This window comes from Eleutherodactylus coqui, chromosome 9 (assembly GCF_035609145.1).
Source record: "Eleutherodactylus coqui strain aEleCoq1 chromosome 9, aEleCoq1.hap1, whole genome shotgun sequence".
Lineage (NCBI taxonomy): Eukaryota > Metazoa > Chordata > Amphibia > Anura > Eleutherodactylidae > Eleutherodactylus > Eleutherodactylus coqui.
In genome coordinates this window covers 85004842-85149020 of record NC_089845.1, presented here as the reverse complement: position 1 = coordinate 85149020, position 144179 = coordinate 85004842, and positions in this window count along the sequence as shown.

Genomic DNA, 144179 nt, shown 5'->3' with positions numbered 1-144179 from the left:
TGCTCTTGGGATTTTCATTTTTGGCGTTGCATGTTTGTATTAATGTTTTTATGGTTTGTTTTCTCCTCAGATCTCCAAATGCAGGGCGCGAGGCTGCTATATATGGTTTCTTGGGAAATGATGTGTGGACTGAGGGCCTTCATAGATCTCGAGCTTAATGCTCATTCTGGAATTTATGTTTCTAATTGATGCAGATAGTGTGTCTCCTTTTTCTTGTTGCTCTATGTGTCACCTTATGAGCACTTTGTGGATGACTTTTATGTGTGCAAACAATCACATTAAACGTCTTTTGAGCAATATTTTTGTCTGGGTGTTCTTTTTGTTAAATTGGCCCCATATGTTGATATAGAGACGACTAGGGACAGGTCATTTCCCCCTCCTTCTTGTGATGAAGTGGATAAATTTCTATTATAGTAATAGAGGTGCTGACTTTATAAAAACATGTATAAACAGCACATTGGAATATTTTTTCCTTGAATATACATTGGTTGCTGAATATAGATCTTTTTAGAGTAATACACTATGCATGGGGTCGGTTGATTTTTGCATACATATTGTCCCTGTGCACAGCGTGCAAATATCTGAAAATCCGGAGTTTGTGTATGCTATAGTTCTGGTGCTGTAAAGGCCTTCATACTTTTTACGCTAGTTATTACAGGCCATACAAGCGCAGACATTAAAATAAAGTAATAATATTTTATGGTCTCTTAGGGCAAGTGCCCAATATCGTGTTGTATGTATGAATTTTACGCATGCACATTAGTTCAGATTAAGCGCTGATTGCGGCTGTTGGGTTCAGCCTCTGTGCACTTGTGCAGTTAAACAAATTGATTCATCACACTCAATATTCTTTGAGGGCGAGTGTCCGATACCGTGATCTTTAGCATGGATCTTATGCATGCGCGGTTATACGTATTGGACGCCAGCGGCCGTTTATTTGACGGATGGTAAGTTTCTGACTGGTGCTATTTGATTATAATTGGCAGCATGTGGCACCTCTGCATCTGGGGTAAGGAGAATTGTATGTTGTGTAACGAGTCCAGCCCAGCAGGCAGGTGTTTTAACTTGTTTTAATTAGTCTGTGTTGGTGATTGGTGCATATCTTTAGTACCTTATGTATTTATTGGTGAGGGTTTCAGTGTTGCTATTGACTGGACAAAGGCTGCTTGATGCAGTTGAAACATTGTCAGCTTACGTTTACTCAATAAAGGATGGAGAAGTTCCTATTGTGAGTATTGTACTTTTAGTACCCCGGATGTGGCCCATACTTATGAAGGACTTTGCATGTGTGGATGGGTCACAGATTCAGGTCCATTATATTGGAGCCTGCATCATTTAACCCGGTGTATACCTCCCCTCATAAGTTAGAGGTATTTTCAAGTGCTGCTGCCAATCTATCATTGTGTCTGTGCATATGATATGCAGTGTGTATATAAAAAGATTGATAAAATATAGTTATTTTTTGTTTGGAAGTAAGGCTATACTGTGTAAATGGAAAGACGAAGGAACAGCTGATCCAGTTGTTGGTGGAGGATGATGCCCTACATCACTTGAACAAAACGGACCCTGAGCAGTATGTGCAGCTCATTCTTCAGCGACTTGAGTCCGCAGCTGCAGAACACTAAGCCGCGACAGAGGCTGCAGAGCATCAAGCCAAGTGTGAGCTCCAGCTGTGGATGGCAGAGCTCCAAACGCAGAGTTCAACACCACAGACACGTGAGTTCAGCGGCATGAGGACCGTGCAGCCCCAGCAAGAATACTTCTCTGTCCTACAGGAAGACAGAGACCTAGACCTTTTCTGGAGAGTTTGAACAAGTCTGCTGCCAGTACCAGCTGCCCACCAAGCAATGGGCCGGATAGTTGACCCCAGGGCTTACGGGCAAGACCCTGGAGGTGTTTATGCAAATGTCCCAAAAGCAGGATGCTGACTATGATCCGACAGTGGATCAAGGGTCAACCCAGTCTGAGAACCTGGAAGATATGGTGCTGAAGGAGCAGTCCCTGAAGAGTGGAATGACCAACATCTGCCAGTGCATTCTGGACTGTGATCTCAAAGACGCAGACAGCCAACATCACCAACCAGAGGCCGGACCTGCAAAAATCCTGAAGCAACTGGAGAAGGGGTAAACAGAACAGTGACTCTGACAGAGCCTCCCCTTTGTCCCTAGATCCTCAGTGGGCTCTGTTCCATCTTCCCCGTCTAGGCCTCATATTGATACCTGCAGATGTTTTTCCTGCAACAAAGTCACCCATGTTAGCACCACTTGCATTGACATGAAGAAGAGAGCCCCCTTCTCCAAGCCCCCTGCATCTGCCGCACTGTGGGAAAGACTGTGACTGTGGTGCTGCATGATATTGATGCAGAAATGGCCATCATCTGTCCTGAACTAGTGTCCCCCACAGACATAATTCCCAGAAGGACTATGACTGTGATGGGAATTGTGGACACCCACCCTACCCTGCAGATGGCCTGGGTGTATCCCCATTAGGGTGCGGGTAGGGGTTTGTGGGAGGTGATGGTATATGATGATATGCCTGCATATGTATTGCCAATATCTGATGAAATGTACTAGGATAATGTCAATGTTTCTGTGAATAAAAATGTTGATGTATGATGTGTTCTTGCGGAGGTCGGTGATGCTCTGGAAGGGTTTAGCAGTGAGAATGACGACGTGGTGTGCACCGCTTTCAAGCTCATTGAACTGATGCAGCATATTGATGTTGAAGTATCCTGTGACACAGCAAAACTCAGCAATGTCACACCCGTGTTTGATGTCACCAAGGATCCTCCCATACTTCTGGTAATAAGTACAGACAGTGGTCCAAGATATAGCAGCAATGTGAATTGAAGTCGGTCGGAGCCAGCATGTACAATCGCATGGTGTGATATGGCAGGTGAAGGCCGACTGGTAAACAGCACTGACCCAGACGTATACCCGGCTGGATTGAGAGAGGTGGTATTCCCCCAGAATTCAGCTGGCATACTGGCTGTCACCCGCAGACAGAGTGCCCGGAATGCATGGCACCCTCTGCCTTCCGGACCCTCTCCCTCTCCATCCAGGGAGGCGAGTGGGACAGAAGTCAGCTTAAACCGGCTCCAGAGGGTCCTCATGGGGAATTGCCCTTAACCCCCTTCCTGGCTTCCCCCAGCCAGGAGTCTCATGTCGTTGGGCATTTAGATACCAGCCAGGGAGTGTTGAGGTACCTTGCAAGGGAAGATACCTGGTGGATTTCCTAGCCACCACGCAGGTGGGCAGAATTATCAAGGATGCAGATTCTGACCTGCAGCTCTTTGGGCCTGATCCGCTTCATATCCACTTTCACTAGGTAACCAGGGAGGGCCCAGTTAACAGTTTACCAGGTGAACACTGGGAGTTATCCCCCAGTTAGGCAGTCTACCTACTGAGTTTCCCCAGAGGTGCAGGGGGATATGAAGTGGAAGAGTGAGGGGATGTTGCATCTGGGCATCATCCAGAATTCCTAGAGTGCATGGGCCTCCTGTATTTCTGATCAGAGGCCCTACCACCAAAATATGACTAAAAATCGAGAATTAAGATTTTTCCACAAGGGATACAGAACTCCACCCCAACTCTCCTGAATTACATCAGAGGGAGCAAGGGAAGTAGTGTTCTGAGGGACCCCTTATAATTTGGGGCTACACAAACCCCAATTGTTAATCCATGGAGATATGCTGAGGTATAGGTGCTGTCCCTTTGTTTCTGGAGCTCGGCCAATCAGAAAATTGAACCGATATCCAAGTCTGGTAACTTTCGTTAATTTCTCCTGTTTACTTTAAAAATACTGCTTGTGTATTATTACGGTATTTCCTTATACTCCCATGTAACAACTTTTTGTATATCTTTGTACATATCTTTAATTGCACTGCTAGACCTTTTCTAGAATAAATCTACAATTTATCAGTTAAGCCTTGTCCGTTTTTAAAACAACTCATAAACTCCGAAGATTGTGTCCATAATTCATAAGTCAGGATTTCAGTTTATTTGTAACAAACTGGTGGTGCCAGTGTGTATTTGTGTGGACATTGTAGAGGTCTTGTGTGCATTAGAATGATGAGATTGTGATTTGAGCTTTCGCTTCACATGTTTGCAGAAGCCTGGAAAGCTGGGTGCAAATCAGTCTGCATTCTACTGACTACAAGCTTTCAATCCTGCTAGAGTAATTGAGTGAGGCTCTGCAATGACGGTTGGTAGCCATGAGTGCACTCGGAATGGTCGATCAGTGAGTAATCAGGGACAGAGGCAGGATCAATAGGCATAGGCTCCTCTCCTTCTGGTATGTGACATGCCGTTGCATGTCACATAAGGAATCAGGCAATCATTATGTAGTGGCCCAAAATACCTATTTCTGGCCCCTCCATAAATGTCATACATGTCATGTCTTCTGTGTAGCTGCACTGTGCAAACTGTCTAGCCTCTTGTTATGTGTATTGCACAACTGCAGCATATAAGAGGTTAATGTCTGAATGTGGCTGGGATATGTCTGGAAAAGTATCAATTTGTGTCTTGTCATGTGGTATGCTAGAATCTATAAATATGAATGTTTGAGAGCAAGGTGTGGTCGGAGTCAGAGAGTCTTTATCATCTTCAACTATAGAGAGTGGGGTGGAGTGACGGCCCTCAGGTGGTGAAGAGTGATGGAGGAGAAAGAGCGGTATCCTGAGGTCCCCAGTTTCAGGAACCATTTGTGAGAGCGAGAGAGAGTGAGGTGAAGAGTTAGCCATGCAGAGATTCAAGTCCTTATCAAGTGAGTGTCTGTGGAGTGACCCTACCCCCAACCTCCTCTGAAGAGTTTTCCCTTCCAGGAGCGGTACCTGACAGATAACGTACAATGCAGGACTGATATCATCCTGAGTTGCTTCCCTGACCTCAAGTCTTCTGTTCTACCTGCACTGGTGTGTTTTACGCTGTATACTGTGAAAGCTACAAATAAAGTTTTGCCAGCCCTTGACCGTTGTCAGGGACTGAGGTACTAAAAAGTTACTGTGTGTGTGTGGACTTCCTTCATTTCTCTGCCGAGGTTCATTCCGGTAGGTAAGGAATGGTGACGTCACCCGTAACTTATCTACAGTTCACCGCACATTTATAGGCCATCCCTGTTCCAGGGGTGTCCGGAAGAGGCCTAGTGGCACTTGGGCTGAGGTGGTATGCGTCCCTCCAGGGAGGAGTCTGGTAAGAGCCACCGTGACAAGTGACCACTATATCCTCCTAGCTCCTCAGCCTTGTGTCCTGAGTGGCCCTTTGGGACACCACAATTACCTTACCAATAAATCCATAGGTATCCACAGAAATGTATTTTTTTCTCATGCAATCAATAGATTGATTTATTGTTGGTCAAATATTTTTTCAGTATTATAATGCACCTTGCTACAGAGCAAATAGTGTTAAAGTTTTTCTTCAAGAAAGGCAACTCAACTCAATACCAATGTAACATAGCAGGTGTGGACCCACCGTATCACTAATATTTGGCTTTGGGGTGCTCCTGAGGGTTTCTCTATGGGGTCTCTGTGTTTTTCACCCTTTAATCTCCTTTTGAGGGATCCTGTCTTTGCTACAAGAATCCCTCTTGTTTGCCAAGTAGTGGACTTAGTGCAGTGGCAGCTTATCCAGGCAGGTCAAGATACACCAGAGCATGTTAACAAAGGGGCAGGCACAACATAGAATAACAATCTGAGATCAAGATAGGTGGCGTTCATGCAATACTGTAAATTAGACTGGAGGTCAAGACAGATAGTAATCAAGCAAGATGCAGTCATAAAACAGACAGAGTTTGAGAAATCTCTGTATACAAGCAAGCATAAAACCTAGTAGCAAACACAGTACTGGAGCTCCTTCACTGGGAACACTGCAAATCTTTTGCTTAATCAGGCTCCAGTGAGGCCTTAAATAACCCATACCAGCTCTTTAAGAGGTTGACTGAGTATGCGCTCTATGGGTTTGGGCAGTGACAGGAGGGACGATGCGGTGCTGGCTGCACAATATATGGGGGCAATAGTGACAGCAACTAATGGCAGAGGAAAGTTAGAGGAGGTGCTGCTGGTTGTAGCTGGCAGCCATGACAGAGGTTATGACATACATGGGCAGAAAATAGTATATATATCAATCCGCTTGAAAAATTATATAGGAAATTTAAAAGTTGGCCCATGTCAAAACTCTATCTGGTAAATTTGTTCTATCACTTACTCTTTAAAAAATTTAAAACCAGCTTGATGTAACATATTGACATATTATGTAAGACCAAAAAAAGACATGTCCATCCAGTTCAGTTAATTACCCCACTTTGTTTATCCAGAGGAAGGCAAAAAAAATCCAATGAGGTAGAAGCCAATTTTCCTCATTTAAGGGAAAAAATTCCTTCCTGGCTCCAATTTGATAATCGGAATAATCCCTGTATCAACAACTCTTTTGAAGTTATTAATGATTATGATATAATATTGCATTGCTCAAGAAAGGCCCCTCTTGAACTCTTTTATCAAATTTTACATCACCACATTTTCAGGCAGAGAGTTCCATAGTCTCACTGCTCTTACAGTAAAAAACCCTTTCTTTGTTGGTGCAGAAACCTTCTTTCCTCTAAACACAGAATATGCCCCCTTGTTGCAGTCAAAGTCCTGGATATAAACAGATCACGGGAAACATCTCTGTTTTGACCCCTGATATATTTATACATGGTTATTAGGTCACCTCTCAGCTAACTTTTTCCTAAACTAAATAATCCCAATTTTGATAATCTCTCTGGGTATTGTAGACCACTCATTCCATTTATTACTTTAGTTCTCCGTCTTTGTACACACTCAAGCTCTGATATGTCCTTCTTGAGTACCTGTACCCAAAAATGAACACAATATTCCACGTGTGGCCTAATTAGTTACTTGTAAACAGAAAGAACAATGTTTTTGTCATGTGCCTCTAGACCTCTTTTAATGCATTCCATGGACCTATTTAACTTGGCAGCAGCTGCCTGATGGTGGTTGCTCCAGTTAAGCTAACAGTTAACTAAAATCCCCAATCTCTTTTCGATGTCAGTGTTATCCAGTGGTTTCCCATTTAGTTTGTAATAGTGACGTGTATTTCCTCTGCACATGTGAAAAACCTTACATTTATCAGTGTTAAATCTCATTTGCCACTTTTCTGCCCAAATTCCCAACTTATCCAAATCCTCTTGCAATTTCCTTTTGTCCTCTTTTGATTTAATATCTTTACAAAGTTTTGTGTCATTTGCAAATATTGATATTTTACTGCACAATCCTTCTAACAGGTAGAAAAAAGAACCTATTCTTTTGGCCCAAAACCAACCCCTGTGGTGCCCCAATAGTAATGGTCACCCAATCAGAGTATGTACCATTAATTACTATCCTCTGCTTTCAATTTCTGAGCTAGTTACTTATCTACTTACACACATTATTGCCCAGACCAATCATTCTCATTTTATATACGGACCTTATATGCGTCCCAGTATGAAACGCTTTGGAAAAGTCCAGGTACACAAGATTTAGTGACTCTCCCTTGTCGAGTCTAGAACTTACCTCCTCATAGAAGCTGATCAGGTTGGTTTGACAGGAGCAATCTTTCACAAACCCATGCTGAGTTATACAGCTATTTTCCTTGAAGTACTCCAGGACAGCATCCCTTAGAAACGCTTCAAACATTTTACTCTCAATAGAAGACTTACCAACCTGTAATTTCCAGGTCCACTTTTTGACCGCTTTTTTAAATATCGGCACCACATTGGCTATGCACCAATCAAGTGGAACAGACCCCGTTATTATATAGTCCTTAAATATAAGAAACAAGGGTCTGTGTATCACGTTACTTACCCAATTTTTCACTTTATAAGACACATTCCCCCCCCCCCCCCCCAAGAGTGGAGGGGAAAAGTCATTGCGTCCTATAAAGTGAACAAGCTGAAATTCAGACCCAGCTGGCAGCTGAAAAGGATTGCAAGTCCTTCTCACACAGCTGCCAGCGGGGACCACATCCATAGCAGGCATAGGAGGAGAGCTGCCCATACGGACAACTGATCGGTGGAGGTGGGGAAGCAGCAGGATGCTCAGTAATCAGCTGTTTGTATGGGCTGTACAAACAGCTGATTAGTGAGAGAGAGCTGCTGCTGCTCCCCTCCCCCCTCACTTTATCAATCAGCTGTAGATACAGACTGCTTTCCTTCCCTTTTTATCACACAGCTAGCTCCTGGCTACAAACCAGGGGGTGGGGGAAAGTCACCCGTAGGTACAGCTGATTGATGCCTAGTTGTGCAAAAATGTATGCCTCATATCTCATCAAAATGAGACATGTCATGCAGGGTTCCTGAAAAGTTGGGTGAGAAATAATTAAATCATCATTACATTATTACTCAGCTCTTCCAGGATCATGAATGCAAAGTGCAAAGTTATTCAAGCATTTATACCGCATACATCACTATAACTAGTCAAACATGGCATTCAGGGTTCCTGGAAAGCTTGGTGACAAGTAATAAGATCACTATTACATTTACACTCAGCTGTCCTTGGGTCCTGAATGGCAGGTTGACTTAGTGGTATGTATTTCATTCCAAGGTGGTACTACTGCTCTTTTTTTTCCTCCTGTTAGGCCTCCCTGCCTGGTCTGAGTTCAAAATATATTTTTCCTATTTTCCTCCTTCAATCATTTGGTGTGTCTTATCACAAGGTGTGTCTTATAAAGCGAAAAATAGATAATTCCCTTAAAACCCCTAAGTATATGCCATCAGGCAGCTCTCGCCGAATGAATGACAGGCAAGAGCTGCCTGTGATTGGCTGAGCATCTCAGCCTAACACAATCAGCTCTTTCAGCAGGCGGGGATTTTAAATCCCCACCTGCTCAAAGAACAGCACTACAGAGCAGCGGACAGCGCAGAGAATACGCGGCTGAGCCCGGTAATTTTTATACACTACTTTTACTGTTTTTTCAGGGAAGGGCTTATATTTAAAGCCCTTCTCTAAAATCCAATGACAGGGTGCCGGCAGCAGGATCCTCTACTGCAGCTGTCATGTCAGACAGCTGCGGTAGGGAATTGAAGAATTCCTTTGCTGCATCTGTCACAGATGTGACAGATGCGTTCTTCATCCCCGCAGGGGACATGGCAGCGACGGACAGGTAAGTTTTTTAATTTTTGTTTGTTTTTTTCACACTAACATTATTGTTTTTCAGGGAAGGGCTTATATATAAAAACATTGAAAAACATGAAAAACAATTCAGGGGTGCCAGCAGACCACTGTTTTCAATGGAGCCACCGGCAGCAGCCGCTGCTCCATTGAAAACAATGCACGCAGCTACATACACGCGTGTTTTTGCTCGTACAGAGGTGTGCACATATGTACGCACCTATGTACCCACAAAAACACGCTTGTGTGAAGCCACCCTAAGGATAGATGGGGGAGCCCTATGTTCACAAGGTATGGAAAAAGGGGAATAGTAAAAGTTTGAGCAGAAGTGCCAGTCCCATTAAAAGCAATAGGAGAACATTGCGATCCTCTGCCACAGCTGTCACATGTGTGACAGCTCTGGCAGAGGATTTCTTCATCTCTGCAGGGAGTATCAGCAGGGAGTAAAGAATCCCCTGACAGAGCTGTCACAGCTGTGGCAGAGGATCGCGATGTTTTCCCATTGCTTTCAATGAGACTGGCACTTCTGTAGTCCTATTGAAAGCAATGGATTGCTGGCAAGCCTTGCAAGGATTTTTGTAGAAGAATTTTAAATATAGGCCCTTCTCCAAAAATGATCCCTAGAATGTGTTAAAAATAAAAAAATATATATTCTCACCCCTCCTCAGCAGCCGGGGCTCAGGCACATCTAGCCTGTCTTCTCCCTGCACTGCTCTGAAGCTCTTTCAGCAGGTGTGGATTTAAAATCCCCGCCTGCTGAAAGGACTGTATCTGATTGGCTGAACATTCAGCCAATCACGGGCAGCTCTCAGCCATTCACTGAATGACAGCTGAGTGCTGCCTGCGATTGGTCACAGCACTCAGCAAATCACAGGCAGCACCTGGCCATTCATTTTTATACAGAAAAAATATCGCTAGTGGGTAGCCATCCTTAGGCTATGTCCACACCAGATGGATTTGCTGCAGATTTTTCTGACAGACTCTCCACATAGAAAATCCACTGCACTTACAGTAGCTCCAAAATGGATTACATTTTCAAAATATCGTTCACATGGTGCAGGAAAAATTTGCACGGAACCCTTGTGGAAATCGACATGCAATACACAATTGTTATCTGCAGCACGTCAATTATAGCATTGCATATGCAGCGGATTTTGAGCAATGAACTTCAATGGAGAGGCTGAAATCGGCAGAAAATCTTTACCAAATAAGCAACAGGTCGCTGCAGGTATGGTGTGGATTTTCCATAGCAGATAATCCACAGCAAAATCTATACCAAAACCACAACATTAGGGCTTATTCACATGGCCATTGCCATTTTTACGTGTGCCCAGAGGCACCATAAGAAACGCGTGAACAGGCGCACAAAGCTAACGTTTGTGCACCCATTCAGATGGCCTGAGCCCGGCACATATATGGCTAAACTGTTTTCCCCCTTCCCTCCCCCTCACCGGCTCTCTGAAGGGGAGGAGACAGGATGGGGCGGTCGCAGGTGTGCTAAGCTCCCGCCAGTCTCTGCCCCTTGTCGCAGCCAGCAATGGGAGGGGGCTCTGCCCCATCCTGCCCCTTCCATTGCAAACAGCCAGCAAGGGGCGGAGAGAAGCAGGGAAGGGAGTGGGAGTTTAGCAGTCATGCTGCTAAACTCCCTCCCACCTCCCTTCTCCGGCAGCTGTCACAGGCTCCCATAAGAGTCTATGCAGCCACCACTGGCATAAAAGCGCCCGCTGAAATGCACTATCTTGGCTGGCCGGGCACCCATGTGAACTGATGCATTGTAAACCAAAGCATCAGAGGGGCAGCGTATATCGGCCAGGGCATGTAAACCGGGCCGATATACGCCCGTGTGAATTCAGCCTTAGCCACAAAGTTGAAAAGAAAATTTTTATCACAGAAAATCTGCACAAGATCTCTGGCAAATCTGCAGTTTGCTTTGAACATAGCCTTATAGGGTTTACCTGGGTTGCTTCTTAGGTACAGTACATATAGCAGCTCATAAAATCAATATGTATATTTAAGACAAGAAAAGTAATATAAAACGAGGTTATAAGCATTTTTACACATTTTACAACAAGATTTTAAATATGCCTGCCTTACCACGGAATTGGAATAATTCATTATTAACCCCTTAGTGACCAAGCCTATTTGTGCCTTAATAACAGGCCAAATTTTGGAAATCTGACATGTGTCACTTTAATATGGAATAACACCGTAAAGGTTTTGCATATCCAAATGATTCTGACATTGTGGCCCTAATATTATGTCCGTATGCACAATGGGGCCCTAACCGAAAGGAGCAGCCGGTGGTTTTCAGAACATTTTGCTTGAAGGCGTTTTAAGCCCCATTGAACACTTGTAGAGCCTATGAGCGGCCAAAATGATGGAGAACCCCCACAAATGACCTCATTTTGGAAACTAGACCCCTTATCGAATTTATCTAGGGGTGTACTGCATATTTTTACCCCACAGTTTTTAAATGAATCGAAGCAAAGCAGGAGGAAAACAATTATGATTTAAATTTTTTGGGGCAGTTGTGTCATTTAAAATTTTTTTTTTTTTCATACAGCACACATATGAATGAAGACTTCCCCACAAAATGGATACCCCCATTTCTCCCATGTTCAGAAACACACCCATTGTGGCCCTAATCTTCTGTCTGGAGGCACAATGGGACCCAAACCGGACGGAGCATCAAACTTCAACTGTCTTTCAACTTTTACGTGATCAGCATTATCCATTGAATAACGGTGGTCATGTGACCGGTGACTGCTAACTATGGCCCTCAGATACTTCTCCAAGCTCTCGGTTACCCTTAGTAGCCAGCTTGCGTCCACCATTTTGGCAACAGGTGCATGCGCCAAACCTGGGCAAAAGTCCATGGATAAGGATTCCAGCGGGCGACATCACCGCAGACCTTAGGTAAGTAATGTTACCTCCCCTCACGGTTTCGGATCCATTATGGGAGGTAAAACTTTAGCTTTTTTTTTACTTTTCCGTGATCACCATTATCCATTGGATAATGGTGATCACGTGACCAATAACCACATACTGTGGTCCCCCGTGAGATCTCCAGACTATCGGCTACATTTAGTAGCCAGGTGTGGAAGATTTTAAATTACCCCGGCAATCTGCGGCTTTTGCGCATGGAGACGGGAGCATGCACAGAAGACAGGGTAAGGTCTGCAGATAAATCTGGGGGCATAAGGTACCTAATTTAATCTACCCTTATGGATATGATCCATGAGGGGAGATGAAACAAACTTTTTTCTTTTTTTTTTACACTTTTTTAAACTTTTTTTTAACTTTTATATGATTGCTGTTATCCATTGGAAAGCAGCGATCATGTGAGCGGGAATCACATACAGCAGCTACCAGGTGACAGCTTCCTGCTCTCAGCTACTCATATTTCTGACCCTCCGTGTGTGCGCATAATGTAATGCCATCTGGCGCAAATGCACTGACGCCAGCGTCAGGTCCTGGAATACACCGGGGGGCATACTGGATGACAGGGTTGAGTATTCTCAGCTCCCCTTACGGATCTGATCCATACGGGGAGCTGAAACTTTAACTTTTATTTACCTTAAATGAACTTTAATGCAATCATTGGTAAATCGATCGTGTGACTGGGGGGGAGGGGGAGTGGGGGTCCTGCGGCCCAGGATGACAGCTGCAGGATGTCAGCTACCTCCGGTAACTGATAGCATGGAGCTGTCACGTCCAGAGCCTGCAGGGTTTTAATCCCCAGGGCACGCATGTTTTTACATCCTCGGGGATTAAAGCCCAGCAGGCAGGACGTAAAAACGCTATGAGCTGGTCACTAGGAGGTTAAAGAAAGGTACATAAACTCATAACTATGGTCAATTCTGATATGTATATTTTTTATCATTCTTCTCATATTAATTCATGTTTTAATTTAAATGGTCTTAAAAATGTGTCTTGGCCACATGAATTAAAAGCTATAATAATATTTTATTTGTTTAAAAAAATTCTGAACTTTTACTTCATTTCCAGTAAATATTATTACATTTAGAAATACAGTATACATTGTATGCATTCTTTTGCCACTTCACTGTAACATAAATATTAGAGATCAACAAGGTTACTCATTATTATATTTAACTTTGCTTACAATTACTCTAATGAACAGAATGATTTGAAAAGTGCAAAATAATATTTATCAAAATCTTCTTGTTTAATGAGCTACTGGAAGTTTTTCTAAACAAACAAGACTGAAAAATCCACAAATACACAGGCAGTACAGGTCCTAGTGAAAAAAACATATTAACAATACTCAAAATGAAAATTATCATCAAAGTAAAACGTTAAAACTCAGAAACCTAAAAATATCATTTTTTATTCATGCATACATCATTCTTAGATATAAATATTGGGGCCATCACATATCTTTTACATGTGCTATGTTAAGAACAACTAGTCCTTTGCAAATATTATAAAGGGGGTATCATAAAGATGTTGTAGGGCTGAGTTTGTATTTTGACACAGCTTGATACCACAATAAAAGAAAAATTAGCCCTGCGATATCTGTATCTCATGATGGCTTTCAGGCTTAAAGATTTTTTATATTGCATAGGAATAAGGAACTTTTAGTTACATATTTTTTAGTCAACATGGTTAACAAAAATAGTAAATCAATTGCCCATAAAGTTATAAAGTGCTGGGTAATGCTTTCAGCTCCCATAATATAATTCCCAAAAGTGCATTCTCTGCTTGGCATCCAGCTAACGTCTGTGTCACACAAACGTTTATTACAATGGGTTCGTTCACATAAGCGTATTTTGCATGCATTCCGTTGGCACAAAAAAAATCTGCAGCATGCTTTATTTTCCTGCACATATTATAGCACAACTATTAACTTAATTGCCCATTGCAATTGTTCTGTGTTTTTTGCATGTGCAAATATGCATGAATTCAGCATGTAAAAGTAGATTAAAGCACGCACATGCACACGCAATTATGCAACACCCAGTGCACAAATATACACCTGAAATGCATGCATAAATGCATGCATAAATGCATAAATTGGCATCAAGGATATGGCCTATTTTGACCATAAGAACTCAACGATTTTTTATGTATTTTCATCTACACTTTTCAAAAGCCATAACGTTTTTATTTGTGTGTGTGTAAAACTAGTTTTTATTGGTAGCATTTTGGGGTATATATAAGGTATTGCAAAACTTTTACAATTTTTTGGGAGGACAAGGACATAAAAACATCAATTGAAACATTTTTTTTACAGAGTTCTAGCAGCTTCTGTGTGATCTTTGGTGTGCAAATGCACACCAAAATAAAGCATGCTGCATTCTTTTTCATGTACACTGGATGCATGTACAAAATAAGAGCACTAAGAATGCACCCATTCGGGTGGCTTCACACTAGTGTGTTTTTGTGCTTACTTAGGTGCGCACCTATGTACGTGCAAAAACACGTGTGTATGAAGATCCTTGCATTGCCTTCAATGTAGCCGCGGCTGCTGCCGGCGGCTCCATTAACCCCTAAGTGACGAAGCCTGTTTGCGCCTTAGTGACGGAGCCAAATTTTGGAAATCTGACAATTGTCACTTAACCAGACTGTCAACTGTATTCAACTGATTAACCCCTTGGAGAAATCCAATGTACATTGGATGTGCATAGGGTTTGTAAGGAGCATGTTTGGGATACGTTCATGTTCCATATCCAATGGCTGTTGGCTGTCTTTGACAGCTGGTACCCAGATGAATGGCCGGTATCAGAGATAACACTGTCAGTATTGACAGTGGAATTTAAAAGGCTAAGCAAAGGGAGGGGGCTCCCTCTGTCTCCCAAAGCACCTCCTCATAATGAGATTGTGGGATGCTGTTTTTTTGCTATAGTCCCCAGGGCTGCTGTGGATTTTTACCTATTAATCCTTTCCTGTGCTGCTACCCATCCACTACCTCCTACTACATGGTTCAGGTCCTAATAACAGCATGGGGTCCAGCAACCAGTCTTCACTTGAAGTGTGGCTCCATGATTGCAGGATTTGCTTTATAGGACCAGCCTGCTTAATAGAGCCAGCCCCAGAGGTGAGAACAGTATTGGCATAACAAACTGTCTGAAAGCTTAAGTGGATAAAGGGAAGTCAAAGTGAAGTAAACATCATAAAAATAAAACCCCAAAAATAATTCCCCTAAAAGTTGTGCTGCTGCATTTTTCTCTGCATTCCACCATATAATTTAAGGAAAAACATTTTAAATACATTTATGATACATTAATAAAAAACAATTCATGCAACGAAAAATTAAGCTTTCATATGGCTATTTTGATGGGAAAATATTTATAAGGACTCAGTCAGACGAGTGTTTTGTTCCCACATGAATAGGCGCGCGAAAAGAAAAACACAGAATGCATGCATAAAAAACATGTGACCAAAATTTCAGATGTGCTTTTAATTCGCACTTGTGCGGTCACACGATAGTAAAATTCAAACATAAATAGTGCGGCCCATTGAAAGCAATGGGAGAGGATTGCTATCCCCTGCTGTGGCTTTGACAGCTGCAGCAGGGTAATCCTTGGGTGTGAAACCCCTGGAAGCTGGCACATCCAGTGGCTTCACCTTGTTGTCAATGTCGCCAGCGGCAACAGCACTGGCCCAATTAAAAGCAATGGGAGAAGTTTACACCCGTCTGCCACAGCTGTAACAGCTGTGGCAGGAGTTCCCTTCATCCCCGCACGGAGTCTCTTTATCACTGTACACTGTGACAGCAATGAATGGCTGTGATTGGTCACAGCGCTTAGTCAATTAGAGGCAGCACTTCCTGGAGGCAGGGATTTTTCAATCCCCAGCAAGAAGAAGAGTGCCAGGGGCCCGAGGAGAATGCGCACTGGAGCCGGACACGCTTCTTGGTGATGATTTTTTTTCCCCTGCAGCTAGGGCTTTTTTAAGGGCCTTGACAGTAGGATTTCCTACTGTCAAGGTTGCATTGCTTGGCACGAAAAACGTGTTATGTATGAATCGAAAAACGCTGTCTTGTCTTTTGCGGGTGCGAATTTTAAATGCTTGTAACCATGAACCATGTAACACTTAGTAATCATGTACTTTCCCAGAATGTTGGAGACACAATTATTTGCCAATTTATCTCAGAAATGGTATCAGAATGCATGTAGAAGTGCTGAGTGTGGAGGGGTTATCCTTTAATTGTTCTGTTTGCACGACATCAGCAAATACTAATGTGTTTATGCCAAAAATGATACTTTAGCTTGGGAAAATCATCTTGTAGCCAAAAATGTAGTTATCTATATATCTTGCATATGTGACATTTGTATAATCCATCCCATATCTATATGATGGTTACACCTTTCCTTTTAATAAAATTACGGTGTTGGGTGGTTGAGAACCAGAACCCCATTACCATTAACCGGATTCAGATCTCTTGTCTGAGTTTTTGTTAACAGCTAAGTCACTTGTGACTTATACATATTAATTTTACCTGATCTAGGTGTACTTCTTTAAAAATTCTTTGACAGTTTAGAGGCCCCAGTGAGATGCTATTCCTTTACACTTTTTACTGAACATAGAGTAACGGCCTTCTTCTCTCGGACGAAGCAGTACCCCGGGGCAAGAGATTTTCTCTTGACTTGTCCCAAGAGAGGGGGTCGTCTGCGGTGTCAGTGTCAGATGTACAGCTTTAGCATTATTGAACTTGCTCCCTATCAGGGAAAATTACCTTTTGTTTGTTTGTCTTTTGTCTGTTTTCACATACTGCCTACCTCATGTACATTTGTCCTCATACCTTCTTTGTTTTCCTCACAGCAGAGAAGCAGCACAGTGAAACTTCTCTCAGTTCCTGTCCTGCACTCAGGCTTTAACTCTTTCCTCTCTTGACACTGCCTTGACTTCCTGACTCATTGTCTGCCTCTGCTACATCGTCGTACACTGTATTGTTATTGCTGTTATTGCTGTGTAACTATGTTGTGCAATTCTATAGTATGGTTAATGATACTCAACATCCCTGTGAGATAGCTCTAAAGTGGGTGGATGCATATTGTTCAGAAGGTTGTTTTCTTGCTTTCTGTCTTATTTTTTTATGACATTGTGGTTTGCATACATAGATTAGGAATCATAGATTAGGTTTCCCTCTTGCTAGATTCTTTTAAAGCCCGTATGGTTTGCGATTTCTGTATCTGTACAATTGTTTTGACTAGGTTTTCCACTGATAGTCCTTTTGGGTTATGTCATATATGTCCCAATATTTCTTCCCGTTGTTCCTATTATGTTATTAATTAGATCTATCTTGAAATTCTGTGTCACACAATTCCCATTTTAAATTATGGATGCTTTTGGAATAATATAGTCGATAATCGCTGGTATATTCCTTATTTGGTAGATGAGCTTGAATGTAATAATAATTTTGATGCTTCAGAAGGCGATTCTGGCATTGATGCATAGATTTTTGACTGTCTTGTGGATTGCCTAGAAATCTACACACCTGCCTTACCCACAGCTTTACTACGGCTCTACAGTTTTTGGCTACCAATAGGGTGAAGGTATACGTAACTGGGCTCTGGGATAGCCGCCCACTGACAGTTGCGGGGCAACAGGTTTTTCACATAGCTGGATATCTGAAGATGGGACTGGCTCTCCCTGCCGGATTGCTATGGAATGTCAAAGTACAAGCCAACAATTTTTGATTTGGTGAGAATCACATTTGGGAAGGCTGTGGTGAAAAATGCTGCTACTAAATTGCGCAAGGCTGGAATGCCGATAACAGGCTGTCTAGACTTGCAAGCATGGCATGATTTCTCCCTGAAGGAGGCACGTTGGATCACCGATAATGATTTCGGCCAGCAAATACAGGCTTGGGTTGATACTTGCCAGCGCTATGATCCCCTTATAATACACCGCTATTTCCTGTGAAAAAGAAATGTCTGACAGGGCAACCACAGACATACCGGATGGTGCATGATTTGCGTGAAATCAATAAATTAATGATTGTAGACACGCCCCTCGTTCTAAATCCACATACATTATTTAACCAAATTTCGCCGAATGCAGTCTATTTCAGCATTTTAGATCTAGCTAATGCCTTTTTCAGTGTAGAAATTACTTCAGAATCCCAATTATTGCTAGCCTTCACTCATGAAGGCAGGCAATTGTGCTGGACCAGATTACCACAAGGAGGGGCAACGTCTCCCTCAGAGTTTTCCCAGGCTTTGCCTATGTGTTGTCTTTTTGGCATCCGGAAGACAGACACACACAGCTGCCGCAATATGTTGAAGACTTGATGCTGTGTACAACAACCAGGAGTGTCTGTCTGGTAGAAACCCGATCCCTTCTGCTGTTTTTGGCAGCTGAAGGGTGCAAGGTTTCAAAGGAAAAATTGCAAATTGCACAGACAATGGTGGTGTTCTTGGGGCACTGTATCTCTGCATAAAAGAAACACATCACTGATGACAGAAAGGTGGCTATTGCCCAAGCGCCCCAACCTACGGGTGCATGGGCACTCTGGGCCTTTCTGGGTCTGATCAGTTATTGCCGAGAATGGGTCCCCAGTGCATCAAGTCTGATGCAATCATTATTTGGTGTGCTAATTGCTTGCAACAAGGGACAACCCTTCCAAATGACGCCTGAAGCGCAAGAAGGGTTCAAAAGGTTAAAAGCTGCGATTGTGTCTGCTCCGGCTTTGGGTATACCAAACTTTGATTTACCATTCAACCTATTTTGTCATGAAAGTGAAGGACACGCCAAGGGTGTTCTCACACAGCAACATAGAATGAAACAAAGACCTGTGGGGTATTACTCTGTCAAGTTGGATGTGATTGTGAGGGGAGCACCTTCATGTATTAGAGCAATTGCAGCCTGTGCTGTTCTCAACGAGAAGGTCGCAGACATGGCGCTGGAGTACTCTATGGTGGTACAAGTAGCACATGCAGTACAGGAAGTGTTGTCACAAGTGACAACCAAGCACCTTTCAATGGCATGGCTCACAAAATATTAGGTGTCCCTCCTCACTCCACCCAACGTCACAATCAAAAGGTGTACTGCCTTGAATCCTGCTACCCTGTTGCCTGACACAAGTCAGGGGGGTTTTCAAGAGCGTGAAACTCCTGTACATGATTGCATTGAGTTAATGAACACCGAGACTAAACCACTTAATAATATGAGTGAGACCCCAATTTCAAATGCCGATCTGGAACTGTTTGTTGATGGTTCCCATTTTTACCAAGATGGCAAACCGCATACAGGATATGCCATAATGTCCTAACATGAAGTGCTGAAGAGTGAATCCCTACCTCCCTCTATGTCAGCACAGGAGGCGGAGCTAACTGCACTCACTGAGGCATGTTTAATGGCAGAGCATCGTGTAGCCAACATATATACTGACAGTCAGTACTGCTTTGGTATATGTCATGACTACTTACCCTTATGGCAGGCTAGAGACTTTACCTCCTCCTCCGGGAAACCTGTCAAGAATGCCACACTGGTAGCGCAGTTGCTGGGGGCCCTTGGACTACCTAGGAAGGTTAGTATCATCAAAGTTTGTGCACACACCAGAGAGCAATCACCTGAGGCCATAGGAAACCACACAGCCAACCTGGCAGCCAAAGCGGCGGCCCTTCTGCCTTTGCCCAACCATCTATATTGTTTGGCAATGGATACTGCCTTGGGAAAGGTGGATTAGGGTTTGCTGCTGAAGCTCCAGAATCAGGCTGTGGACCGGGAGAAGGAGGAGTGGCGCAGGCACTTCGGGTCCCCAGGTGAGGACGGGCTTTGGAGGGTAGGGTCCCGGTTATGCTTACCAAGAGTCCTTCACCCCATGACATGTGCCCTCTCACACGGACCAACCTATCAATCTAAGGAGGCAATGGGGAATTTGGTAAGTCAGTATTGGGTAGCACTGAGTTTCCATCACTTTGCCGCCAGATTTGTGCAAGGTTGTGTCATCTGTGCCTGTCATAATGTTGAACAGACTGTTAAAGTCCCTTGTAAATGCATTCCAAAGCCATTGTACCCGTTCCAGAGACTGCAGATTGATTTCATCCAGCTCCCCAAGAGTGGGACCTACGAATATGTCCTTGTCTGTGGGGATGTCTTTTCAAATTGGGCCAAAGGTTGGCCCTGTGCTAAAGCTAATGCTAAAACAGTCGCAAATAAACTATTGCCAAAAGTTCTGTGCAGATATGGGGTACCAGAAGTGATTGAGAGTGATAGGGGTACACATTTTACATCCGAGGTCTGCCAAGAGGTCACAAAGGCATTAGGGATAGAACAAGTGTTCCACATCCCTTCCACCCTCAGAGTAGTGGTAAGGTGGAACGCTTGAATGTAGCTCTCAAGACAAAAATTGCAAAAGCTTCAGCAGAGACAGGTAGGCCATGGCCAGAGTGTCTGCCCATAGCTTTGTATTCTATCCGAACAACACCTAACAAAAGGACTGGGCTCAGTCCCTATGAAGTGCTTTTTGGCGTTCCTCCAAAAACCGGTCTGTATTTTCCTCAGCAGTTGCAGATGTTGCATTCAGATTTGATCTCCTATGTAGGGCCCTTGCAGAAAACACAAGAACAGATTCATAAACGTGTTTTTAGTTCCATTCTGGATCCATCCTCATTGCCAGGGGCTCATAATTTGCAAACAGGAAATTGGGTGACCATACGTAACCACGTCAGGAGAGCTTTGGAACCTCGTTTCGAAGTTCCTTACCAGGTCCAATTGACTGCTCCTACTTCCATAAAGGTGCAAGGCAAGGAAACATGGATACACGTATCCCATTGCAAATTGTTCGCAGCTCACAAGGATTAAATGAAAGGAAGAATTTTGTTTTTCTTTGTAAATTATGTGCAATAATAACAGTTATGCTTGGTCAAGATGCACTAGATGAGAGCTGCAGCAATAAATTCATTAAATATCATGGAATTGTATCTAGAGTTAAGAATTTATCAGATTGTTGTGTATGTAAACATGTTCCTGTGTCAGCCAAGGCGATGCCATATTTTGCCTCCCCTTTGACTGAGCAAGAACTGTTAACTGCTGCTTGCTGGAATCTTCCTCTTATACCTCTACCTGAAGAACAGAAAAGGACAGCAGTAGCATTACCTGTTACAGGATGGACTAAACACCCATGGTGGCAGGTGAATTGAACTTCCAGACTTAATAAACTCTTTGAGTTTAAGGATGAAGATGGTAGATGGTACAATAAGCTACTAACTTTGTTGGAAATGGGAAATATACCTACAGATAAGATTCAGATCAGTTTCTCTATCCAGGATAAACTAAAAATTGTACAATCTAGAATTATTTCAGGAGCTAGTGTGGTTCAGAAGAACCCTCCTGTTCTTCTTCAATAATTACACAATTCCTCCAGGAATTATACCGAGAAGTTCCCAATTAGTGATACTGCACAATGTAAGGAACTGAGAGGATATTATAGAGAGGAGGGAGAAATACGTGAGCCCCGACAGACTACAGTTAATGTAACACCTGTAGTACAAGATAGTGTGGAAGGTGACCAGCCAAAAATCAAGTGTAGCTCTAAAGCTTACTATGCAGCACTTACTGAAGACAACAATTTTTTTTTGTTTGTTTCCTGATACAGTTTTGTTAGCTTATATTGCAGATGTTTTCATTCATGGTACGCAGGTTAAACTTCCAGAAGGTATTTATGCAGTATGTGGCAATAAAGCATATAGGTGGATTCCACAAGGAGCTGGAGGAACCTGCACTTTAGCAATATTGGAACCAGCAACCTGGGTTTGGACAAATGATGTGTTACGTGTGCTGCTGGGATCTGTAGTTCTAGGCTTCCTAGCAGCACAGCTCCACAGGAGGTGGAGGGTTAATTGATTGAGCTGGCTGGGTGCGGTACTTCCTGCTAGCCAATCTCCTGGGTCTGTGCTCACATATAAACCCAGCTCTTGGTCAGTCTGTGTCTGGAGTTCAAGGTGAACAGGAGTGAAAGTGTCATGAATTCTTGTCTGGTGAAGTTTGCATTGTGATCTGGTTCATGTCCGTTTGTACATTTAAATTCTGCCAGTTTTGTGCCAGCGTGCTGTGTGACCTGCAGGCTGTGTAATGTCCTGTTGCAGAGTGTGGTGAACTGTGTCCGGTTCTGCTGGACTCCTGGTTAGTTTAGGGACTAGCAGTATAACCAGGAGCCGTGAAGTGGCCTGCTAGCTTTCAACATCTTGTACAAAATGTCAACCAATACCTGGTATTTATATTTAGCTTCCAATCTGTTACTAGTGGTTGTATGTTGTATGCGGTGTATTCTGGGTCTGTCATGTGGCATGTGAATGCACCCTGTACGGTGCGTGGCTCCTAGGATCAGCTAGGGCCCAGATCCGAAGACCGCTGGGCTGCCCTTATAGGGGCAATGTCCCCACTTAGGTAGGGCCTTGCCAACTTCCCGGTAGCCAGGGCCAGTTGCATGACCCGTGTGTGTCCCCCTTTGGTCACGATCGTGTGGGTCCTGTCCTTTGCCTGCCCACACGATCGTAACATAATGCCCTCCCTTTTGTAATTCCAACATAAAACATGTTACACACTAGGTGTCTGCACACCTACAGACAGGCACTGAACAAATTATTGTTCATACCAGGTGTCTGCACAACTATAGGCACAGGGGAATCCTACGCAGAACCTCATGCATATATATGTACACAGAAACAGGACATAGTTTAAACGTCCACACCCACACACGGGGGGAAAGCGTAAGGGGCAGTACATCACACATCACCCATCTGATGGAGAAGGGACTAAACACCTGGCCATAACAGCAACAATCAATGTGAATGCTGATTGCAGCTGTTAACCCTTTGAATGCCAGAATCAATATTTGAGGGTCCGAAACAGTCCCTCTCTTTTGATGAGATTGTGGGATGCCTTTTGGTTGCCATGAGAGCCTGAGACCTTCTGAAGGCCCACAGGGCTACCTTGACTGATGGCCTATCAAGCCATGCCTGATAGACTGTCTTTCAGATTGTGGCATATTGTACTACTATGGTATTGCCGATATCAACAATTGCCAGTTTACCTGTGTTCCAATACGGAGTGCAGATCTGTCCCAATCAAGAACTTCACAATAAAAAAGGCCAAAATCCAGCTCACAAATTTGAACCATAAAAATGCCCTTTTTTCAAAAACTTCATAAAACTATTCAAGAATTACATGGATGCGATAAAATATATCAAGAATGCGTTTCAAAAAGACTTAAGCATTCTTAGTCATGGCTGAACTGACCATTAATATAGCCATCCTTAACCCCTTAAGGACGTAAATGTCTGGGACTTGTTTTTTGTGGGATGAGTTGAATTTTTCAATGGTACTATTTAATGTACCATATAATATATTGAAAAACTTTTTAAAAATTCTCAGTGAAGTGAAATGGAAAAAAAGGAAATCCCGCTATCTTTGGGGATAGGGGTCGTGGGGGGGGGGGGGGTTGTTTCTACAGCATACACACTGCAACAAAAATGACACGATAAATTTATTCTATGGGTCAGTATGATCACTACAATACCAAATGTATATAGCTTTTTTTAGCTGTACTATTTTTATTTTTTTCCAAAGATATTTATTTTTTTAATTATTTTCTGCTGCCATCTTCTGATAGCCATAACATTTTTATTTTTCCATCAAGATAGTTGTGTGAGAGCTCATTTTTTGTGAGACACCCTATAGTTTCTATTCATAGTGCTTTGAAGTAATTGCAACACTTTGATAGCTTTTATTACATTTTATCTTGGAGTCGGTGTGACTAAAAAAGCGCAATTCTGACATTTTATATTTTCTAAGAAATGGGGTTCATATTCGTGCGAGACTCATCTGTGTGAAGCTTGTATGATTCAAGAAAAACAATTGCAGGATGCCCTCGCATCGCATCGCTCATTGTTGTCAATGGGGCATGTGGCAACATCGCACTGTGTGCTAGGTGCACAAGAGTGCAATGCGATGTGAAATGAGGTCTCCCCATTGAAAACAATAGGAGACACTCCACGACGGAGGATTGCTTCTTCCCCAAAGTGATGCATGGTGTTTTTTATATAAATACTCCTCACATCTGCAGGGAAATTGCATGTTGGTGAACGGAAAATTTCGGGCCATGATTCAGGCACCTGATATTGCACTCACACATCTGAAGTTTGCCTAAGTTACAGAGTCATTTTTCTATGTTTCTTTATACTTATTTGGGTCACACGTCTTATTTCAGTTTATGTCTATGATCCTTAGAAATGGATTATTTATAGTCACCATAGTGATATAGTACTTTATATTTATAATTAAAATATCAGATTAAAAAAACTCTAATATATATTTATTAGCGCTGCATCCATAAAAGTCTGATCTATCATAGTAATGCATTATTTATCCTGCATGGTGAACGTCATCAGAAAAAAAACATAAAATGCCAGAATTGCGCTTATTTGGGTGACCTTGTCTCCAGGATCAAATGTGATAAAAAGCAATCAAAATGTCGTATGTACTCCAAAATAGTACCAATAGAAACTATGGGACATCTCACAAAAAATGAGCCGTTCCACAACTATATAGACATAACAATGAAAGAAATATGACTTTCAGGAGATGTCGGTAGAAAATAATTTCATTTTTTTTACAAAGATATGTTATTTTTTTAAGGTAGTACAGATAAAAAAAACCTATGGAAATGTGTTATCGTTGTAATCGTACTGACCCACAGAATAAAGTTGTCATGTCATTTTTGACGCAGTGTATACACAGTGTAAACGTGTGAAACGTTTTTCATTGCATTACATGATACAGTAAATAGTACCATTGAAGAAGAAAGTTGACGTGTAAAAAAAATAAGCCCTCAGTGTACCTACACATTGGAGAGCATGATATCGGGCTGTGAAACTCGGCCCGATATTGCACTTGTGAACATACGATTTACCAGTGAATGTGAGGCATTTTTCAGTCAGAAACGCATTGCATCTCTGATGTTCTGATCCTCTTATGTGAGTTTCTTGGCAATGTAAAAGCAGCCTCCGACAGCTACGTCGATGGATAAAAAAAAGATTCTGGATTTTTGGAATGTGGGGTGGAAGAACCAAAAGTGAAAAAAAAAGGGCCACGTTATTAAGGGGTTAAAAAAGATACCTATTCTATACTATCCTGCAGCCATGGATTTGCTTTTTGAAAAAAATCTGATCCATCAGTATCAATTATTTTAAATCCAGCAGAAAAGTTCAGGTTTTGGGAAATTAAAAAGGGAAAATAATGCAAATGCAGGATTCTGAGTTCAGCCAAAAATCAGAGTCCAGTCAGAGTCCAAAACACTAGCTGATGCACACAGCAAAACATATTCATCGACAACTAAACTGAGGCCAGTAGGCAAGTGATTCTAACACCCTGCCCAACAATATGATTGCAAAGGAAAGTTAATCCCTTGCTGCACTGTTACATTTGTACAATTTATAGCAGTATTTAACATAGCGTGTTGCAGAAAAAAACTCTACAAGTAGTTTATATATATATGCATGTGTGTGTAATAATCTATATATTGTATGTCCGTTTTGTATGTACAATTCTGTGGTTTTATTTTCATATCGGTTTAGTTGCACTGTGTGGCTTCTTATGTCTTTAATAGAGATGAGCGAACGTACTCGGTAAGGGCGATTTAGCAATCGAGCACCGCGATTTTCGAGTACTTCACTACTCGGGTGAAAAGTACTCGGGTGCGCTGTGGGGCGGGAGGTTGCAGCGGGGAGTGGGGGGTAGCAGCGGGGAACAGGGGGGAGCCCTCTCTCTCTCCCCCTCCCCCCCACTCCCCGCTGCAACCCCCCGCTCACCCACAGCGCACCCGAGTACTTTTCACCCGAGTAGTGAAGTACTCGAAAATCGCGGTGCTCGATTGCGAAATCGCCCTTACCGAGTACGTTCGCTCATCTCTAGTCTTTAACTAATTGGATCCTAATGCCTAATGTACACAATACATGAAAAGAGAACACAAGCTGAATGTTTATTTTTCATCCACATTAACAGAGGACACACACTGACACTTTTATATTCCCTTATTATGTTTAAGTGTACACGTGGTTATATGCAAATTGCTGTCTCCTTGTTATCACCTGCAGATTTCATTACATTGCAATTGCCCATTTGTGCACATAAATTCTGTATATACAGTACTTAAATACTATGATGTTATAAAAATAAACGGCACCATTTGTACAGTTTTAAGAGCAACACTAGATATACAAGTTCTAAATAACAGCCTACATTACATACCATTTCAATAGTAAAAAAAAAAGAAAAAACCCTACTGACAGCTGAAACAAGTAAAAATCAGCATGAATTGTAATAAATAATTCAGTAAAAAATAATAAGTGACTTGTTTTTGTAACATAGAATGTAATACTTTGCCCATATTTTGTAATGTACTGCAGATGTATTTTCTGGTACATAAATTGTTTTGTATTTCAAGTAGAATAAAAATGATTCTGCAAATAGGCTGGTAAGCCCATGGAAATCTCAAATGCTATTAAAGAAATTGTTTTTCCTGCAGGGTTCTATTGAGTTTAATGAGCCTAGTGGGCTTGGCAAGGACTCCTGCTGGCACATACAGCCGGTGGCAGGCAGGGCCTGTCCTAAACTCATCCATCTAATGCATCACAATTTAAAGATGCTGCTCCACCAGATGTGCTGAAAGTGCATCTCTGCCAAAAGGCTTTACTTAGTAATGGTGTTTTATTGCTATATTATAAATGATCCATGACTTCTAATTTTTATTATCTCTAATTCTAATGTTTTCATTATGTTAAAATTCAAAGGTGGATGTACTCATATCACCTTTCCTGATGCTGTCTACAGAGATATTGGGTGTGCAATGCATAAAAAGACATTCATATGGGATTTTTCACATGGGACGGAATAGGCCATACAACGCACAGCAAGCCACAGTTAATTCTGCAGCAAAATCCGCAGGTTAATTGCAGATTTTAAATGTGTAATTAAAAATGACTTTAAACCGGCCTGCAATTCCGCATCAAAACCACAATTAAACCTGCGGATTTTTGACGAAGAATTCCACAGCTGTGTATTTGACTGTGTCCTGCTGCGTAATTCGGTCCCATGTAAGAGATCCTTATCAGAGGGTTTCTCACCCCTTGGATTACTATGATCTAAAAAAGAATAGTTCAAAGGACAAAGTGCCTTAAATATATTTTGAAACCATGGATTTGAAACAGGTAAAGTGTTCACAACAGCATTGTTTTATTTAATATTAAGGGCGCCCACCCACTGGCGTTTGCGATTTTCGTGCGTGAAAAACGCAGCGTTTTCGGCGCGTTTTTGGTGCGTTTTCCGCGGCTTTTTCCGTTAATTTACATTGACATTCATGGGTGCATTAAGAGAAAAATAAGGACACATATGCAACTGACAGTTCCTATGTTAAAAATTGCAACGGACTGAAAAAAAAAACACCAGTGGACAGGAGCACATTCAAAACTAATTGCTCTTGAGAAAAAACGCAAAGGAAAAAAAATCGCCAGTGGGTGGGCGCCCTAACAGGTCATTTTTTTTTTTAAGTCTTTAAAACTAGATAAAAAAAAACACATCTATGTCATGCAAACTGAAGCAAACAGATCCACTCAAAATGGATAGTAAGTTTCTGTTTGCATCAGTTGACGATGCATCCACTGAGATCAACTGATCACATCCACTGTGATCAATTTTTAATGGATCCGTTTTTTGTTTGTTTGAAATATAGCTCTATTTTACAACTGTATATACATGGTTGTATTAAACAGAATACAAACAGAATAGTATGGTTGCCTTCACAGAGACAGAAAAGCTTCAGAATTCTGCAACAGATTTTGCGTAGGAATTTCCGCAGCATTTACAGTGCAAGCCATGTGGAGGAGATTTAAAAAATCTCCATCACAGGGCTGCTTCCCTGGAGTTGCTTCTCAGTTCCCTGTTTTTGTGCCACTCTGCTGCCATCTTGTGGCTAAAGTTATATTCAAACATACTATTGCTGTTATACCACAGTAGAGCTTCAACTGCAGCCCATAATTCCAGAACCTTCCTCGCTGGACCTAACAATTAACTCAACAAGTTATTACCCTTTGTGGGAAGTGGTCACCAATCGCCAGTCCATCTTGTGCCCTTCTACTCTACCGTAAATTCAATCAAATTGCTGAAAAGTGAATTTAAGAACCCGCTACCTATTCTGGGAATAAGTTTAGAACTCACTTAAACTGACCACCCACTATAGGAAACCAGCTATAAATCTGTACCTGTCACATACTCCAGCGACCTAGGTTCAGCTGCCATCGGAAACTGCTTTAGGCAAACCCACAGCTCTTCTTTACAAGCATAGGTAAATTCATCTACTCCACTGTGGATTTAATGATCCGGAGCCTCAATTTGGTGGATTACAGAACAAAGCTGCTTCCCTGGAATCACATTACAACTCAGTTCACTGATCCTATGCGACTCTGCTACCGCCCAGTGGCGAAAGTTGTAACTCTACAGTAAGGGCGCCCACCCACTGGCGTTTGTGTTTTCCGCGCGTTTTTCGCGGTGTTTTCGCGGCTTTTTCGCGGCATTTTCGCGGCTTTTTCGCGCCTTTTCCGTTAATTTCCATTGACATTCATGGGTGCATTAAGAGAAAAATAAGGACACATATGTAACTGACAGTTCCTATGTTAAAAATTGCAACGGACTGAAAAAAAAAATGCAAGTGGACAGGAACACATTCAATTCTAATTGCTCTTGAGAAAAAACGCAAAACGCAAAGGAAAAAAAATCGCCAGTGGGTGGGAGCCCTTAAGCTTTACCTACAGTATTTGTCTCATTGGAACTGACAGTTAACTCAACAAACTGTTTTGTACGGGATATGACTATCAATCACCTGTCCACCACCTGTTAGACTGCTATCTCCTTTTGGCCTATCATAATCTATTATCAACTTAATGATCAGTGAAATCGAGAGCCCGCTACTTTTAAGTGAATAAATGCACAACATATCGTCTTGACTCACTTTAACTGACCAACTATTACAGGACATTATCTACTGATCTGTACCCACCACATACACTGGTGGTCTAGACTCCGCCGCCCTCTGAAACTGCTTCAGCCGACATTTGGCCACACGGGTGACCACATGGCCCCAATGTAGCTAAACTTGCATCTGATGCCGGATAGAGGATAATAACCTAAGGAGACCCCTAGCTCCCTCCTGCCTTTTCTACCTACTTGCTTCCTGTTAAATGTCATCGAAATTATGCGTTCTTCATATACAAAAGAGGGGAAGAGCGATCAATCTCTGACAATGTCCAAGCGGTCTTCAAGACATACGCCGTCCCTGGCCGCTTCAGACGATTCGTCTCGCTCATCCATGGAAGGCACCTCAGCTGCCCAGATCTCCACACTTGCGGACCCACCAATCCAAATGCTATCACAGCTATATCTGACTCTCTTCTGCCCCAAATACAATCTATACTAAAAAAAGAGCTCTTGCAAATCTCAGACGACATTACATCGAAGCTTATTAAAAAGATTCGAGACCTCGGCCACCGAACGACAGCATTGGATGACCGCATGGATAATGCAACAACTGTCCTCGAGTCCCATGAGAAAGAGGTGGAGTAGCTGCACGAGGAAATTTTGATCCTCCACGACAAATTGAAAATAGAGCCCGTAGGGACAACCTATGAATTTGCGGTCTTGCTGAACCCATCCAGGACCTCCAGTCAACATCCAACAGCCTTGTTCCAGGATCCCTGTCTCAACATCCCAATAGAGAGGCTGGAGATGGATAGGGTCCATAGGGCACTGCGAGCCTGTAAACCAGGAGGTCCCCCGAGGGACATAGTTCTTAAAATGCATTTTCATCGCACCAAAGAACTTCTGCTAGCAGCTCGTTCCACTTCTAAATTGCTTTTTCAAGGACATGAATACCAAATCTTCCCCGATCTAGCGCCCTCAACCCTAGCAAAAAGAAGAGCCCTCAAGCCTTACTTAGAGATCCTGCAGCAGAAAAGAATACAATATAGGTGGGGGTTCCCATTCTGACTAACATTCACCTTCCACAACAGAGCTCGCACCATCCTATCCAAGGAGGATGCACGACGCTGCTTCGAGAATCTGCAATTTCCGCAACCTGCTCAAGAGTCGGACTCTACAACTAATTCGCAGCCCCCTAGATCGCCCAGGAGAATAGATAAGAACGACTGAGAGCCACAAATAGAAACAAGATTTACCTTTACTCAGGATGCAAGATACCTTCTCTTTTACAACTTTCCTCCTGAAACTTTCCTTGTGAAAACTAGGGCGGTCTTAAGTTCCCTGACAAACCTTCACGAGAATGCATGCAATGCCTAACCCTTCTTCCTTTACACGGACTCGTGGCGGGACTTGGTCATCAAACATGTATGGGGTCCTTCCATTAATCCCATATAACGCCACACTAGCAGGGGTATATGACGCCCCTTCTTTTATACAGGACAATCGCCACTACGTGGATCACATTGACTCTTGCTAGATCCATCTACTGTTCTGCAAGTATACTCTTTTATGGTTATTCTCCTTTTATTCCCTAGATTTGACCCATATAAGGTTCGATATCGGGTCTCCCACGAAAGATGAGTGTTTTTCAGTTTCAGTTGTAGGCCTACTACTAGGTTGTTGCAGAAACTTGGATGTTGGCTTTCACTGATTGTTGACTATCACATGTTAACCACTGCTGTAGGCAGTAATTTTTTTTTTCATCTTCTTTCTCCTATTTATCCCCCCTCCTAATATCCTCTTTCCCTTTTCTTGTGTCGTCCCCCCAAAATAGGGGTCTCCTTACTTGCATCTTCTTATGATAATTCCTGGTTCCTCTTTGGCACCTACGCAGTGTGCCGTTACTGTTAGCAGTTGCTGCCATGTCTACTACGGCAGCCTCTTTTATACAAGTTACTTGTCTTATTGACAATGCTATCTTATTTTGTTGGCCATTCCTTCCACCACCCCCCTACTCCTCATCCCAGCTCCCTCCCTCTCTCTCAGGACTGGGGTCTCAGAGATTCCTTCATTTTCCATAATTTCTTAAACACGACCCCATGGATTTAAAAATCATTTCACACAATGTGCAGGGCTTCAACTCTCCCAATAAATGATCCAAAGCCTTCCGCTACTATAAAAGCATTCACGCTGATATTGTATGCCTACAGGAGACCCACTTCTCTGACCACTCCTCCCCATGATATCTCTCTCCTCATTATCCCACCTTCTTTTCGGCAACGGGACCATCTAAAACAAAAGGGGTGACTATCTGTTTTGGTCGCTCTTTCCCTTTCACTCATACATCAACGATATCAGATCCTGAACGTCACTTCCTAATTCTAACTGGTGTAATTCAAGATGTCCCGGTTACCATTGTAGCATATTATGCCCCAAATTCCAGACAAATTAATTTTCTTACAAAGCTATTTGAAACTGTAGAAGCCAATAAAAGTGGTACAGTTATCTTGTGCGGAGATTCTAACTGTATCTTAGACCTGAGCCTGGACAGAAACGCGATTTCCCTCCCAACGCCCCATATACAATCAGAAGACTCCATTTCACACCACTTTAAAAGGCTTTTCTCACAATACCATCTTGTTCATTCCTCGCGGGAAATTAATCCCACCACTGTCAAAGACTTCACACACTTCTCTGCCCCTCACTCTCTATACAGGAAAATAGACCACGTACTAGTACCGGCTTCATTTCTGCCACAAATTTCACACTCTAAAATCCTCTCTGTTCCTTCGTCCGACCATAGCCCAGTATCCATAACCTGCAACTCCTTAATGTCAAAACCTACTAATACGTCTTGAATAGAGATGAGTGAGCACCAAAATGCTCGGGTTTTCATTGCTCAATTCTAACTTTTCGTAATGCTCAAGAGCTCGTTTCGAGTAACGAACCCCATTGAAGTCAATGGGCGACTCGAGCATTTTTGTATGGGACCGATGCGTCGCATAGGTAATGACTTGTCAAACACCAGAAAGCATCAGAAAGTCATGGAAACACCACAGAAATTGATAGGGAAGGGCAGGGGCAGCATATGTGTCTGCATCTGAGCCTTTCAGGTCCCACAACTAAGCCAAAATGGGGGCAAGAGTCTGGCGTCACCCCCCTAACAATTTACTTCCGACAAACCTCATTAGCAAGGCACACGCGCTGGCACATCTTAGCTAAGCACCACAATACCTGAAACCAACGGCAATCACTGCCTGCGGGTGACACCGCTGCCTCTTCTCCTGGGTTACATGCTAGCATTGCTGTCCAACCCCCCGCCGACCCTGCGTCCATAGCGCACACAAAATTTTCCCTGCGCAGCATTCAGCTACCCTCGTGCCACACGCTTGCTTAATAACCGCACCACCCTCATGTCTATTTATAAGTGCGTACTGGATAAGGAGGAACCGGAGGCACACACTGCAGAGGGTTGGCAGGGCCAGGAAGCGACCCTCTTTGAAAGTGTGAGCGATAGCCCACAATGCAGTTGAGAATGGATGAGGAGGAACCGGAGGCACACACTGCAGAGGGTTGGCAGGGCCAGGCAGCAACCCTCTTTGAAAGTGTGGGCGATAGCCCACAATGCTGTTGAGAATGAATGATAAATTGACGTATGATCATCATTCCAATCCCGTGCCACCTCCATCACAAAATTGTCAGGAGCCGCAAACGTGGGCATAAAGGGGACTCAGGTGCCAGCACTTCTACACATCTCCACAATGCAGCAATACTCTGTGTGGGAAGCACGTGAGTGGGCCCAGGGTCAGGCTCGGTCCTAGCCTCCACCTTGTGTGACCCAAGGTGCCACGAGTTACATAGCAATGGGAATTCCATGTGTCAGATAGCTCAACACCACAATGGGAAGTCTTTGAGTTCCTTGGGCTCGCCTATGTTGTGGGTGCACAAAGATGGTATTACACAGGAAGAAATCAGTGTGCCAAACATGGCATAGTTTCACCCCGTCAAGGACCTCGGCCCACATTTCTACTCTAGTCAGTCAGTGCATTTGTGCCAGACAGGTAAACAGCGCAATGGGAAGTCTTTGTGCACCCACAGCATAGGCGAGCCCCTGGAACCCAAGGAAAGTACATTTCTGTAGCAAGAGTATAGGCGAACCCCTCAAACCATTCAGTAGAAAAGGTATAGGCAGTCCCCAGTAAAAAAATCAGAACGCCCAAACATGGCAGAGTTTCACCCCGCCAAGGACCTCGGCCCACATTTCTACCCTAGTCAGTCAGTGTATTTGTGCCAGACAGGTAAAACACCGCTATGGGAAGTTTTTGTGCACCCACAGCATAGGCGAGACCAAGGAACTTATAGATGGTATTACACATAAAGAAACCAGAGCGCCCAAACATGGCAGTTTCGCCCTGCCAAGGACCTTGGCCTCGGCTCATACCCTCATTAATTGCGGGCATAAAGCAGACTCGGATGCTAGTGCAGCTGTAAACGTCTCATTAATGCAGTAACACTTCTTTTGTTTGGCCCAAACCAGTGTCTCAGATAACTGTGGTAACACAAGAGAAAATACATGTTGCCCAGCGCTGATCGCCAGACCCCAAGCAGGAGGAGGAGGTGGCATAATAAGCCAGAGAACCCATGACCGAGGTAGGACCCGCAATACTCTGTGTGGGAAGTACGTGAGCAGGCGCTGGGTCAGGCTCAGTCCCAGCCTCCACCTTGTGTGACCGAAGGTGCCATGAGTTATATAGCTATGGAAAATCCATGGGTCCCCATACACTTCATTCTGTGTAGGTGTCAGATAGCTCAACACCGCAATGGGAAGTCTTTGAGTTCCTCTGGCTCGCCTATGCTGTGGGTGAATAAAGATGGTATTACACAGGAAGAAATCAAAGTGCCCAAACATGGCAGAGTTTCACCCCACCAAGGACGTCGGCCTTGGTCCACATTTCTGCCCAAGTCAGTCAGTGTATTTGTGCCAGATAGGTAAAACACTGCAATGGGAAGTCTTTGTGCACCCACAGCATCTGTAGCAAGAGTAGAGACGGACCCCAGTGACATTTCTGTAGCAAAAGTATAGGCAAACCCCTCTAACCATTCAGTAGAAACTGCATAGGCGGACCCCAGTTACATTTCTATAGCAAGAGTATAGGCGGACCCCAGTAACATTTCTGTAGCAAAAGTATAGGCGAACCCCTCAAACCATTCAGTAAAAACTGCATAAGCGGACCCCGGTAACATTTCTATAGCAAGAGTATAGGTGAACCCCTGTAACATTTCCGTAGCAAGAGTATAGGCGAACCCCTCAAACCATTCAGTAGAAAAGGTATAGGCAGTCCCCAGTAACATTTCTGTAGCAAGAGTATAGGCGGACCCTAGTAAAATTTCTGTAGCAAAAGTATGGGTGAACCCCTCAAACCATTCAGTAGAAACTGCATAGGCGGACCCCTGTAACATTTCTGTAGCAAAAGTATAGGTAGACCCCTGCAGCATTTCTATAGCATGAGTATTGGCGGACCCCAGTAACATATCTGTAGCAAAAGTATAGGCAGACCCCTGTAACATTTATGTAGCAAGAGTATAGGCAGACCCCTCAAACCATTCAGTAGAAAAGGTATAGGCAGACTCCAGTAACATTTCTATAGCAAGAGTATAGGCCGACCCCTGTAACATTCCTGTACCAAGAATACAGGCGGACCACAGTAACATTTCTGTAGCAAAAGTATAGGCAGACCCCTGTAACATTTCTGTAGCAAAAGTATAGGGAGACCCCAGTAGCATTTCTGTAGCAAAAGTATAGGCAGACCCCTGTACCATTTCTATAGCAAGAGTATAGGTGGACCCCAGTATCCTTTCTGTAGCAAAAGTATAGGCAGACCCCTGTAACATTTCTGTAGCAAGAGCATAGGCAGACCCCTCAAACTATTCAGTAGAAAAGGTATAGGCAGACCCCAGTAACATTTCTATAGCAAGAGTTGCGGAGGCTGTCAGATGGAAACTTTAGCATCACTTTTTCCACCAGGGCCCTGTGGTATTGCATCACTCTCGTACCCCTTTCCTCTCCGGGAATGAGAGTGGAAAGGTTCTCCTTATACCGTTGGTTGAGAAGGGTGTACACCCAGTAATCTGTGTTGGCCAGAATGCGTCTAACGCGAGGGTCACTGGAAAGGCAGCCTAACATGAAGTCAGACATGTGTGCTAGGTTACCAGTACACAACACATCGCTGTCCTCACTAGGAACATGACTTTTAGGATCCTCCTCCTCCTTCTCCTCTACAGCCGATACATGCTGAACAGATGAGAGCCAAGCAGCATGGGTACCCTCTGCAGTGTGCCCAGCTATCTCTTCCCCCTCCTCCAAAGCGCGCTGAGATATCGACATGAGGGTGGTCTGACTATCAAGCGACATACTGTCATCCCCCGTCTCCTGTTCCAACTGCAAAGCATCAGCCTTTATGCTTTGCAGCGAACTTCTCAGCAGACAAAGCAGCGGGATGGTAACGCTAATGATTGCCGCATCGCCACTCACCATCTAGGTACACGTCTCAAAGTTTCCGAGGACCTGGCAGATATCTGTCATCCATGCCCACTCCCCAGTAAACAATTGGGGAGGCTGACTACCACTACGCCGCCCATGTTGCAGCGGGTATTCCACTATTGCTCTACGCTGCTTGTACAGCCTGGCCAACATGTGCAGCATAGAATTCTAGCGTGTGGGCACGTCGCACAGCAGTCGGTGCTCTGGCAGCTAAAACCGATGTTGCAGGGTCCTCAGGGTGGCAGCGTCCGTGGTGAACTTGAGGAAATGTGCGCAGACGCGGCGCACCTTGCCGAGCAGGTCAGACAAGTGCGGGTAGTTTTTCAGAAACCGCTGAACCACCAGATTGAAGACGTGGGCCAGGCATGGCATGTGTGTGAGGCTGCCGAGCGGCAGAGCCGCCACCAGGTTACGGCCGTTGTCACACACGACCATGCCCGGTTGGAGGCTCAGCGGCGAAAGCCAGAAGTCAGTCTGCTCTGTCAGATCCTGCAGCAGCTCGGGGGCCATGTGCCTCTTGTCACCTAAGCTGATTAGTTTCAGCACGGCTTGCTGACGCTTGCCCACCGCTGTGCTGCCGCGCGCTACCGGCTGCTGGCGATGTGCTCACACTTCTTAATTGAGAGGTAGAGGTGGCAGAGGAGAAGGGGGGGGAGGGTTTGGAGAAGGTGGCATAAAATGCCGCTGATACCAGCACCGAGGTAGGACCTGCTATTCTGGGTGTGAGTAGGACGTGAGCGGTCCCAGGCTCTGACTCAGTCCCAGCCTCCACCAAGTTCACCCAATGTGCCGTCAGGGAGATATAGTGGCCCTGCCCACCAGTACTTGTCCATGTGTCAGTGGTTAAGTGGACCTTCCCAGTAACCGCCTTGGTGAGGGCACGATTTATGTTGCGGGAGATGTGCTGGTGTAGGGCTTTTTCCCACTCATGGCAGGGACCCGAGAACAGTTCCTGGGAGTCTGCCTGCTCAGAATATGTCATTATCATAGAGTGAGGAGGCTGGGAGGAAGGAGGAGCAGCCAGAGGATTCAGAGTTGCAGTCACTAGGCCAGGGAGTAGTGGACAACGTGGAAGACTGGGTGGTTGATACATTGCTGCATGCGTTTTCTGCCATTCACGACAGGACCTGCTCACACTGCTCTGTTTGTAATAAAGGTCTACCATGCGGACCCGTAAATTTTGATATGAAGCTGGGGAGCCCAGAAACTTGCCTCTCTCCTAATCGCACAGCAGCCGGCTGTGATTCACCATGCCCAGGAACTTGACCTGTGCCCACACCCTCACTTGGATGTCCACGTCCACGTCCTCGACCCTTACCCCTACTCCTCATCATGGTGGATTAAGAATAGAGCAGGGCCCAAATAAATTACCCCACTGTGCAGCACTGACAACTGTGGCTTAATTCACTGCACACAGAGACTTGTAGATAGCGGAGGCTCTATGCTGGGACTTGAAAAAATTAACCCGCTATCTTGGGCTGATACCTGGGGGTAATTTACCGCTCGCAGGGGCTTGTAGATAATAGATGCTGTATGGAGTGGGAGAAGACTCTAAAGCCAGTGGATAGTGTTGGTAACTGGGGCTGTCTCAACTCCACCAAGGAAAGAGTATTGTGAGACGCTCTGCACAGCAGCAGAGCTGAAATACTTTGCAGTGACCCAGGAAATATTACAGTTCTGTTTAGTGGTGAGACCTCTGTCTAATGCACTGCAGACACAGAACGGTATAACTGAAGTCGTTTGCAGTAGGCTAGGAAATGTTGGAGTGCAGTTTCATGGTGAGAGCTGGTTGTACAGCACTGCAGGCTGAGAATGCTATCACTGAATGGCTGGAAACAGGCCTAGATGCATAATACAAAAATTAATGCACTACTGCTCCCAGCCAGCCACAACTATAATGCACACGGTGAGATGTAGCCGTAAAAAGGAGCGTTGGGGTTCTTGTACAGAGGATCAGGAGGACTGTATAACTTTCCCTATATAAGTAGCTGTGTCCCAACACTCTGTGTTATGCACTGCAGACACAGAACAGTATAACTGAAGTTGTTTGCAGTAGGCTAGGAAATGTTAGAGTGCAGTTTCATGGTGAAAGCTGGTTGTACGGCACTGCAGGCTGAGAATGCTATTACTGTAAGGCTGAGAACAGGCCTAGATGCGTAATACAAAAATTGATGCACTACTGCTCCCAGCCAGCCACAACTATAATGCACACGGTCAGATGTAGCCCTAGGAAGGAGCATTGGGGTTCTCGCATGGAGGATCAGGACAGTATAACTTTCCCTATAGAAGTAGCTGCGTCCCTAAACTCTTGTGTGGTGCACTGCAAGTAGGTTTTGTCCCAGGCCGCCAAGCTCCAGATAGCATCTGTCGGATAACACACCTCACTCATATCTGTCAAACCAGGGGCATCCCTGCAATGTTTCTCTCCTTGGATGTCTATGAAGCCTTTGATACCTTGAGCTGGCCATACCTGTTCTCAGTGTTAGAACTGTTACAGCTGTGGCAGAAGTCCCCAGCATTCCCCATCTCTTTTCGATGAGGCTAGCGCTGCTGCCGCTGGCCCCATTGAAAAGACTGGCGATATGTCGGCGTGATGCCGATATCCCAGTGTCATGCTGATTTTTTTCTCGCACTGCGATGCGAGACTTTAACTTAGAATCGCATCGCAGTGGAGAAAATATTGCCAGTGGGTGGGAGCCCTTATAGAGCGAAAAATATGGTAAATCTTATTGAAATCAATGAGGATTTTATTGGATCAATGTTTTACTATTGTTATGCTATTAGGACTAGAGATGAGCGAACGTACTCGTCCGAGCTTGATACTCGTTCGAGTATTAGCGTGTTCGAGATGCTCGTTACCCGAGACGAGTACCACGCGATGTTCGAGTTACTTTCACTTTCATCTCTGAGACGTTAGCGCGCTTTTCTGGCCAATAGAAAGACAGGGAAGGCATTACAACTTCCCCCTGCGACGTTCAAGCCCTATACCACCCCCCTGCAGTGAGTGGCTGGCGAGATCAGGTGTCACCCGAGTATATAAATCGGCTTCTCCCGCGGCTCGCCACAGATGCATTCTGACAAAGTTCAGGGAAAGTGCTGTCTTGCTGGAGTTGCTATAGGGAGAGTGTTAGGAGTTATTTTAGGCTTCAAGAACCCCAACGGTCCTTCTTAGGGCCACATCTAACCGTGTGCAGTAGTGTGGAGGCTGCTTTTTTTTGTATATCGGCCGTGCAGAGCATTGCGTCCTGCAGTAATTTTACATTGTCCAGGGCCAGTAGTGGTGAGGCAGGGACAGAAGACATATTTAGTGTATATAGGCAGTGGGCCTTTCCAAAAACATTTGGGGAAAAAAATCTATTTGGGCTGCCTGTGACCGTCCTCAGTGTACTGGGTCTCTGCTGGGGGTAGTTGTCCTAATTCATACGCAGCCAGCTAAGTATTACAGCAGGCTTGCGCAAAATTCTTTCCTGGCTCTGTGTTGCCTGTTACATCACCACTGTATTCCTGTCCACAGTGAAACAGTCTGCAGTAATTTTACATTGTCCAGGGCCAGTAGTGGTGAGGCAGGGACAGAAGACATATTTAGTGTATATAGGCAGTGGGCCTTTCCAAAAACATTTGGGGAAAAAAATCTATTTGGGCTGCCTGTGACCGTCCTCAGTGTACTGGGTCTCTGCTGGGGGTAGTTGTCCTAATTCATACGCAGCCAGCTAAGTGTTACAGCAGGCTTGCGCAAAATTCTTTCCTGGCTCTGTGTTGCCTGTTACATCACCGCTGTATTCCTGTCCACAGTGAAACAGTCTGCAGTAATTTTACATTGTCCAGGGCCAGTAGTGGTGAGGCAGGGACAGAAGACATATTTAGTGTATATAGGCAGTGGGCCTTTCCAAAAACATTTGGGAAAAAAAATCTATTTGGGCTGCCTGTGACCGTCCTCAGTGTACTAGGTCTCTGCTGGGGGTAGTTGTCCTAATTTATAAGCAGCCAGCTAACTGTTACGGCAGGCTTGCGCAAAATTCTTTCCTGGCTCTGCTGTGCGTTCCGTAAGCGAAGTCAGCCTCCAACCACAGGCCAATAAGCGGCACATTTAATTACAGCGTTCTGTTTCTGCACTACTGGTAATACACCATGCTGAGGGGTAGGGGTAGGCCTAGAGGACGTGGACGCGGCCGAGGACGCGGAGGCCCAAGTCAAGGTGTGGGCACAGGCCGAGCTCCTGATCCAGGTGTATCGCAGCCGACTGCTGCGGGATTAGGAGAGAGGCACGTTTCTGGCGTCCCCACATTCATCTCACAATTAATGGGTCAACGCGGTAGACCTTTATTAGAAAATGAGCAGTGTGAGCAGGTCCTGTCGTGGATGGCAGAAAGTGCATCCAGCAATCTGTCGACCACCCAGAGTTCTGCGCCGTCCACTGCTGCAACTCTGAATCCTCTGGCTGCTGCTCCTCCTTCCTCCCAGCCTCCTCACTCCATTACAATGACACATTCTGAGGAGCAGGCAGACTCCCTGGAACAGTTCTCGGGCCCCTGCCCAGAATGGGCAGCAATGGTTCCGAATCCTCTCCCACTGGAGGAGTTTGTCGTGACCGATGCCCAACCCTTGGAAAGTTCCCGGGGTCCAGGGGATGAGGCTGGGGACTTCCGGCAACTGTCTCAAGAGCTTTCAGTGGGTGAGGAGGACGATGACGATGAGACACAGTTGTCTATCAGTGAGGTAGTAGTAAGGGCAGTAAGTCCGAGGGAGGAGCGCACAGAGGATTCGGAGGAAGAGCAGCAGGACGATGAGGTGACTGACCCCACCTGGTTTGCTACGCCTACTGAGGACAGGTCTTCAGAGGGGGAGGCAAGGGCAGCAGCAGGGCAGGTTGGAAGAGGCAGTGCGGTGGCCAGGGGTAGAGGCAGGGCCAGACCGAATAATCCACCAACTGTTTCCCAAAGCGCCCCCTCGCGCCATGCCACCTTGCAGAGGCCGAGGTGCTCAAAGGTCTGGCAGTTTTTCCCTGAGAGTGCAGACGACCGACGAACAGTGGTGTGCAACCTGTGTCGCGCCAAGATCAGCCGGGGAGCCACCACCACCAGCCTCACCACCACCAGCATGCGCAGACATATGATGGCCAAGCACCCCACAAGGTGGGACGAAGGCCGTTCACTGCCTCCGGTTTGCACCGCTGCCTCTCCCCCTGTGCCCCAACCTGCCACTGAGATCCAACCCCCCTCTCAGGACACAGGCACTACCGTCTCCTGGCCTGCACCCACACCCTCACCTCCGCTGTGCTCGGTCCCATCCACCAATGTCTGTCAGTGCACCGTCCAGCCGTCACTAGCGCAAGTGTTGGAGCGCAAGCGCAAGTACGCCGCCATGCACCCGCACGCTCAAGTGTTAAACGTGCACATAGCCAAATTTATCAGCCTGGAGATGCTACCGTATAGGGTTGTGGAAACGGAGGCTTTCAAAGGTATGATGGCGGCGGCGGCCCCGCGCTACTCAGTTCCCAGTCGCCACTACTTTTCCCGATGTGCCGTCCCAGCCCTGCACGACCACGTCTCCCGCAACCACGCCCTCACCAACGCGGTTACTGCCAAGGTCCACTTAACAACGGACACGTGGACAAGCACAGGCGGGCAGGGCCACTATATCTCCCTGACGGCACATTGGGTGAATTTAGTGGAGGCTGGGACAGAGTCAGAGCCTGGGACCGCTCACGTCCTACCCACCCCCAGAATTGCGGGCCCCTGCTCGGTGGTGGTATCTGCGGCGGTGTATGCTTCCTCCACTAAACCACCCTCCTCCTCCGCAACCTCTGTCTCGCAATCAAGATGTGTCAGCAGCAGCACGTCGGCAGCAGTTGGTGTCGCGCGGCGTGGCAGCACAGCGGTGGGCAAGCGTCAGCAGGCCGTGCTGAAACTACTCAGCTTAGGAGATAAGAGGCACATGGCCCACGAACTGCTGCAGGGTCTGACAGAGCAGACCGACCGCTGGCTTGCGCCGCTGAGCCTCCAACCGGGCATGGTCGTGTGTGACAACGGCCGTAACCTGGTGGCAGCTCTGCAGCTCGGCAGCCTCACGCACGTGCCATGCCTGGCCCACGTCTTTAATTTGGTGGTTCAGCGCTTTCTGAAAAGCTACCCACGCTTGTCAGACCTGCTCGGAAAGGTGCGCCGGCTCTGCGCACATTTCCGCAAGTCCCACACGGACGCTGCCACCCTGCGCACCCTGCAACATCGGTTTAATCTGCCAGTGCACCGACTGCTGTGCGACGTGCCCACATGGTTGAACTCTACGCTCCGCATGTTGGCCAGGCTCTATGAGCAGCGTAGAGCTAAAGTGGAATACCAACTCCAACATGGGCGGCGCAGTGGGAGTCAGCCTCCTCAATTCTTTACAGAAGAGTGGGCCTGGTTGGCAGACATCTGCCAGGTCCTTGGAAACTTTGAGGAGTCTACCCAGGTGGTGAGCGGGGATGCTGCAATCATTAGCGTCACCATTCCTCTGCTATGCCTCTTGAAAAGTTCCCTGCAAAGCATAAAGGCAGATGCTTTGCGCTCGGAAACAGAGCCGGGGGAAGACAGTATGTCGCTGGATAGTCAGAGCACCCTCCTGTCTATATCTCAGCACGTTGCGGAGGAGGAGGAGGAGCATGAGGAGGATGAGGAGGGGGGGGGGGGAAAACAGCTTGGCCCACTGCTGAGGGTACCCATGCTGCTTGCCTGTCATCCTTTCAGCGTGTATGGCCGGAGGAGGAGGAGGAGGAGTATCCTGAAAGTGATCTTCCTAGTGAGGACAGCCATGTGTTGCGTACAGATACCCTGGCACACATGGCAGACTTCATGTTAGGATGCCTTTCTCATTACCCTCGCGTTACACGCATTCTGGCCACTATGGATTACTGGGTGTACACACTGCTCGACCCATGGTATAAGGAGAACCTTTCCACTCTGATACCCGAAGAGGAAAGGGGTTCGAGAGTGATGCTATACCACAGGACCCTGGCGGACAAGCTGATGGTAAAATTCCCATCCGACAGCGCTAGTGGCAGAAGGCGCAGTTCCGAGGGCCAGGTAGCAGGGGAGGCGCGGAGATCAGGCAGCATGTACAGCACAGGCAGGGGAACACTCTCTAAGGCCTTTGACAGCTTTCTGGCTCCCCAGCAAGACTGTGTCACCGCTCCCCAGTCAAGGCTGAGTCGGCGGGAGCACTGTAAAAGGATGGTGAGGGAGTACGTAGCCGATCGCACGACCGTCCTCCGTGACGCCTCTGCCCCCTACAACTACTGGGTGTCGAAGCTGGACACGTGGCCTGAACTCGCGCTGTATGCCCTGGAGGTGCTTGCTTGTCCTGCGGCTAGCGTCTTGTTAGAGAGGGTGTTTAGTGTGGCTGGGGGAATCATCACAGATAAGCGTACCCGCCTGTCAACCGACAGTGCCGACAGGCTTACACTCATCAAGATGAACAAAGCCTGGATTTCCCCAGACTTCTCTTCTCCACCAGCGGACAGCAGCGATACCTAAGCAATACGTAGGCTGCACCCGCGGATGGAAGCATCCTTCTCTATCACCATCAAAAACGGGGACATTTTTGCTTCATCAATCTGTGTATAATATTCATCCTCCTCCTCCTGCTCCTCCTCCTGAAACCTCACATAATCACGCCGAACGGGCAATTTTTCTTAGGCCCACAAGGCTCAGTCATATAATTTTTGTAAACAATTTTTATACGTTTCAATGCTCATTAAAGCGTTGAAACTTGCACCTGAACCAATTTTTATTTTAACTGGGCTGCCTCCAGGCCTAGTTACAAATTAAGCCACATTAACCAAAGCGATTAATGGGATTCACCTGCCCTCTTGGTTGGGCATGGGCAATTTTTCTGAGGTACATTAGTACTGTTGGTACACCAATTTTTTGGGGCCCTCGCCTACAGTGTAGTCCAATTAATTTTTGGCCCACCTGCATTAAAGCTGACGTTACCTCAGCTGTGCTGGGCACTGCAATGGGATATATTTATGTACCGCCGGTGGGTTCCAGGGAGCCACCCATGCTGTGGGTGCACACGGAATTCCCATTGCGGAGTTGTACCTGCCTGTGACTATTTATAAAAAAACGCGGTTTGACTGGGGCATGCAGACACCTTCACAGAATGAATAGTGTGTGGCACATAGGTTCCCCATTGCTATGCCCACGTGTGCAGCTCCTGATGGCGGTGGCACAGGATTATATTTCTCATTGCTTCTGTACAGCATTGTGGGCTATCGCCCCGCCCCTTTTAAAGAGGATCGCTGCCTAGCCGTGCCAACCCTCTGCAGTGTGTGCCTGCGGTTCCTCCTCATGGCAGACGCACTCATAAATAGACATGAGGGTGGTGTGGCATGAGGGCAGCTGAAGGCTGCGCAGGGACACTTTGGTGTGCGCTGTGGACACTGCGTCGTGCGGGGGGGGGGGGGGGCAGCATGTAACCCAGGAGAAGTGGCAGTGGAGTGTCATGCAGGCAGTGATTGTGCTTTGTTGGAGGTAGTGTGGTGCTTAGCTAAGGTATGCATTGCTAATGAGGGCTTTTCAGAAGTAAAAGTTGTTGGGGGGGGCCCACTCTTGCCGCTATTGTGGCTTAATAGTGGGACCTGGGAACTTGAGATGCAGCCCAACATGTAGCCCCTCGCCTGCCCTATCCGTTGCTGTGTCGTTCCCATCACTTTCTTGAATTGCCCAGATTTTCACAAATGGAAACCTTAGCGAGCATCGGCGATATACAAAAATGCTCGAGTCGCCCATTGACTTCAATGGGGTTCGTTACTCGAAACGAACCCTCGAGCATCGCGATAATTTTGTCCCGAGTAACGAGCACCCGAGCATTTTGGTGCTCGCTCATCTCTAGTGCTGATGAATCTGGCAGGGTTGTATCAGATAACAATTTTGGTAGATAGGAGCTTTACCTGTTTCCTCTTTCATTGTCTGTTGCTCACTCTACACATTGCTGTTCTACTCATAACACGTGGAAATTTTCTTTAAAAATACATGGGAACTCTCTCTTTGGTCTATCTGTGTATCACTTCTCTAATACTCTCCTGAATCAGCAAGATAATGCCAGGCCACCTTCGGGATCTGCCTCACCCATCTTGCCAGCATACTTCACAACCAATTCTTGCAGGAATATACCACAAATATAACACTGTTAAGTTTATATAAGTCTTTAGAAGAAAACAAAACAATTTTTATTTTATATTCCCATTTATCTCAGAAGGGAGCTATTTGCAGTTTACTCCACTTGGAAATGTATAAATGATAAACACTTACTTTTAAAAACACAAATTATTATTTCGGGTAGTAATACTGATATAATTATGTGCAATATTATCTCTGCTTATGTGAAACAACAACCTTCAAAACTATTGTATCTAAAAGTGAAATTATGATTGCTCATTAAAAAAAAAACAATTTCAAAAACTTCAAAATGTTCTAAGTGTTTCCTGTATTCATAATATTTTTACTCATACAATACATCACTTTCCTAGCTTCATATTAAATAGATTTTCAGGTTTTGTTAGAGAAAAAAATAGCTAAACCTTTATTCAAAGTTATAAAACTTTCTGATATTCCTGAGAAGAAATGTATCCAAATTGGTGCAAAAGAAAACAGGTTAGGCCTCGGTCACACGGGCGTTTTTGGCCGCGATTTGCGGATCGCATGACTGATGCTATCAGCTATTGAATGACAGCTGAGAGCTGCCCCTGATTGGTCCCTGTGCTGAGCCAATCAGAGGCAGCACTCACTCAGTCATTCATGAATGGGTGTGAGTGAGAGCTGTCTCTGATTGGTGAGGGCTGTGACCAATCAGAGGCAGACCATTCAGCAGCCGGGGATTTTAAATCCCCGGCTGCTGAATACTACTCAGAGCAGTTCAGGAGAACTGCCGGCCGGCCGCGGCTGAACTCCGTCTGCGGGGACAAGGTGAGTATATACATTTTTTTACTTTTTACACATTTTTGGATGATTTTCAGGGAAGGGCTTATATTTTTAAGCCCTTCCCGAAAATTCATCCTGCGATCGCTGGCAGCCCATTGCTTTTACTGGCACCCATTACTCTTGCTCAGCATACTCCAGTAGGCCATGAATAAGGAAGGGAAACCTATTTCAGTAAGGTCTATTGGAAACTTTATAAAGAAGAATGTCAATTCAAAAATAAAGAAACTTTACGATTAGTAATGATTAAAAAATATCATACAATTTAGTATATACAGATCCTATGCACATTAATGCAGTTGCTTCTTCTGATGATTACTGACTACAAACCCTGCGTGTAGTTTTGTCTTTCAGTGAAGAATTATATATTACTCCTCTATTCTATCTATCCTATGTACAGGCATCTATAGTCCAAGCGTGTCAATATGATTCTCACACAGATGAATTTTCCCAGAAAAGTCATAGTTTGCACAGTTAGTGTTAAAAATGAAGGGACATTTGATAAAGGCACAGACCAAAGCATTAAGTGAAAGGATTAGAAGACAGAGAGACCATGGTCTACAGCAAATATTGACTGTGCTCAGAACTTGCAGGTCAACAAATAGGCACATCAGAGAAAGCAGGCCTTGAAAATAAAATAAGCATTGTACAAATCTGCTAACTGCATAGTGAAACATGAATTTATCCATGTACACAAATATACAGTATCTATAATATTTTTCCCCACAAAAATTGAATTGAAAGTATGATTGCCTATGTGACAGTGGTGAATTTACAGTATTAAATACATTTCTGATTCAAATGCAGTTCCAATCTAAATGTAAGCCAATAAGTCCCCTTGATATCAACTTTTCATTAGGAAGGAGTACTATACATGAGGATGAAAGAACACTGTGAGGTCGTATTTTATTCACTGGAGGTAAGCTTTAGGGTGCGGGCAGACGAGCGCATAAACGGCGCGTTTTTGCGACCAAACGTATATACGTGACCATCTGAGGCAATGGTTTCGAATGTATTCGTTCACATGGGCGATTTTACGGCGCGTAAAAACGGCAATTCGAAAAAAAAACGGAACATATGCGACCGAAATACGCGCCAACGCATATTCGATCGCCGAAAAGACCGTTTGCAAAGTAGGAACAAACGAAAATACGCTTTCTAGCTCTGGTCGTGATCGGTGAAAAACGATCGCTCGGGCGATTATACGTTGCGCTCGTGCGAACGTAAATACGCCTACGCTCGTCTGCCCGCACCCTCAAAGTGTGTATCATTTCACCCTACTACAAAAAAAATCTTTTTAGAATGTAAAACAACTAATTATTGTAGCTGTAGACAGTTTTCTGATTATGTGGTGCCTTATAAGGTATATGTCTGTGTATCATTTTAAGCCATGTTTATAAACAGAAAACTGTTGATAACATTTACAACAGTAAATAACTGACACCTATATCTAATCTATATATACATCTTAGCCTGACCTTATGCAGTTTGTTATCAAAACAACTCTGTTCTCATAGGACTGTACCAAGTACAGCACAACTTTCATTTTACCTCAGTAGTATAAGAAATGAAAGCTACACTGTGATTGCTTGCTATGGGCAACAAAGACAGATTTTCTTTTAGACAGCTTTCATAAGAGTGTGGAGCTGAGGTACTTTTTCATGGCCCACCCTGTAGATGTTAAGGTGATGATGAATGAGTGTGAGGCAGAGTGTGTAGTGGTACATAATTTATACACATGAGCACAAAGTTTTTTTTATAACAAAGCACACGCTATACCTCACATTCACTCTTCACTACCATAACATCTACAACAAACTTCATGCCTCACATCATCTACATCCACACAAGCAGAGAAAAGTTACCTCTCTCAATCACACACAGAAGCCTACATTGTAAAATGTACACTTTTTGTTTCACCAGTCATGTGCAGAGGTTCCATGATGATGGTTTCACAGAAAGACAAAATCTTTATTTGACAAATTCCCAAATTTGTAATTGCTAAAACCCCACAGTCTCTAGGGGGGTTTTCGCAATAAGGAAGTCCCAATTATTGGCAGGATGGGGCTAGGAAAGGGAGGTAGGAACTAGACTAGCAGGAAATATAGAACAAGCGTAGAGTCATGCAGGGGAACTGTCCAAGGCTGGATGGCTCAATAAGGAGAGCCACCAATTAGAATGGAGGAGGTCCCAAGTTTGATCCCCGACACATGTTTTCGAAATAGCTGAAACCTTTCCATTATAACTATTATTTCTAATTCCACTGAATAATTCTCCTGAGCATGGATATGTATATACAGTATATAGATTGCAGTTGCCATCCTGGGATGGGCTTTCTACTAGCATTAGGTCTTTTGGTGTGTTCCATGTGTGCAGTGGTTAGTACCTACCCAGAGTGGTCCAAAAAAGAGCATTCAGTGATGGGTTCATGGTTATCTAAAATATTGATACATGTCAGGTATGCAAATTAGCCCATTTTGTCTGACTCAAGAAATTGCTGAAAAAGTTAATGCGGTCTATAATAAAAAGATGTCACACTACACAGTGCATGGCCGCTTGCTGTGTATGTGGCTATGTAGCTGCAGACCAGTTAGAGTGTCTAACTTGCTAACCCCTGTCTTTCCTCAAAGTGCAATGTCTACAATAGATACATTAGCCTCAGAACAGGATCAATAAAGCAATAGAGGTAGTTGGCCTAGTTTGAAGAATTGTTTCCTTTGTGAAAGTATTCTGTGTTACACTTATTATTCAAGGGTTTAATGCAGCTTAGTCCAAAGCTTATGAAAGCAGGACATACCTGACTGAGCTATTCTTAGTAGTGAGGGAGTTTTAGCATTTCCTGCAGACAATATTTAGTTATTGTATCTGCATTCTTTCACTCTTATCAGTGTAAATAATGTAAACAAATGTTACATTTGGTATGAACTAATATTTTACAATCATTTTTTACTTCTAGGGGGTTCTCCACAGGGATTGGATACTATACCTTTTTTTTTGTTCTATTTGTGCTATTACTAAAGTTGTCACTGGGTTGGCCCCTCAGAAAAAGCACAATGGTGACTTCATACAGTTTATGTCTCTTGTTATTTCTCCAATGGTCATCATTAATTTGGACATATGAGAGAATTCAGATCCGAGTAGCTTTATTGTAAATTCTAAATTTAAAGAAGTAATCCAACAGTTTCTTGGTGGAGAATGTGTGCAGACAAAAAGTCCAGTGAATTGCCAAATACTGACTGAGGCTTAACAACAAACAATTAAAAGCTGAGGTAAGTAACAACCTTTGTCGGTTACAACTATTTACTACTCCATTCATTTCTGTCTTGGCACAATGAGTCTGCCTATGGGATTTTTCTCATGTATGAATCAAATGTTTATTTTGTTCTGAGTTTATGTTCTATTGAGGTGTTGACAATAAGAGACTCTTGTAGACTTGTTTGTGTTTCTAACACTCTACCTGTTGTTAGAAGATTCACAGATAGACAGAATACAAAATTTAGGAACTATAATTGCCATGCTTTTCCCTCCTTAAGAAAACTGAATATTTAAGTGTGTTTGCAGCAAGAGGCTATGATACGGAAATAACCAGACTTGAGATGGAATGCAGGGGCTGACTCATTGACCCCGTATGCCCAGACAGACAGACTGCAAACATTGAGAGAATTTTTTTTTCTGGTCATAAGAAATAGACCATACACTCCAGGTCAGATAACTAGTCTTGTTTGTAACCGTAGAGGAGTGCAAATGAATAACATTGAATGTCACACATTGTGAGATTGATCTGTGCTGGATAGATGTACATTGTGTCAAAGGTTTCAATCTGGTACTGGCAGCTTTGTGTTTATTCAGTCTAAGGGCTACCTGACTGCCAAAATGCTGCCACTGGAGTCTAGGACTCTGGACTAACAAATCAAAAGACTTCAGGGAAGTTTCTGTTAGATAGTCACTCAGGAAATAACATTGCAGAAACGATTCTGAATTAGCAGATTAAAAGACTTCCAGGAAGTGTGCATTAAAGTAATCAACTGAGAAATGATATTGCAGCTGCAGCTCATTCGGGATGACCCAGTGAAGGACAAGCTTTCTAGCAAATACACACTTTAGGAGTGTCAAAGATGGGTATGCCAAGGGCTGGATGTATGAATGTGGATAGATAAAGTTTTTAAGTGATTGTAAAGGATGGTTAAAAGATTGCAGATTCAGAGTAAAAGGCTTTATATAGAAGTCCCTGCTTGGAAAGATCCGAGATTATGGACAGAGCATGTAGAAATGCAAAGGAAAACAGTGAAATCTGTTATAAAATTCCTTTAATATCTTAGAGAGTTAACTTTTCTTCAAGACATGAGGTACATTCCAGTGGGAGGGGTGCGCTGTAACCAGACAGCAGAATGTAGTTCAAAGAAAGTACATATTGAGAATATATGTGAGTTAATAGGGTGCGACATTATGGCACAAAAGATAGGATATGCTTTTTTGTTATATTTGATCTTGTTACTTGATCACTAATAATACAGCTTTATTATTTACGCTAATGTATGTGTGTGTGTGAAGGGCCCATATATGTGTTATTGTTTATCTTTTTGTATAAGTTATATATATTTCATGTGTACCATTGGATAGCTCTGCATAGACTGGGAGAGACATGTCCAAACAGTTAGTCAGGCTACAAAGAATGGAGCTAAGTGGTATAATCAGAGAAAGGAGATGTAGGTAGAATTTTTGCTCCTTCTTAATACAGACCAACCTAGCAGAGAAAACAGGTGTCTCCATTTGAGTATACTGTATATATATTATTGATGTGCATACAACACAAGTGCATTAATAATTCAATACATTGTATTTTACTTATTCAAATACTATTGAATTATAATGCTAAATTAATAATAAGCCAATTGTGTTCCTGACAAACCTGATAAGTGCATTACAAACAGAATCAAATTAATAACAAAGATTTCCTTAAAGTGTATTATATTTTCAACCTGGGTAACAAACCTGAGTGTTTAAAAAGTTTATATTAAAGACATGCCAGTAAGGTTATTTATCTTTACTGCACATCACATTATGCAAGAACAAAACAGGATAGCACCTTGGAACCAAAGAAATGAGTACAATATACTCTGGGGAGGTACTTCACAATCCTTGCAGCACATGAGGAAAAAAAATAGGACCCCCTCATCAAGAAAATGGGGGTAAAAGCAATTAGTAATGACAACTTATGTGCTTGGACACTAAGTCAGAAGGATGGAATGGAACTCACCCAGCAGATCAGGGGGGCCAATGACTCTCTCCCCTCTGAATGTCGTAGAACACTTGGTAGATATAGATCACACTGGGTCCACAGCCAGGGTGTAAATGTGAAGATTCCACTTTATTGGTGTAAAACAAAGGGTGGGTCTCCTGCAAGAGACCCCCCGGGCCAAAGAAAGGTAAAGTGCTGGAGTGCAAAGCGTTTCGGCTAATTGCGGTAGCCTTTCTCAAGCACATAGGGTATACAGATACAAAAAGCAGCCATATATAGGGAACTTACATTAGAGGTGCCATTTAAGTGACAGCCATCCTTCTGCCGGCGCTCGTGGATGACGTCGGAGCATGACAGATCATTCCCGCCGGCTAGTCATGGAAGGCACTAGTGTTCCAATTGGTGTGTTTGGGTAGTGCTGTCCGAGTGACGACTGTTGTCACGCCGATGCTCGTGGATGATGTGCGGGGCGTGACGCATAATACTCGCCCATTAACAGTGGAAAGCAATATGGGTTCAAAGTGATGTGTTTAGCGGTCCAGCGAGCTCCCTTGGGCAATGAAGGAGATTTCACTGAAATCATATGGATGGAGGGTGGCACGCTAAGACATTCCACATATAAGTCGTGCCACTGGTCACCCACATATATTGTCAAATTATGATTTAGTTCTTGTTGAAGTGCAGGAAATTCTTCAGACATGAACTAAGTACCTTTCTGCTGCCAGGTTTACTAAAATATTGGTTTCTGAACTCCATCTAAGCTCACCATTAGAAGATGTTCTGTGTTGAACCCACCTACATGGGTCCAAATAGGGGGAAGGAAAGATGAGAGTAAACAGAAAATGGCAAAGATTACAATTGTCTTTAACTCAAGAAGTCAGAAAATTAATAAATGTTAAGGAGAATTCTATTGCTTATGTAATTTTTACATTTTTTTGTAGATGGCTTCAGATATTAAAAAGACAGATCATGCAAGACAGCATATGCACTGGCCATGCAACTTGAAGTACTACTACAACAGCCACTCCGACCTAGGATGTTAGCCTAGCAGGTGAATCTGAAGGCACTCACTGAGGCATGTGAGATGGCTGGATGTAAGATTGTAAGCTGCACACAAGGTAAGGTACTCTTTGAGCATCACCAGCAATTATGGGCCCATTGACTTAGTAGAAATTTTGTGGGGTCTTCAGGCAAGCTAATCAGAAATGCAGAAGCTGTATCAGAATTTTTGTTATGCCAAAAAAGGAGTGCAACTACCTCAGTGGAGGTCAGGTGCAGTGGTCGTGAGTAGTTCCTTGTCCTAATTAACCCCTTCCCTCTCCATGACGTATAGGTTGCAGGGCAAAAAAAACACTGGTGTAAAGGCGCAACCTTTTGGACAGTTGTACATAAGCTTGAGGTTTTGAGGGAAAATTTATTTTCTTTAAATGGAAGCAAATAAACGCACAGCGTTCTGAGGCAGGCACGCCTTTTCTTTAAACGCAAAATATATCTCTGTACATAAAGTGTGTGTGAACTTTATATACAGACATATATTTCTTCCCTCCCTGACATCCTTCCCTTCTCCCATAACACAAACTATATATCCTCCTCCCCCTCTACATCACTCTCCCTGCTAACACTCTCCCCATTGATTCATTATACTAACAACTCGGATAATAAACTCGCCCCCAATCTCAGTTTACTAAGTGTACTACTTTCAGACAGAAGCTAACACATGAGACAACTACCCCTTCCCTCATGACTTTTCCCCTCCCCAGGAGCACACGTTCTCCCAGGACTCCCATACAGCGTCATGACGTCAGTAAGCTTACACATCAGTGTGTACTCTGTTTCCTGGAAAAGATGCTGAACGTGGCTTCCTCCTTAACCCTTTAATAGGACACAGCATCACCAGCTTCCATCTACACAAACAAGCCAAATCCTTCTCTCTCTCCCTCCAGGCGAGGCTGAGGAAGAGGCATGTTTGCATTCAAAGAAAAGGCGTGCCTGCCTCAGTAGGCTGTGCATTTATTTGCTGGCTTTCATTTAAAGAAAAAGAAAATTCCCTCAAAACCTCAAGCTTATGTACGTCTGTCCAAAAAGGTCACGCCTTTACATCAGTGTTTTTTTTTTCTCGTTTCTTCTCAATAAGCCTAATTAAAACATCCATCTTTATTTCAAATATGTAAGAAATATGTATGCGACACAAAAGAGTACCAGCAGAGAAATGCTACGTGTTTCAGAAAAAATGCCCTCCTTCAACTGCCAGAGGCGGGCTGATATGAATGAATATTTATCTGTTTTGATTTTTAGGTTTTGACCACAGCTACAGAAAAGCTACAAAAATAATATGGCTAAGAAGCTATTGCCTGAGGCAGTATGCCAAAATGGAAGCTCCTGAGATAATATAAAGTGATAGGGACCACATTTTGTTAATAGAGTTCTTCAGAGTTGATAATCACTTGATGATTGTACAAGTGTCTCACACTTCAAAGAGCAGAAACAGAAACCATAGACAATGTCTACTCATTACTTTGTACTCTGTCAGGAACACACCCAATGGAAATATGTCATAATCCTTAATTGTTTAGGATTTTGTTTGGTAAGGCCAAGGTATAGAGTTGTGCTTCCCACAATAGACACATGCTATGCACAGAAGAATGGTACATAACATCTGCATTTGATAGTGATTTACAATCAAACCCTGCAAAATTGAGTCGGGGCATTGCAAAATAATTTGTTTTTCTTTCTGGAATTATAAATATATTAGTTCAGACATTGATAACAGCATGCGTCTGCTTCAGAGTTATTATTAAATTGTTTATCAAATGTATACTGGAAATATTTACACCCTGTTTTTCATAACAGTAAACCTGCCAATGATGACAGTCCGATATTTACAAGATCCTCTTCACTTTGTAAGACAACTCATCAGCAACGAAGAGAAACAGCCAAATGCACATCATGTCTTAAGACACAGTCTAAGATGGTCGAAGAGTGCGTCTGATATGGCAGTCTTATGGAGCAAAGCAGTGGTTTCCAATGGACAACCATAGATCCTTATTTGCCAGAGGATAAGGATCATTAGGCCCACCCTTACTGATCAGATGGTATGCAGCTGGAACAATTATTGCTTAAGGACTGAGGCATTTATTAGAATTATATGACAAGAAAATAATGTTAAAATGTTACAATGCTTTTATGTTATATTTGTTTCTGAATTCAAATGTGGAACAAATTAGTAGAAGCCACTGATTATCTAGATGTCCAGATTTTTGCTGTGTGAGGTATAGTTCAAGCTTTATTCCAAATATTACTGTTATACTTAACAGTTTATACTGCATTTCAAATTGTATTGACTTGTATACCTTATTTGCTTACAATTAGAGATGAGCGAGCGTACTCGGAAAAGCACTACTCGCTCGAGTAATTTGCTTTATCCGAGTATCGCTGTGCTCGTCCCTGAAGATTCGGGTGCCGCTGCGGCTGACAGGTGAGTCGCAGCGGGGAGCAGGGGAGAGCGGGCGGGAGAGAGGGAGAGAAAGATCTCCCCTCCGTTCCTCCCCGCTCTCCCCTGCAGCTCCCCGCTCCGTGCCGGCACCCGAATCTTCAGGGACGAGCACAGCGATACTCGGATAAAGCAAATTACTCGAGCGAGTAGTGCTTTTCCGAGTATGCTCGCTCATCTCTACTTACAATATATCAGAAACAAGTCAAATGAGTTATGATGGTTGTAAACCCTAGAGAGTGTTCATGTGAAGATGCTCACCCCTTGTTATAACTTAAATCTGGGTAATCCAGTGCTAAAAGTTTCTTTAACCCAGAGAAATTGGGGAACAGAGTGAAGACAAGTCCTCCCTGGAGACTAACTCCGGAAAAGTGAAGCACCGAAGTCTTCCCTGTGGGACTAGCCCATGGGATATACCTAGTTTGGGAATAAAAGTGGAATAAAAAGGGCAGGGGCAAGATTGTTAATTAATTTAGACACATGAGAGAACTCAGAGAGCCTTATTGCTGATTCTAAATTTAAAAGAGCACTCTAACAACTTTTAAATATTGTGGATGGCTGAGTGCATGTATTTCATTTACCTAGGGCAAGAGATGACACCATGATGCATTAAAGGAAAAAGTTAGGACAAAGAATACAGTATGATACTCTCCACCATATTCTTCTGGGAAACCTTGAGTCTTGACATTTATGAGGCTGTTACTTGGTTCCTACAAGTGTTGCTCATCTTGATCAGCCAGGCAATAAAATAAAACTTTCCATAATGTCTGCTGCAGAGGCCAACCAACCAGCCTGCAGGCTGCCATGCGAATGTCACAAAATGTGTCCTCCATCTTGCATATAGGCAGCTGTTTCATTAGATGCCTGCATCACATGACCTAACCATATATAATATAGGTCCAGTGTCTGCTGCATAGGCACAATGTCTACTGCAAAGGTCAGCCAAACAGGCGCAAGGATGCCATGCAAATGTCCCTAAATGAGTCCTCCATCTTGCATATAGGCAGAAGTTTCATTAGATGCCTGCATCACATGACCTAACCATATATAACATGAGCACAGCATAACCATTGACCATTTTACAGTTGAGCACAGGATAGAGAAGCTGCATCATGTTTATATGCCCATATTACACAGTCTGTTGTTAGGGACAGATATTCTACAGAGGATATATTGTTGCTGGTGTGAAAGCTTGAAGCTTGTTCACAATAGTTATATTGCAGGGAACAGAAAAAGAAGCTGCATCATGTTTATATGCCTATAAAACATATAGTCTGTTGTTAATAGGGACAGATGTTTGATATATTGCTGCTGGGTGTGAAAGCTTGTATATTAGCAAAGAACCTAAACATGGTTCTATTAGATGGAACATAGAAAAAATCTGCATCATGTTTATATGCCTAAACATTGGGAGTGGGTATATTTCTGCTGCTGTCAACATATATAGCAGTAAAGCAGACCGACAAACTACGCTTTATCATGGGAAATATTGCAGTTCTCTTTTCGTGGCCTCAGGCACTGTTCAAAGTCGCCAGTCAGGCAACTGCAAATTATTTGTGGGCCTTATGCATCTAGCACTGTGGCTTGGGGAATTCAATTAAGCTGCACCAAACAGGAATAGCTCACAAAGATATAAGCTACATGTAATCTTTGCCCTTCTGTTCTCATATATTGTATCTGCCGGGGATTGCAGTTTACTTGGCCAGTGGTGCTTTTTTTGTTAATATAAAAAAAAAAGGAAAAACAAACAAGGAAACAGCAAATACACACAATGTACATCAGCGGCCTCAGATGTCGTTCAAAGTTTCCAGTCCAGCCACCACAAATTGTTTGCAGACCTTATGCAGCTAGCAGTGTAGTTTGCAGAATTCAATGACGCTGTACCAAACAGATACAGTTCATAAAGATACAGGTTATACTCTGTGGCCTTCTGTTCTCCAATATTGTGCCTCCCAGGGATAGTGGTTTATTTAGTTGTCAGTGTTTTTTTTGTTAATATACAACAAGAAAATCAAACAGGGAAACAAAAAATACACATTGCATATTAGAAGCCCAAGACAGTGTTCAAAGTCGCCATTCCACCCACTACAAATTATTTGCAAACCTTAGGCCTCATGCCCACAGCCGGGTCGCATTCCGACTGCAAAATATCGCAGCGGAATCAGACCTGGCCCCCCCCCAGAGACCCTATACTCACCTCTCTAGATCCGCATGACACACTGGTGCTGGGCTGTGAAGAGGTTTCTCGTGGTACTTTCGCTGTGCCTACTGCGCGGAATATAGCAGGACGGATGGGCTCCATTGACTGCAATGAAAGCCGTCCGTGCGATTTTTTACACAGAATAGAACATGCTGTGATTGTTCCCCACGAGCAGAAGATCACAGTTGATTTCCACTTGTGGGCAGGGAAGAACCGTTAAATATTGCATGTTTATGGACGGACATTACTGCGGATGTCTGACCGCGAATTCTGCAGTGATAATCCATCCGTGGGCATTCGGCCTTATGCAGATAGCATTGGTTTTCTGCAAACTAACAAGTTGGCTGATAAGTTATATAAAACTACACTAAAAAGTAGACAATAAGAAAATAAATAAATGTCGGTGGTGGTAGAGGATGGGCCAAATTTGTACTTCAAGTGGCTCCCACTGAAGCAACATATGTGTTCTTCAGGAGGTGAGGCAAGCCCACTGCCATTCCTTAGAAGTGGTTCTGCCTGTGCGTTACATCCGCAAACTGCAGAACAGGTCATAGAGTGGATGACATAGCATGCCTCAAGTGCAACCATCCCCTCTACTCTCCTCCCCATTCACAGGCACACGCTGTTTGGCCATGAGCATCCTCCCTCTATGTCCTTCTGTGCCAAATCTTCTTCACCCTCCAAAGCAGTCCACATGGATCAGTCTGAGGAGCTGTTTGATCATTAAGTGTCATGAATGTCAATCGGCAGTCCAAACAACTAGAGGGAAAAGACCAACCATTATTTTCCTCCAAAAAAGGGAGATGATGGGGAGGAATCAGTGTGCACAATCTGCCTTTCACAGGCAATGTGTACTCAGGGGATGTGGAAATGGAGGTGTCAGCTCCTGGTGTTCACTGGAACATAGTGTCCACTCAAGAAGGGAAGGATGGCGAAAAGGAAATAGAAGAGAATGAAGTATTCAATCTAGTAGGCAGAGAGAGTCGTCATAAGATCTTGCAGGCGAGGGGGGGGGGGGGGTTTGCAGGGCAGCACCATGTTATGACAGGGAATAGGATGTCATAGACATACATAAGGGCTCCACCCAAACAGAAGCACCAACATTAGGCCCTCATACAGGTCTGCTCACAGCACTTGTGTGACCTGGGCATTCTTTTAAACTGCATGTGATGACAGAAAAGTGGTCATCTGAAAGATCTGCGATAAGCCTTTAAAATCCTGCAAAAATGTAAACAACGTCAACACAACATGTAAGAACAGTTGCATGAACTCCCACTACCTGTTGCTTTGGAAAGTCCACCTTCATCTCCCTTCCTGTTCATACAGTAGCCTATGAGCTCAGAGAAGTACTTTTGTGAAGGGGCAGTAGCATGCCTACTTCAGGTCTCTCCTTAGCAATTGATGATTGGGCTGCAGGCTTCAGAGCCAGCAGTGGGAAATAGAGCAGAAGTTGAGCCGCCACCATCACCACCACCTTCACTGACATTGACATCTACCCCATATTCCAACATGTCTCACGTCAGCAGGCAGCCCTTCATTCTCCCAGCTATGGGGAACATAAACAATACTAACCCACAGTACAAGATGCCCAGCTGCCATAACTTTGCCCCAAAAATCTGTCCCTGCCCTACACCACCATGTGAGTGATAATGTGTTCGTGGCATTGAAGAACGCTGCCAGTGGCAGGAAGCTAAGCTTCCATCCAACAGCTAACCTGTTGAAAAAGGCTGCAGGACTAGCCGTAACGCGTTCAGCTCCTTGATGTCTGTTTATATGATGTCTCTTCCCTGAAATAAAGAAGATTTTAGACGTTACAGCCAACCTTTTTTCTTCGTTTATATATGGATTTTATCTGACTTCTGCACCCCCATGGCAGATTCCACTGATTAGCACGCTGGCAATTTTTTTCTCACATATAATTGAGCATAGATTTATATTAAAGACCACACTGTGCCCTCAAGGTGTTGGCGGTACTGCTACTCTTCTTCTCCTGCTTCTGCCATGATTCCTCCTCCTACTTCCCCCCCCAAATAAAATATCTGTTAATATGTAAATACTGAACTATAGCTCTAATGTTTCCATGATGAGCACACTCTGCCCTCAAGGTGCTGTTGCTGCTGGTGGTGCTGCTGCTCTCCTTCTCCTGCTTCTGCCATGTTTCCTCCTGCTAAACGAAAATTTTCTAAAGCACAAGAAAAAACTGCAGCTTTACAGCTTTTTCTTGGAGAATGCCCATGCTTGTCTATTCTGTTCACCTAACAGAATTTGTCTTTTGGAAACATTATGACTGTTTTTAAAACAAGCCGCACACCTACTGTATTGTGTAGCGAAATTTTTGGTAGCTCTACAGCTAGCTGTTCCTTGGAGTAGGCCTGCGTTGAGCGTTGTGTTCATCTTGCAGAATTTCTCCTTGTAAAATTTAGCACATTGCTTCAAAACAATCAGCACAGCTGTTGCATTCTTTGACAAAATTTCTGATCTAGTTGACTGTATTTGCCCCTACTTTTGTTTTCAGTGACACCCCTGGGCTACGATTGACCCCTACATCCCTGTATACTATTTTGACCGATTTTTATGGAGGAGCACAGTTTTGCAGATTTATAACTGTATCCCCATGAAATTTGGTGTGGGGGGGGGGGGGGCTTTAGATACATTGGGCAAATTAATTAACCTGATTTTCATGAAATTGGACAGATACCTACATGAATCGATTATTCCACTAATCGCTCATCACTACTGTTTGCCACTTACCAAAACATAGTTGTGTACCAAGCATACTGCTTCATGGCAATGGTATTCCCTAATTGTAGTGGCCTCTTTCAACAGGACAATATATGTTGCCATGCTTCAAAAACTATTCAACAATGATTTTAATGTTATGGCCAATCAGTGTATTGTTACATATTGTTAGTAGCATTTTTCTCTTGATGAATTAGCTTCATTATGTCTATTTTTATCAAATACTAAGAGACTAGACAAAGAGAAGTACAGTGAAGATATTGATGGTGATGGCACACCACCAACTGCCAGAGTATTAATAGTTGTACAATTATTTTGGAATCATTTAGAAACAGTCTCCTCAGGCTGATCATTGTAACATTTCAGAAAATATGAAATTTTCTGTGATATGGGATATTAAAGTTAGTAGTGGAAATTAGTAGTGATTTATAAAACACATCATTTCTCTTTCTTGAAAATAGAATTTATTATGCAAAGCTTAAATCATTATCCTAAATGGAAAATTAAATGTTCAGTCAGTAAATCTACAAAGACCTGAGACTGGGTATAAATGTAATTTAAGCAAAAAACATCAGCCTACATGCAGTGTATTCCTAACATAAAAATTATACTACATGATACCTCCAGTTAGTGTCAACAAAATAACATCATACAGAGAAGTATAATGCAGTGCTACTGGATGTCATTGGAAATAGTCAACAACAGTGTTATTAGATGCACTGCTATCCACTTAGCTGCCATCCCATAAGGCTGTCTTCACATCTTGCCTTATGTTTACATTTGACATTTACAGTGGGAAATCTCCTGATATACACAGTAATAATGTCATTATGTCATTAAGGTTCTATAGTCAGACAGAGGCCAAAATGGTATCCTTTCGGCCCCTGTCTGGCCAGTATGTAATAATAATCTATTTCTATAGCGTTAACATATTTTGCAGCACTTTACAAGCCAGAGGTAAACAAACAAGCAAAATCAGACATTGCATAAAATATTACACAAATAGACAATTTGAACAATAGGAGTGAGGACCCTGCTAGCAAGGGCTTACAATTTATGAGAAAAGAGAGATGACAGAAGAGGTACACGTTATTGTTGCGTATAGAGATGAGCGAACGTACTCGTCCGAGCTTGATACTCGTTCGAGTATTAGCGTGTTCGGGATGCTCGTTACTCGTAACGAGTACCACGCGATGTTCGGGTTACTTTCACTTTCATCTCTGAGACGTTAGCGCGCTTTTCCGGCCAATAGAAAGACAGGGAAGGCATTACAACTTCCCCCTGCGACGTTCAAGCCCTATACCACCCCCCTGCAGTGAGTGGCTGGCGAGATCAGGTGTCACCCGAGTATATAAATCGGCCCCTCCCGCGGCTCGCCACAGATGCATTCTGACATAGTTCAGGGAAAGTGGTATCTTGGTGGAGCTGCTATAGGGAGAGTGTTAGGAGTATTTTAGGCTTCAAGAACCCCAACGGTCCTTCTTAGGGCCACATCTAACCGTGTGCAGTACTGTGGAGGCTGCTTTTTGCAGTGTTGCACTTTTTTTTTTTTTTGGTATATCGGCCGTGCAGAGCATTGCGCCCTGCAGTAATACTCCAGGGCCAGAAGCGCTTAGGCAGGGACAGAAGACATATTGATTGAATATAGGCAGTGGGCCTTTGCAAAAAAATTTGGGGGAAAAAATCTATTTGGGCTGCCTGTGACTGTTCTCAGTGTTCTGGGTCTGTGCTGGGTGTAGTAGTTCTCCAAATTCATACGCAGCCAGCTAAGTGTTACAGCAGGCTTGCGCAAAATTATTTCCTGGCTCTGTCTGGGCTGTGAAATCACCGCTGTATTGCAGTTCACAGTGCAACACTCTGCAGTTCTTTGACATACTCCAGGGCCAGAAGCGCTTAGGCAGGGACAGAAGACATATTGATTGAATATAGGCAGTGGGCCTTTGCAAAAAAATTTGGGGAAAAAAATCTATTTGGGCTGCCTGTGACTGTCCTCAGTGTTCTGGGTCTCTGCTGGGTGTAGTAGTCCTCCAAATTCATACGCAGCCAGCTAAGTGTTACAGCAGGCTTGCGCAAAATTATTTCCTGGCTCTGTCTGGGCTGTGAAATCACCGCTGTATTGCAGTTCACAGTGCAACACTCTGCAGTTCTTTGACATACTCCAGGGCCAGAAGCGCTTAGGCAGGGACAGAAGACATATTGATTGAATATAGGCAGTGGGCCTTTGCAAAAAAATTTGGGGAAGAAAATCTATTTGGGCTGCCTGTGACTGTCTTCAGTGTTCTGGGTCTGTGCTGGGTGTAGTAGTTATCCAAATTCATACGCAGCCACCTAAGTGTTACAGCAGGCTTGCGCAAAATTATTTCCTGGCGTTCCATAAGCGAAGTCAGCCTCCAACCACAGGCCAATAAGCGGCACATTTAATTACAGTGTTCTGTTTCTGCACTACTGGTAATACACCATGCTGAGGGGTAGGGGTAGGCCTAGAGGACGTGGACGCGGGCGAGGACGCGGAGGCCCAAGTCAGGGTGTGGGCACAGGCCGAGCCAGTGCGGTGGCCAGGGGTAGAGGCAGGGCCAGACCGAATAAGCCACCAACTGTTTCCCAAAGCGCCCCCTCATGCCATGCCACCCTGCAGAGGTCAAGGTGCTCTACGGTGTGGCAGTTTTTCACAGAGACGCCTGACGACCGACGAACAGTGGTGTGCAACCTTTGTCGCGCCAAGATCAGCTGGGGAGGCACCACCACCAGCATGCGCAGGCATATGATGGCCAAGCACCCCACAAGGTGGGACGAAGGCTGTTCACCGCCTCCGGTTTGCACCACTGCCTCTTCCCCTGTGCCCCAACCTGCCACTGAGATCCAACCCCCCTCTGAGGACACAGGCACTACTGTCTCCTGGCCTGCACCCACACCCTCACCTCCGCTGTCCTCGGCCCCATCCAGCAATGTCTCTCAGCGCAGCGTCCAGACGTCGCTAGCGCCACTGTTTGAGCGCAAGCGCAAGTACGCCGCCACACACTCGCACGCTCAAGCGTTAAACGTGCACATTTCAAATTTATCAGCCTGGAGATGCTGTTGTATAGGCTTGTGGAAACGGAGGCTTTCAAAAGCATGATGGCGGCGGCGGCCCCGCGCTACTCGGTTCCCAGTCGCCACTACTTTTCCCGATGTGCCGTCCCAGGCCTGCACGACCACGTCTCCCGCAACATTGTACGCGCCGTCACCAACGCGGTTACTGCTAAGGTCCACTTAACAACAGACACGTGGACAAGCACAGGCGGGCAGGGCCACTATATCTCCCTGACGGCACATTGGGTGAATTTAGTGGAGGCTAGGACAGATTCAGAGCCTGGGACCGCTCACGTCCTACCCACCCCCCGAATTGCGTGCCCCAGATCGGTGGTGGTATCTGCGGCGGTGTATGCTTCCTCCACTAAACCACCCTCCTCCTCCTCCTACGCAACCTCTGTCTCGCAATCAAGATGTGTCAGCAGCAGCATGTCGCCAGCAGTCGGTGTCGCGCGGCATGGCAGCACAGCGGTGGGCAAGCGTCAGCAGGCCGTGCTGAAACTACTCAGCTTAGGAGAGAAGAGGCAGACGGCCCACGTAGAGCTATTGCGGAATACCAACTCCAACATGGGCGGCGTAGTGGGAGTCAGCCTCCTCAATTATTTACAGAAGAGTGGGCCTGGTTGGCAGCCATCTGCCAGGTCCTTGGAAACTTTGAGGAGTCTACCCAGATGCTGAGCGGGGATGCTGCAATCATTAGCGTCACCATTCCTCTGCTATGCCTCTTGAGAAGTTCCCTGCAAAGCATAAAGGCAGACGCTTTGCACTCGGAAATGGAGGCGGGGGAAGACAGTATGTCGCTGGATAGTCAGAGCACCCTCCTGTCTATATCTCAGCGCATTGAGGAGGAGGAGGAGGGGGAGGAGCATGAGGAGGAGGGGGAAGAGACAGCTTGGCCCACTGCTGAGGGGACAGATGCTGCTTGCCTGTCATCCTTTCAGCGTGTATGGCCAGAGGAGGAGGAGGAGGGGGAGGAGCATGAGGAGGAGGGGGAAGAGACAGCTTGGCCCACTGCTGAGGGTACACATGCTGCTTGCCGGTCATCCTTTCAGCGTGTATGGCCAGAGGAGGAGGAGGAGGAGGATCCTGAAAGGGATTTTCCGAGTGAGGACAGCCATGTGTTGCGTACAGGTACCCTGGCACACATGGCTGACTTCATGTTAGGATGCCTTTCTCGTGACCCTCGCGTTACACGCATTCTGGCCACTACGGATTACTGGGTGTACACACTGCTTGACCCACGGTATAAGGAGAACCTTTCCACTCTCATTCCCGAAGAGGAAAGGGGTTCGAGAATGATGCTATACCACAGGGCGCTGGTGGACAAACTGATGGTAAACTTCCCATCCAAAAGCGCTAGTGGCCGAAGGCGTAGTTCCAAGGGCCAGGTAGCAGGGGAGGTGCAGAGATCAGGCAGCATGTACAGCGCAGGCAGGGGACCATTATCCAAGGCCTTTGCCAGCTTTCTGGCTCCCCAGCAAGACTGTGTCACCGGTCCCCAGTCAAGGCTGAGTTGGCGGGAGCACTGTAAAAGGATGGTGAGGGAGTACATAGCCGATCGCACGACCGTCCTCGGTGACGCCTCTGCCCCCTACAACTACTGGGTGTCGAAGCTGGACACGTGGCTTGAACTCGTGCTGTATGCCCTGGAGGTGCTTGCTTGTCCTGCGGCTAGCGTCTTGTCAGAGAGTGTGTTTAGTGTGGATGGGGGAATCATCACGGATAAGCGTACCCACCTGTCAACCGACAGTGCCGACAGGCTTACACTCATCAAGATGAACAAAGCCTGGATTTCCCCAGACTTCTCTTCTCCACCAGCGGACAGCAGCGATACCTAAACAATATGTAGGCTGCACCCGCGGATGGAAGCATCGTTCTTTATCACCATCCAAAACGGGGACCTTTTTGCTTCATCAATCTGTGTATAATATTCCTCCTCCTCCTGCTCCTCCTCCTGAAACCTCACATAATCACGCCGAACGGGCAATTTTTCTTAGGCCCACAAGGCTCAGTCATATAATTTTTCTAAACAATTTTTATACATTTCAATGCTCATTAAAGCGTTGAAACTTTCACCTCAACCAATTTTTATTTTTACTGGGCTGCCTCCAGGCCTAGTTACCAATTAAGCCACATTAACCAAAGCGATTAATGGGTTTCACCTGCTCTCTTGGTTGGGCATGGGAAATTTTTCTCAGGTACATTAGTACTGTTGGTACACCAATTTTTGGGGGCCCTCGCCTACAGTGTAATCAAATTAATTTTTAGCCCACCTGCATTACAGCTGACATTACATCAGCTGTGTTGGGCACTGCAATGGGATATATTTATGTACCGCCGGTGGCTTCCTGGCACCCACCCATGCTGTCGGTCCACAGGGAGTTGTAACTGCATATGTCCACTTCTAAAGAACCCCAGTCTGACTGGGGCATGCAGTGTGGGCCGAAGCCCACCTGCATTAAACATGACATTACCTCAGCTGTGATGGGCAATGCAATGGGATATATTTATGTACCGCCGGTGGCTTCCTGGCACCCACCCATGCTGTCGGTCCACAGGGAGTTGTAACTGCATGTGTCCACTTCTAAAAAACCCCAGTCTGACTGGGGCATGCAGTGTGGGCCGAAGCCCACCTGCATTAAACATGACATTACCTCAGCTGTGATGGGCAATGCAATGGGATATATTTATGTACCGCCGGTGGCTTCCTGGCACCCACCCATGCTGTGGGTCCACAGGGAGTTGTAACTGCATGTGTCCACTTCTAAAGAACCCCAGTCTGACTGGGGCATGCAGTGTGGGCCGAAGCCCACCTGCATTAAACATGACATTACCTCAGCTGTGATGGGCAATGCAACGGGATATATTTATGTACCGCCGGTGGCTTCCTGGCACCCACCCATGCTGTGGGTCCACAGGGAGTTGTAACTGCATGTGTCCACTTCTAAAGAACCCCAGTCTGACTGGGGCATGCAGTGTGGGCCGAAGCCCACCTGCATTAAACATGACATTACCTCAGCTGTGATGGGCAATGCAATGGGATATATTTATGTACCGCCGGTGGGTTCCAGGGAGCCACCTATGCTGTTGGTCCACAGGGAGTTGTAACTGCATGTGTCCACTTCTAAAGAACCCCAGTCTGACTGGGGCATGCAGTGTGGGCCGAAGCCCACCTGCATTAAACATGACATTACCTCAGCTGTGATGGGCAATGCAATGGGATATATTTATGTACCGCCGGTGGCTTCCTGGCACCCACCCATGCTGTCGGTCCACAGGGACTTCAAAAAAGGGAGTTGTACCTGCCTGTGTCTATGAATTAAAAACCCCGGTCAGGTTGGGGCATGCAGTGTGGGCCGAAGCCCACCTGCATTAAACATGACATTACCTCAACTGTGATGGGCAATGCAATGGGATATATTTATGTACCGCCGGTGGCTTCCTGGCACCCACCCATGCTGTCGGTCCACAGGGAGTTGTAACTGCATGTGTCCACTTCTAAAGAACCCCAGTCTTACTGGGGCATGCAGTGTGGGCCGAAGCCCACCTGCATTAAACATGACATTACCTCAGCTGTGATGGGCAATGCAATGGGATATATTTATGTACCGCCGGTGGCTTCCTGGCACCCACCCATGCTGTGGGTCCACAGGGAGTTGTAACTGCATGTGTCCACTTCTAAAGAACCCCAGTCTGACTGGGGCATGCAGTGTGGGCCGAAGCCTACCTGCATTAAACATGACATTACCTCAGCTGTGATGGGCAATGCAATGGGATATATTTATGTACCGCCGGTGGCTTCCTGGCACCCACCCATGCTGTGGGTCCACAGGGAGTTGTAACTGCATGTGTCCACTTCTAAAGAACCCCAGTCTGACTGGGGCATGCAGTGTGGGCCGAAGCCCACCGGCATTAAACATGACATTACCTCAGCTGTGATGGGCAATGCAATGGGATATATTTATGTACCGCCGGTGGCTTCCTGGCACCCACCCATGCTGTCGGTCCACAGGGACTTCACAATAGGGAGTTGTACCTGCCTGTGTCTATGAATTAAAAACCCTGGTCAGGTTGGGGCATGCAGTGTGGGCCGAAGCCCACCTGCATTTAATCTGACGTTAGCTCTGCTGTCCAGGGCACTGCAATGGGATACATTTATGTACAGCCGGTGGGTTCCAGGGAGCCACCCATGCTGTGGGTGCACACGGAATTCCCATTGCGGAGTTGTACCTGCCTGTGACTATTTATAAAAAAACGCGGTCTCACTGGGGCATGCAGACACCTTGACAGAATGAATAGAGTGTGGCACATAGGTTCCCCATTGCTATGCCCACGTGTGCAGCTCCAGATGGAGGTGGCACAGGATTGGATTTCTCATTGCTTCTGTACAGCATTGTGGACTATCGCCCCGCCCCTTTTAAAGAGGGTCGCTGCCTAGCCTTGCCAACCCTCTGCAGTGTGTGCCTGCTTTTCCTCTGGCAGACGCACTTATAAATAGACATGAGGGTGGCGTGGCATGATGGCAGCTGAAGGCTGGGCAGGGACAGTTTGGTGTGCGCTGTGGACACTGGATCGTGGGGGGGGGGGTTGGGCAGCATGAAAACCAGGAGAAGTGGCAGCGGAGTGTCATGCAGGCAGTGATTGTGCTTTGTTGGAGGTAGTGTGGTGCTTAGCTAAGGTATGCATTGCTAATGAGGGCTTTTCAGAAGTAAAAGTTGTTGGGAGGGGGGGGGGGCACTCTTGCCGCTATTGTGGCTTAATAGTGGGACCTGGGAACTTGAGATGCAGCCCAACATGTAGCTCCTCGCCTGCCCTATCCGTTGCTGTGTCGTTCCCATCACTTTCTTGAATTGCCCAGATTTTCACAAACGAAAACCTTAGCGAGCATCGGCGATATACAAAAATGCTCGGGTCGCCCATTGACTTCAATGGGGTTCGTTACTCGAAACGAACCCTCGAGCATCGCGAAAAGTTCGTCTCGAGTAACGAGCACCCGAGCATTTTGGTGCTCGCTCATCTCTAGTTGCGTAGAATGATGCGGTCATCTTTTAAATTAACTAGATTGACCCAATGTTCTCTATGCGAACATAAAATGTTTCTGAATGGTGGTTGTGAACTTCTAAATCTTCATGGTTAGGGGATTATTCAGAGTGTCACTTTGTATTTGGAGCAGATATCTAATATAAAAAAGTCTACAGGTCTCTATTAGAGATGAGCGAGCATACTCGTCCAAGTTTGATGCTCGTTCGAGTACTAGGGTGCTCGAGATGCTCGTTACTCGAGACGAGCACCACGCGGTACTCGTCTCGATTAAACGAGCACTGACCATTGAATTCAATGGAGCCGGCAATACAGCCGGCTCCATTGAAAGCAATGGGCTGCCGGTGAGCGCAGGAGTGAGACCCCCCCACCCCCGCGCACTGTCAGCATTAAGATCGTTCTCCTCTGCCACAGCTGTAACAGCTGTGGCAGAGAAGAACGATGTTAGCCCATTGAATTCAATGGAGTCGGCAATATAGCCGGCTCCATTGAAAGCAATGGGCTGCCGGCGAGCGCGGGATGAATTTTTGGGAAGGGCTTAAAAATATAAGCCCTTACCTGAAAATCATCCTAAAATGTGTAAAAAAAAAAAAAAATGTATACTCACCTTTCCGCTGCAGCCGGAGTTCAGCCGCGTCCGGCCGGCAGTTCTCCTGAACTGCTCTCTGTAGTATTCAGCAGGTGAGGATTTAAAATCCCCGCCTGCTGAATGAGCTGCCTCTGATTGGTCACAGCCTCACCGATCAGAGGCAGTTCTCACTCACACCCATTCATGAATTCATGAATAGGTGAGTGCTGCCTCTGATTGGCTCAGCGCAGGGACCAATCAGGGGCAGCTCTCAGCTGTCAATCAGAGGCAGCACTCACCCATTCATGAATTCATGAATGGGTGTGAGTGAGAGCAGCCTCTGATTGGTGAGGCTGTGACCAATCAGAGGCAGCTCGTTCAGCAGGTGGGGATTTTAAATCCCCGGCTGCTGAATACTACACATAGCAGTTCAGGAGAACTGCCGGCCAGACATGGATGAACTCCGGCTTCAGCGGAAAGGTGAGTATAAATTTTTTTTTTATTTTTACACATTTTAGGATGATTTTCAGGTAAGGGCTTATATTTTTAAGCCCTTACCGAAAGTTCATCCCGCGCTCGCCGGCAGCCCATTGCTTTCAATGGAGCCGGCTGTATTGCTGGCTCCATTGAATTCAATGGGCTAACATCGTTCTTCTCTGCCACAGCTGTTACAGCTGTGGCAGAGGAGAACGATCTTTATGCTGACAGTGGGGGGGGGGGGTCTCACTCCCGCGCTCGCCGGCAGCCCATTGCTTTCAATGGAGCCGGCTGTATTGCCGGCTCCATTGAATTCAATGGGCTAACATCGTTCTTCTCTGCCACAGCTGTTACAGCTATGGCAGAGGAGAACGATCTTTATGCTGACATAAATTTTCTTTATTATTTTTACACATTTTAGGATGATTTTCAAGCAAGGGCTTATATTGTTAAGCCCTTCCCGAAAATTCATCCCGCGCTCCCCGGCAGCCCATTGCTTTCAATGGAGGCAGCTGTATTGCCGGCTCCATTGAATTCAAAGGTCAGTGCTCGTTCTTCTCTGTTACAGCTGTGGCAGAGGAGAACGATCTTTATGCTGACAGTGCGGGGGTAGGGCACTCTTGCCACTATTGTGGCTTAATAGTGGGACCTGGGAACTTGAGATGCAGCCCAACATGTAGCCCCTCGCCTGCCCTATCCATTTCTGTGTCGTTCCCATCACTTTCGTGAATTTCCCAGATTTTCACAAATGAAAACCTTAGCGAGCATCGGCGATATACAAAAATGCTCGAGTCGCCCATTGACTTTAATGGGGTTCGTTACTCGAAACGAACCCTCGAGCATCGCGGGAAGTTCGACTCGAGTAAAGAGCACTCGAGCATTTTGGTGCTCGCTCATCTCTAGTCTGTATCTGTTTGTCTGTTTTTCATTCTGTTGTCTGTCTCTCGCTCTGTTTGTCTGTCTTTCTCTGTCTGTCTCTCACTCTGACTGTCTCTTTCTCTCTGTTTAGCGAAAAGGATGTGAAAAGAACTGGTATGGAGGCGCAACACTCTAAGCTACTAGAAGATGTAGATCAAAGTCCAATGTGTGATGGTGAAAGCACTTCTTTTATTATTTTTTCAGAAATTAAAAACCAGCTTGTTAAAGCACTTTTTCCTCCCCTGTCCTCCTGCACACAGGACCTCCGACACATCCTATACATCTTTGGAATCGTGTCACCCCCAGGCATCCTGTTGTCCTATCCAGCCGAACTGACGAAGGGGTTCTTCCCCGAAACGCGTATTCCATTGCTGGTTTTTAATTTCTGAAAAAATAATAAAAAAGAAGTGCTTTCACCATCACACATTGGACTTTGATCTACATCTTCTAGTAGCTTAGAGTGTTGCGCCTCCATACCAGTTCTTTTCACATCCTTTTCGCTACACTTACGCCCACACTGGTGGAGCGTCATCTGGTTGGCAGCACCTCCACCATTCAAAATACTCAATCATTGAAAACTCTGTGTACTCCATAAATATTCCACTACCCTCACTGGGTCTTGCTCCACCCTCCTTTTTCATTTCTTTTACTCTCTTTCTCTCTGTTTGTCTGTCTCTCATTGTTTGTCTATGTCTGTTTGTCTCTCTATATGTCTCTCTGTCTCTTTCATTGTCTGTCTCTCTGTTTGTTTCTGTCTGTCTATCTCTCTTTCTGTCTTTACTGTATCAATCTGTCTCTCTGTCTCTTTCGTTCTCTTTCTGTCTCTCTCTGTCTGTCCCTCTCTGTCTCTTGCTCTCTTTCTATCACTTTCTTTCTGTCTCTACTGCTCTCTCTCTGTCTCTCTATCGCTTTCTCTGGGTCTCTCTACTGCTTTCTCTCTCTCTGTCTTTATATTGCTCTCTCTCTGTCTATCACTCTCTTTCTGTCTATTGCTCTCTCTCTGTCTGTCTATCACCCTCTCTCTGTCTTTCTATTGCTATTTCTCTGTCTGTTTCTCTCTGTCTCTCTATTTGTATCTCTCGATTTGTCTCTATATCACTCTCTCTGTCTGTCTAACGCTCTTTTTGTCTCTCTCAATGCTCTCTGTGTTTCTCTGTCTCTCCATTGCTTTGTTTTAAAACTTTTTGTGGTCAAAGTGCATCTTCTTTGGTCCTGTGTGCAGCTAAATAGTATTTGCTCACTCCTGGTACCAGAAATCCTTTAAAAAATTGCACTTTCACAATTAACTGTTAACCACTTTATGTTACTGCATGTAAATATACATCTTTGGTGCATGGGGTAATATTACATGGGCTCAGAAGCCGAGTCCACTCCATACAAAGCTGGTGGGACTTGTCTTTGACAGCTTACACTGGGTCACAATAGCCGTAATTGCAGCTCATGTCAGTTGCGGCTTTTAACCCTATAAATGCCACAGTCAATTCTGATGCCAGTATTTAAATGGCCCAATTGGCGTTTGGAGGTCCCAAACAGGCCCCATACAATCGTATCCTTGGGGTGACATCTGGGTCTCATGGCAGACAGAGGCCTGCTGAAGACCCCCAGAGCTATCATGTATTTCTACCTATTATGATGTGCCTGCCATATGTCTTAATACAATGCCAGCAGAAATACCATATACTTCAATTCTTAAGTATTGCAGTACATGGTAAGAGCATCCAAACAATCACAAGTTCATGTCAAAAAAATAAATGAAACTAAATTAAAATAGAGTATAATAAAAGTTTAAAAGCCCCATTTTCTTGTATTTATAGTAAAAAAACAAAAAAAAACTAAAGCTTATTTCGTATCACTACATTTGTAAAAGTCCAAAATATCAAAGTATTGATTTATTTATCCTGATCAATAGCAGAAAAAAATACATAATCCTAGAAATTAGAGATTTTTGGTTACATCATTTCCAAGAAAAATTAATAAAAAATGATTAAAAAGTCACACATATTTCAAAATAGTACCCATAGACACCACAGGACATCCTGTAAAAAACAAACCCTAATATTGCTGTATTCACAGAAAAAAAGGTGAAGAAGGCCAGGATCATTCTAGCTCGCCGTCATCCTGCACAGTAAAGAGGAGTCACTCAAACATTGACCCTTTCCTGTTACATTGACCCAACAGTTGAAACTCCGACAGGGAAGCAATTTTACACTCATTGCTCTGTGGCAGCCTCATATATATGGGATGACTATCAACATAATTTGTTGTTTCCAGTGAGAATTCGAGCAATAATTACCCCGTGTAAAGTGCCATTAAGAGCCTTTTTAATATATTTAATTACCACATTCAAGATACTTTTGTTTGAAATTCTCTCTTGTAAAGCCTGTCGTTATGTTATTCAGAGATGCAGCAGCTCACCAATGCCAGATAAAATCCGCATTCAGCTGCATAGATGCTGACTACAGCAACTTGCTCTGGGGAAGGCTCCTCTTCAGCGTGCCAAATACTATTACTGGCACAGTTCTTTAGATATTACTTTTATATTAAAAATGCCTTTTAGGTCTTTTATAATTTTTTAGGTCTCTTACAACTTTTTTTGCCTATGCATTATTCTACCTTTGGCTTTTGATTGTGAGCGGGCACACTGAGGAGAATATTCCCCATATCAAGCTTCTCTTCACAGCATGCCTACCCCAGGATGAAACCCAATGCACTGTGTCTTAGTGTACCAGGTATCTATTGATATGTGTTTAAGTGCATTGAGCTTTATACTGAATACACGGAGGAACAGTGCATTGGGTTTAGGTTGAGAAAACCAATGAAATGTGAGTAAAATAAAAGACAAATGACAATTACACTTTAAAAAATAATAATGTTTCCATCATTTCATTATAAATTTGTGATGTATGTGTGCAGATGCAAGTGTTTGGGTGCTGTGCTTTAGTGCAGTACATGTCTGGAAATGAATACTTGCAACACTTTTTTAATTTATTATATGACACATGAGATAATGAGGAATATTGCCTAAAATATTTTACCAACAAGTCAGAGTGGACATAAATATATTTTTTTTAACAAATTCAGATTATATAAATGACATTTAAAGTATGTATTAAATCCCTTTTTTCTGTATTATACTCATTATTGTATCTATCTTATATGATGTTGGCAAATAAAGTGAATTGAAAATGTTTTTCAGCTTTTTGCTGTCCAAGTAGTGTTGTCGATTTTGTGCATCTAATCTCTTTTCTAATCTTGTGCTGCCCGCTGAGCTACTTTGCTGAAACCTGTAAATAATTGTGGACAGCTCCTGTTGAACGATAATTTTGAAGGTTTTGAAATGTTGAAATCAATTTTTGGATGTAAAGTAAGATTATAAAGAAAAAAAATCTAAAGTTATACAAATGATTAGTTTATTAACCTTACTGATGTTTTAGTCATAAATGGAACTTAATCTAGCAACTGCTGCAATATTTTTTGGCAATAGTTAAAGTAATATTCTAATGTTTAAATCATATAATTTAATCTACTGTATAGAGAAGTTACAGTATATTGTAAGGTATTGCATAAATAGCTACTCTGAGGGTATCTTCACTTTTAGTGTAATTGCTGTGGACATTCCGCAACAGAAAACTCGCAGCAAATATCCTGGAAAATCAGAGTGGCCAAATCTTCACCTAAATAGTCTATTTTTGGCTGTGATTTTCATAGCAGATCTGCTGTGGAATTTAACTCTGGTATTTCAAGGATTACACTTTTGCAACATAAAACCACAGCATAGGGCAAGGTGCACACTTCATGTGTGTGAGTTGCTCCTTAGAGACTCAGGCTCAAATTAAATTGGACAGCACATTGAAACCTGTATGTTTGAATATTGGCCAGCACATCAGTGTTTGTGTGTTGTGCAATGCAAATTGTTTCTGAGTGTGTTACAGGTAATGCAGTTGAGGTTCTGATGCATGTTCAGTGAGATACTTTAATCCGTTCATGGTCCTAAATGATGTCATGTGCAAGCACTGTCTACTCAAAGATTTCCAGGGCTACAACTAGAAAACGTGCAGCACAGTCTATCTGGAATGCACATTATCTCCAATAAATCATCATTAGAATGGGTTGTTTTATTGAAAGAAGGGGAAGAGAGACTGGACAAGTTTTTTTATTAAAAAGAAATGGTGCTAGCAAGCCCCTATGAGTCCCTTCTGCTTTGCACAAAAAGAATTAATTCAAATGAGTTTGAATTCTCAGAATCAAAACTAATCTAGCCACATGATGGAAATAGCTAAATATAAAGCTCTCTCTAGCTCGATCAGTCACATAGACTTAAAATGCAGTAGGAGTGTGCTGCTAAATTCAAATGGAGGACATAGGACCCTTGTTCTTCTAAGTAGTGGAAGTCTTAGTGGTGAGACCCCCGTAGATCAGACATTTTTACCCTATCCCCTGTAAATAAGTGTCGGTGATAAGTGTCAGTTCTGGAAAAGCTTCTTTAACTACAAATGAGTTGGTCATTTTGAATTTTACTCATCATCAAGACTGTTAAACGCCGGTGACCCTCTACTCTAGTGATATAGAAAGGCCCCCCCCCCCCCCCCCCAGTAATCTTGCCTCACAGTATAGAGTTAAAAACAAACAGCAGGGTCAGCCACTTGGAGGTCACTTACATGAGGACCGTTCTGATTTCCTGGTGAGACTCCATGCCAAAGAACGTGTTTGAAGATACTGTGGAAGAGCGCGTTATCAATGAGGAGTACAAAGTATGGAAGAAAAAAAACTCCATTTCTCTATAACTTGGTAATGACACATGCCCTGGAGTAGCCAATTCTTTTCTGTGCAGTGGCTGCCTGATGTTACTAGACCAGAAGGTAAAGATTATACCTTGCATTGGTTGGTACTTGGGATGCAACCTTCAGATCAGCAAAATCACCTAGTCGTGGCTAGAGTACAGATTCCAAATGATGATGCACAGTTTGATGCTTCTCACTATGATAGTGAGAAAGGAGAATTTGGCGGGTTTGGTTCTGTAAGTGGCAAAACTGAAACTAAAATTAAAATCAACCATGAAGGTGAAGTGAATCGGGCCTGATACATGCCTCTGCCTCTTTCTTCATAGAGAGAGCTTTTAAGGCAAATTTCTGGCTAACTGCCAACAAGAACCGCCTTAAATCTTGATTGGCCCATTTTGGACCCATCATTGATAAGTTATGATACACATTGATAAGAAATGTGTTATTATTAACACATTTCTTAGCCATATTGGATTGTTTTGGTCAGAATTGTCTCAAGCCATACAAAAGACCATGAGTTATGTTTTAGAAACAAACATTCCCAAAACTGCCTGTCTCAATGTACTTTGTTTATATTAGGATTATATGAAGAACATTTAGTTATTTCAGGCAAAAGACTTTGTTAAAAATATAAGGCAAATATGAGCGTTTGCAAAGAATATACGTAAATATATTTTAAATGAAGAATATATTGAAATGTAATGATTAGCAAAAACGATGTTGATTATTGGTATTGAAAATTGTCTTTATTACCAGACAAGAGTATACTTGGGTATGTTAGTGAGCATATATAGGACATGAAGCAGACGACAAAAATTGATCTCCTTTCCTTTTTAGAATGTCCCTTTTAGTAACCGTTCACTAAAAAAACAAAATAATTTAAGGATAGGAACATACAGAAAAAGTATGATATTTTATACTTATATTGTACTTTTAAACAATGGAATCTAGAAGCTCTTTTTGGGGACAGAATATCAATGGACAAATCCTAAAACATGTGACCACTACTCAAAGTTAATGACAATTTGTAATAATGCATATGCCTTCTGATAGTGGAGACAGTAAGAGCTGGGTATTTTTACACTGATTAAGGAATCTTAATGAAAAAGGAAAGAGGAAGCATATCCACTTATGTGGATGGGTGCATGGGGTTTACATTAGACATAATATGTTGGCATAAAAATGATACCAAGTTCCTATGCCATAAATCTGGTGGATGTCAAAGCACTTTCCCATTTTTGGAATCGTTGTTTACTCTGAGATTAACTTTTTACTTTGATGCTTTTCTCAGGTACATCTTATTTAATAACCGTGTTTTCCCTAGTGCATATGATACTGTATGTGTATTTTTTCAACTACTTGGAAGATTTAAGACTAAAACTCATAAAACAGTTGCTGTCTTAAACAAACTAATGCACACTCTTTAGTATCTCCCACTTTGTGAATTAATATGGTAAGGGCGGACGCTGTGCTGTTAGACTTAAACAAGATTAAAAAACATGGAACAGTTTCCTTCAAAGTCTCCCATTCTCTGATTGATCCAGCAGGCACAAAGAACCCAAGTATTAGTTATTAAAGTTCACAAAAACACATTTCCTCTGCTGACAAGAAGCACCCACACACTTTCATAATGATCTCATATAGAAGACTTTGTATTCTATGAAAGAGTTTCAAGGTCTTCATTATTCTTTCTGTGGAGCAAAGTTTATTTAATTGTGAATAGATTAAAAGATCGAGTTAATAGTTAAAGCTATGCTGGTCATGCTCTCATTTTGTTTATTTTTTTAGTTCAAAAAAGCCATTATTTAACTGCTGTGCTATGTCATGCATACATTCATTTTTTTTCATACTGTTTTCATATGTTCAAATTGTAGACTGAACAAATACATCAGGTTTTCATTGGATTTACAGCCCAAGTGAAGGTCAGGTTCTTGCTAAGATATTTATGCCATTGATTACATTTCTAAAAAGTTAACTGGAAAGTAATAACATAAAAATATACACCAATCAGCTATAACATTATAATCATCCATCAAATATTGTGTAGTTTTTCCTCATGTCAGCAAAACAGCTTTGACCCATGGTAGTATGGATTCCACAAGATCTGGATAGATACATGGCCTTCCACATCATGTTAAAGACAACATGATCCATCTAAATTGGAACTGTCATGAAGGGGGAGCTTAAAGTAGGTCCATTTTGAGTAACCACGAGTCAAGGGGAGTTTGCACTACTAATTTCACATGGACCATTGCCTTAGAGTCCATTTACATGGAATGAGCTGTGGGGCAAACAATGCCTGTTAGCTCGTCCAAATGATACTCACTCCTGTGCTGTTACATCAAAACACTGCTGGCATGGAGGCAGAGCGGGCCAGGGAGCGTTATCCCCCTGCCCGCCTCCATTCACATTAAAGAAACAGTCATTCAGAAGTGAATGACTGCTGTTTACACTGAATGGTGCATCGTTTCGTTTTCTGCATGCAGAAACTCAATGACTGGACAATTCTCATTCAGTAGCTGCATGTATTTACATAGTATGATTATCATTCAGATTTCCACGCTCCTGTGGGAACCTGAGCGATTCTAAATGCTAATCGTCCTGAGTAAAAGGGCTATTAGTGAGTAGATGCAGGACTCACATTGCTTAGTTGCACATTCATTTCTCATCCCTATTGAGCAAACTAATCACAGTGAGTCAGAGGCGTAACTCGAAGCTGCTGGGCCCCAATGCAAAATCTGTAACAGGGCCCCTGACTATAATGCTTTATTCATACTACTAGGCTTCTAATATGAAGGAGAGAGGCCTTATGAGCCCCCTAAGACTCCTGGACCTGGGTGCAACCACATCCCCTATAGTTACGCCAGTGTAGTCAGTACAATATGTTCAGCTTCTTGCCATTGTTAGCAGATATAAAGTAATGCCCCAAGCCATCCCTGATGCTAACATTAACCCTTTCAGTTTTTTACTACAAAGGAATAGAGATGAGCGAGCATACTCGTCCGAGCTTGATGCTCGTTCAAGTATTAGAGTATTAGATGCTCGTTACTCGAGACGAGCACCACGCGGTACTCGTCTCGATTAAACGAGCACTGACCATTGAATTCAATGGAGCCAGCAATACAGCCGGCTCCATTGAAAGCAATGGGCTGCCAGCGATCTCAGGATGAATTTTCGGGAAGGGCTTAAAAATATAAGCCCTTACCTGAAAATCATCCAGAAATGTGTAAAAATAAAACAAATATATATACTCACCTGGTCCCGGCAGACAGAGTTCAGCGCAGCCGGCCGGCAGTGGGTGTGAGTGGGTGAGTGAGAGCTGCCCTTGATTGGTCCCTGCGCTGAGCCAATCAGAGGCAGCACTCACTCACACCCATTCATTAATTCGAGCATTTTGGTGCTCGCTCATCTCTACAAAGGAACCCTGGATTTTAAGAAATAGTATTGTACTATCTATTATCTTTTAAACAACCTTGAGGTGATGTAGATTCAGTTGTGCTATTCAATGTATAACCCACTGTCTTGTTAATCTGAATCTTTTAGTTAGTTTTATGGTCCATTTACAGGTAACGATTATCGCTCAAAATGTGTTCAAATAAACGAAGTTGAGCGATAATCATGCAGTGTAAATTTTAAAAAATCACGCACTATTCATTCGCAAATCATTATCGCTGACTTTCAGTCAGTGTAAAAGCTATCTCTGGCTTCTTATTCTGTGTAATTGCTCCCTGCTCCGTGCTTCCGATAGAAGGTGAAGCGCTGAGCGAGAACCCAGTGAGAACTCAGAAATCCAGCAGCGAAGTCTGTCTAAATACTCTACACGAGCGCTTATGACTTTGGCGGCACTCGTGCAGTCACTTTTTCGACTGTCTTCCTGTGTAATAGGGCCATTACTTAGCGTATAACATAATATACTACATTATTAGAATAAATTAGATAAATAGATTTACAGATAATAGGGCACATTTACTAAGACTGTTTAAAAGTTAGACCATACAAACTTAGACCAGACAGACTTAAATTGTGCCCAATTTATAGTAATAATCTTTTTTTGTATTGCGCCAACTTATTCCACAGCACTTTAGAGGTACATGGGGAACACAAACAATACAAAATTTACAGAAATTATAAGAGTCACATATGGTATTCAATTATTTGGAAGCAAAGGGGGTGGGGTGATACAGAAGGTTCTGAGGCAGGAGGTGGAGCAAGGGGAAACACAGCTGAGTGATAAATCTGACTCATTTTTAGACTGTCTAGTGTAAGATTAAACCAACTTGTATTTGGATTAGTTTACGCCAAAGGCTGTGGCAAAAATTTGGCACAATCTGGCACATTTAATGGTGCAATTTAAGCCACACGCCCTTTTAAATGAAGGAATGCCCCTTTGTTGGACACAGCAAAAATGTGATTTTTAAGTCAATACTCATTAACATTGTGAATTAGAATGTGCACCTCCTGAGAATTATAGTAGAAAATGTGGAGAGTGAATAGTGACTCCCCCGATGCTCAGTGGGTTAACCCTGTTAGGGATTCTCACTGGCACCCGCTGTCCAAGCAGGCATATAAGGAAATCTTTAGGCTGTAATCCAATCCAATGGAGAGACGTCCTGGGTTACCAGCAGCATCCTGGATAACCAGGAGCTGATAATTTTGTACACGAGTCCAAAAGAAAAAAAGCAGAAGTGCCTGTGCTCTTTAACAAGCCAAAAAATATGACTTAATGATCCGGCAGAGACCTTCAGTCAAGTTCTAAACGTTTAATAGCAACGTGTTTTGGCATACTAGACATGCCTTTCTCAAGCTTTAGACAAACTTAATGCACAAGCATTCTTAAATACACATGGGAAAACTTACAAATCCTGGCGCTCATCATGCTTACGTCAGTGCGGGGAGATGATACTGATGAGCGCCACAATTTGTGCAATAGCGCATAATCTGAATAGTGAAGGGAAAGAAAAAGCTCATGCTCTAATATGCTCCATAGCGGTGAATGTATTTAGCATATGCATCCATCTGTTTAAGCTCTTAATGTTAAAACCACACAAGTGAATATTCAGTCTGTAAAAAATAGACAAGGCATAGAACCACAGTAGTCAATGTGGCAAGACACACATCATTTTTTTTTTTTTTTATACGGACACATGCATTGGGAGAAAAAATTCATGGCATGAACTACTTGCAGTTGAGACTTGGCCATTCAAGTCGATGGGGATATTTTTTGTATTGCCATTGACTTGAATGACTGAGTCTTGTCTGCAAATCAAGCAAATACTCAGATTTTATCTGTGTGCTGTTCGTGTGCTGCCCACTTTTCATTAATCCATTGCTAAGAAATGCAGAAAAAAGAACTGGAATTTGAGTTTTTTTTCTCTATGTAGACATAAAAAACGGATATCACATGGAAGTAATAAATGAACACATGGTCTGCATACAGATGATGTACAGAACTGCACATGTATGAAAAAAGTCTGTTTTTCTCAGATGCAGCATGGACAATTTTTTTAACACTCATGTGCCACTATCCTAAGCAATACATTATAGTAAACCACATGTGCACATATTCAGTACAACAATGATGCTTGTCTAACATATATTAGCAATATTTATGTATCATTTAAATTCTACCTTTTACTGCGCATTGTTGTGTCAAGCTGACAAAGGGCTAGATGCAGGCTTAAAACGTGAAAGCATTAGCGAGAGATTTTTCTGGGAGCCAAGTAATAACTCTTTTTCAGGAAAATGTCATTTTTCAAGAAGAAAGCATTGCTCATGCTCAAATGCACATAGGTATAAATGCAATAATCTGGAGATTTTTTATTGCAAACAATTGTCTTTATTTTACTGCTTGGTATGGAGTCTTTTACAAATGTGCTGACTTTCATTGCATTTCAATTTTAACTCAAAGAATCTTATTATAGCTACAAAAGATATGCAGTTTCTACTACATGTGTATTACAAAAACATGAGTTTTCCATCTAATAATGCACTTTATCTTGCACAAATAGTATATTTACCATTTAGGAATCTAACTATTGTTTGCTTTTATTGCCTTTGCTGCTCTATTTTACTATTCTGGCTTGAATAATAAATATTTTAAATAGATGCACAGCTTTCTAATGGAACTGCATTCAATTTCAATGGAAGCAAAGTATTCTGAGTTTAATGTTTAAATTGAGCATTTAAAGCACAGATACAGTAATACAACAGGTATGAACGCATTGTAATGTTTAATAGTACACCATTATATTACATTTTACTGCATGCAAAACTCAGAACTTGCAGTGGTAAATCTCCTGCATCATTAAATATTTCTCCTTCCTCTGCTATGTAGTTGCTTAGATCCACTAACGGTGTTCTCCATGATACACAGGAGCACCCCTACCATGAAGTCTTTAACCTAAGGGCGCCCACCCACTGGCGTTTGCGTTTTCCGCGTTTCTCGTGATTTTTCCGCGCGTTTTTCGTGGCGTTTTCGCGGCTTTTCCGTTAATTTCCATTGACATTCATGGGTGCATTAGGAGAAAAATAAGGACACATATGCAACTGACAGTTCCTATGTTAAAAACGCAAACGCAACGCAAAAAAAACGCCAGTGGACAGGAACACATGTTATCTCTATGCTTGTGCAGGAAAAACGCAAAACGCAAAACGCAGGTAAAAAAACGCCAGTGGGTGGGCGCCCTTAGGGTGCCCACTCACTAGCGTTTTTTTACTGCGAAATTCGCAGCGTTTTTTTTTTTTCTGCAGGGGTCTTTGGGCTATGGGAGTTGAAAAGCTAAAATCGCGATTTCGCGGTAAATCGCGATTTTGCGCAATCTCGATTTTAGCTTTACAAGTCCCATAGACCCCCTGTAGAAAAAAAAAACGTGCGAATTTCGCAGTGAAAAAAACGCTAGTGGGTGGGTGCCCTAAGATAGAAATCTGAAGGACCTCAGAGGGTCTGTGCTAGGGTTGTCACCACCTCAGCAGGTAATTAAGTCTAAAGGCTGATGCCAGCATTTATTTTTTGCCAGTAATATTAATGGCCGGCAAAAAATTATTACCAGCTATCAGCCAAATGGGCAGCAACCTGACACCATCAAACATTTAACTCTGTCTGTAGCTACCATTCAGCAGCTGCCACTGCTACTGTGACCAGACCTTGACTTCTGACTTCTCCTGGTGTCTGCGTTGGTGCATACAGATGCCATCCTGTACACAGTGCATATGTCAGGCAGATTGATCAGGGGTCACATGCTTATTACAGCAGCAACCACTATTGGACTTGACCTACAGGTGAAATGAGTAAAATACTTGATGGCGTTGAGTTGCTGTCGGGCGGAGGTCCACAAAGGGTGCCACTATTAACACTGGTATTACTATGTAGGCCACTACTACTACTGGGGCCACTATGGGGGTCACTGCTACTACTGGAGCCATTAAAGGGGCACTATTACTACCGGGACCACTATGGAGTCATTATTAACCCTTTCCAATCCACTGTCTGACCTCTGAAGACATTATGATTTAAAGCTGTACAGCTCCGATGTTGGAAGACGTCCATCGGTGTTCTCTTACTGTTTATTGCCAGCCTCTCTGCTGTCAGAGCCTACCCAATGTGTCACCTCATGCAGTACTGTCTTTAGCCAGCATATAGCGCCGTTGTATAACAGCAGAAAAAAAGTAAGCCCTCTAGGAAAACCAGGATACAAATTGGATTGGAAAGGATTAATATTGGGGCTGCCATTACTTTCTTTTTTGCGAGGGAAAGTGGGGGTTGGATGTCATTTTGCACTTCACCTCATGCACCAAAAAGGCTTGGGGCACTCCTGAAGATAACGTTTGTAAAATATTCACACAGCTCCATCTCTGCCTTAGCACAATTCCCTATTAATTTGTTTCCATAATATCAATAATATTTTGGAGGCAGTTTTGATGAAAATTCCATGTTTCATTAGTAAGTAAGGTTTCCTATAGTGTCTACTCTTTACTTGCTGCTTCAATACTACAGATCCACTATTTTGTAGAAAATCTCAATTCAGCCTTGGTTGTTTTGCATTTACAATCTTTTACCTTGTGTAAGATAGGTTCACATCATGTTTGTGATGTATGTTCAATGTGTACACTGGTAAAACTCCTGACTTACATGCAAAATGTGTCATTATGGAATTAATAGGCGATAGAACCAAAAGGAATCTTTGTCTGGTCTGTTGCTGGCTGGTGTTCGCCAATATACTGATAAAAGAGGATGGAATAGTGCAGTAGAATACATAATTCTTTTTAACAGTGTGCTGTTTAAAAAATGCTAGATGTATGTTGCTTTACAATTTAACTCTATGGGCGATGAATATCACTGTGTTTTTTCAATTGGAGGCATCCGTTAAATGCACACATCTTGGCATATAAGTAAAGGGGCCATTTCAGGGATACTTTTTATATTGTCCCCTGGGTGCAATTGGCAAAAGAGGCATATTGGGAGAGATTACACACTTAATGATTCCTTCATTGATTCGAGAGCTGATCTATTCTAGACCTTATCATCTCACGTGACCCACACTGAGACTAGTCAGATCCTCCAGCAGACTGAAAGTCACAGTTTCTATTAATTCCTGAGACTGACTTTGTGGCTCTCAGAGAAATGCATAGATGAAGTCATTTTTGGTCCACATAGAAGACACATGAAGATTCAATTAGTCAAAGTTGAGTTCATGTGGGATGATGAGGGAACAGAGTGGAGTGGCTCTTTTATCAATGAAGAGATCTGCTCCAATATGCCCTGCATGCCAATTGCACTCTTGGGAAACAATGAATAGTTTCCCTGGAGTGACCCTTTAAACGAAGGCCATAAATGTGCTGTGAAGAGAGCCTAAGGAAAATACTGAAGAAAGCATAATCACACTCTCTCCCCCCAGGCACAAACAGCAGAGACAGATAATCCTGCCACCACCAGACTATTTCGTGCTCTGCTAAGGTAATATGTTATTGGCAGAATGGCATACGGAAAAAGAAGGAAACCTGAACTCTAAAAAACTAGATGTGTCTGATTGGAAGCAGAAACTAATGACGGGGTAATATTAGTTCATCTTCAGCTAGCAAGGAGAGCCAAGGAGGGGCAATTACATTGCCTTCTGACACACAAAAAGGAACTTATCCATGCAATGTAAGGAACTGTAAAACCTGGCAACATATACTGACCACAGACACGATACAAATCCCCAACACAAAGCAGAAATATAACATCCCTGGGATATTCCCATGTTCTACATTAAATGCTGTATACCTGATTCTGTACACTAAATGTCTGATTGAGGGGCTTTATGTTGGAGAAATAGGGCAAAAACCTGAAGCAAGGATGAGGTCTCATCCCCACACAATTAAAGAAAGAAAGATTGAGTTACTTGCAGATAACCATTTTTATTGCCAACAACACTAAATGGAATACATTAGTGTTGTTATGTTAAAAGGCAACTTCAAATCCCAGAGAGACAGAAGAATATGGGAATATATATTTATGACCATTTCTAATATTCTAAACATAGGTCTGCATATCTGTTAAGGTTTTATCGTGGGCTTTAACATCTGAGAGACCTGGCCCAGAGAGAGTGGAGACACCAGGTCTCTGAACTAATATCAGTTAAAAGACCATAAAACTCTCACATCCCTATCTGTGGACCAATTAACAATCTAATTTTCCCTTCATCCTGTTCCGTAATTCTTTTAAATGAAAATGAATCACAGTATCTCTTAGACCTTTATTGTGGATATATATACTTAATCAGATTTATCCTGTTATAAGTCTGAAACGTAAGTAGTTTCAAAAGCTTGCTGTAAGATCGTTTCTTTTTGTTAGATATAAAAGGTATCATACCTACAAGATTATTTTGTTTCTCTTACTGAGAACAGTCACATTTAATCACAGCTAAAGGGGCACAATACTCGGCTGAGTGCTTCTGCTATTTTGCTGGTGGTCTCAGCATCCAAAAAGCAACGATGAAAAACATCTGACATATCTCAATGACATGTTAAAGTTTAGTGAAAGTAGAGTTACTCTTTAAATGGTAACTTTTATAGTTTACATTTATTGGGGGTTACAGGATATTCTAACATACCGTACAATGTAAGTTCTGCATACTCAGTTGCTCGGGTTTATATAATTAACATATAGTATCTTACTCACATAGGATAATGGTTAAAAATTGAGACACACGGTCTTGCTATGTACAGATGCAGCAGATAGAAGAGCCAAAGCACGCCAAACTGTTAACCTAGCATGCAAGGCGTAGCTATAAAATTAACATAGTTTGTCATTCTATGTACTTATTATTAGAATAGCATTAATAGCATAGAACTTTGTTAGATTAATATCTGATACATCTGTACTGTCAGAGCTGACCTAAACAAGTTTACCTATAAAACTGCACTAATGAATGTGGCTAGGGAAGAGTTTTGATTTTATTCAACACCTTTTTCCCTCATATCAATCTGTTTTAACCTACTGCCAACATCTGCTATATGTGTATGGTGGAAGTCAAAAGAAAATATAAAGAGCAGGTTCCTTACTTAGCAGGTGCCAGCAGTGTTATATAGCTGGAACTCCCGGCAAAAGCCATAATTCAACAGAAAAATAAAGTTATGGGTTTGAGAAAATGGCACAAAAAAACAATTATACAAGATTTAACAAGGAAGTGTTAACTCTTGTAAAAGTAGCAAAACATAGCAAAAACAATATAAATTTGGTATCACTGCAATTGTACTGATCCGCAAAACAAAGTTAGCATGCCATTTATACTGCCCAGCGAATACTGTAAAAGCTAATCCCATAAGACAATGAAAAAATTGCATTTGCTTTTCCATTCTGCTGCACACAACTTTGGTTTCTCAATACATTATATGGTAGTAGTTATAATTAAAGAAATTATAAACCATCCTGTAAAAACAAGCCCTCATATGGTTACGTTGACGGAAAAATAAAAAGCTATGATTCTGGAAAGCCATGGATGAAAAAAAAAACACCAAGTTTTAAGATAAAAAGCGTTTTGCGCTCATAGAAAATGAAAGAAGAGTAGCTCAAATTAGTTGTCAAATCCGATGAAAAAGAAAGAAAAATCAAAACGGCACCTACTCTAGAGGAGGGGGGTGTATAAAACAAGAAGCCCCCTCCTTGAAGTGTCGATTCCTCAAAGTGTTCCTAGCCACAGGAAGTACTGCTCCAGGAGAATAAAGTCTTTGCTTTTTATTATAAGGCAATGTTGGCAACGCGTTTCGTTGCCGTAAGACACCTTTCTCAAGCCAATACAATGAGGAAACATACAGAACATACTCACATTTATAGGGAAATGTGTATCGCTTTCGATTCCATGGGTGATGCCATCTTTAGTGGGCGGGGCTACCATGATACGCCCATTGTGTCGCAATAGGGAGAAGGGTCAGGATTATTTCCACTCTTCTCTTAGTCTAATGATAGGTTATAGGAGAAAGACTGTTCAGGCATCCTGCTCGGGGGTTTTAAGAGATTTAGAAGGAAAGGAGGTAGCGCCGTAGCGTTCCTCCTATTTGCCAAGTCATAGGTCAGGTGACACGGCAACGTTGTCTGTACGTGCCGCGTCATCCCCGGGTCATGTGATGTTTGTAGCGACGTGGTCGCATAATCTCAGCGCGTCCCATCGCTTTTAGAGATCGTAGGCTTCTTCTGGTGAAGCGGTCATGTTGCCTGTACGTGCCGTGTCATCCTGGGGGTCATGGGACTAGCGTGGTAATGCAATCATGCAGTCCATGCATGCCGCGTCACATTAGGGATCACGTGGTTTAGCTCGTGCTCCGGCCATTGTCTGGGCGTACCGCGTCATCAGAGAGGCGGGGCTATAAGCTGTCATTTCTTTTTACGGCACTAAAACGCATTGCCAACATTGCCTTATAATAAAAAGCAAAGACTTTATTCTCCTGGAGCAGTACTTCCTGTGGCTAGGAACACTTTGAGGAATCGACACTTCAAGGAGGGGGCTTCTTGTTTTATACACCCCCCTCCTCTAGAGTAAGTGTTGTTTTGATTTTTCTTTCTCTTTTCATCGGATTTGACAACTAATTTGAGCTACTCTTCTTTCATTTTCTATGAGCGCAAAACGCTTTTTATCTTAAAACTTGGTGTTTTCTTTCCTTTGGGGTCTGTTCTCTTTATGAGAACTCCCCAATATTGTTTTTGCAGCCCTCCTTTTTCCTACAAAGGATTTGAAAATGTTAAGATGGGTAACCCGCTTCCAATCCCTTGGCGCTATCTGAGCAGCAATGGATGAAAAAAAGACAATTAAAAAACAAAGACTGGCTGTCAGGAAGAGATTAACCTCTTATAGACATGATCCTTTTTTTTACTTTCAGCTTCTCCACCTCACTTTCAAACAAATCATAACTCACTTTTTTTGTTGACGTAGCTGTCTAAGGCCTTGGTTTTTGTGCGAAGAATTGTATTTTTCAATGGTATTATTTAATGTACCATACAATATACTGCAAAACTTTTAATTTCTAAGCAGAGTGAAATGAAAAAAATGCTATTTCTTCATCTTTCGTCTTCTCCTGCTTTCCCCTGCACTGTGGTGCTGATCTATCAGCAGGCGGGGATTTAAAATCCCTTCCTGCTAAAAAAAAGAGCTGAATGTGATTGGCTGAGGTGCTCAGCCAATCACAGGCAGCTCTCCCCGAATGAATGACGCCGCTCGTGTGAAGCCACCCTCAAGCAGTTTTAAAAAAAAAAGACTGGTGGCTCAGCGCAATGCTCCATAAATTATGTGAATAATTAAAAAACAACTGGATGAAAATTTCTCCTTTAATTAATATAGCAGACAACCAGCACAAGAAAATCATGGAGACCTAGGCAAGGAGAGGTCCTAACTATGAAGGATGACAATGGGATGTCAGTGGGAAATGCAGGGACCAAGGTCTGGCAGGAGAAATGACTGGACTTGACTAGGGCCATGAACTTTCAGTTATGTTCTTGGCTGGGGAAGCATGTGCTTTGGATGCATATCGGGGGCACAAACAATCAACTCTTACTTGGCCAAAATATTAAAATACAGGGCCACGACAGTAAACAGAACCTTTGCTCCACTAAAAAAGAAAGCCAACTACAACTCAAGGTATGTCATAATTACTTGTCAAACAAATACCTTGCTTACTTTTGATGGACTGTTGGCATGTTGATGGTTTGCTGGAAATGTTTAGTAGAAAAAATATGTTTTTCTTGCTCCAGATCTGTAAAACTAGCCTTTGAGCTTGATGTCATAATGCTGCATTCAACTCTTCAGATCATTCATCAAATAACACATAAAAATAAACTACATACAGTTTTCAAAGTATGTTTTGAAATGAAGAAAATCCTAGTTCATAAATCCCTTCAGAAGAGCATAGATCTTGAATCAAACAGAGACCTCAAAAGTTGTATTAACTGACAGAGAAGCAACAACGCAATATTGTAAGAGAAGAGATGAAAAATTGTTAAGATGCCTTATATGTGAGATATATACTATATATATATATATATATATATATATATATATATATGAATCTTAACAATTCTCACCCCAAAAATCTGTCCTGTGCATAAAGTATTACTTTCAAGTGTACCTGATATCCAGGGATTATTAATTTTCATCTTTATTTAACCTGTTAATAGACCACATTAATTATACCCTGATGTACGCTATATAGCTTTCATATGCAATTACGTTATAACTAGAGATGAGCGAACGTACTCGGTAAGGGCGATTTCGCAATCGAGCACCGCGATTTTCGAGTACTTCACTACTCGGGTGAAAAGTACTCGGGTGCGCTGTGGGGCGGGGGGTTGCAGAGGGGAGTGGGGGGTAGCAGCGGGGAACAGGGGGGAGTCCTCTCTCTCTCCCTCTCTCCCCGACTCCCCGCTGCAACCCCCGCTCACCCACAGCGCACCCGAGTACTTTTCACCCGAGTAGTGAAGTACTTGAAAATCGCGGTGCTCGATTGCGAAATCGCCCTTACCGAGTACGTTCGCTCATCTCTAGTTATAAACTAAAACACCAATAAAACCTTAAAGAAAACTGCTTTTTCTTACTCTACCCCTTTTAAAGATCTTGAGATTTGTAGTTTTCTAAACGGAATAATTTCTTAGTGGTTTCCAATCTACTGGTGTCTCTGGGGCTCTGCAAAAGTGACACAGAGCCCAAAAACCGATCCAGCAAAATCTGTGCTCAAAAACCCTAATAACAGTCCTTCCCTCCTGAGCCCTGTAGGGAGACCAAGCAGCAGTTTTTCAATCCACACATATGACATTTCCATATAAGGAAAATTCAGATTAGCAATTTGTGACTTGTGCATTTCCGGTGACACATGTTAGGTACAAAATATTGGGCACTGACATATGTGTGGAAAATGACAATGTTTATTTTGTACCATGTATATTTCTAGGAAATACATTTCTGAAATACCTATGCAGTCAAAATCCTTAGTGCACTCCCTAAAGAGACTGTCATCTAATTTTAGCCTTATAAGCAAAGCTTATGGGCTAAAGGTAGGTGTTTCGCTGAGTCCAGGGATGTGTTATACTTACCTCTCCTGTCCTCCCCCTAGTGTCAATGTTGGAAGCAGCTGCTCAGTGCATTGAGCAGTACTGCTGAATAGTCCGCCTGTTTTAATTTTATAATGTATAACACTTACATCCCTGGACTCAGGGGGTCACCTACTTTTAGCCCACAAGCTTAGCTTATAGGGCTAAAAGTAGGCGATAGAGTCTCTTTAATTTATCTTTTGAGGGGGTAGGGAGGGAGTTTCTAAAATAGGGTAATTTCTCAGCAATTTTTTTTTTATTTCACCTCAGAGCCTCTGGAATTGTTGTCCAATAATATATTATGTGAATCATCAAAATAGCGTAGGCCTCCAATGCACATGCTGCTCTTTCACTACTGAGCACTGTTGTATTTCAAGGCTAAAGATTACAGTCACATGTAGGGTGTTTTTAAAATTTGCAAACACATCATAGTAATTATAGAGCTGTCTTTTTTACACTGACACAAGCTGGTCAGAAAATATTGCCCTCCAAATAGCACTCCCTCCCTTCTGAGCCCTGCCACGTGTCCAAATAGCAATTTACATTAACATATAGGGCATTTCTGTGCTCGGATGAAATTAAATGCTAAATTGTGGGTTGCTTTTTCTCCTATTGCTCCTTCTAAAATTGATTTTTTTTTTCATTGAGGCAGTCAACATCTATATGACTATTCAACTAAGACCCTTTACAGTTATAGACAATTAAAATAGATATTCAGAGAAAAGTAAAAATAAAAAAAAGATAGAGTGAGAGATGGGGCGAATCAACGTCAGCGTACTCTGTATTTAGTCAAACCTGCTGGGATAGGTCGTTAGCCTCCAGAACCTCCAGCCTCTTAGAACCTCAACTAGCTACTCATCCAAGCTAGTGTAGCACAGGCCGTTCTGTGACCTAAGTGAATTAACAGGCTGCTTTGTGCAGCCATGACTGTAGCACTAGGTCCCTAACACCCTGATACATTGTACAAACAAGCTGGTCAGGCAAGTTACCTAAGCCTGTACTGCATAGATATCCCTGCTGCGCATTAACTAATGACAGCTCTCCCCTATAATTCAACTGTCAATGTTCTGAACCCATTGGGTATTTCAACATTGGGAATGGTGTGATTGCTTTAACCCCTTCATGACATGGCCTATTTTGGCGTTGAGGACCAAGCGATTTTTTGGTATTTTTCCATCTCCATTTTTCAAAAGCCATAACTTTTTTATTTTTCCGTGGACGCGGCCGTATAAGGGCTTGTTTTTTGCGTGGCGAACTGTAGTTTTTATCGATGCCAATTTTGGGTACATAGACTATACTGTAAAATTTTTTATTTTTTTTTTAATGATAGCAGAGAGAGAAAACGCATCAATTCTGCCATAGATTTTTTTATTTTTTTTTTACACCGTATATCATGCAGCATAAATGAGACTTTCCATTTTTTCTGCAGACCGGTACGGTTACAACGATACCAAAATTCTAACATTTTTTTTAGGTTTTCCCACTTTTCTGCAATAAAAACCCTTTTTTTTGGAAATCTTTTTTCTATTCTAAATTGCTGCATTCAAAGTCCCGTACCTTTTTTATTTTTTGATGTACAGAGCTCTATGAGGGCTTATTTTTTGCGAGACGAGTTGTAGATTTTATTGGTACCATTTTGGCGTACATATGACTTTTTTGATCACTTTTATTGCGTTTTTAGTGAGGCAAAATGCTAAAAATGAGCATTTTGCCTCAGTTTTTTAGCTTTTTTTTTAGCGTTTTTTTCGGTGCACAGTCAAAAGCATGTGCAACTTATTGTACGCATCGTTACGGACGCGACAATACCAAATATGTGGGGTTTTATTTTTTTTTTACCTTTTTTTATGCTAATCTGAGAAAAAGCATAAAAAATGGTTTTTTTACTCTTTTTTTTTACATTTTTTTTAATTCATTTTTTAAATCTTTCTTTTTTTTACACTGTTTGTGTCCCTCTGAGGGACTTTAATCACTGCCCTGATGATCACTGTCATAAGGCATGGCAGAGTTACTGCTCTCCCATGCCTTATCGCTCATACAGCGATCTCAGGCATAGGCAATACAGGACGCCAGTGTCTGGCGTCCTGTTGCCATGGTGACAGGCCGGGCTCTCGCGATGACATCGCGAGTTCCGGCCGGAGACACAGAGGGAGCCGCGCTCCCGCTGTGAACTCTTTCCCTGCCGCGATCTACTTAGATCGCGGCAGGGAAGGGGTTAACAGTGGCGGGCGCATCTCCGATGTCCCCCCGCTGCTGCAGCGAGACGCCGGCTGTGACTGACAGCCGGCTCCCGCTGCGGGATAGCGCTGGATCACATATGATCCAGCGCTATCTCCAGGACGTAAGTTTACGCCCTGTTGCGGGAAGTACCCCGCTCCCAGGACGTAAACTTACGCCCTGCAGCGGGAATGGGTTAAGGGTTCCTGATGAAATGTTTGTAGTAGACATAGAAACACGTTGAACCTTGAACAATTACTAATGGGATCAGCTTATCAAAAACAATAGTTCGATCTTATCACATCTCTAACAGGGAGGCATTATATACCCTGCACCCCTGTGGGAACTTTGAACTTGTTTTTTGAGTAACCAGGCAGGCCATTTTACTAGTCTGGCTACCTTCCACCCTTTTGAGCAGAGTATTATTTAATCTCTGCTTCCCTACTCGCAGTTTTTGGATCAGAAAGAATTTGACCAGAATTTCACAGTGGCAGTGTGAGTCCAAGAATTGTGTATATCGAAAAGCTTACTTGGTTGGACCTTAACCCATTTACGACCAGCCACTGTATATATACGGCGGCTGGTGCTGGGCTTAAAGGACCACCGATTGTAAAAATACGGCGGTGCTCTAAGCCTCCTGGCTCTGCAATAAGTCAGAGGCAGGTACGGGTTATCAGCTGTTAGTGACAGCTGATAACCTGGAGCAGAAGGCAGGAGGGGTTTTTAACCCTTCCTGCCTTCTGCTTCCCCGATATACAGTGCTCAATGAGCACTCGGGGCAAAGTGAAAGTAAGAAGTTCTTTCACTACGGGAGCCTCGGGGGGTCATGTGACCTCCCGGGATTCCCTGCTACTGCAGAGCTGGAGGGTCAGACTTAGACCCTGGCAGCTCTGCAGGTGACTAATGTCACCACAGGGGTTGCTTTCCCCTGTAACTGAGGGTCCTATGGACTGCCCAGCTACAGTGGGAAAATGTAAAATAAAGTTAAAAAAAAAAAAAAGTGAGTGTCCCCCAGAGGTCTTATATGACGTCATGGGGGACACAGATAGTAAAAAACACAATTACATAAATAAGTAAAACAAAACAACAGAATAAAACAACAAAACATACATAAAAAAGAGAATAACACAAAGCAGACGCCAACAAAAACCGTCACCGTATGCGCCCTATAAACCAAAACCATACATACTATATATCAAAACGTCCGAAATAAATAGAGGAACCCATTTCCATACTTTATTTTAGTGTAAATATAAAAATAATTTTTTAAAAAACTATAAATGTTAAAAAAATCATTTTTTTTAGCATTTTACCCCCAATAAAACTAAAAAACGGAAAAAAAAGTCAGTGAAAAAGATATTTAAAAAATAGTCCTATATGTCACGGAAAAAAAAACGCAGCAAAAATAATTTTGGTAGCTAAAGGAAAAAAAATAGAGCAGTAAAACCGCCACATGGGTAAAATCCCTAAAAAGTGTCTGGTCCTTAAGGTACAAAACAACCTGGTCCTTAAGGGGTTAAAGAATCCTAAAATATAACTTTTATTCTAATTAATTAAAAAGGTATAGAAGGACAAACATATACATGTATTTATAAAAAGAGAAAGGATTGTTGAAAATAATCCGCTTAGAGTAACTAAAGCACTAAGATAACGACTGATTTGGTTAAGTTCCAACAGTGGGCGCTCAACCAACTAGTTCAATCAGTCCAGAACGTAACAGATATCTTGGTTGTTTACAGTGATTACAGTGCAGGTGTCTACCCGATAGCTGGGTGACTACTACAAAGAGACCAGGACGGTAAGTTTATCCCTACGCGTTTCCCCCATTAAAGGGTTCCTCAGGGGCAAGAAAAATTGGATGATTCCAGTCGTAATGAACCGGATAGTGGCTTTGAAGATTAATATATAGAGAGATGAGCTTTAGTTAGACCAGATAGTGGCTAAAAAAGTTGCATATCTGAGTAAGAGGATAATAGCAATCCAAAAGATATAAGTCCAGATGAACTGGACGATGGTTAAAGATATATATATATATATATATATATATATATATATATATCAGTTGGTAGATCCTAAAACAGACCGCAATTTCGTGCAGCTAAACGCTGAAAGGAGTAGAGGATAGGCAATCAACCCCCCTCGTTGATAAGGACTAGTATGATAGAATAAGAAGTCCTAATCTCAGTCATGCCGTTATATTCTAATGCATGTGATCCAAACTGAACCCTCCACTAAGATATCTGGAGTAAGTATGATGCCAGCTGGTCACTGAAATAAAGCTCAGCCAGAAACTAGATATAATCCAAACTGGATAATAACTTCTAGTACAGCTAAATAGCTAACGGCGCGAGCTAGATCCAAAATGAAAACAAAATAAATGAAAAAAACGGTGGCATGTCAGCCCTGGTGGTGGACTGACAGACCTCATGCTCTTAAATAGTGGTGAAGTGGTGCAGCCCCTAAAAGGGAGTGTCCTGTAATTGACCAATCATGCTCATCCCGCCCACACAAACATCCAAACGTCTCCATGGCAACCAGTTAGTTCTATAGTGATGTCTAAATACATTCATCAGGTGATCAATCAAGATGTAGCACCGCTAATCCATACATTCAAAAATTATCATGTATGTAACCACAGGACCGTGCGGTGAAAAGTTTGTCCTGGAGTACTATCTGTAACGTATAGTACGGTGAGATGGTGCCTCCCCCGTGTTATCATTATCACATGACCGAACAATGGTCCCGCCCATCTACAATCAACGCGTCGTTCCTCGGTAAGAGGAAGCTGTTAGACAGCTTGTGGGGGCGTGTCGGCCTTGCGTGATGTCACCGCGCATAGATGCGCATACAAACTAGGACCTCCTGGAGGCAGCTCCGTCGCTCATGTTGCTGGAGGCGGCTGGATAATGTATGGAGGCGTGCCTGCATCGCGTGACATCCTTGTGCATAAGCGCGCAGGTGTTACGTGATCTATTGAGGGACAGTGCATGGGGGCATGCCTGCGTCGAGTGACGCATAGGCGCGCGTGTGTCACGTGATCATCCTGTATCCTAGCAACTGCAGCTTCTTAGCCATTAGAGGCCTCATTCACATTCAGCAGCACTGCACCTTATTAGCCATTAGAGGCCTCGTTCACATTCAGCAGCACTGCATGTTATTAGCCATTAGAGGCCTCATTCACATTCAGCAGCACTGCATGTTATTAGCCATTAGAGGCCTCATTCACATACAACAGCACTGCACCTTATTAGCCATTAGAGGCCTCGTTCACATTCAGCAGCACTGCATGTTATTAGCCATTAGAGGCCTCATTCACATTCAGCGGCACTACATGTTATAAGCCATTTGAGGCCTCATTCAAATTCAGCGGCACTGCACCTTATTAGCCATTAGAGGCCTCATTCACATTCAGCACCACTGCACCTTATTAGCCATTAGAGGCCTCATTCACATTCAGCAGCACTGCACCTTATTAGCCATTAGAGACCTCATTCACATTCAGCAGCACTGCACCTTATTAGCTATTAGAGGGCTCATTCACATACAACAGCACTGCACCTTATTAGCCATTAGAGGCCTCATTCACATACAACAGCACTGCACCTTATTAGCTATCAGAGGGCTCATTCTCATTCAGCGGCACTGCATGTTATTAGCCATTAGAGGCCTCATTCACATTCAGCAGCACTGCAAGTTGTTAGCCATTAGAGGCCTCATTCACATTCGAAATCCTGGGAGGAAGAGGTTACAGCACCATATATATTATCATTATTGAATCGAATAAAGAAAATTGATGCATTACAAAAGTATTCAGTCTAAGGGCGCCCACCCACTGGCGTTTGCGATTTTCGTGCGTGAAAAATGCAGCGTTTTCGCGGCGTTTTTTGCCGCGTTTTTGCGGCGTTTTCGCGGCTTTTCCATTAATTTCCATTGACTTTCATGGGTGCATTAGGAGAAAAATAAGGACACATATGCAACTGACAGTTCCTATGTTAAAAAACGCAACGCAACGCAAAACGCCAGTGGACAGGAGTACATTCAATTCTAATTGCTCTTGAGAAAAAACGCAAAACGCAAAGAAAAAAAAATCGCCAGTGGGTGGGCGCCCTAATACTGAGTAAAGGCTAGATCACTATGAATTAAGGTGAATTTTCATATTGATCCATTTGGTTGCTAGTGCACATGTGTTGTGGGCTGGGATGCATGGTCCGTGGGTATTGATGGCACCTCCTTGGGCACCACGAAATATAGAGAGGGTCTATGTGATGAATCCGAGACTGATCACATCAGCTGGTGTCAAAGTCTGTGTCATTCCTGACAAAGGATCTGATAATACTTTACGTAGATCGTAATGTGATTTATTCTATATTAACAGCCAATATATCGTGGGTAATGGTAGTACGAAAAGTTGTTTGACCCTTCAGATCACTAGATATAGCTGAATATTGCTCACTTTTTAGCACTAACTGAATCCTAAAGACTGCAGAAGCTCTACTAACATAACCCGTCAAGAATTCGTCGCATTAAAGGCCCTGGAAAATAATAACGAGATTGTGTTCAAACCATCGGATAAGGGTAGCAATATCATAGTCCTTAATCGAAATCAATATGTCGATATATGTATGGCCTTACTGGAAGATACAGACACATACGAAAAGCTATTATCTGATCCTACCTTGCAATACTCTCCCCAAATAAGGGTCAGATTAAAACTACAGAATCTGGTTAATAAATATTTTGATTTGTATCTGTGCCAGCTTTTGCTGTGTTACAGACAAAAATGTTTAAAACTGAACATTTGCAAAAAAAAATTTTCTAAATGCTGATTTGAATACTTTGATGGGTGCAGTGTTAAAAATTGGGTGATATATAGAGTTTTCTAAATCATAGCCACCCCCGACCTCAAAGCCAATTCAAAACTGAAATGTAAAGTTAGATTTTGGAGATGTTCTTCAAAATGTGAAAAATTTCTGCTATACTTATAACTTTGAAAAAAATGAATAAAAGAATATTTTAAAAATGATGCCAAGATAAAGTAGACATATGGTAAATGTAATCTTTAAACTATCTGGTGTGGTATGATGATCCGTATTACAATCTTGAAAAATGCTATTTTTTTCAAATTTTCTCTAAATTTAGGATTTAAAAAAATAATAATTGCAAACATCTTGACCAAAATCTAGTATTAATAAACCATGTGTCACAAGAAAAACAATCTGATAAGCATTTAGATGCATTTCAAAGTTATTACCACGTTAAGTGGCCATGACCTCAAGAGGTTAAGACTAGCATAAAACGTAAGTATAAACTTTTAATGTTTTGAATGCATTTCTTAGAAAATGGTAAATGTGTGAATTTAATTTCCAAATTACATTTATGATGATTATTGTTACTTTTTTAAATAACCTCAACAAATAGTCATTATGTAGAATGAAATATAGAGGAGAAATTGATCAAGTACATTGATTAAATTAGCATTTTAAATATTGTAAATGAGTGCCTTTGAAAGTTAATTTGTGGAATTGCTTTTGCTTGTTAATGTGCAAGGTCAATCAGTTATGTTATGATTAAGTAGGATCTTAAAATCCCTTATTTGGTAAATCCCTTATTTTGAGGTCATAAAAATACATAATATGCTCCTTTTTTTTATTGCTTTAAGTTCTTTGAGACCAACTAAAACATTTTACCCCAGTGCTGTTTACAGATCTCGGCCAGCCACTTAAGATAAAGATTTACGTAATTTAGCAAATTAATTGTACATAGAGGTGCTCAAACAAATGATTCCCTCAGGGACAGGAGAGGTTAAACTCGGAAACTATAAAATCATTTAAAGAAAATAATAAAAAGAGTGACAAATGATGTGCCAATTTTGGTTGATAATGTCACACATATGTAGTTTTGGCCAACCATTAGCGTAATTTTTCAACCTAGTCAATCACCTTTTCAGCAGACAGGAGTCTGCCATTAGCTTTCAGGGACGATCATTTGCGTTCATTTTTTTAAATGTTGGTTGTTCATATTGTCTAAAATTAGCTCATTTCAGATTTCATGTCATGAGTATGGACACTTTCACATGCAGATCTTGCTCAGTACTTTACATTATGATTTTTACACTAAGCCAAAACCAAAAGTGGATCCAAAATATGAAAGAAGTACAAATGTTTATATTATACTTTTTTTCTGTGTAGGTTTCACTCCTGGTTTAGGCTTGCAAATACTCATACAAAAAGGTGATCAAAATACTACTTTGTGAAGGTGGGTTAAAAGTCCAAGGAAATAGAGATATTGTTTTTAGGAGCTAAAAACTAAACTCCAATTATCTACCAACATTATAGTCTTTTACATGTTGTCTACATTTAAATCAAATCATTTCTGAAAACCCTAATATAACTGTAACATAATTACCAGGGAATGGAACTGTTGAGGGAGAAATTTAAAGTGGCACTCGAGCATTTTAGGTTTAAAGCATTTTGGACATTTAATGCTAACCAATCAACAATGGTCTAGAATGGTAATTTGTTTCATTCCAGCTCAGAAGCATCTGTGGCTCACAGGGTATAATATAGTCCTGCATTTTGCATTTTTTTATGCATACTGCATACTGAATGAAAAAAATCTGGAATACTCATTTTAGACTGCTTCATACAACTAAAATATTATTAGCTAATGGTAGAGGTAACACAGTTGCACGCATCAACCTTTGAGACTCCTTTATGTAAAGTATGTATCGATTACCTTAATTTGAGTAACTTAATTTTTAAAGTTTGGGACTCAACTTCATGAGAGAAAATAAGGAACTGAACTACAATGCTTTTATATGCCAGCATTACCTAAAAACTCAGAGACTACATTTACAATTCTATACAGACAAGTAAAATAAATGAATGGGTTGCTATTAGAGATGAGCGAGCATACTCGCTAAGGGCAATTGCTCGAGCGAGCATTGCCCTTAGCGAGTACCTGCCCGCTCGAGAGAAAAGGTTCAGCTGCCGGCACGGGTGACAGGTGAGTTGCGGCAGTGAGCAGGGGAGCGGGGGGGGGGGGGTGAGAGGGGAGAGGGATAGAGAGAGATCTCCCCTCCATTCCTCCCCGCTCTCCACCGACGCTCCCCGCCCGCCGCCGGCAGCTGAACCTTTTCTCTCGAGCGGGCAGGTACTCGCTAAGGGCAATGCTCGCTTGAGCAATTGCCCTTAGCGTGTATGCTCGCTCATCACTAGTTGCTATAAATAATAAACGATAGATTTATAAATTGGTGATCATAAACTATTTATTGCTACACAAAACCCAAGTACATTTATTATAACAACTTCTATACATAATGTCCACAAAAACAAAATGAATCATGACAAGTAATACAAAATTCATAAATGCATACCGATGCAGTATATAATACTCAAAATAAACTGAGAAAAATGTGACCTTGACCTTCTGAGACTTCAGCTAAGAACAAGTAATTTTTTTAAAGAAAAACTGATAATCTAGGCAAAAAATTACAATATGTCTGTTCAAAAGGAATTTTCATATTGATATCTATGCTGATATTAAAGATATAGAACAATTGTTTCCAGTGGCATAACTATTGTCCTGTGGATGCTAAGATAAATCTTAAATCTATCCTTTCACTATGGCTAAACACATTGCAAAAGATTTACTAATACTGTCTGATAGAGCTTAGGGTAGACAATCTTAAAATATACCAGATTTATCGCAGTGACTCTGTTTGATGATAAATCTGGTGCATTTTTAGACTGTCTAATGTAACTTTATATCACATAATATTGGCTTAGTTTATTCCAGGTTTTGCATCAAATTTTTCGTGCAATTTTGGCACACAATGTTATAGTTAGGCAAAGCCCTCTTTCTTCGAGTGGGACACACCATTTATCATATGTGATGAAAAAAAGCCTGAAAGCATCTAAAACTCATAAATGTGGTGCAAAGCACATAAGATAGTTTTCTGGCAGAATTTACCACAGAAATCTGGCAAATCTTTAATAGAAAATCTGCCCCATCATGTCTTCAACTCTATTGATGCATTAGTTTATATACCCTACTGCCTACTAGCTATTCAGGCCCTTTGGCTGCAATGTGTCGAGTTCATATATCCTTTTTAGTTCAAGGAGTTTTAACTGTTTTTCCCTGTCACCACCTTGTACATTTAAAGGCAATGAATCAATTACCTAGAATCTAAGTTCACTGACCGTATGTCCTGCCTCCATAAAGTGTTTAGCTACTGGAATATCCGTCAGTCCTGTCCTGATGGTACTCTTATGTCTGGACATTCTATTTTTGACCTCTACAGTCTTTTCACCGATGTATAATAATCCACAAGGACACATAATCATATAGATTACAAACGATGACAGGCATGCATATCTATGTTTAATATAATATAATTTGCTACTGTGTAAACTTATTTCCTTTAGTCAGATTATGGCAGCAGGCACAACGCAAACAAGGGAAGTTGACTGTTTTCACAGGAGCCAATGTGCGCTGTTTCGTAATCGTTGTAGTCGGTATGTTGTGGACTAATTTATCCTTTAAATTAGCTCCACGGTGATAAGCCATTAATAGCGGCTATCTGAATTCTACAATCTCTGGATGGCAACGGGTTAATATAGGCCAATGTTTAGCTAAGATATGTCTAATTCTTCCACTATGTGGGCCAAAGGATGAGACGAATGAAATGCGAGTTGGAGCTGTCTCACGTTTCTTAGATGTCAATAAAGTCTCGTGATCAATATCATTTGCTCTTTTCATAAATGTCTCCACAGATTCTCTCAGGTAACTCCTAGAACAAAATCTCTCACACATAGCCATCAGCCGCTCTTCATTTACAGTCCACCTGACACGCAACATTTGGTTCCAAGGCCAAATGGTTCAATTCACTGTGAAATTCCCGCAGCTCAGTTTCAGTACCAGTCCAAATTAAAAAAATGTTGTCAGTATACCTCCACCAGACCTGGACAGAAGTCCAGGCCAGAGAGTTATATTTATATAGGTATCTTCAACATAAGGGCGAGCACCCACTGGCGTTTGCGTTTTCCGCGGGAAAAAAACGCAGCGTTTTCGCCGCGTTTCCCGCGTTTTTTCCGCGCGCTTTTCGCGGCGTTTTTCGCGGCGTTTTCGCGGCTTTTCCATTAATTTCAATGGAGAAAAATAAGGACACATATGCAACTGACAGTTCCTATGTTAAAAACGCAAACGCAACGCAAAAAAACCGCCAGTGGACAGGAACACATGTTATCTCTATGCCTGTGCAGGAAAAACGCAAAACGCAAAACGCAAAACGCAGGTAAAAAAACGCCAGTGGGTGCTCGCCCTAACTCATGAAGAGGTTCGCATATGTGGGCATCATATTGGCCCCCATGGCCATCCCTTGTTTTTGCTGGTAAACCATGCCATCATACAAGAAAAAACTCTTCTGAAGAATAATCATGAGTAAAGATAGTACAAACTGAATGCTTCTATTAGACATAACTGATCTGATCAAATGTTGTCTTGTTGCACCAATACCTTTCTCCTGGTCAATAATGGTATAGAGTGAGGTCACATGAAAGAGAGAGCTCTCAGCAATCTTAATCTCACGCAGTTTTGATAGAAAATGTGCCGAATCCTGTAAATACGAATTTGGATTCTGTAACAAATCCTCTAAGTACCTTATCAAGAAACCTCGATGTGTTATTAAAAAGAGATCCCTTGCTGGAAACTTATGAAGTTGTGTATCTACAACACCATTTTCAAATGCATTGTCTACAGTGATTTTAAGCTCTTTGTGATATTTCGGAGTGGGATTAGAATTCAGCAGTTCGTACATGTCAGTGTTGGCCAATTGTGCAAGAATCTCCTTGTGATAATACACATGTCTATTATAACAATAACCCCTCCCTTATCTGCAGCTCTGATGGTGATATTTGCATCACTACCAAGACTTTTGAGCGCATCCATTCCCAACTTACTAAGGTTAGACACATGTTTAAATTTATAACTCTATGACTTCAACTTCAAGATATCCTGCAAAACCAAATCAGTATACGTCTGGACAGCATGTCCCCTGTCTGCTGGTTGGAACTTACTCTTGTTACGCAGTCCAACTCCCTTGACAATGAGCACAGCAGTGGTTGAAACGTTGCTGTATGTGGTGGATTTCTGAATAAAGATGATGACTTTATGAAAATTCTCCTCTGACGTCTTTGATGTTACCCCGAATGCTGCTCATTATATAGAGAGAATTAATTAGACACAGTATGAATGAGAGACAGGGTATGAAAGAGGGAGAGAATAAGAATGAGAGAATGAATGAGAGAGATAATCTGTATGAGAGAGAATGTGAATGAGAGAGAATAAATTAGAGAGGACAAATGAGAAAGAATATGAAAGAGAGAATGAATGAATGAGAGATTGAATGTGAGAGATAATGAATGTGACAGAGAATGAATGCGAGAGATAATATAATACAGAATATGAATGAAAGAACATATGAATTCACTTCCAGCAGATCTGCAAGGAATTGTGTCAGAATGTCGCACACAGATTTTTCCCATTCACAGGGCTAGATGCGCAGCAAAAAATGCAGCAGAAATATGGAGCACAGTGGAAGTACTGATAACAGCTGGCACCTCAGTTCAATCACTATGACAATTCCAGTTGCCAGCGTTTCTCTCCCTGTTTTTGTTAAGCAGGGAAGAAATGCCTCTGTGTAATAGCAGCCTCAGGGCTCACGCACACGCATGTATATTCCATCTATGTGTCATCTGTGTATTTCAGACAGAGATGCATTATAGCCAATTAAGCAAAAAGCACGGGCATTTTGTCACATGGACAAATGGTTCACTTGAAAAAAATCACAGCACATCCTGTTCAGTCTGTATCATGGACCCCTATTGGAACTGCAATGCTTCATGCAGTCCACAGAAGTGTGATGAGTGGCGTCCAAGAGCGTCAGGCGCAGCTCGTGTACACCTGTGTGTATGAGCCCCTACTGCACTGGGAAAGCTGGCACAACCTTGGGCATTTACATACTGGAAGATAGCAGCTGTGAAGTGTCAGCCACCATCAACAGTAGGGAATGGACAATTCCTTGCATGCTGGCTGAGGGGGGGTTACAGAGGTAGGTACTGCAGGACTGAGATAACATACAGGCACCGCCAGCCCTCCCTGTGAAACCAATAGAGGTGGTGAAGGAGGGGGCATGTCTCTTCAGTGTGTGTATTGTGGGTCTTTTCAGTGTTGGCAGGGTGAGGGCACATGGGAACTGAGAAGGAAAAGAGGAGGAAGTGACATCACTGAGGCTGAGCATGTAAACAAACAAGCAGTAGGCTGCAGCAGTATGCAATAGCAAGAAGACATGAAAAAACAAGATAAAAGGTATTTGGAGGAGTTTAAAGAGTTGATTGCTATACAGGAATAGGCTTAGATAAAAGTGACTTTGTGACTGGAAAACCCCTTTAATTGGGGAAAATTGTCTTCTACCTCATTGTGTTTTTTTTGTCTTCCTCTGGATCATCACTAAGGGTAATAAGCTGAAGGGAATGGACATATGTCTTTTTTCAGCCCTACATACTATGTTACTATGTAAATGTTGTGTTCCGCATTTTACCCATGTGGCCTGTTACTTTGCACCATTTCTATGTGGGCCCAGCCCTCTTGCTTATTCTTCCCTGTTGCTTGGATATTTTACCACTTAGCAGAAACAATACATTTTACTGCATATTGCACATATTGGGAAGATGTGTAAAGCAAACAAGAATGCTATGAAGTGAAAATGTTTGACCACTTTCTGTAACAGAATGCTTGTTATAATAGCAAATGAAAGGAGTTAAGGTGTACTGGGGTTACCTATTCACATTTTCAGATTATGAAGCAAGACAAGCAATGGAGCTAAAATAATGTAGTATTCTAAAATTGTATTCTGGTGGGCTCTTTCATCTCGAAGTAAGAAAATTACAATAGCAAATTCCCACTTTTAATATTAAGCCTGTTTGGGATGCAAAGCTTTTACCACGTTCATCATTCTTGTTGACAGCAGTCTTTCTGCTTATTTTAATAGTCTTCACTCAGCTACTATGACACAAGCTCTTTATGAGTCTTGTAAAATAAACACTGCAGCCTACAATCTCCATTATACTGTGTCTTGGGCCTTGTAATCCCATGCAATAAAAAGGCAGAAAAATCACAAGAAGGGGAGGACAGAGGAATAGAGCACACTGTAACATTACAAAACCAGTTGCATTATACATGACTGCAATATATAGCTATTGCAAAGGATGAGAAGAAAAATAATTCTGTGGAAAAAACTATATACTTATAGTTAGTCAGTTAGTTAGTTTGTTATCTAGTTAGTTAATTGGTTGTGATCAATATTTTTGGTACCAGTGAATATTAAGTATATCGTGTTAAATATCTCCTGAAATGAACTGTTTAGGCAAACTTCTTAGATATAAATAAACTCAAATGTTTACAGAAAAGCACAAGACTCAAAAATAACTAAATAAAAGCTTGGCTGGAAAAAAATGATACAGAATTGAAAACAAAGCCAGGTCATGATTATTCAGTTTGAAGCAGACTTAAGGCCCATTTAGACACAACGATTATAGCTCAAAATTCACTCAAAGTCTGTCTTTTGAGCAATAATCATTGTGCATAATTCCACTGACATCGTGCAGTTTTCGTTAAGCAGTCACTGATCGTTGTCTTTCAGAATGCTGAAAGACAACAATCAGCCTTATCAGGAATTCACAGTGGGATATAGCTGATGCTATTGTTTCAGCTGTATCCTGCTCCCTGAACACAGGCGGGGTATGAAGAACACAGTGGTCCAGCTGTGTTTTTCATACTCCATACAGAACGCACAGCTGTATACCAGCTGAGCGCTCCACGAACAGCTGGGGTATTAAGAACACAGCGGTCCAGCTATGTTCTTCATACCCCTCTCAGGGTGCTCAGCCTGGCGCTCCGAGCAGAGAACAGCTGGATGCAGAAGATAAGCGGCCCCGCTTGTCTTCTGCATCCCCTGCTCGGAGCGCAAGGTGATTGTTCAACATTTGAGCGATCACCTTGCGCTTAAAAGCACACAATTATCGCTCAAAAGTTGCTCAAAAGACATCTTTTGAGTGATAATCGTTGTGTCTAAATTAGAAATTAGACTTAGCTGTCCTCACCTTGTCAGTGCTCACATGATTTTAAATAGCCTATGAATGGTGATTTTGATGCTCAAACATTGGAAACAGCAAATTCGGATGATAATCATCCCATGTGCAAGTGGCCGCTGACCGGGCACTTAGTGGCAAATTGCTCATTTGTTGGAGTCACTTAGTTTTTAACTCACCTAAAAACAAAGCGACTGTTGGCCCATGTAAACCGGAGTCTTTTCTTATCTTCGGTAATATAATTAATGGAAAGAGACATAACGGATTTAAGAGACTCAGGGGGAGGATGAACCAACATGTCCTTTATGGCAGTAGATAGACCCACACAGAAGTGGCTTCTTAATGCAGATTTGTTCCATCCTGAGTGAACGGCCCTGTATGTAATTCAGTGCAGTATTCTTCAGCTGGGTGTTTCCCTTGATATAGTGAACAAATTTTGCTCTTAGCTATAGCCAAATTATCTGGGACATCATACAGCAGGTCCAAAGCAGTAAAGAACACATCCGCAAATGACAGTTATCAGGTGCCAGTGAGAAGGCCCATATACGAGGATTACGCTGTATCAGAATGATTAGGCAGGTTCAAAACCAAGTACAGTCTGAGGTTAGAAGAAAAGAATCCAGATGTAAGAATAGATATCAGCAAACAATCCAGAAGGCAACACAAAGGCAGTGTTCAGGAGCAAAGCTGAGTTGAAAACTGAGTAATCAGTAGTGTAGGAATCAAGTTCAAAGAAAAATCAAGACCATGCTAAGACAGCTCAAATATCTAATAACTGGTAAAAGACACTAAAGATTCATATAGAGCACCCAGCTCTCTAATTGGCTGAAGCAGAAGAGCATTCTGATAGGCCAAAAGAGCATGTGCTCAAATCTGCCCCTCTATTAGGTTGTTGATAAATATATTGAACAGAATGGGGCCCAATACTGAACCCTGTGGCACCCCACTAGCGACGGTGGCCCAATCTGAGTATGAACCGTTTATTACCACCCTCTGCTTTCTATCTCTGAGCCAATTTTTTTACCCAGATACACACGTTTTCACCCAATCCGAGCTGTCTCATTTTATATATCAGCCTATTATGCGGCACGGTGTCAAATGCTTTAGAGAAGTCCAGATATATGAGATCAATAGACTCTCCTAGGTCCAGCCTAGAACTTACTTCATTGAAGAAGCTGATCAGATTGGTCTGACATGATCAACCCTTCATGAACCCATGCTGGTGAGGAGTTATTCCGTTGTTCTCCTTGAGGTAATCTTTGATGGCGTCTCTCAGAAATCCCTCAAATATTTTTCCAGTTACTGAAGTGAGACTCACCCGCCTGTAGTTACTAAGCTCTCTTTCGGACCCCTTTTTGTATATTGGAATATATTGGCAATGCGCCAATCCAGTGGTACAACCCTGGTCTTGATAGTGTCCATAAATATTAGAAATAGCGGCCTAGCTATCATATCACTTAGTTCCCTTAGAACCCTTAGGTGTATTCCATCTGGGCCTGGCGATTTATCGATTTTAATCCTCTTTAACAGGCTCTGCACTTCCTCCTGTGTTAGGTATGCTATATGTAGCGGGGGGGTTATTTTATTCCCCTGCATCTCGTGTGACATTTCCTTTTCGTTCGTGAATACACTTGAAAATAAACTATTCAATTGGTTTGCCTTCCCCCTATCGTCTTCTATGATTTCTCCTGCATTATTTGTTTAAGGGCCAGTGCTCTCAGTGCAAATCCTTTTACTGTTAATATAATTAAAGAATAGTTTAGGGTTGTTTTTGCTCTCTTTGGCGATCAGTCTTTCTGCCTCCTCCTTAGCAATTTTGATCTTTCCTTTGCATATTTTGTTTTTTTTCCCTGTATGATTTTAGCACTTCTTCACTGCCTTCTTGCTTTAGTAGTTTAAACACTTTCTTTGTTTTGTTTATTGCCTCCCTTACCGTCTTGTAGAGCCACATTGGTTTCCTTTTACTCGAAGTTCTTTTTTTTTAAAGGGAATGAACTGCTCACATGAGGTGATTAGGATCCTTTTAAACTTTTCCCATTTATCCTCTGCATTGATATTTTTGTGAGAATGTTGTCCCAATTAATGTTACCGATAGCAGTTCTAAGCTGATCAAATTTTGCTTTGCTAAAGTTTAGTTAATTTGTCACTCCCTGATAAGGCTTCCCTTTTGAATGACAGCTGGAAGTTAATTATATTGTAGTCACTGTTCCCCAAGTGCCCTTCAACCTGCACCCCCATTATTCGGACCGGTTTGTTTGTTAATACTAAGTCCAGGGTGGTCCTCACTCTGGTTGGCTCCCGCACAAGTTGGGTAAGGTAGTTATCTTTAATTGTTCTCAAGAATTTATTACGCCTATGGGATTTGCAGGTCTTGTTATATCATGTTATATCCGGATAATTAAAGTCCCCCATAATAATTACTTTGTTGCGGATTGACACCTCGTCTATCTGCCTTAATAGTAAGGTTTCAGTTTCTTCTGTTGCTTTTGGTGGTCCCCTATCAGAATTTTGTTATTTTATTTCTCCCTGTATTTCTACCCATAGAGATTCCACACGTTTATCTCCTGCCCCGATATCTTCCCGTAGCCTCAGCATTAAGTAGGATTTAATGTACAGACATACCCCTCCCCCTTTCTGTTTTCCACGGTCTCTTCTGAAGAGATTGTAACCCTGTAAATTCACCGCCCAATTGCACTTATCATCTAGCCATGTTTCTATTATTCCGACTATATCATAGTTTTCTTCGGTCATTCTCGCTTCAAGCTCACCCACTTTACCGATCAGGCTTCTTGCATTCGTGGTCATACAATTAATACGGTTGTTTTTGTTCTTTAAATTCATTTAGCTACTAATGGTACTATTGGCTGATCTGACAGTTCTAACTGTACTAGCCTCACCCCCTGCTCGACCCCTTTTCCCATTACTTAGACCCAGGTCGCTAGCTACACTGACTACCCCCTTATTTCTCCTTTTGCCCTTCCCCCAGTCCCTAGTTTAAACACTCCTCTAGCCTTCTAGCCATCTTCTCCTCCAGCACAGCTGCACCCTCTGCATTAAGATGCAGCCCATCCCTGCGGTAGAGCCTGTAGCCGACAGCAAAGTCAGCCTAGTTCTCCGGGAACCTTAATCCCTCCTTCTTACACCAACTCCAGAGCCTCTTGTTTACCTCCCTTAGATCCTGCTGCCTTTCTAGTGTGGCTTTAGGTGCAGGCAGTATTTCCGAGAAAACTACCCTGGAGGTCCTCGCCCTAAACTTGGATCCTAGGTCCCTGAAATCATTTTTGAGGGCCCTCTACTGACCTCTAATTTGTTAATTGGTGCCAATGTGCACCATTACCACTGGATCCTCACCAGCCCCTCCCAGTAATCTGTCAATCCGATCCGCGATGTGTCAAACTCAAGCGCCAGAAAGACAACACACCGTTCGACTATCCCGCTCTTTATGCCAGATTGCCCTATCTCTACCCCTTATAATTGAGTCCCCTACCACTAGGACCTGTCTAGCCTGCCCTGCGATCCCCGTCCCCATCTCACTGGAGCAGTCATCCCCCTGGCGTTCAGAGGGCATGTCGTGCTCCAGGGGTGCTGGCTCTGTAATGGCATCACCCTCATCTGCCAACTTTGCAAACTTATCGGGCTGTGCCAGTTCAGGACTAGCCTCCCTAGTTCTCTTCCCTCTACCCCTCCTTCTATCTGTCACCTAGCTGACTGCCTGCTCCCCCTGCTCTTCCATACTACCATCCTACCCCGCCTCTACTCCAGCAAGCATCTGCTCAGTGAGCAGCAAACTCCTTTCCATGTTCTCAATGGATCTCAGTGTCGTAAGTCGCTCATTTAGATCCAGGATTTGGGCTTCCAAATGTGCGACGTGCACACATCTTGCGCAACAGTATGCACCCTCGATCGACTGATCAAGGACAGCATACATTGCACAAGTAGCACACTGGATGACATTGGCAGGCATGGAGCTCATCCTAATGGGGATCTACAATGTACTTATGGAAGTAGTGAAGATAGACATTCTCACGCTCCAAATGCGCTCCGCCGTGCGCAACCACTCACACCTCGCCGCCCATGCGCAACCGCTCACACCTCGCAGCCCACGTGCAACCGCTCACACCTCATCGCCAGTGCGCAACTGCTCACACCTGGCTGCACATGCGCAACCGCTCACACACCGCCGCCCGTGTGCAACCACTCACACATCGCCGCCCGTGCACAACCGCTCACACATCGCCGCCCGTGCGCAACCGCTCACACACATGTTTTTTTAAATTTAACTAATGCTCGCATTCTCTCTCTATCCCCTAATCCTGTGTCTCTTACACCTCGCACACAGACACTTACACACTCACACTCTAATACCACCTCACTTAGTCACAGACACACACTTAGACCCCCAGGCACACACACTAAAACACACACTTAGACCCACAGGCACACACACACACACTAAGACACACAGAAAATACATATTGGCTCTGTCGACAGCTCCTCCGCAGCTCCGGTGACGTCACCAGCAGTCTCTCTCCCTCCTGCCGCTCTGGGACCAGCTCCTCTGCTTCTGCCCACTTAAACTTTAGTGGGCAATCTTCCAGACACTCCCTTGGACTCCTGGTGGCCTCCTGGCAGCCTCCTATGCCGCTCCGGTGTCCCCTGGCTAGTTTCTGGTGCCAGTATCTAGAGTAGCAGCCTCAATCTTATACTTACATAGGAGACAAGGAGGATTAGAAGTCTCTAAATTACACTCATATTATCAAGCAGCTATCATGAATCAATCCACTTCGTGGGTTGGTCGACTCCCCAAAACCCACATGGAGTATCACGGAGAAACATCTCAACAAGAATAGACCTGTCGACTTCCTACTCAAAGCCTTAGTGCTTAGTATTCTCTACCCGAAGATGTCTCCATCTTTCAATATACTAAACTTGTCTCCCCCTAGGCTCTCAATTCTCTAGGCCTGGAACTTGTGTTATACAAATTTAAACAACTTCTAGGAAACAAACAACTTGAATTGCCCATTAAGACCCTTACATGCATTGTCCCAAATCTAAGCATTGGAGGATGGAGTAGACAGGGTATTAGATTTGTTTCAGATCTCCTAGATGGAAAGAATATTCTCCCGTTTTGTTGGCTTAGGGAAAAATGTAACTTAGATTATAATGATTTTTACTCCTACTGCCAAATACAGTCCTTCATACATAGCTCCCACCTGGAGGAGTGTACTGTCCCAAATGGCTTGATGTCTCCTTTCTCCAATTGTCTCAATACACAAAAATCCCTTACTAGGACATTTCATCATGTCCTTTCTGGAGACATGGGAGACACAAAAAGGATTCATTTACTAAACTGGGGAAAGGACCTGAAGGAGAAGTTCTTACTACCACAATGGGCAATTTCCTTTGAGTGGGCTAACAGGTCTACTTTGTCTGCTAATCTTTTACAAACCCATTATAAGGTTCTAACCAGGTGGTACTACACACCCTCTAAATTGGTGAGAAGTTTTCCTGCAATGAGAATGTTGGAGAAACTGTGGTTAAGAAGGCACACTGTACCACGTTTTCTGGGATTGCCCTCAATTGCAACCATTTTGGAGGGAAGTGTTTTGGTACATTCAAAATATAATGGGTGTTGCTCTCATCCGCAGTCCACACATAGCCCTGCTTCATCTGGAATATGACTCTATAGCCCGACAGCATCGAAAATGGATTTGCCATTTCTTACTAGCCACGAAACTCACTATAGCTAGGAGGTGGAAGACATATTCTCTCGCTGGCATTGAGGATCCACTCGAAATGATAGCTTAGCATTATATAAGTGGAGAATTTTTCTCGTACCTTTGAGAAAATATATGCTAGATTAAACAACCTTGATAAATTCTACTCTGTTTGGAATCCCTGGAGGCACTATATGCTAATGAGTTAGTATAATGTTATCCATTTGTTATGGATCGGTAATAAAAGTACCCAATGAATATTTGCCCCCTTCCTGATTAGAAGCGCAAGAGCAGTGCATGCACAACATCTGCATGCATGACTTCCTTTATTGCGATAGGTTACACGTGTTTATATAGATGCTGTCTGTGTCGGGTGCATAGTTTAAACGTCACAGCGTACAAGTCCATTGCTGATTGGCAGTTGCCTTATATGGTTTTCTTCCTCCAGGTCCTCGATGTCATCTTAGGTGCAATCCTGGACAGAGGCACCATCTTGGGTACATTGTTTCAAGCCTGATGAGAGGGGGAGGGAGGAGCAAGCTAGCAGCCATTTTAGCAAGCGACTTTATTACTACACGCAGATGTAAATATAAAAGTATAAAAAAAATAGACATTTTACTCGGTCCACTACAATCCCCCCTTAAAATGACTATTTTACCTGTCCCTAATCCTGGGCCTATCTCATCTGTCTCTATGTGCCTTGGAACTCTTTTGTGCTGCACGTTACACGGACCATGGCCACTTCATCGCCTCCATAAATATGTCAGATGCTGTCCCTATGGGCTCAAAGGTATTGCAATTGCTTAGGGGAAAGAGACCGCATGGGGGTGTAGGATTTCTCATAGTGCTCTGGACTCTCCATTTTCAGCAGCTTCGGCGCAGCATTGTCCACAGCTTTCTCACAGAGTTTCTTCAGGCAGTGTAGTAGGCAACAGAATATGATGCCAAGGATAGTTAGAATCATAAATATGGTAATTCCTATTTGGACCAGCATTCTCTGCCACCCACTCATCCAACTGAAGTATTGGTCCCATTGGTCATTTATACCTGAGTTATTCTTTTTTTTTTTTTTTTGTAAACTCCTTTTTATTTGCATTTCTCAGATTACAGACATGAGTATACATTTCCACTTTGTCAACATGTATGATTGCATTTGGACAATAATTTTGTAATAAATTTGCATTATCAAAGTTCTCTTTTTCTTGTCCGTATTCTTCTTTATATTATTACAGATGTTCTGGTTGTGTTCCTGACTCATGCTTAATCTTTCCATTTTCCTTTATTCTCTCCTCTTTCTTATATTGCAACCTTTATCAATTCTTTAAAACACATAAACGTTGAAACATTGAATTTATAGAACACTGTAACCCGTTGATGGTGTCAATTAACAGTGGCTCTTTCCATAGCTTGCGTTTCTCATATTCGGCCTCACTCACAGCACTTCCAGTATTCCCAACCTGTTTGTATCTTTCTGACTATAGTAACAAGTTGTATTGGTAAATTGTGTCATACACTCTTTGATTTCATTAGGGTCGAAGAATTTTTCAATGAATACCCTCCATTTTTTGAAAAACCTTGGGGCTTGAGTCTCTGCCTTTCGCTCTATTTCGATTCTTTCCATTTTAAGGGCGAGCACCCACTGGCGTTTGCGTTTCCCGCGGGAAAAAAACGCAGCGTTTTCGCCGCGTGTCCCGCGTTTTTTCCGCGCGTTTTTCGCGGCGTTTTCGCGGCGTTTTCGCGGCTTTGCCATTAATTTCCATGGAGAAAAATAAGGACACATATGCAACTGACAGTTCCTATGTTAAAAACGCAAACGCAATGCAAAAAAAACGCCAGTGGACAGGAACACATGTTATCTCTATGCCTGTGCAGGAAAAACGCAAAACGCAGGTAAAAAAACGCCAGTGGGTGCTCGCCCTAAGAAGGTGTTTTAATTGTTGTATGACTTCACCTGCTCCCGGGGGCTCAGTCTGTAACCAGTTGTTAAGAAGACATCTTTTACTAATTAGGAGTATTGTGTGGGTTATTGTAGTCTTTTTTATCTGGTCTGGTAATATGTGTAGTATAAATGACTGCGGTGTTAGTTGGAGGGTTTGGCCTCCCATATCTTGTATCAATTTTTGGATCTCCACCCAGAATGTATTGATTTTGGAGCAGTGCCAAATGCCGTGCAGAAAATCTGAATTAGGTTGTGCACACCTTGGGCATGCCTGTAATCTTGCAGGGCCATTGGGGTTTTGAGGTTTATCAAACTCGTAAATTGCCCTGTGCATTATTTTGAAATAAGTTTCTCTCCATCTTTCATTTGGCACCGCTCTTCTTACTGAATTCCATGCCTTAGTTATTCCTTCCGGAATTTCGTGGTCCTGTAATTCTCGGGTCCATGTTTTAAAAATGCTCGAGCCCTTGTCTTTCACCCATGTTTCCCTAAACCTGGTATACAGCGTTGATATTGAGTTTTTGTGTGTGCAATTATTGGTTAGGACATCTATAGGGTTAGTAACTACCTCTTTTGAGATGTCCGTTACTCTACTTCGTAGAAAGTTTATCACCTGCGCATAAGGAAGGAAGTGAGATGTGGGCAAGTTGTATTCTTCGCTTAGTTCTTTAAAGTTCTTATATCTAGGGAAATCTGGGTGTATGAGGTGTTGAGTCTTTGAGATGCCTTTTTGTTGCCAGATTTTGAACATTTTGTTTTCTCGTCCTTCTTTGAATTCGGGGTGTTTCCATAATTCCATGTGCTTAGAGATTTTGAATGGTAATTCGTATGATTTACGGATTAATTTCCAGGCTGCTATTGTATCTTTGGCCATAATCGAGTGCTTACTTTCTATAGGTAGATTGGTAAAGCTGGTGTGTAAAAGTGTATTTAGACTCCAGGGACTAAGTAGTTCTGATTCTAAATCATTGTTGGAAAAATTGTTGGTTCCCCTTAGCCAGTCTAAAGAGTGTCTCATGATACTGGCTATATTATATAGTCTAACGTCTGGAAAGTTTATTCCTCCCTCACTTTTGGGGAGCATCAGTTTTTTGAGGGCAATACGTGGTCTTTTCCTTGACCACAAAAAGGCCGTAAAAGCTTTATGGAGTTTTGTCAGATCTTGTCTCTTTAGCAGTAGAGGTATTGTTTGTAGCGGGTAAAGTAGTCTTGGGAAGCTGATCATTTTGATTAGATGGGCTCTGCCTAGTAAGGAGAGTGGTAGGTTGCCCCATTTATCTAGTTCTTTGCTTATTTTGGATATCAGAGGGGGGTAGTTTAGTGTATATATTGATTCCGGACTTTTGCCTATGTGTATTCCCAAGTATTTAATGTTGGTCTTAACTATATTTACTGGGTATCTTTTGAAAGTTGTGTCTGTCATTTTGCCCCGTGGTGAAATATCTATTAGGTCGCATTTCGTAGCGTTGACTTTGAACCCTGATTTTCCCTCGAATATTCCCAGTAGGTTAAAGACTTGCGGTAAGTCTATGTGTGGGCGACCCAGCGCTAACATAATATCGTCAGCAAATAGCATAGTTTTGATTGTTTTGCTCCCTATTTTGATCCCTTCAATCTCTGTGGAACTTTCTAAGGTTCTTGCCAGGGGCTCTATTGCTAAATTGAATAAAAGAGGCGATAAAGGACACCCTTGTCTGGTGCCTTTCTGTAAGGGGAATTTTTGGGATAGAAATCCCGGTGTGTATATTTGAGCTTGTGGTGTGGAATATAGATTCGATAAGTATGTACAGAAGGGGCCTTCGAACTTCATTTTATCCATCACTATTTTTAGCCAAGACCATAGGACATTGTCAAAGGCCTTCTCTGCATCTATTGCGAGGAAGGCTGGTGTGGGGTGGGATAGAGGGTGTACTTTGATGTCGTCTAGTATTGTTAATATTTTCCGTATATTCATGATGGCTGAGCGGCCTTTTGTAAAGCCTGCTTGTAGTGTCGTAGATTTCCTTTGCGGAACCACGCCTTACTCAATTTGGAATGTTTACAGCCCTCCATATTAATTCTGAATTGATAATGCGCATAAGAAGTTCCCACACTGACACGATGTTCAGCATGCATAGCTTCCTCAATTCTAACTTTAATGATCGGCGTGTAGCCTATTTTAAGAGTTTAACAAATCCGCCCATCTGGGCAGGTCAAATATTACATGCATACAACATATTGTTTAATTATTGGATAAGCATCTTGCAATTCTTCCATCCTCCGGTCATCTGTGATTGGCCATCAGGTGGTGGATGAAATGAGTGGGTTGTCTTGGAGCCACGTGGGGTTCCTTCGATATGATTGGATGTTACATCATGAACTATAAATTGCACAAACCTCCCATGTTATTTGCATACGTTTCCAGTAAAATTGCTTGGGTAATTTCTGCGGTTGTCCATGTCTGATTCCTAGTTCCGTATTAGTGCATGCAGCTGGACAGTCAAATATATTTATACATGTTGGTTACGGGCTAAATTCCATCTTTGTCAGCAGAGTTATGAAAAACAGATACTTTCATATGTAGGAAGTACTTATTGCACAACTGTCATGAACTATATTTGTAGCAAGATAGAAGTATGTATACAGAATGTTAAATTGATAACTGTCTACTGCCAAGGCCCAAAATATAGGAATACTGGACTTCCACCACAGACCCCCCTTGAAACTATCTGTTTCACTAAACTCGCCCTGCTCCGTCCCACCCCAATCCCCCACCGCTGACCCTAGACTTGCATTGTTTTGTAGACGACTGGGCCTACTACTGCCATGGGGGTATAGGATGGTTTGACATCATCACATTCTGGATCCATGATGACGACGGTTGCGCTGACAGTGGGCTTTTTGTTGGACGTCGTAGTGGGACAGGTGGACCAGGCAGTCATCAGGGTCGGAATACACTGTATGCAACGACAAACAGAAATTAGAATGACTATAAAGGTGACAAATATAATCAGGTTAGGAGAGGTGCGACTTTCACCATTTCAGGTAAACTCTGCATAACTTGTATAGAACCCCGCCTTCTTGACGTTACCTCGATTCATCAACAAGAGTGCAAAGTCAGGACTATCTAATGACTGATCAACCTGACTGAACCCCTGTTTTATTAGTAAGTGTATTATCATATATATTAGTCTCGAAGGAAAGAGCTACAAGCTGATTATTCCCACTTCCCTTTTCCAGAGGCGGCAAGGTAACAGGACCAGGGGCGTTGTAACACCGGCATGTTGCGTGGACATAAGCAGAGTGCACTGCAGATAAAATAAAGCAAAGTCTTAGCAAAACCCTATCACAGTGTTCTAAATACACAATGTTCCAAAACTTATTTTTCTATATTTTTTTCCTTCTCCTGTTAGGTACCTAACTGAGGAAAACAGACTAAGGTTAGCTCTTTTTAGTTAGTGCGGTCAGCTTCTTAATGGCAACTGCGTTTTTACCTGTGGGTCACGTTTTGTCTGGAATGTAGGTACAAGTCTCCCCTATCATCTTACAGACACTCCCTTTTTTGGCTAAAATCGTACCTAGTGCCATTCTATTTTGAAAAGTCGTAGTCGAGGTAGGTTCTATTGGTCGACTAGTCCCTATAAGGCGTCTCTAGTATAATTTATAAACCGCTGTTAATTATAATAAACATAATTAATCCAGTCAACATTTATTTACCCTAATGATCGGGAAAATGGACTTGAATCTAGTTTTAACTTGGTCTCTAATTTTTAAAACTTGTCAGGTACCCCCCTTGGCTATCCTATGATGTCAATGTATACGTGTAGGTCAAAACTATCACCAGGAGCCTCTCTTCTCACTCTAATGTGCTGTACTAGAAGTACATACTAGTAGTGTGCACAGGTACGCACGGCGTGGGACTCCCTAATCTTCACCCACACCATTGTCCCTCCTGGAGATAGTCCTAATGGTGAACACGTCCAGGTCGCCTCACCCTTGCGTCAGGGTTTTCCCACTGCCCGTAAGTCCCTACTCCTAAAAGGGGAGGGATCTCTACCTCACCTCAGAAGGAGGCCATGGATTCCCTGGGCTTATTTCCGGGCATCCATACCCTCTATCTGTACGAGTTAACACCCCATAGGGTGTGCCCTCGCCGGAACCTAAGGTCTTCTGCACTTTCCCTAGGCAAATGGGAAGTCCACTGACAGTCCATCTTATGAGACTGAGGTAGGTGCAGTACTGGTACATTTCTCCATTCTTCTGGTAACGTACCTGGTTGGCATTATCGGAACTGGCTCTTCGTCTTTTTCAAACAAGGGAAACATTGGTCACATTAAAGGGAGAATACACGTACAGGAAATTACATACCCCACCTCTTTCTGCGAAAATCATATCCACGGTCACTCTATTTTGGAACGCCATGGATGCAGTGGGCCCTAACTGGTTAGCTAACCCTTGCAAAGCATCTCTGGTGTAGTTTACAAACCTCTGCTCATTGTAAGAGATATAATTCATCCAATCTACATTATTATTAACAGTGACAAAAGCAAATGAGGAATCAAAACCTGCTTTAACCTGATCTCTAGAATTAAATTAATTTCGCTCCCCCCTTGGCACTCCTATTACATCTATGTGTACATGTGGATCAAAGTTACCACCTGGAGCGTCAACGTCTCTCTTAGCACGATGCAGTGTTAGATTCTCACCCTCAGTGTAGGCTTCATATTGCACATTTGATTGTATTAATTTGTTCTGAAACAGGGGGCTAGTGTACAGTAGTCAAAGGTGTGTGTTAGAGGAATTGTACCACATTATAGCATGTAAAGGATATGCAGGATCATTAGTTTTTTTCAACGCCAACATGTGGGTCCAAGTGGGCTTTCCTTTGAGCTTGACTGCAGTTGGGGTGGTGAGCAACATCTGGTAGGGACATTCAAACAGGGTTTCTCTCTTAAACTTTTCCACATAGACCCTGTCACCTGGTTTTAGATTGTGACACTCATCTGTAGGACCTGGGGAAAAGCAGAGACTGCAGAATGCATTACTAACAATTCCTTGGAGAGGCCTATGACAAAATTAACAAGAAAATCATTCCCCAAATTCAGCTACTGTGGCATGTACCCTCCTAAGAAAAAGAAAAACTAATGAAAGACACTCAATTCAAAATTTACCCATTTTTTCTATTGCCTTTCGTATCTACTTTCCCCCTACTCCGTGGATGGTAGGGTGTGTGAAAAGCCTGGAATATACCCCAAAACAGACATGATGTGTTGCATTATTTCACCTGTGAAGTGTGTACCTTTGTTCGACTCAATTACTTCTGGTACCCCATATCTGCAGATTACCTCATTCATGAATTTCTGTGTGGTTATCTGCTCATTTACCTTAGTATCCAGGTGGGCCTCCAACCTGAAAAAGACTCGAGCAACAACAAGCACATGTTCATACTCCCCAACAGGTGTGAGCTGAATGTGGTCAAATTGGCAATCTCTGAAATGGGTAGAGTGGTCAAGGCAAGTGTTATATGGCCACCTTACTTCTGTCCGGACTCGCACATGGCAAAGATCATGCTAACTGGACAAATGATGCAGCAGCTACAGAGAACCCAGGTGTCACCCATTCTTGTTCAGTGTCGCCGTCATCGCTGCTTTCGATTCTGTATACCAGCTGGGCCATCATGGGGAACAGGGACCTCTGTAGGCAAGTTCTGTTGATTGTTCGCCATACGCCGTCCTGTGCTGTCGCTCCCGTATTTTAGCCCATCTGCTTTCCTCGTTGACTTGTAACTGTAAAGTCCTTGACATATCAAAGTCCAAAGGTTTTATCAAAGTTCAAAGTTTTTATCAAAGTCCAAAGGTTTTATCAAAGTCCAAAGTCTTATCACTGACTCATGCTGTCAGTATCTATTCTTCTTTCTTCCACGGCTTGAGGGCCGCTGCCTTTGCTGTGTTGTCGGCGAGGGTGTCATCTCTCGCTTCTCCGTTGTAGAAATCGGTGTGGATTCTCCATTGCCAGGTAGTAGTAGTAGGGTTTCCATGAGACTCTGCACCGCTGCACCATTCTTAATTGGCTGTCCTATTGAGATAACAAGCTGTCTGGCCTTCCATATTGGGCCATAATCATGAGCTATGCCAAATGCATTCCAGGAGTCAGTGTAAAAAGTTGCCGACTTACCTTCTACCACTCCACACGCCCCAGTGAGGGCCTCCGGTTCCGCTTCTTGCCCTGAGACATGCGGAGGCAGAGCTTCTGCGTTTAGGACATCTTGTTGTGTGACCTCTGCATATCTGGTTCGGAATCATCAATCCTCACCCTGATACCATCTACAAAAGAAAACTCAAAATATGCATCATTAACAGTGTGTACATCACTAAAAAATAGCTGATCCGCCATACTCAAATCACCTATGCCTCCCCTCCCCCCAGGAATACCTGATTAAAAGAAGAGTAGCCGGATTCAAGGTATTACAACATTGGGAAGCTCAGAGCAATATTGGGGGAGGCATGGAAAGAGCACATTGTAGCCGGATCTAATAGGCCAGAGCTAAGTGCTTGGGTTGCACTTGCATGAGTATGTTCTGGGTGTCATTTGGCGTGTGGACCACTAGGGGGTAGTCCAATACCAACTTAGAAGATTTGTCAACCATTGCCTGTACTGCTGCCATCGCAAAAGCAGGTGAGGGAGCTCCTCAAGTCACTGGATCCACCCTCATGGCTGTGGTTGTCCTTCGTGCTTTTGTGTCAATACTGTCATATAGGCGGCAGTATGAAACAAGGCCCAGAAAGGTGCGGAATTTGGCAACGGGTGTAAGTACAGGTATGGCCTGCAGAACTTGGTTAGTCTTTGGATTCCTCCAGGCCTTACAGCCTTCTGCAAGAGAAATTAACAGTGAAATTGTGGCCGGTTGGCAGTTTTTTCCAAAGCATCAGCACACAGCACCTAACATGTGTGGCTGACCCTTCACCCCCCCTTTTTTTTTTTTTTTTTTTTTATTATCTAGGGGGATACTGTTTGACCCAGGGGTGTGTATCTGGGTCTCGTATATATTATCATGGTCGATACATTCAATTTCCCTATGCCTGTCTTGCAGGTGTCCCATAATTTGTCAGGAACCGTGGAAAGCTGAGTTTGAGACAGGAGAAAAAAAACAAAACTTTTTCTTCTGGCTATCTATGATTCTTACCCCCTCCTTGGATAAGAGACGTGTTCTTGCATCATCTAGCTCCACCCCTCTGAGTGTGGCTAATCACTTACTTCCTTATTCCCTCATTCAATGTTTGGCAGTCCATGGGTACACATCACAACTCAATAAAGATAAAGTCTTATGCACCACACAATTTACATTTTACAAATTACGGGTCAATCCTGTGGATACCTGGCCTTATCGTTACCTGCTTGTTTCCTATTCCTTGGCTTCTCTACTGTAGTTTATTTATTTATTTTATATTGTCTGTGAACATACGTTACTTGTGCTGGGACTACAGGGCAAGCAACTTCCTCTTTTTAGGTCTCTTACTCATGTGACAGCCCAGCGACAGGATTATAAGGGAGATAACGGGAGTACGTGGCAAATTTTTACTTCTACAACAGTAGACAGTTGTTGTCCCAGACTTCCGGCAACTGGGCAGATGCAGTCTTAGATGCCGGGCATCTCCATCTGATTGGTAATGTACTGCAATTCTCTCTATTCACTAAGCTGGTGTCTTTGTATATTAATACAGACGCCATTGCAGCCCACCTTCACTTCCTCTTTTCTGACACTTAGAGAAATTCTAACGTCTAATGCATAAATCACATATATTATGTTGTAACTTCTGTCACAGCGGTGGTTACAATTGAATTGGGGACTAAACACCTATTGGGGACTTGGCAAACATAGACGTATTTTCTTGTGGGCACGGTGTATTGGGATTTGGTGGGCTACGCAGTCTGTATTCTTAAGAGCCCCCTCAGGATGTGAGTGGCATACAACTTTTTACATTTGTATGACGGATGTATTTGTCTGAAGGATTAGGTTACATAACAAGCCATCCGCAGTAGTTTTAACATCCAACAGTAGTTATTTATTACAGCACAGGAATTGCTCCGCTTCTATTAAGAGTTCCACTTCCTCTTTTCAAATGTAGTTAGCAGCTTTTTTTTTCTTTCTCCAAACCCACTTACGGGCACAAGCCTATGCTTCTATGCTATTATTAACGTTTAACAATTCGAAGGCAATATAGTTTAGTAGTCTGTCTTTTACTAGAAGGGATCCAATAACGCAACCTAACCTATAAAGTCCAAACCCACAGCGCGCCGCTGTGTACGGTGCATTATCTTGGCTATAACCCAGCCAATGCATTCTCATTGCTAACACTCCCTTCTTACAGTTTAGCAGGACTGATACTAATTCTATATGACCAACAAACAAACTATTCCTATATAACAACTCAGCAGGATTAGCTCTACACAACAAACAAGCACACTAACTTTATATAGGTAGGACACACAGAAAGATTGCTTGATTAATCAATGATAACTTGACTCTCCACCCCTTCCACACTTTTTTGGAGGGTGTAAGAATTAACCTTGGCTCATTGTTTGCTGCCTTGCAATTTCAATCATGGCTGCCAAATTCATGATTATAGAAGTCTCCTCAGACGCCGGACACAATATGCCCCGCCCTAGAGTCTCTAGCATTTCTGTCGCTACACAGTTTATCAATCTACCCTCAGACGGAGGGATCTACTCGTGGACATTTAAACAATAAACAAATATTTGTGGACACACACAAGTAGACAGACAATTAGACGGAGCACCAGTACGGCTGGTTTGGTCTAAACTGCCCCTCGGGATACTGTCTGGCAGGCCCCCCTCCTAGGTCTATTACCAGACTCTAACGGAGCAGCGTTGCCTGTCCAGACGTTTGACCGTTTCCTGTCTCTAAGGCTGTAGACTGCAAACCTGACTAGAGCAGGACCACCTAGTCAAACTACCCCGACAGGCCCCCCTGACTCTGAGGCTTTATCTCCAAACCTGACCCGAGCAGGGGGCTCCCGCGGGGACTTCCTCTCCCTTAAAGCAATTCACTGACCTTGCCAACCAACCAGTACTCTCAAAACGACAGGCATGTAAACATTCCTTTATATCTTATGACAGGTTCTTATCATGTGATCGAGACTTAAAGAAGTACCTGTCGATCGGGTCCAAATCATTCGGCCTGGCACGGCACATGGGCGAGCCTGAACTTAGCCACGCAGGTATAGATAATTAATTTATCTCACCGTGTTCTGATGATATTTTGGGCCCACCAAGTCCAAGGTCGCATATGTCCGTGTCTTCTGTCCGAATTCTATGGAACCTGTCGATCACAGTCCCATCTGGGGTGCCACTGTCGTAGATTTCCTTTGCGGAACCACGCCTTACTCAATTTGGAATGTTTACAGCCCTCCATATTAATTCTGAATTGATAATGCGCATAAGAAGTTCCCACACTGACACGATGTTCAGCATGCATAGCTTCCTCAATTCTAACTTTAATGATCGGCGTGTAGCCTATTTTAAGAGTTTAACAAATCCGCCCATCTGGGCAGGTCAAATATTACATGCATACAACGTATTGTTTAATTATTGGATAAGCATCTTGCAATTCTTCCATCCTCCGGTCATCTGTGATTGGCCATCAGGTGGTGGATGAAATGAGTGGGTTGTCTTGGAGCCACGTGGGGTTCCTTCGATATGATTGGATGTTACATCATGAACTATAAATTGCACAAACCTCCCATGTTATTTGCATACGTTTCCAGTAAAATTGCTTGGGTAATTTCTGCGGTTGTCCATGTCTGATTCCTAGTTCCGTATTAGTGCATGCAGCTGGACAGTCAAATATATTTATACATGTTGGTTACGGGCTAAATTCCATCTTTGTCAGCAGAGTTATGAAAAACAGATACTTTCATATGTAGGAAGTACTTATTGCACAACTGTCATGAACTATATTTGTAGCAAGATAGAAGTATGTATACAGAATGTTAAATTGATAACTGTCTACTGCCAAGGCCCAAAATATAGGAATACTGGACTTCCACCACAGTAGTGGGGAAATTATCTGGGGCATAATGTCCGCCATCCGGTTAGCCATAATTTTAGCCATCAATTTCAGGTCTGTGTTGCTTAAAGATATCGGTCTGTATGATCTTACATCCGTTGGGTCCTTTCCCGGTTTGGGTAGTAGTTTTATGTGAGCTGTATTCATCTCAGGGGGGATTGGGTTGTCTTTCATGTAGCCATTAAATAAGGTTTCCAGTATCGGGGCTGTTTGGTCTTTTAGTATTTTGAAAAATTCGCCTGTATAGCCGTCTGGGCCCGGGGCTTTATCATTTCCCAGGCTCGATATGTTTTCTTTGATCTCTGTCAGGGATATGGGTGCGTTTAAGGTCGCGTTTTGGTCTTCCGATATTGAGGGCCATTGGATCTTAAGAAATCTGTCTATTTCTGGCTCGATGTCTGATTGCATGTGGGAATAGAGTTTTGAATAGAAGTCAAAGAATAGTTGGTTAATTTTTTGTGGGTGGTTTTGTGTTTTCCCAGCTTTGTCCCTTAGGCCCACTATATTGTTCCTATGTGGTGGACCCCTTGCCAAGTTGGCCATTAGTTTCCCTGCTTTGTTCCCGTATTTGAATAGTTTCGCTTCTTTCCGTGAGTATAGCAGTTGTTCTCTCTTGTGGAGCCATGACTCATAAGATTCTTTTGTTGACTTCCATTTTTGTTTATTATGTTCGTTTGGGTTCCCCTGAAATTGGGTGTATGATTCCCGTAGCTGTTTGCTGAAATAGTTTATTTTATCCGTGATGTTTTTTTTAAGGGAAATTACATAAGCTATTATTTTGCCTCTTATTACTGCTTTGGCCGCATCCCACAATAGCTGAGGATTGTACACACCTTGCGTGTACTTCGTTGTCAGACATGTATTCCAACCACCATCCTCTTAGTAAAGCACAAAAGGTTTCGTCTTCTACAAGAAATGTTGGGAATCTCCATATATAATCCGTGCCCCTAGGTGATTTCTCACTCATGGACCAAATCACTGGGGCATGGTCCGAGATTATCATTTCGCCCATGGCAATTTGGATTGTTCTTGAAATTAGTTGGGGTGTTACAAATACGTAGTCTATTCTTGACCATGAGGTGTGTGCGTGTGAGAAATGTGAGTACTCGCGCCCCTCTGGGTTGAGTTCCCTCCAGGTATCTTTGAGTCTAGCGTTGTGAATGAAGTTATATAAGTTGGTGTCTTGGTGTCTGACGTTGTCACTTCTGATGTTCTGGCTATGGCGGTCTTCTGCTGTTTTGATTACTGCGTTAAAATCCCCCACCACCACCACCACTTTATGGGTCTCTGTGTCCGCTAGGAGTCTATCAGTTAGTTTTGCTAGGAATTGTTTGTTGTTTGAGTTGGGTCCATACACATTATATATACTAAATTTTTCCGCTCCTATTTCTATGTGTAAGTTTGCAATCCTCCCTTCCGTGTCATGCCATTGCTCCTGGACTTCAAGGTTTAAGCCATTTCTGATGAGGATCAATACCCCTGCTTTTGAGTGTATTGATGGTGATCCATATACTTCTCCCACCCATAGTTTTTTCATACGCAAGAAGTCTTCTTTGGCTAAGTGAGTTTCTTGGAGTAGTGCAATGTCAGTTTTAAGTCTTTTGAGATGCCGGAGGATGGCCGTTCGTTTGTGAGGTGATCTTAGGCCTTTAACGTTCCACGATATAATTTGTATCTTCTGTTGTACTGCCCTTCTATTTTGTAATGCAGCGTGGATCTTTCTCCCCTAATCCCATCAACGAGTTACCAATTACAAACTTCAAACTTTTAACTGAAACTGAACTTTTTCCTATCCCTGGTGTCTTTCCCACCGCGTCCAGTGAACGACACTGTTAGCCGTTAGTCAGGCACCAGGGGGAAAATATTATGCTTTCCTCCTTAGGGTGCACCGCCTTGCGTGAGCCCCTAGGAAGAGTGCATAAATTGACCTCCTTCAATTCCACTTCGTGAGCAACATGCGTGTGCAAAGTTAATTTGTAGTCGTAATAAATTCGACTGCGTCTTTCTCTAGTTTCTACCTTCTTTGCTCCTTTGTAAATCACGTTGTGGAATGATATGGAAGTAGAAATAGAAATTGCTCCATCTCAATCTTTACATACTCATGTGCATGTCCTCCACTTCAGCAAAACGTTCTATCTAACTCTATTACATATTTATCACATTTTAGTTACAATGTCTGGGGACTGCTAAAAGTTCTTTGTGTTAGATGTCCCAGATCGAGGTTTTTTCTACCCCCGAAATGTCTCTCGTGTATTATTGTACTCACGATCGTAGTTCTCACGGGGGTAGGCTGGTCGTTGCTGTACTCTTGCGGCGGGGTTCTCTCCTTGTTGGCGATTCTTCTGGTGCCGATGCCGATGGGTGGTTTGGGCTGTGTGCTTGTCCGCTGTCAGCTTCCTTTGCCGGTGTTTTCGGGAGTTTCCTCTGTTTGTCCGGAGGACTTCTTGCGTTGCTCAGGGACGTTAGTACCTGCTTCGCTTTTCTCGGATCATGAAAAATGAGAGTATCTCCATTAGCATAAAACACCTTTAGAATCGCCGGGTATAGCAGTGCAAACTTTACTTTTTTCTTATACAGTTCTGAGCATATGGGGGAGAACTCTTTCCTCTTACGTTGTACCTCCGCTGAGTAGTCAGCAAAGATTAGTAATTTGTGGCCCTCGAATTCTAGTACATTGTTGTGACTCTTGAAATTACGTAGGATTAAAGATTTATCAGTGTAGTCCAGGTATTTTACTATTGTCGGTCTTGGTCGTGATTTAGGGTCTGTATTTGCCTTAGTATTCATGCTTACAGGACGGTTATCCGGGCCTAAGCGGTGTGCTCTTTCCACCTTGCAAATTTGATTGATCCCCAGGATATTAGGAATCGTGGATTCACATATTTGGCGTAAGTCTTTTTGTAAATAGGATTCTGGTAGTCCGATGATACGTAAATTGTTGCGTCTGGATCTGTTTTCTAGATCTTCCAATCGGTCGCAAAGCATTTTGTTGTCTCGTATTAGTTTTTCAATTTTTTCCGAGTTGGCGCTCTGTTCTGAGGATATTGCTTCTATATCATATTCTATTACTTCTAGGCAGTTGCCATGTTGGGCCACTGTGTCCCTAAGTTCACGCAGGGTGCCAGCTACGGTATTTGCCAGTGTAGTTTGGATGTCTGGTGCTATTAGTCTTGCCACCTCGATCGCTAATGTCTTGTAGTCTATAGTTGGTCCGTCTTGAGATAATAAATTTTCTTGGTCTAACGGAGAGGGAGGCACAGAGGGGGGATTTTTACATGACGTCGTCTCCTTTTCCAGTAGTGTTTTATTCGTGGCTTTTGCTGGTGTTTCATTTTGCTTTGCTCTAGTTCTCCCCATCTTGACCACAAAATCCTCCATGTATTGGTTTATGTGGCGGTATATTGCTATATATATTAATTACTGCACACGTGCTGGTGGTAGATTTTCAGCAGTTTGTGCCTGCTGAGTGGTTGTCTGTGCTGCTAGGCGCCGCGGTGGATCCAAGTTATCTACTACTAGTTAACTCTTGGTGGTAGGTGTCTTGTTTAACTCAGACTTGTATTTTGTTTTATGGAATTTCCTTTATTGTTTTGTGTTTTTTTTTGTTTTTTTTTGTTTCCTGGGGTAGACCTGGGATGTGTTTTCTAGGTCTTTAACCTCTCAACCTGTGGTTGCAGTCTCACTGCAAAGGCTCAGTGGCTGAGTTTTGGTCCTTATGTAAGTCACTTTGCTGCCTCCTGTGACTCAGATAGCTGTTGTGCCTGCAGAGGGGGGGAGAGGGAGGGGGAGGGGGCTCACGTATCCCTCTCTGTTGTTTAACTGTTTACTTTAACTATTTGATTGGTCTATGCGACCGTCAGCACCTTCTGCCCTCTGTATCAGGGTCTTAAGAATCCCAAGAGCCCGGCACAGCTCTCTCCCTCCCCCGGTTTCCGCAGGCAGAGTGTGAGGGAAAGTATGAAGAATGTGGAGAATGCGGAGGAGCCGGCGCCGTCGAGCCGCTGGTGTTGTGCCAGTTGAGGGCGCTGCTGAGCTTTCCTCTCGTTTACCTCCCGGAGCCCCGGTATGTCGGCTGAGTCAGCTGAGTCAGGGGATCTCCCTGTATGTAGTCCGGGCTCCAGACCGCGGTGGCACCATCCCTCAACCGCCAGGATGTAGGTAAGATGGCCTCTATCGGGTGGCCTCTATCGGGGGGAGGGGGGGGCGACTCGTGTCTCCTACCGTCTACTATCTCCGCCGGCTCCCGGAGTGTCCGTCTGTGCCGTGCCTGCTGAGCCGCCGAGCCTTGGTTTTGTGAGGTTTTGCGTTGCTCCTCTCCTCCCCGTCCCCAGGCTTGCACGGTCTCCCGAAGCGCCGGACTCGTGGCTGCGGCCGTTCCGCCTCTCCGTTCGGTCGGCCGTTCTGCTTGCTGGAGGGGTTTGCGCTGCCATCCTTTCTCCCTTTCTGAGGGTCCGCGGTGTTCCGCTGAAGCGGGGGTGTCTTTTCTCAGTTTGTGGGGCAGACGGCAGCTTTGTTTGGCTGGTTGTTGGAGCTATGGTTGCGGAGCGCAGTGGATCTGCTGCTCACTCCATGGCGCCGGAACCGGAAGTCCCTGAGTTATTCTTTAGCTCCACTGACAAGTCCTTTAACTTCTTAATGGCTAACGTCACTTTACCATTTAGCCCGCTGTTGTTGGGAATGTACGTGCAGCAGGTCTCCCCTATCATTTTACATACACCCCCTTTTTAACTAGGATCATATCTAGGGCTATTCTATTTTGGAAGGTCATAGAGGAGGTGGGGCCCAACTTGCTACTAATCCATGCAGGGCGTCTTTGGTGTAATTCACAAACCTCTGTTGGTTATAGTTGATGTAGTTTATCCAGTCGACGTTTTTATTAACAGTGATAATGGGTATTAGTGACTCAAACCCCGCCTTTATTTGGTCCCTGGCTTTGAATTTGTCATGTACCCCCCTTGGAACAATAATGGTATCTATGTAGACATGAGGGTCAAAGCTTTCCATAGGTGAACTACGTTTTCTTCCATGGGAGTTGCTTGCCGGCTCATCTGGGAGGTCATTGGTGAGGATAAGCAAAGGCATAAGAATTTTAACAAGGGCACACTCCCCTGTCCAACTCCCCTCCAATCTGGATTTCATGTACCCACAAAGCCAATAAATGTCCCCCAATGATTGGATTTGGTTCTGTACCAGCTCCCCTCCCTTACTGCTCTATGAGGGCAATACCCGTCACTGAAGTTTCCTAAGAACCTTCCTGATCCTTGCCTAGCTGCATAACACGTGTAGTTCCCTGGGTATATAGCGATTCCTTCTTCTGGCCTGGGAGTTTTGGTGATTATGGGGTACTCTTTTTTCCATCTCTCACTAACAGTGTGGTTGGTGTAGGTGTTAGTAAGCAGGCTTAGAAAGCAGTCCTCACTTTCTGCAGGGTTTGGAGAGGGATGGTACCTAGGTGTGGCCTGGCACATCCACACACATAGCAATTGGACTTATTATGTTTCCCAGCATTATATCTCATCCATTCCAACCAAAGGTTGTAGTCAGCGTATTCCCGTCTCAACGGCCATAGTGTCCTCAAATGTGGGGTCAGCTATGGCTACCATGTTATTTGATGTCACTATCTTGGGGGCTAGGGGGTTGATCACTTGTGAGGGACTAGGGGACGGTTTCCATTCTAGTGCATCTTTCATGTCCCTTAGTTTGAATTTCCCTAGGGGATAGTCTGAGTCCCTCCCCCCTATATTGGTTCCCAACAAATATGTTCTGCATCCCCAGGACTTGGGTTTTCTATAGTTAGGGTGAGGGGCATGCTGAATCTGGATCTTCCGTGGTGGAGGCATCTGCCAGTCTTGAGTAGGGTCATGCGACTAATTAAGGATTTCTGTCTTTCTTGTCTAAGGTTTTTAGCCCCAGTCTGTCCCTGTGTTCTACCCCATGGATCCCCAATAGCCACAGTCCTGTCCCCAGTAAGAATCCATGACGCATATGTACGACTCGTGACTCGTATATTATGCCCTTGTATCCTTTACACTGCCACGAAGCCTGAGGTCACAATAATCAAAGGAGAATGTGGCTGCATGGGTGTTGTATGAATTGTACCAGAACATAATTGTACCCTCGTACTCCTTCGACTAGGGGTTCCAGTTCACATCCTTTTCTCTTGTGATGGCTACCTGAGATTCGCCCCCCTCCCCAAACAGCCCCAGTAGTAAAAGAATATATAGCATAATTATGCCTGCTCCTCAGGAGGTGGAGCCTTCTTGCAATGGGAGGCATGGATCCAGGAGCTCTTTCCATCTAGTTTCACTGACGTGGCTGTTGTCAGTAGCACCTGGTATGGACCGTCATATTTAGGTTCAAGGGAGTATTTTCTCACAAATCTCTTTACATAGACCCGGTCCCCAGGGAGTAGATCATGGGTCCCCGTGTTGGCCTCTGGAACTGGAATAGAAGAAAAAACCTTGGCATGTACTTTGGTTAGTTCCTGTGCCAGGGACGTCCCATATTTAGTCAGCACATCAGACTGCAGTTGGAGCTGTTGGGGAAAATAGCAACCTAGTCTGGGGGCTGACCTGAATAAGATCTCATAGGGGGACAGGGAGTGTTCTTCGCGGGGGGTGTATAGCACACTGAATAGGGCAATGGGCAGGCTATCAGGCCAAGGTATGCCAGTCTCTGGGGACATTTTCAACATTTTGTTTTTTAGGCTGCCATTAAGTCTTTCCACTTTCCCACTGCTCTGGGAGTGGTAGGAAGTATGGAAGGCTAGGTTCACTACTAGGGCTTCCCACACTTCTTTGGTCACATTGGCTGTGAAGGCTGGTATTGGTCACTCTCGATCACTTACGGGAACCCAAATCTACACACCACCTCGCTGAGTAGTTTCTTTGCTGTGGTCTTTGCGGTCATGTTAGTCACTGGGTAGGCCTCCGGGCAACTCGAGAACATGTCCATTCGAACCTGCCACTCTTTGGCATCTGGATGTGGTCAATTTGATTCCTCTGAAAGGAGTACAGAGGCTTGGCCAGGTGTTTCCGGGGGACCTTCTTGGTGCGTCTAGGATTGCACTCTGCGCTGATGGCACATGACTTGCAGAATCTGTTGGTGGTCCATGTGCCCATTGTACTACGGTTGGGTATAGGCATCTGGGTAGGCACAGTTTCTTGTTGACTTCATAGAGGCCATGTTTATTGGTTGTGACTCCTTTCTTCACTCAGAGGTCCTTTTCGTCTTGACTGGATTTCTCCTGTAGTTCTTGTAGGTAGCTTTTGTCCATTGGGTGGGCTTGCACTGTCATCACTGGCTCTGACTCCACCTGACTCTCAATTCTCTGTGGTTCTGCAGCTGCTTCCTTAGCTGCCATGTCCGCCAAGTGGTTTCCTCTTGCTTCTGCAGAGTTGAGCCTTCCATGGGCTTTTACTTTGAGTATGGTCATTTGTGTGGGTAGGAGGAGTGCATCCATCAGGTCCCTGATGGCCTCCTGATGCTTCACAGGGGTACTAGCTGCAGTTAGGAACCCATGTGTCTTCCAGATGATTAAAAAATCATGGCCCACTCTGAAGTCATACCTGAAGTTAATATAGACATTTGCTCTTTTTCCCTTGGAGAGCTTGCAGGCTGAGGTCAATGCTTGGAGTTCTTAGTGGGTGGCAATTCCTGAGCTTAGAAGATAGTATCCTCAGTGGTCACTGCAAAGCCTGTGTGGTATTTGCCTTGGTTGTCGGCGTATCTGAGCCATCAACAAAAATTGTAAGGTCTGGGTTCTTGTGGTGCGTAAAACACAGTGGGGAGATGTGAAGTTTCTTGTTTCATCACTTCAAAACAGTCATGTTCATCAGGATTCAGGGGATTTGTTCTCCCCTCGGAAATTGGGAGGAGGGTTGAGGGATTCAGGATGGTGCATCTCTGCAGGGTGACGTTGTACGGGATGAGTAAAGAACACTGAAGGTGGAGATGTATGGCTGCAGACAGGCGCTTTGGTTGGGTTTAGTTGAGAACAGCAGCAATGTCATGAGGGACCAGAAGCACCAACGGGTGTCCCAGGATCAGATCCAAAGTTTTGTCCAGCAGGGCTTGGGCTGCAAAAACTGCCCACAGGCAGGAGGCCCCACCTCTAGCAACTGGTTCCAGGCTAGAGGAGAAGTATCCAATGGGCCTGAGTCTGTTGCTGTAAGACTGGGTGAGAACCCCAGTGGCATGTCCTTGTCATTCTGACATGAAGAGCATGAAGGTTTTGTTGTAGTCCGGTAAGCCCAGCGCTGGGGCAGAGGAATGGCCTGCTTCAGCAGGGTAAAGTTGGATAGAACTTCCGGTGAGAGACTGAAAGAATCCATCTTTAAAGCATCATACAGAGGTTGCATCAGTAGACAGGCTTCTGGGATCCATGCTTTCAGTAGGAGATGAGTCCAAGGAATGCGTGAAGTGCCTTTGGTTCTTGAGATGTTGCGATCAGCTGTATGGCAGTAACTCGGTCTTGGGTGAGGTGTCTTGTACCCTTTGAGATGCAGTGTCCTAAGAACACAACTGACGCTGCACACCACTGGAGCTTGAGAGTTGAGGTTTTGCACCCCTGACTGGCAAGGAAGCAGAGGAGACTCTCAGATGTTGCTTCTGCCGTGAGGAGGTCATCAGCACACAGTAGCAGGTCATCCACATACTGAAGGAGTACAGCATTTGACTTCTCCAGCTGCCAAGTATTCAGGATGAGGGCCATGACATTGGCAAATTGACTTGGAGAGTTCTGTGCTCCCTGTGGCATTACTGTCCAACTGTACTATCGGTCGTCATGAGTGAAGGCAAAGAGGTATTGGCAGGATGGATGAGGAGCACTAAAAAATGCATTCGCAAGATCCTCCACTGTAAAGTACATTGCCGAGGGTGGGATTCCGGACAGCAAGGTGTGAGGGTTCGGCATGATAGGCATGTCCAAGACGGTGGCCTCATTGACGACTTTGAGATCTTGGACCATTCTATACTTGTCTGGTTGCCCTTTCTAGGTCTTCTTCTTGACAGTAAAGAGGGGTGTGTTGCAGGACGACTCGCAGGGAACAATAGCCCCATTCTGGAGCAGTGCCTTGACCTGTCCTGATATTGCTTCTGCCACCGCCATCTTGAGAGGATACTGAGGTTTCTGGGAAACTGGTGCTCCTGGCTTCAGAGTAACTGTTACAGGTGGCACCTTGAGGTGGCCAGTGTCTTCCAGGCCGGTTGACCACAAGTGTTCAGACATTCTTTTCAGGATTTCCAGCAGGATGCCTGACGTGGAAGGCGTCTGTAAGGACATGAGGATAGGCAGGGAACACAGCACCATGTGGTTTTCAGAGGACAGAGGGGAGGAGACTGTGATTTTCCTCAGTGAAGGTGATGGCTGCTTGCAGTCTGGATAGGACGTCCACTCCCAGAAGGTTCAGAGGACAGGTAGGGAAAATGACAAATCTGGCCCGGAGATTCGGGAAGGGCCCACTTGGAGGGGGCGTGTAAGTGGGTAGAAGCTGGGGGTTCCATCAACTCTAACACAGGTGATGTCTATGTTAGACAGGAAGGAGGAGTCAGGCAGGTCTGATGTACAGATCACATTTCTGGCTGCACCTGTGTCAATTAGGAACATGGTAGGGTATCCATTAATGGGTAGGGTCAATTTGGCCAGAGGACGATCCAGGTTCATCAAAGACACAGCCAGAGATGGGGAACATGACACAGGCTTTCCTAAACCCTAACGCAGGAGGCTAGGTGTTCTTGGGTGGGGTGGGGAGCTAGAGGCAGTGGTGGTGGGTATGATTCGCCAGGGGGGCAGTGGTGAGGGTCTTGGGGTTGCTGCTATTGACCACTCCGAGGCCATGGTTGCCCCCCATGTGTCTGGGTTTTCTGGGGGCTCTGCACTCCCTTTTGAAGTGTCTAGGTTGGCCACAGTTGAAACAGGTTTGGACGTTCTGGCCATAAGCCAGTGGCACAGTAAGCATAAGCAGTGAAGTCTACTTCTGACCCCTTGGGATTCCAGGCCTTTTGCTACTAGGGAAAGGGTCTCCATGGTGAGGGACTTCTACTCTAGCCCAGCCTTGGTTAGGCCCTTTTTAATGGGCTCTCAAAGTCCCATAACAAAAGCCAATGACAACATTTGTGCATGTGCCTTGTTCTGGGTAGAGAATCCGAGGTCATGGAATGTCTGAGTAAGGCGGAGATGGAACTTCTTTACGGACTCTCCCTTGTCCTTAGTGATATCTTGAATTGTGGTAGCTTGGTCAGCCAGACGATCCTGGGCCCAGGTATGTAATTGTTTGCAGAATTCTACGCTAGATTGGTAGGACTGGTCATCGACCAGCCTGGTGTCTGTGAGACATCTTTCTATCATCGGCCAGTATGTGTCCCCAGCCTTTACTACGGTCAGTCCCTTTAGATCCCGCAAGGTGGCTGAGAACATCTTCTAAATTTGCACTAACCAGCGGTAATAAGGCATCAGTTGTTTTTCTGGGTCTGGCGAACTGGCTACAAGAGTGGAGGCCTGGATGGGGGTGAATGTCACGCAGCTGAGCGGTGCGTCTTGTTGGGGCCCAAAGGTGGGTGTACCACTGCTTGTGAAAGGCTGTGAGTCAGGCTGCCCCCACACGGAGGGCGGGGGTGCAAAATTGACGATTGAAGTCCTTGGGTCTAGACGCGGAAGTGGTTGCTGGGCCCGAGGGGTCCACATGATCAGGTGGCCGGCAACATCATCAAGGTTATCCCAACTTGAGGCTGGAGGGTTGTTGTAGGTGTGCACGCTGAGGGTTGGTGGATGGCTGGGCCGCCCAGTGGTGGTTGTGGCCAGGAAGGCCTGCACGCCTCCCACTGGGGGTGTCTCAGCACCAGTGCCTGTCTCATTGGAGAGATTGGGCATGATGGGCGGTGGAGGGGGGCAAGCATTAGGGGGCACATAGAAATAGCAGTCTGCCCCTGAGGACTGGGTAGATGGGCGCAGTGGGCTTAGCATCCTGGTTATGCATTCCAGCTTGTGTACCAAGATGGCTGCTGGAACTGGGTGGAGAAAGTGTAGTTCTGGGAGTATTAAGATGGCCGCCGGAGCAGGAAGTGGAAGATGTAGTTCCTAGAGTGCTAAGATAGCCACCAGAGCAGGAAGTGGAAGGTGTAGTTCCAGGAGTGCTAAGATGGCCACCAGAGCAGGAAGTAGGTGGTGGTTGAGCGGATGCAGCTGGTGTGGGGGCTAAGGGAAGTGTAGAAGGAGAGGCTTGTGGGAGCACAGGGGGCAGTGGTTACATTGCATTGTAGGTGCTATTCCCTAGGGACACATCATCACAGTTTTCATGTTAGACATATGCAATTCGATCTCCTACCTTCACCTCCTGCTCTACCCACTTATCTCTATGAATCGCTCTAGCCACACTGTAACAGCCTTCTGCAGCTTTTAACAGATTATTATCTAACAGCCCTCCTTTCTTGTCCCTTATGATTTTCCGCTGTTCTTCTGCCAATAACCTCCCTCCTGCTCTGTATGGTAACCCGCACACCCTCATCAGCTTATCCAACTTCTTACAACATTCTTCTCCCTCCCTCGCAGCCACAAGGTTACAAGCTGGGGTGCCCTCCTGAGACTTAAATTGTTTAGCACTAGAGATGAGCGAACATACTCTTTCTGGGTGTTTTTGGACTCAAGCTCCGCTTTTTCCGAGTAACTGACTACTCGGATGAAAAGATTCGGGGGGCACTGGGGGTGCGCGTGGGGGTGCAGAGGGGAGCGGGGGGGAGAGAAAGAGAGAGCTCCCCCCCTGTTCCCCACTGCTACCCCCCGCTGCACCACGCCGCCCCTGCCCCCGGGGCCCCACAAATCTTTTCGTCCGAGTAGTCAGTTACTCGGAAAAAGCGGTGCTCGAGTGCAAAAACACCCGAACCGAGTACGCTCGCTCATCCCTATTTAGCACCCATCCCCACTTGTCCTTGGGTCTCCCTAACTAGAATTCTAACTGCTTAACTCTTTTCTGCTCTGTTTTCTCCTAACAGTGCAACCCCTATCCTGGTCTATGAATTTTAACTAGAACCCAGCCATCCACACTTATACCAAGCATAAGCCCAGTAACACATTTAGGACATGACATTACATTAGACAATACCGGTCATAGGAGACTGTGGAGGATACTCCTTACTATGGACACCCCATGCTGTCACTTGACCGTAACTCGCATCCATAACGCACACACCACGCTGTCACTAAGGCAGTACCTGCGCCAATTTCCTGCAGACTTAACCAACTGTTCAGTTAATCCTCCAAGTTTCTTTCAACCAGCAATGCACACATAACATAAAACTAGGCAGCAGATATTCAGTATGACAGGTTTGGGGTTGCCAGGCCCTGAGCAAGAAATATTACCTGTCTTTGGTGGCCGCAGACCAGCCGTATAAGTCACAGAAACAGACCATCAGGGAAGACAGGTGTACTGGTTAGGTGACAGAAGTGTCCTACCGTACTCTAGGAGGTGATCAGTTTCTGCTGTGTCCGCCTGGTTGGTCTGTCCTCGGCGACTTGTCTCACCGCTGTCCGTTGGTCCAAAACGCATCTGGGATGCCAGCTGTTAGGAATCGGTACTGAAAGTACCAAATGAATATCTGCCACCTTCCTGATTAGAAGCTCAAGAACGGTGCATGCATGAGAAAAAACACACTGACACCTGCTGTTCAGCTGAATGATACTTCCTTTATTGCGACAGGTTACACGAGTTTATATAGACACTGTCTGTGTCAAGTGCATAGTTTAAACGTCACAGTGTACAAGTTCATTGCTGATTAGCAGTTACCTTATATGGGTTTCTTCCTCCAGGTCCTCGGCGTCATCATCTTAGGTGCATTCCTGGACGGAGGCGCCATCTTGAGCACATTGTTTTAAGCATGATGGGAGGGGGAGTGAAGAGCAAGCCAGAGGCCATTTTAGCAAGTGTCTTTATTACTACAAGCAGATGTACATATAAAAGTATAAAAGAATAGACATTTTACTCGGCCCACTACACATTGATAAAATATCATTTCATAACTAATGTTTTTATATCAATGCATAGTATCCAGAAACAACTAACCTTATTCTACTATAATTGAGAATCAAATATTGAGTTGACCCTCGTATGGTATCTATAAATGCTAGTGTCTCAATATTTCCTTTTCTTTTGCTCATATGCATACCTAAGTTGGTACACAACAGTATGATGTTAAAAATTAATTTCTCGAAAAATCCAATAAAAAATTGTTATGGAAAAACATAAACATGAAACTCACCTCAAGGACACTTACTGTTTAGTTACTTAAATGCACTTTGAGACAACTTGTGGTAACATGATAGCCAATGTGATAACTTGCAAAAGTGCAAATCACTTTATATACATAAAATTATGTTTTTGTGCTGAAAAATGCATTTAAATTGTTGGATATTAGGACTCTCCTTTACTTCTAATTTGGTGTCTACTGCCTGTTGTCAAGCAAAGTCCATCTCTAGTAACAGAGATAAGATGATAAAGCACAGGAAATGGAGAAAGAGATGACTTAGGCTGCCCATAAAGGTCTATGGAGACAGAAACAGAGACCTCCACAATTGATGCATGATGGTGTTAATTTTTCAGTGTGTGTGCTACAGAACATTAGGGAATAGAATCTTGTTTACTTCATATGTATTCTATGCAAGATATCACAGCAGCTTGTCTCCACCCAGTAGCTCAGAAATAACTGAACAGTGGAGATACAGTCTTTCAGAGGGAAAAAATGGTGATTAATGTAGAATGCAAATCATAAAATGGGCAGAAATTTTGTTATTCCTCTTGTACACACACATTGCACTTATTCTGAAAAGTCAGAATGTGCAGGTACGCTTTAAGCTAGCACTGAACAAAAATCACTGCAAAGGAGTAAAAGATCAAGTGTATGCAATATTCCAAAGATACTAAACTATTTGAACAATAAAAATGTTCAATAGACATTTGTTATAAAGTAAGTGAAAATTCATTGCAGAAAGAATATTTATCATTCATCAAACAATAAAAGCATGCAAAGTGCATTTACATTTTATGGAAAATCACAGCATACTGAAATTGTGTTGTCTGATAAGACGTAATGTCTATTTTAGAAAAATAGAAAAAAAAACTTTATTCTGGGGAAAAATAGAGGAAAAATAAAGGAAAGCTGTTAGGGTAGGCACAAAAAAAAATATTTTTTCTATCTGTATAAATATGCCTGCTACTTAGTGAGGTAAACTTTTGTGTTGCACATTGAATCTACTTAAAATGCTAATGATAGAAATAGCATACTTAAAAATCCATTATTATAGACGACTACAATAAAGAAAGAAAAGCATTTTGAATCCACTGTGGAGAGAAATCAATGTAAAGGCTGCATGGGTTTCACTGAGTTCCTGAAACAGTCACAGTAGCAGTCATTCCAATGATTCATGCACATGGCAAAGCCTGTACAGTAGCACACAGAGACCCTACTGTTACATGTTACAGACCCGTAGACAGTCTGTGTGCTGCTTTATGGCACCTTCATGAAACACCATAATCTTCCCTAGAAACAATAGCTGTTATACTTAGTACATTTGAAAATGAAACTGTGTTTCCTCATGGATTCACTTAAAACGTTGAAGGCACATTGAGGTAAACTCTAGATTCTAATTCTAGGATTGTATCATGACACAAGACAAAGGGCAAACATTTCATATAATTTCCTAAGGGAATGTTTCCTACTCCCCTTATATCATGATCCGAAAATAGAGATGAGCGAACGTACTCGTCCGAGCTTGATATTCGTGCGAATATTAGGGTGTTCGGGATGCTCGTTACTCGTAACGAGTACCACGTGGTGTTCCGGAAGTAGAAACAAGTGGAGAGCGCCACAGGTAGATCCAATCCACACAAAATGCGCTGTGTGGATGCGGTCACAAAGTGTCTTTTCCTCAGTGCTCCAATCCTTCAAAATAAAGGAGAGCTGCAGATACAGGCTGGGGGTTCTAGAGGAAGAACTCCCCCAGATATAATGAAGAAAGAGAGAAAAAACAAACCATCAGAAAAAAGAGATCCGCGCTCACAGAAAATGCACTGAGGACAAATTCACATGTAGACAGTGGTGAGATAAAACACTTACTTGGAAGGAGGGGGGTATGATGCACAAATGCCCCCTCCTCAGAGTGTCCACCACAAGGTATAAAGCTAAGCTTCAAGTCACCAGATGATTCTCCAATCGTTTGAGATCAAACAGAACTTTTAATACGGCAACGCGTTTCGGTGCAGAATGGCTTGAGAAAGGTGCTCTATTCTGCACCGAAACGCGTTGCCGTATTAAAAGTTCTGTTTGATCTCAAACGATTGGAGAATCATCTGGTGACTTGAAGCTTAGCTTTATACCTTGTGGTGGACACTCTGAGGAGGGGGCATTTGTGCATCATACCCCCCTCCTTCCAAGTAAGTGTTTTATCTCACCACTGTCTACACGTGGTGTTCCGGTTACTTTCAGTTTCCTCTCTGAGACGTTAGCGCGCTTTTCTGGCCAATTGAAAGACAGGGAAGGCATTACAACTTCCCCCTGTGACGTTCAAGCCCTATACCACCCCCCTGCTGTGAGTGGCTGGGGCAATCAGATGTCACCCGAGTATAAAAGTCGGCCCCTCCCGCGGCTTGCCTCAGATGCCGTGTGAGTTAGTGAGGGAAAGTGCTGTTCTATTGGAGTTGCTGTAGGGAGAGTGTTTGTAGTGAGTGTAGGCTTCAAGAACCCCAACGGTCCTTCTTAGGGCCACATCTACGTGTGTGCAGGCTGCTGTTAGCAGTGGAGAATTTTTTTTTTTCTCAAAATCGGCAGTGCAGAGCATTGCACCCGGTATTAGGGACAGAAGTGGTGCTTAGGCAGGGAGAGTGTTAGGAGTGAGTGTAGCCTTCAAGAACCTTAACGGTCCTTTCTAGGGCCACATTTAACTGTGTGGAGTACTGTGCAGGCTGCTGTTAGCTGTGTTGCTTTTTTTTCTTTTTCTTAAAATCGGCGGTGCAGAGCATTGCACCCTGCATTGATACTACAGGCACAGAATTGTGTAGGCAGGGCCACAACACAGTTATTAGTCATTGAATAGACGCAGTGGGCCTTTTCTTTTTTAACAAAAGGGAAAAAAGTATATTTGCCCTGCCTCTGTCAGTCCTAAGGGCTCTGGGTACGTGTGTGCTGCGTGGAGAACGTAAAAAAATCAGACGCAACCAGCTACGGTTGAGTGCAGCCTTGCGCCAATTTCTTTCCTGCCTGGGAAATACCTGCTCTGCCACAGTTAATAACTCTGCAACAGTAAAGTTCTGTGACACTTTTGCAGGGCCGCAACACAGTTATATTAGTCATTGAATAGACGCAGTGGGCCTTTTCTTTTTTAACAAAAGGGAAAAAAGTATATTTGCCCTGCCTCTGTCAGTCCTAAGGGCTCTGGGTACGTGTGTGCTGCGTGGAGAACGTAAAAAAATCAGACGCAACCAGCTACGGTTGAGTGCAGCCTTGCGCCAATTTCTTTCCTGCCTGGGAAATACCTGCTCTGCCACAGTTAATAACTCTGCAACAGTAAAGTTCTGTGACACTTTTGCAGGGCCGCAACACAGTTATTAAACTTATTATTCATTCACTAGAGGCAGTGGGCCTTTCCTTTTTAAAAAAAAGTTTAAAAATTATATTTGGCCTGCAGGCTTGCGCCAATTTCTTTCCTGCCTGTGAAATCAAATCACTGGTAAAACAGCATGCTGAGGGGTAGGGGTAGGCCTAGAGGACGTGGACGCGGCCGAGGACGCGTAGGCCCAAGTGAGGGTGTGGGCACAGGCCGAGCTCCTGATCCAGGTGTGTCGCAGCCGACTGCTGCGCGATTATTAGAGAGGCACGTTTCTGGCGTCCCCACATTCATCGCCCAATTAATGGGTCCACGCGGGAGACCTTTATTAGAAAATGAGCAGTGTGAGCAGGTCCTGTCCTGGATGGCAGAAAGTGCTTCGAGCAACCTATCGTCCAGCCACAGTTCTGCGCCGTCCACTGCTGCAAATCCGAATCCTCTGTCTGCTGCTCCTCCTTCCTCCCAGCCTCCTCACTCCACTACAATGACACATGCTCAGGAGCGGGAACACTCCCAGGAACTGTTCTCGGGCCCCTGCTCAGATTGGGCAGCAGTGGTTCCTCTCCCACCAGAGGAGTTTATCGTCACTGATGCACAACCATTGGAAAGTTCCCGGGGTCCGGGGGATGAGGCTGGGGACTTCCGCCAACTGTCTCAAGAACTTTCTGTGGGTGAGGAGGACGATGACGATGAGACACAGTTGTCTTGCAGTGAGGTAGTAGTAAGGGCAGTAAGTCCGAGGGAGGAGCGCACAGAGGATTCGGAGGAAGAGCAGCAGGACGATGAGGTGACTGACCCCACCTGGTGTGCAACGCCTACACAGGACAGGTCTTCAGAGGGGGAGGCACGGGCAGCAGCAGGGCAGGTTGCAAGAGGCAGTGCGGTGGCCAGGGGTAGAGGCAGGGCCAGACCGATTAATCCACCAACTGTTTCCCAAAGCGCACCCTCACGCCATGCCACCGTGCAGAGGCCGAGGTGCTCTAAGGTCTGGCAGTTTTTCACCGAGACGCCTGACGACCGACGAACAGTGGTGTGCAACCTTTGTCGCGCCAAGATCAGCCGGGGAGCCACCACCAACAGCCTGACCACCACCAGCATGCGCAGACATATGATGGCCAAGCACCCCACAAGGTGGGACGAAGGCCGTTCACCGCCTCCGGTTTGCACCGCTGCCTCTCCCCCTGTGCCCCAACCTGCCACTGAGATCCAACCCCCCTCTCAGGACACAGGCACTACCGTCTCATGGCCTGCACCCACACCCTCACCTCCGCTGTCCTCGGCCCCATCCACCAATGTCTCGCACCGCACAGTCCAGCCGTCGCTAGCGCAAGTGTTGGAGCGCAAGCGCAAGTATGCCGCCACGCACCCGCACGCTCAATCGTTAACTCGGCAGCCTCACGCACGTGCCATGCCTGGCCCACGTCTTTAATTTGGTGGTTCAGCGCTTTCTGAAAAGCTACCCACGCTTGTCAGACCTGCTCGGAAAGGTGCGCCGGCTCTGCGCACATTTCCGCAAGTCCCACACGGACGCTGCCACCCTGCGCACCCTGCAACATCGCTTTAATCTGCCAGTGCACCGACTGCTGTGCGACGTGCCCACACGGTGGAACTCTACGCTCCACATGTTGGCCAGGCTCTATGAGCAGCGTAGAGCTATCGTGGAATACCAACTCCAACATGGGCGGCGCAGTGGGAGTCAGCCTCCTCAATTCTTTTCAGAAGAGTGGGCCTGGTTAGCAGACATCTGCCAGGTCCTTGGAAACTTTGAGGAGTCTACCCAGGTGGTGAGCGGCGATGCTGCAATCATTAGCGTCACCATTCCTCTGCTATGCATCTTGAGAAGTTCCCTGCAAACCATAAAGGCAGCCGCTTTGCGCTCGGAAACGGAGGTGGGGGAAGACAGTATGTCGCTGGATAGTCAGAGCACCCTCCTGTCTATATCTCAGCGCATTCAGGAGGAGGAGGAGGAGGAGGAGCATGAGGAGGATGAGGAGGAGGGGGAAGAGACAGCTTGGCCCACTGCTGACGGTGCCCCTGCTGCTTGCCTGTCATCCTTTCAGCGTGTATGGCCTGAGGAGGATGAGGAGGAGGAGGAGGAGGAGGAGGATCCTGAAAGTGATCTTCCTAGTGAAGACAGCCATGTGTTGCGTACGGGTACCCTGGCACACATGGCTGACTTCATGTTAGGATGCCTTTCTCGTGACCCTCACGTTGCACGCATTCTGGCCACTACGGATTACTGGGTGTACACACTGCTCGACCCACGCTATAAGGAGAACCTTCCCAGTCTCATTCCCGAAGAGGAAAGGGGTTCGAGAGTGTTGCTATACCACAGGACCCTGGCGGACAAGCTGATGGTAAAATTCCCATCCGACAGCGCTAGTGGCAGAAGGCGCAGTTCCGAGGGCCAGGTAGCAGGGGAGGTGCGGAGATCGAGCAGCATGTACAGCCCAGGCAGTGCAACAGTCTTTAAGGGCCTGGACAGCTTTATGGCTCCCCACCAAGACTGTGTCACCGCTCCCCAGTCAAGGCTGAGTCGGCGGGAGCACTGTAAAAGGATGGTGAGGGAGTACGTAGCGGATCGCACGACCGTCCTCCGTGACGCCTCTGCCACCTACAACTACTGGGTGTCGAAGCTGGACACGTGGCCTGAACTCGCGCTGTATGCCCTGGAGGTGCTTGCTTGTCCTGCGGCTAGCGTCTTGTCGGAGAGGGTGTTTAGTGCGGCTGGGGGAATCATCACAGATAAGCGTACCCGCCTGTCAACCGACAGTGCCGACAGGCTAACACTCATCAAGATGAACAAAGCCTGGATTTCCCCAGACTTCTCTTCTCCACCAGCGGACAGCAGCGATACCTAAGCAATACGTAGGCTGCACCCGCGGATGGAAGCTACGTTCTCTCTCACCATCCAAAACGGGGACATTTCTGCTTCATCAATCTGTGTCTAATATTCCTCCTCCTCCTCCTGCTCCTCCTCCTGAAACCTCACGTAATCACGCTGAACGGGTAATTTTTCTTAGGGCCACAAGGCTCACTCATCTAATTTTTCTAAACAATTTTTATATGTTTCAATGCTCTTAAAAGCGTTGAAACTTTAACTTGAACCAATTTTTCGTTAAACTGGGCTGCCTCCAGGCCTAGTTACCACTTAAGCCACATTAACCAAAGCGATTAATGGGTTTCACCTGCCATCTTGGTTGGGCATGGCCAATTTTTACTGAGGTACATTAGTACTGTTGGTACACCAATTTTTTGGGGCCCTCACCTACAGTGTAATCATAGCAATTTGTATGTTCTTCGCCTGCACTCATGGTACAGAAGTGTGTGTGGGGTTGGCCTACACTTTAGCTACATAAATGTAACTTGGGCCTTGGCTATACTGCAGCTACTGAAATGGAACTAAGACTGTGCTCCCACTATACTGCTGCTTCGGAATTGTTACTGGGGCCTGTCTTGAGTGCTACTATTGCTGACATGGAACGAAGACTGCGCTCCCGCTATAATGCTGCTAGTGATATGTTAGTGGGGCCTGTCCTACGGCTACGGCTGAAATGTTACGAATTATGGGCTCTGCCTATACCGCTGCTAATGGTATGTCTCTGGGGTGTGGAAACAGAGGCTTCCCAAAGACATGATGGCGGCGAGGCCATTTCCCACCAACGCGGTTACTGTTAAGGTGCATATAACCACGGACACGTGGAGAGGACACGTAGTGCCTCAAAAACATCCCCCTCCTCCTCCAACAGGGAAAACATTCTTGGAAAATGCCTTTGCATTGGTTCGTCTGGTGGCAGTCCAAGAATTTCACCTTTACCGACACTACAAGAGAGCCCCCCCACCATCCCCCCGCCACGGCCCACTTAATCCTGGCCACATTCCGAAAACCAACAAAATAAAACCGCGCTACTAGGTCCGCAGTCACCACCACATTACCACCAACGCGGTCACTGTTAAGGTGCATATAACCACGGACACGTGGAGAGGACACGTAGTGCCTCAAAAACATCCCCCCGCCACGGCCCACTTAATCCTGGCCACATTCCGAAAACCAACAAAATAAAACCGCGCTACTAGGTCCGCAGTCACCACCACATTACCACCAACGCGGTTACTGTTAAGGTACATATTACCAGTCTGACTGGGGCATGCAGACACCTTGATAGAATGAATAGTGTGTGGCACATATGTTCCCCATTGCTATGCCCATGTGTGCAGCTCCTGATGGCGGTGGCACAGGATTCTATTTCTCATTGCTTCTGTACAGCATTGTGGGCTATCGCCCCGCCCCTTTTAAAGAGGGTCGCTGCCTAGCCGTGCCAACCCCCTGCAGTGTGTGCCTGCGGTTCCTCCTCATGGCAGACGCACTTCTAAATAGATATGAGGGTGGTGTGGCATGAGGGCAGCTGAAGGCTTCGCAGGGACACTTTGGTGTGCGCTGTGGGGGGGAGGGGGGGCGGTTGGTCAGCATGTAACCCAGGAGAAGTGGCAGCGGAGTGTCATCCAGGCAGTGATTGTGCTTTGTTGTAGCTAGTGGGGTGCTTAGCAAAGGTATGCCATGCTAATGAGGGCTTTTCAGAAGTAAAAGTTTTTGGGAGGGGGGGGGCCCACTCTTGCCGCTATTGTGGCTTAATAGTGGGACCTGTGATCTTGAGATGCAGCCCAACACGTAGCCCCTCGCCTGCCCTATCCGTTGCTGTGTCGTTCCCATCACTTTCTTGAATTGCCCAGATTTTCACACATGAAAACCTTAGCGAGCATCGGCGAAATACAAAAATGCTCGGGTCGCCCATTGACTTCAATGGGGTTCGTTATTCGAAACGAACCCTCGAGCATCGCGAAAAGTTCGTCCCGAGTAACGAGCACCCGAGCATTTTGGTGCTCGCTCATCTCTATCCGAAAACCATTTGGTCTAAAAAGACATTCAGAGAAGTAAAGCTCTAGAACTTCATGTTCACCCAACATCAAAAATATTGGCCCTATATGGACAAATGAACAGGAGCCCTGAATGTATTATGTCCGCAAATCACCATCCTTTATGCTATTGCATACGTTTATAAGTGGCAGCTGAGGAATGTTGTTATCCATCTTCTCAAGCAAAGTGACTCATTCATTTTGAAAAAAAGAAACATTTAGTGAGCTCAGAACCATACCATACACTTCACATGGTTATGGGGGAAGAGCATAGAAAAAGGAAACCAGGTATTGATGCAGTAGAACAGAGAGATCACGCAGGAGGGAACATTGTGGGCAATGCTTTTTAGCACCAAACCAAAGCCTTTAACCTGCCTTTATTAACAAGCAGCTGTCATGGCTCAACGGCCATGACAGGGTCATGACATAACAGCCATGACAGGGTCATGACATAACAGCCATGGTGGCACTATGACACTTTCTTTGATCATATGTCTATAATCTTTTTTTTTTGTCAGTTCTTATGTATACTGAAGGTTATGACTTTTTGGTATGTATTACTATATCTGCCTTTCAGTGTCTTGTTACTGATATTTTGTTCTCTTGATTTTATAAATGTGATCATGTGATATATGGGGGTAGCCATGTGGCATGATCATGTGATGTGATCCTGCGACATGATCACATGACCCAATGATGCCATATCCTCTATTTTCACGATCTATTTAGCCCCTTAGTGACCAGCCCATTGCCTTTTTACGTCCTGGCCTGCTGGGCCATATTCCCAGAGGACAGAAAAACATGCATCCTCTGGGAATGAAAGCCCTGCAGGCTCTGGATGTGACAGCTCCATGCTGTCAGTTACTGGAAGTAGCCGACATGCTGGAGCTGTCATGCCGGTCCGCGGGACTCCTTCCCCGGTCACGCGATCGCCCGTA